Source organism: Bacillus rossius, chromosome 1 (genome assembly GCF_032445375.1).
Source record: "Bacillus rossius redtenbacheri isolate Brsri chromosome 1, Brsri_v3, whole genome shotgun sequence".
In the NCBI taxonomy this organism is placed as follows: domain Eukaryota; kingdom Metazoa; phylum Arthropoda; class Insecta; order Phasmatodea; family Bacillidae; genus Bacillus; species Bacillus rossius.
This window is the reverse complement of record NC_086330.1, coordinates 342,009,315-342,153,493: the sequence shown is the minus strand read 5'-3', so window position 1 is coordinate 342,153,493 and position 144,179 is coordinate 342,009,315. Positions and strand designations below refer to the sequence as shown.

At 38.7% G+C, this 144,179-nt stretch overlaps 3 protein-coding genes across 5 annotated transcripts; 2 read left to right on the top strand and 1 right to left on the bottom strand.

Annotated features, from left to right (window-relative positions):
- The first annotated feature begins 35,153 nt into the window (after window positions 1–35,153).
- On the top strand, window positions 35,154–62,321 carry LOC134528145 (cell cycle checkpoint control protein RAD9A-like). The gene is made up of 6 exons (XM_063361470.1): window positions 35,154–35,391; window positions 38,222–38,439; window positions 39,948–40,269; window positions 40,874–41,045; window positions 41,850–42,112; window positions 59,655–62,321. The coding sequence occupies exons 1-6, from the start codon at window positions 35,358–35,360 to the stop codon at window positions 60,209–60,211; spliced, it is 1,566 nt and encodes a 521-aa protein (XP_063217540.1). The 5' UTR covers window positions 35,154–35,357; the 3' UTR covers window positions 60,212–62,321.
- Window positions 62,322–73,260: 10,939 nt separating this feature from the next.
- Window positions 73,261–80,208, top strand: LOC134528144 (zinc finger protein 300-like). Of its 2 annotated transcripts, none has more exons than XM_063361469.1 (2): window positions 73,261–73,414; window positions 77,134–80,208. In XM_063361469.1, exon 2 carries the CDS (start codon window positions 77,177–77,179, stop codon window positions 78,497–78,499), a length of 1,323 nt encoding a protein of 440 aa, XP_063217539.1. In that variant the 5' UTR covers window positions 73,261–73,414; window positions 77,134–77,176; the 3' UTR covers window positions 78,500–80,208. The 2 variants fall into 2 exon arrangements, with proteins under 2 accessions (XP_063217539.1, XP_063217538.1); XM_063361468.1 differs by lacking the exon at window positions 73,261–73,414 and adding an exon at window positions 73,421–73,528.
- Window positions 80,209–83,988: 3,780 nt separating this feature from the next.
- LOC134528143 (lipase 3-like) lies at window positions 83,989–143,661 on the bottom strand. 2 transcript variants are annotated; one of them, XM_063361466.1, is made up of 9 exons: window positions 143,336–143,661; window positions 140,404–140,508; window positions 125,901–126,093; window positions 95,440–95,554; window positions 93,029–93,275; window positions 90,688–90,849; window positions 88,585–88,669; window positions 86,585–86,727; window positions 83,989–84,775 (listed from the first exon to the last, which is right to left on the bottom strand). In XM_063361466.1, exons 2-9 carry the CDS (start codon window positions 140,494–140,496, stop codon window positions 84,590–84,592), a joined length of 1,224 nt encoding a protein of 407 aa, XP_063217536.1. In that variant the 5' UTR covers window positions 140,497–140,508; window positions 143,336–143,661; the 3' UTR covers window positions 83,989–84,589. The 2 variants fall into 2 exon arrangements, with proteins under 2 accessions (XP_063217536.1, XP_063217537.1); XM_063361467.1 differs by lacking the exon at window positions 143,336–143,661 and adding an exon at window positions 140,745–140,763.
- Between the last annotated feature and the right edge of the window lie 518 nt (window positions 143,662–144,179).

The window sequence follows — 144,179 nt, the reverse complement described above, 5'->3', positions numbered from 1 at the left end:
CCCAGACGCAAGTTTACCCCACAGCACACGTACGTTCCAATTAAACAAATGAGGACGTGACGCGGACTTTTTCTCCTCAATAGTACGGTTGGAAAGAAGAAAAAAAACAACACACGACGTGTTTTAAAAATAACAACTGCGCTGTCGTGGCACCGAACGTAGGCCTGAGCGAAGCTTCGACTAAGCGAATCGAGCGGAGCTTCGACCAAGAGAATCGATCGATCGAAGCTCTTTTTGATATTCGATTTGACTTCGCCAGGAAATTTTGCTATTTTTTTTTTTTTTTTTGACGCTTCCGTTGTGATGCACAGTCGTGCGTCTGATGTGAGCTTCGCATTTGTTGCAATACTTAAAAAAAAATACAGACGAATTGAGAACCTCCTCCTTTTTTGAAGTCGGTTAAAAACATCGGAAGCCTAAGATTCTCTCATGAAATAATTAGGATTTTTTGTGTTGTATATGTTTTGCTACAATAAATTTTCAATATTGATATTATACACGGTTATTTTATATATTTATATTGAATGATGTTATAAATAGGACCCAATTGGTTAATCACAAAATCAGTTCAAACAATACAAACGTTATTTATTTTTACTTCAATGCTGTAATTTATAAAATTAGTGTAATCGAGTTTCGCCGAGTACAATATTCAAAATTCGATTCGACTTCGCGAATATTTTAAACACTCGATTTTATTTTTGCTTCCCATAAAATATTGTATTCACACAGGCGTAACCGAAGGCCTTAATTAAGTTTTATTTATGAGAGAGAAAAAAACTAATTTTCAAGAATTTTTTTTAGTTAATGCCCAGAAACTGCACGTTAACACGTACAACTGGATGACGTCTTAAATACGACAGTTTATCATCGGAAGATGCTGGTTAGGGAATCATTAATATATCATGGACATGCTAATTTTCTTCAGTCATAAGAATACAGATGAATTTAATTTCCGTCTATCATTGCACGCCATGGGTACCAAGTGCCCGTAATAATGAAGAAAACTGATTTAGTTAAGTTAGGTACAGAGTGTCACGTATAGTAGAGGTCGTTTATTTTAATCGATAAAAAAGGTTATACGTACAAAGCCTACACAGAATGAGTCTGAATTCAACCGACAAACTTCATCACGTTCATCACCAAAAAAAAATGTTTAGAACACATGTACCACTTTTTGGTCTGAATTAATTCCCAAGGCACGCGTCTTTGAAGTTGTAGCTGAACAATATTTTTATTGTAAGTAATGCACTGAAAGTCTGTATTGTGTTTAATTGAACAAAGTAGCACAATCACTGCAAATTTTGTTGCTGCCATAAACATAAATGTGATTGAAATAATTTTGGGTAGTAACACGTCACAAAAAAATGTAAAAAAATAAAAGTGTTACCCCAAATTATTTTAATGAAATCATTTTACGACCGCGACAAGTTTTTCTGTGGTTGTAAAAATTTGGTTCAATTAAACATAGTACAAAAGCTCGGTGTTCCTTTTTCAAATACTTTCGCTATTTTTTACAATATAAATGTTGTTCATCTCCAACTTCGAATACGTATGCCTACCTAAGGGAAGCACTTCAGACAATAAGTCTAAACATTCTTACAAGTTGGGAAAACAGGTTCGAAAATTATAGTCCAATTAATTAACTAAAGTTTTATTTATTAACTAATATTTACATTATTGGTTAAATAATAACAATTTAAATGACTATCCACAAATAAATCACACTTTCGTAAGTCCACTATTTACTCCCCCCACTGGAGCTCCATTCTACTGTTCGTCCCTTACCGCGCACCACTGTCCCAACACGGGAAGCCTAAGATGCACATAAAGTTCTGCCATTCCCGATTACACCCGAACAATTCACCTTCGGCCAAAATCGGGTTTATTATATATATATTTCTCTGTTTATTTTAATGTAGCTGTACTAACTTAACTAACCGTCCATAGTGTTTTAAAGTGTTTTAATGTAGCTAACCTAACCGACAACTTTTAATATTTGAATTCATTTTTCCTGCGCAAAAATAAAACAAATCCCGAAGTTGGCCGAAGGTAAATTGTTCGGGTGTAATCGGGAATGACAGAACTTTATGTGCATCTTAGGTCTCCCTCCCAACACACTGCCTTGCATTTCTCACTCGTCCGCGCCACGATAAAGTCCTCGCACACGGAGCCCGCTCTTCGCTCGCCAAAAGGGGTCACTCGCCCTCTTCGCTTCACTGACTCTCACCAGTCTCCCACTTGCCCGCCAGTGTCGCCACCAGCCTCCACGTCGTCTTGTACACATGCTAAATGCCGACCTGGAAAGGTCTCGAAGCCCTCCGAAATTCTTCGCCGTCAGAATCCCCGACTTTTAACACTCGAAGCTCCCAGAACTACGGCGTGCCAGTTACGCCACTTCTTGAGACGGTGCCCTCGGGCTGCAGAACGTACCAGGCGAGACATTAAGGTGCCACTCAACTCTCGTCGCTGACGTCGAATGATTGAACTGAAACGATTGATGGTAACAACTACCAATTTTCTCGAATCCGAATATCTCATTATAATCCCACATAGTAGTACCTTGTGTTCACCCCTCGAATCAGAATCTAAGTCTCAAAGTGTCAAAAATAAAATCATACACAAGAAATAAAAATGTTACCTATGGTTTTGAAACATTCAACTATTAAATGTGTGTTTCACAAACTGAGTTGCCAAAATTAATACAAATTTAAATTTAATTTATATGATTAAATGTTAAATTACATTATCTTCGAGAGTGGTAACATGATTGGTATGAAGAAAAAAATTGACCTAGTAAACTTTAGAAGCTATCAGTTAAATTTTTTTCTTAGAATAATTTTCCTCTAATATTGATCATTCGAATACCAAGAATTTGATGGTATTTCAGGATTTTATTGGCCCATCCCTAGTAACAACGTATCACAAGCATTTATGATGAACCTGCAGCCAAAGGTTTTTGCTCAAATTCAGACTCAACTTGTATATAGGCCCTACAATGTTGACTAAAAATAAAATTGGTGTGGGTAGAAGTAGGGGCGACTACCGCTATGCTTCATCGTGAACTCGACTTAAGTTCCAGAGTGCGATGCAGTGGTTGTCGCCGGGCAGATGCAGGCGGCTGCAGCTCGAGGCTCGCCTGTCCGGCCTGGACCGATCCTCTTGTCCAGTCACGGAGCCTCTTATCCAGTAACAGAGCCTCCAGCCTCTTGTCCAGTCACAGAGCCTCTTTTCCAGTCACAGAGCCTCTTGTCCAGTCACAGAGCCTCTTGTCCAGTCGCAGAGCCTCTTTTCCAGTCACAGAGCCTCTTGTCCAGTCACAGAGCCTCTTGTCCAGTCACAGAGCCTCTTGTCCAGTCACAGAGCCTCTTGTCCAGTGATAAAGCCTCTTGTCCAGTCACGGAGCCTCTTATCCAGTCACAGAGCCTCCAGCCTCTTGTCCAGTCACAGAGCCTCTTGTCCAGTCACACAGCCTCTTATCCAGTCACAGAACCTCCAGCCTCTTGTCCAGTCACAGAGCCTCTTGTCCAGTCACGGAGCCTCTTATCCAGTCACAGAGCCTCCAGCCTCTTGTCCAGTCACAGAGCCTCTTGTCCAGTCACGGAGCCTCTTATCCAGTCACAGAGCCTCCAGCCTCTTGTCCAGTCACAGAGCCTCTTGTCCAGTCACACAGCCTCTTGTCCAGTCACACAGCCTCTTGTCCAGTCACAGAGCCTCTTGTCCAGTCACAGAGCCTCTTGTCCAGTCACACAGCCTCTTGTCCAGTCACACAGCCTCTTGACCAGTCACAGAGCCTCTTGTCCAGTCACAGAGCCTCTTGTCCCGTCACAGAGCCTCTTGTCCAGTCACAGAGCCTGATCCTGCGAGCACTGCGCTTATTCCTTGCTGCTCGCGTCAAGAATACAAGTTGCTCGGAGCAAGTCGACCAAACTTCAGTCGCTATATAGCTCGCTTGCGACTGAACACTAGCCGCGTGGTGACGTCATTGCGGGTGACGCCTGTGGGGGGGGGGGGGGGGGGGGGGGGGGGAGGCGTTGACGCAAACGTTTCCCGTCGCCGTCAGAGCGGGCTTTACTCTGGTGTAATTGTTATTATCCTCCTTGTTATTCAAAGTATCCTATTTTCGTGTCGCCAAGATTCTGTCATGACCCCCACGGTACGAAACATAAAGAGGTTCATCGAATTCAATTTAAAATCTTTTCCTTTCTAGGCCTACACACTCATGGCCGTTTTGTTATTTAAAAAAAAATGCTAGTACGGAATCGTTTACGACTGCCCTGCGTCGGGAACGTCGTAAAATCAGAAGTGCCTCATAATGTCCGACGTCATGTCCTCTCAAGCTGACGACCGCACCGCCAGGTCCCTGCACTCCTGCCCCCCTGACACAGCGGTCAACTCATCACAGCGCCTCTGATTGCTGACCGAGAGGTGTGCTTCAGACGCTGGGAAATAACACAGCGCGCGCACGGTGATCACCCGTTTGAAAATTAGAAGCCTTGTCCGTAACTGCCGGTAATTAAGTATGAACGTGGAGCGCGGCTCACACGCTGGTCATGCTCAATCAAATTGGCGTAAATCAAAGAAAGTAGTGACGTGGCGTAACTTCTCGTTCAAAGTGTAGGCGTTTGGTTAACGCGACAGCTTTTTTTAAAAAAAAAAAAAAAAACCTGTATGCGCATGTAAAGAGAGCTAGGAAGAAGGCGAACCGTTATTAGTAGGAAATGTATTCCTTATACAAAAACAAATGTGAGCGAATCTATCAGTACTCGCCAGAGATTTGTAACATCTTACCTCGGTAACGTGCTGCTAGAATTTGCTGCCGGAGCAGACGGCGCACTATCGAATCGTTCGATTTGCAAAGCGAAATTTTAATCCACATAATAAAACGGCTCCGAAAAATGACTTGATATTGTATTAAAACGCGGCCGTGGATCTGATTTTCTACAAGGAATTTTATTAAAATACTGCCCATATTGTTAAAATTCACCAAACAGTAAATACGATAAACTTTCCCTTTGTCTTGGTGAACTTTGGTTCACGGATGGCAGCACCGTGGTTACATATTTTCGTTCCATGCTACTTCCGTTTCATTCATGAAATTACTCCTACCAAATGCCGTAAATCGAGAACTAAGATGTTACGCATAAAAAAATAAATAGAACATAGCCTATAGATAAATGACAAATTTACCCACCGAGAGTAATTCTTTACGGAGTTTTAGGCCATTGGGAATTGTAAATTAGAACTGATTTTGTTTCAATTAACTTTTTAAAAGCCTGGATAGTCTTTTTTTTGTGGTAGAAAAGTCAACTTTTCATAAAAATTGTATGGTTAAAGTCTATTTCCTGTGGTTTTCCATAAACACATCCGGCAAATATTGGGATAGTTCCTCACTACATATAATAAACCACACAACACATTGTATAGAGTAAAAACATTGTGCACATATTATATGGCACATAAAATAAAACGCCGTGTTCTTGGAAGCATACACGCTCTCAGGTTCACGGTTTACGACAAAACCATGTCATGTCTAGTTTGAAATACCATCAGCACACTGGCAACTTGTCTTGAAATTACGCCTGTTTACTGTTTTTTTATAGTATACTTATTAAAGGTTTGCCATTACAAATGATATAACTCATTTTATAAAATTAAATGTGAATTACATTCAATGGAACACGGAAAAAAAAACCTCCAGATCATATATAAATTAAAAATCCTGAGGAAAAATATTCCTACCGGAAAATATAGTTTGCACGAGTGCTATGCATTCCGATAAATAACAGAACGAATATTGACTTCCAAGCAATCTTGAGTGGAACATTTTAAAATAATAAATAAATAATATTCGAATCTTGTTTTGTTACAGAAAATACTTTTTGGTGGGATGCATTTTAATATCGGTGGGTTTCCTTACAAAAATTAAAATTAATAATGTCTTGAAGGTAAAAGTGAAATTGAAAGTTAAATATCTATTAGTTCTGTGCCATCTTCACCTTGTAGAACATGTTTGACATATTGGGTATTTTGGTGGTATACAACAGTCAATATGGTTTATTTAGCCGTCATGATCACGTAAGTTATTACATAGGTCTCTATGACCTTTTGACCGAATGAGGAAAACTGTTTCAACCAGTTTGTGTAAACGAGGTTGTGTAGCTTCCTATAAACCGGTATGGTTGATGCAACTGTAACTAATCAGGCCTCTCTCTTGTTAGTCTCCCCCCCCCCCCCCCCAACACAACCAAATCCTTTTCTGCCCCGGCCCATTTACATCCCTGGAAAAACATAAAAACACGACAGAAGTGACACGTTTAGTAGTGAACTGTCGTAAATTACTTGCACTGCTTCTTTCGCAGATGGTAAAGAGATGTAGAATTCAAACATTAGTGATGAGGCAGGTTTCAATTTTCTTGAATACGAATCTCGGATTAGAATCACCGATCCAGGTCTCAAGTTTCAAAAAAATAAAACAATACTTTATAAATAAAACATAACAAAGGTGGTAAAACGGTCCAATCTTGAAATGTTCTATTCGCAAATTAAAATTCTTAAGTCAATACTTATCGTAATTATATTCATACTAGCACAGATTAAAAATATAATAACTCGTGGGGGGGAGGGGGCGGTAATTCGATATGGGTGAAAAATTCATTAATATACCCAAATGAACTTCAGTCTCGAATTTTTTAAATTGCTAAGTTTTTATTTCCTCCGGCGTGTTTCTCGCGCTGCGGCCACACTGTCGGTATCGTGACAATTTTTCGTGCGTGCATCCGGCGTTCATCGATTTATAAGACGTTATCACGTCAAAAACTGGTTATTTTTCACGTACATCCAACTAAAATGAAATGACTGCAAATAAATATATTTATTTACCATCTAATCTGAATTAAAAAAATATTTGGAATAGTGTAATTAAAACGTGGTTACGATATCAGGTGTTGTCGGTAAAGGTATTAGCTTGGTTGGTTTGTAAAAAAAAAAGGAGAGGGTATAGTTACATTCCAGGCCGCAGCATTAAAATATTTTTTGTTTCTCGAATCTCAAATCTTTTAAAATACTAGATATTCGAGTGTATTCTAAGGTTTGAGGAGTCGACCGACACATCCTCCTAATACCCGTGTATAGTTTTTTTCACACTTAAAATGAACATTGTGGGAACCTTACTTGAGATTTACCTCCACGTAACTGTGAGTGTTATGTTTCTGTGCCGGACGAGTAATGTTCAGTCGAGAGGATGCAAAGATTTGACACTAAATAAGGGACTTCAACGCGATATCTGGGCTTTACCTGAGAGCTTTATACAAAATAGAGATTGATTTAAATTCATATTGATGGAATTTCGATCCCTTTAAAAAGTTTGATTAATAGTTTAAAATAAATTTGGGCCAAACGTGTTATTTTCATGCCTACACACGTTTACCTTTTTTTTTGTTGTACTTCGTTTTCCGTTTCAAAGTAACATAAACGGAAAACAAATGAAAAAAAATGGCTCCCAAGACCAGATTATATAAACATTCAATAAAAACATTTGTTTAGAAATAATTACTTTCGCGCGATTTAAAATGCTTGTTCATACTTACCATGCTTCTCCTGGCGAATATTGTTCGTGAAGTCAGATGCAGATGGTGCTGTCTGACCTCGGAAGCTGCAGATCGCCAGCTCTGGTCAGACAGATCCGCTCCGCGCGACTGCATCATCAGCGTCCGACGTCACAGAGGGGACGTGAACCGATCAACTGCCGTGTGCTCGTCTGCAGCATCGGCTCCGACGCTTCAGACAGACGCGACTGCGTGGACGTCGCAGGTCCTCTATGCCGGGTCGTTACCACAACGCCGAAATACCACAACGCCGGACGTACAATAACGCCGAATGCCAAATTGACCGCAACGCCGACGGCTAGAAAACTGCTGTGTACCACAACGCCGAAAAATGTTGCTGCGGGAAGGGCGGGGGGGGGGGGGGGGGGGGCACAGGAGCAAAATGAAAAACAACAGAATGAATTTGTGTGCTAACCTTACCTAACCTAACCTTTGTGGCAGTCCTGCAATGACATTGTTCGGAGTTAATGTATTTCGGCGTTGTGGTAAAATTCGGCGTTGTGGTACACATCAGTTTTATAGCTGTCGGCGTTGTAGTCAATTTGGCATTCGGCGTTATGGTTTTCGGCGTTACTGTACGTTCGGCGTTGTGGTATTTCGGCGTTGTGGTGCGTCCCCCTCTATGCCGTGGGCGAGAGGGCACCGTCAGAGCATCGCTGTTTCGAATGGCGACGTCAGCCGTAGCGGACGACCGCCTGTGGAACCCTTCCGCCGCTCAGTGTTTGCAGACTCTCGCACTTTCGAAACCGCGGCTGTCCTGAGGCTCGTTATACAGTTACACGGAGACGGAGACGGACCCGTACGGATCAGCTCGCCAATGGCTGAGCTCTTCCGTTTGCGTTGCTCCGTGCGACCAATAGAAACCGAGTACTTGGCTGCGGTGGTTGCCATGTTTGTTTATATTATAAATACTTTAAAAATTGTTTCAAGTACAAGAATACCTAGTGTTCTATTATTACTTAGTCGTTCATTTTTATTATGTATATAAATTCTGTTCAAGCTATTAGCTCGAAGCAATTTTATTAATTAAATAAATTTTTAGTAACTCTGAAACGCAATCTCATTGGTTGCTTTGTTACGTTTCCGTGCACTGTGGAAGCAGCAGACGCGGCAGTGAAATGTTCAGGGAGATCCGTCTCCGTGTCCGAGCCATTGTGGAACGGGGCTAAGTCCTTTGCTGTTACCGAATGGATTTAACAGCTCTGTATAAGAGCTGTTCACTTCAAACGAAGCGAAAACGTAGAGTGAGCAGAGTTCGCGCAATTTAAAGATTTTTTTTACCCGGTCACGTTTTTTTTATGCTGGAATCACAATGGCGCGACATGCGAGACGCGTTACTGTCAACAAGTGGTTTTCAACCGTGTGAAAACAAAAACAAACTACTATAGCCTATCTATATGTTTTATGCCATTATATCTTCACTACACAAACGATATCAATCAATTACTACAAGTTTGATTTAATGAACAGGTTGAAGGAAAAAAATGTTTTATCAAAATTTAAATAACGTATTAAAATATTTTAAAAACTAATCTAGTAAACGAAATACCGAAGAAAAAATTGGTTGTCTGTAAAGTCGGTTTACGGACGATAGTTTAACGTGACAACGTCATAACAAAATATTGATGAAATGATTGATTCAGAAGAAAAGGAAATATCATATACGGCCGTAATAGGTTTTCGCAACCAAAACATTTAGGCATTAAAAATATTATATTCTTTGAGGATTTTTATTTTTTTTTATTTTTCTCTCTTTTGTATGATAAAATCTACCTCTGCATACTTTTATGAATAAAATTGAATCACTATTTTGTATGAATACAAAGAAAGAGTGAAATGAAATGTACAATATAATTAATAAATATACTTTTATTTGCATTCATTAATTCAAGTATATTTTTTTACTTTTGAAATGTTACTTGCGCCGTATTTATTTTTACAACTACAAAAAAAATTTCGCAGCTGCCGGGTTTCGAAAAAACCACCTGTGGATTGGAAGTATGTGACAATGACCGCACGACCACAAGGCCATTTTTGAAAAATTATTATTTCAGATGTTATGTATATAAGTATTTATAAAAATTTTGTTCACAGTAGGGGAATAATATTATTTCGTTTTCATAACACGATTTTATAACAAATACGCATCCCAAATACACCAAACTTATTTATAATGTGTTACAATATTTTTTTAAAAAATTTTGCAAAAGATCCCGGGTGTAATTTGAATTATTATGTGTAACTGTAAAACACCATTGTTGGTTCAAAACGTATTTGAATATTCAACATTACTTTTAAATAACCGTACCGATTGTGCTGAAAATCGGTGGACGATCGTTAAATTACATAATATTAATAATTCAAACGAAGAAAATATGATTAAAAAGTCAAATCGATGGTTGTTCCAATCGAGTGGAAGAGAGATGCCACGCATGCGTACAATGAGCAAACAAGACACATCTGTAGTGGGACATCAGTAGTGGGACATCCGTAGTGGGACACTTTTTCGTGCTTGCAGCCGGCGTTCATCGATTTATTAGACTTTGTCACGTCAAAAAGAAACACATGAATTTCGATTGCACTACCAATGCACCAGTTTAACCATCATTAGGGAACAAAATTCCTATGCTCATTTTTGTAACATCGCGCCCGCATAGCAGTGGAAAAAAAAAGGAAACGAGTTTCTAATCGTAAAGTCTGTTGCGCCTGCGAATTTTGTCGCACTGACGTCTCGGATTTGGCCAGTTCAATTGGTTAGAGAAATATTTAATTCGCGTTGCGTTAATACGTCGCGCCCGTCGGTGATTCCAGAATTCAGCATCTCCGGATGATGTTTTCTCGCAGGGAGGAAACGCAAATCTGATTAAACGACTAAATTGGCCGACTGGTGATGGAGGTGGTTACGTTAACTCGATAGAACGACGGTCTGTACTACTTCCAGAACGGAAAAAAAAAAAAAACAGATTGTGTTCCAAAAAAAAAACAAAATAATACTAACCTCCCCCCGACTAATAACGTAACGGAACGCGTATGACGTCTCGGCAATTGCATACCAAAACGAGTTTTTTCCGGGTTGTCTGTGTCAAATTGGTGCCTCTGCGTAGTTAGTTCATGGTTTGTTCGCTCCATGGAGGTATAAGACCAGGTAGTGGCTGTCCGTTCATAAGTTGAAGTCACTCTGGTCAGTAACTTGTTTGCAAAAACAAACCGTAGCTGAATAAAGGATAGTGCAAGAGGTTTGTTTAATAGCTTGAAAGGAAGTTGTTAGGACGAATCAAAAAAATGAAATCATGAAGTGAGTATTGTTACAGAAAAAATAACAACCCATCAGCATGTTCTCCGTATCAGCTATGAACTTCATTACAACTTTTAAAAAAATTTGATTGAGTATTTCAGTACTCGCCAGAAATGTGCAGCATCTAACCTTGGATATCGAGCAAACTCATGTGTTCTCGTGTCGCAATTGTACTTATAATACCAAACTCGGACACGAAATTTAACGTAGAATTCTTTAAAATAATGTCAAGCGTGATAACTATGCGCAAATTGTGTTTACAACTACATTTCTTGACGCGACTCACACGTAGTTTCTGCACCCGATGAAAGAATTCGTTGCCGGAGCAGCTAAGTAGACTATCGAAACATTCGATTTTCAGAGCGAAAGGTTGAACTATATAAAGAAACGGCTCCGACAAAAGTGAAAAAGACTTTGAGAAAAAAATATATACCAAACCCGGCTTGGGACTTGATTTTAAACAATGCATTTTATTACAATACTCCCAATCTTGTTAAATTGGTTTTTGTGAACTTTGGTTTGCGCCGTCAACGGCAGATGGCAGCACCGTGGTTACTCATTTCTGTTCCATTCACGAAATCACTCCTACCTGCCTAATCCGAGCGCCAAGATGTTAGACGTCAAAAATGTGGGGAGACCTAAGATGCACATAAAGTTCTGCCATTCCCGATTACACCCGAACAATTCACCTTCGGCCAACTTCGGGATTTGTTTTATTTTTTGCGCAGAAAAAATGAATTCAAATATTAAAAGTGGTCGGTTAGGTTAACTACCTACATTAAAACACTTTAAAACACTATGGACGTTTAGTTAGGTTAGTATAGCAAAATTAAAATAAACAGAGAAATATAAATAAATATAAATAAACCCGAGGTTGGCCGAAGGTGAATTGTTCGGGTGTAATCGGGAATGGCAGAACTTTATGTGCATCTTAGGCTTCCCAAAAATGTGCCGTCCGGATTCTGACTTCAATTATTAACGTGGTTCAGATCTCCCGCGCCCTCTCCGCAACTTCTTGCCTCCATGGTCCTCTCGCGGGGTCACTGGCTCTATCAGGGGGGAAACCCACGCCGGAGAACACATCCGCCGAGGTCGAGGGGATTCCCCGTGGAACTGACGGACACATCTCCGCAGTAGGCTCCCCCCGAAACCTTTTGCCCCGACACTAGCCCGTGTTCCATTCCACGCTGTCGGCAGCTGAGACCGCTTGCGAGTGTTCGTCCTGCTGAGGAATGAAGCTTTAGCTTGGGTTCATAAAGGATTTGCAAACCACTCAAATAACGAAACTGTTTCTTAACTCCGCGAGACGCAAAAACGAAACGCTGACATTGGCCGAACTTTCAAACTTCTTCTTACGTTTCGACTTGCGTTTACGCCTTCCACATTTGAAGCGAAGTGTTATCGGAAACCTTTTTAAAGATGCAGACGATATGTGATCACAAGGCCATGACTTTGTTTTTCACTTGTTAAACTTTCGCACAGTGAAATATTTTAACACTTTTAAATCAGATTTTTGACCTATATCAAAGAACCCTGTGGGAAAAATTTGTTTTATACTATTTTTATGATTTTGAGTTCTGGGCAAACGAGATTAAAAAAAATTCCCATACAAATTATATGTAATTATACATTTTGAATTGTAATGTATGAAAACAACTACAGTTGAACGGACATAGATGTACAGACTATGCTCGTAATACAATATTTCTAAGATAAATCAATGAAATGTTTTTGACTACAACTAACCCGAGTTTGAGGTGATAACAGCTGCACTCACGGATGGTAGTACATCAATAATATAAATTGTATCAACACGTTTAGTAACGATCTGCTGCTTTTTCGATTGGATTTGACAATTAGATACTTATGACACAGATTAGATGGTTGAAGACTAATACATACACCACTGTAAGCATGGGCGTAGCTAAAACAGTGTTAGAAAAGCTGGCTAAACATTTTTAAGTACATGTATCATGGAAAAATAATAATAATGAGAGGGGAAGACAGATTTATGTGGGATCCAACACCCACCTGCCTAGCGGATTTTGTTGACAGGTCTCAGCAAAGTTTGTGGCCTCGAGATTCAACACTCACAGGTTTGCTAAATACATTTAAGTTAAAACACTTCAATCTATTTTAAAAAGTTTCGGAATTTGTTTTGTCAGTACAAATAGGAAAGTAGCTTCACACACAATATACAGAAAATATTGAAAGAAAATTGTGGAAATTTGTTAATCGTATGTTAGAATCCAAGAAACAGAAAGAAAACTTCCCGCGATGTGTACTATCATTTATAACCACGTTGTTAGCAGAAGTTAAATCAAGTTGTTTCAGCTGACGTTTACGTTATCTAGCTGCATTACTATGCATTACTAGGGTTTATAAGCTGCATTGCTTATGGGACCGGCTTACAAATTAACTTAAACATATGTCCAAAAAGAAAACTAGATCTGGCTGGTATTCGAACCAGCAACTCAACATACATAACTACAATAAACAACAAAGTAAAACCAACTGAAAGTTTGTTAAATCCATATGGGGAAATAAGCTCTCAGTTTTAAGTATGAATAAACACAATGCAATATTCCAATTGCAAAAATATGCGTTTAATTTTAAATTTTTAAATACAATTCGCATTGGGGAGGATATTAACTTTAACATAGTATTTCAAATTCTTGCTTCGAAAAAACCTAAGGACATAAAATAGAAATGTATTACATCAAATATTAAACTGTGTTGTTTCACGTAAAATTAAATAGGTATCATTCTATTTCGATTAAACTTAGCTTATTAATATATTTTTACTTAACCCTCTTCCTCATTGTCAATATTGCTTGCTTTTCTTCTTTTCCTCCATATCTCGTTCACAGCTTTCGCGTGTTTGTTTCGTTTCCGTGGACGAGAAGCCAGAGGTTTGCCCGGAATTTGTTTACCCATTAATACTTTGTCCTATTAAAAAAAAAACTTCGAAGAGCAAATTTAATATATAAAATAAAAATTGCATTTATTTTCACAAACTTCACTTCACCTTACTTCTTCCTACTAATGCTCACTCTGTCCCTTGAACCTTGAAACGTGTTTATTTTGTGTGAATATCTTCAAGGTCAGGCAGGAGCCTACTGTTACACGAGGGGGGAAGGGGGGTCAATTCTGCGCGGTCTAACGGTAGGGAGTGCCAGTGGGGTGCGTACAACACAGGCACAACTACTGTACAGTCCAAGAGAAGAGTGCTGTAGGCAACTGACATATAACAAAAACAGAGTTGCAAAACAGAATTTTTTTTTTGGTGTTGCAAATTACTTAAAAAATCAAAACTGATTTTATTTTACAGATTAAGTTTCAAACTAGCAATTAACAAACTCTTAAAATTTTCCATTGAGAGATTAATGGTGATTTTTATCAAAATAATATTGGCTAATTCAAGCGACACTAATGATTACAGCAAACATTCAGTAATTGATTTATCGCTTTCATAATAAGTTATTTTGTTGGGCATTTTTTACAGATCACATAAAATACAATTCTTTAGGGAAAAAACGGATAGTTAATCAAAAAATTTGGTACACAAAAGCCCTGAATTGAAGTGAAATATTTTGAAAATTATGCTTCTTAAACAAAAAAAACTACAATTTTAAAGTGTCCATGTACAACGCTTTTACATTAAAAAAATCTGTGAAATGTGGCCTTAAATAATGAACTGTTTCTTAACTCCGTAAGACGCAAATACGCAACGCTGGCATTGGCTGACTTTTCAATTTATTGTGTTTCGACTTGCGTTTACGCCTTCCACGTTTGAAGCGAAGTGTTATCGGAAACTTTTAAACGTGCAGACGATATGCAATTACAAGACAATGATGTTATTTTTTTCACTTATAAACTTTCGCACAGTGAAATATTGTAACATTTTTAAATCAGATTTTCGACCTTTTTAATACCTATATCAAAGAACCCCATGGGAAAAAAATTGTTTTATACTATTTTATGATTTCGAGTAGTGGGCAAACGAGATAAAAAAAATTCCCATACATATTATATGTAATTATAGGTACATTTTGATGTGTAATGGATGAAAATAACTACAGTTGAACGGATATAGAGGTACCTATACTATCCTCATAATACAATATTTCTACGTGTACTGTTTTTATTTTTAAGAGAAATCAATTAAATGTTTTTGACTACATAAGCTAATCAGTAGTATATGAATGACGGAGCTGGGACAGGCGGCAGGCGGTGGAGCCTGTGGAGCCGAACGCCATCTTGGATTGTGACGTCACGGCGGCCATTTTTGACTCAAAATTCCTCAAAATTCCTCAAAATTGACTCAAAATGACTCAAAATTTCCCGTTTTCGAGAGAAAATGTCCCGTTTTCGAGGGAAAAATTCCCGATCCGAAGGAATATTTCCCGTTTTATTCCGTAAAAATCCCAGCAGCTAGAAATGTCCATATGTAGGCTTAAGCATCCATGTCTACAGCCTCAGATAAGCCTCATCATGGATGACGTCACCGTTGTAAATATCGTTATGGTCGCCATCTTGAAATTTAGACACCATCTTGAAAATCCGCAATTTTTATGTTAGAAAATCGGGAAAAATTTTAAAAATCTTTAAAAAAAATTAAATAATCGAATTAAATAAAAATTTTAAAAACCACTGTTGCAGTTATCGTTACCGTCGCCATCTTGGATTATATAAATGTTGCATATTTCGTTACACCCGCCATCTTGGTTGAGTACCATGTCATTCTTACACTTTACGTTACGACCGCCATATTGGATCCTATTAATGTTGCAATTATCGTTATGGTCGCCATCTTGAAATTTAGACGCATTCTTGGAAATCTTTATTTATTATCCGATTTTAATGAAAAAAATTTCTAAATTCATCCAAAAATTAACTTAATAGAATTCTGATTATATCGATTCCCGTCCTTGGTTCGAAACCGGTGAGGGCAAAAAATAAAAAAAACATCAGATCCTTCCTCCACAGAAGCCACCTACAGACTGACCTACCTCCACCAATAACAAGGTATTTACCACCAGCTGGTATGACGTCATGTCCGTCATCTTGTCTTCATCCGCTGGAGACCATCAACCTGTTTTCGTCCGTTAGAGTGTGCCGATACCATGTTAGTATAATTTACTGGGCACCATACCATTGTCCTCAACTGTTGTCATTAAACTTTGTATTTATCCTTGAACTTTGACCTTGACCTTGAACTTTGACCTTGTCCTTGAACTTTGACCTGTCCTTGAACTTTGACCTTGAACTTTGACCTTGACCTTGAAATTTGACCTTGACCTTAAAATTTTACAGTGACTTTGACTTTTAACCTTATGAACATCATGGATCCGTCATTGTATGTTCAGTACATGCTACCAGGAGCTACCACATGCTAGCGGTCATTGCCACCATCATGTTTTCGTCTGCTGGAGGACAACATCTTGTGTGTACTTGTCTTTCCTTCATGCTAGTTTTATTATAACCTGCTACAGTACAATAATCATTTATTATTACTGAGGTGCCCGCCATCTTGAAATTTGGTTGCCATCTTGAAATCTTGTAATTATTTAGCTAGAAATGCGGGGAAAATTCCAAAAGTCTCCGAAAAAATCAATTATTAATTAACAAATTTGAATCGATGTATTCCTGTCCACGGATCGATTCCTGACCAGTGAAAGTTTTAACTAATTATTAAATAAATTTTATATTCTGTTTTCCATTACCTTTCGTGGTGTTTATTAATCATTCACTCTACGAAAAACAACTCAAGTCAATATACCTGACCAACGAATTAATACAGTGCCGATTAGCCTATTATGAAAGTCTAATTTTTCAATAATCTGAATAACCTATAAGCCGTTCATGTACAAAGCCACACATATAGATCATTTGCCTTCAGTCCATGAGAACGAGTCATGTCATTATCAGACGTATAGGCTAGTCGTTTCAGGACCGCATGTCCTTCGTCGTTAGCTAATTATATTCAATTAATCCATCGTGTCATTTTTATACATTCTAAAGGACCAAGTAACATTGAAAAATATTTTAGTAACACCAAGAGGTTTTAAACTAGTAAATATTCAATCACTTCATTTTGTACTACGCGCAATCAACAAAAAGGCAGCACCGACAACGAAAAGGCAGCACATTTGGAAGCACCGACAACGAAAAGGCAGCACCGGCATCGAAAAGGAAGCACATTTGGAAGCACCAACAACGAAAAGGCAGCACCGACAACGAAAAGGCAGCACATTTGGAAGCACCGACAACGAAAAGGCAGCACCGACAACGAAAAGGCAGCACATTTGGAAGCACCGACAACGAAAAGGCAGCACCGGCATCGAAAAAGGAAGCACATTTGGAAGCACCGTCAACGAAAAGGCAGCACATTAGGAAGCACCGACAAAGAAAAGGCAGCACCGTCAACGAAAAGGCAGCACATTTGGAAGCACCGACAAAGAAAAGGCAGCACCGTCATCGAAAAGGAAGCATATTTGGAAGCACCGTCAACGAAAAGGCAGCACCGACAACGAAAAGGCAGCACCGACAACGAAAAGGCAGCACCGGCATCGAAAAGGAAGCACATTTGGAAGCACCAACAACGAAAAGGCAGCACCGTCAACGAAAAGGCAGCACATTTGGAAGCACCGACAACGAAAAGGCAGCACCGACAACGAAAAGGCAGCACATTTGGAAGCACCGACAACGAAAAGGCAGCACCGGCATCGAAAAAGGAAGCACATTTGGAAGCACCGTCAACGAAAAGGCAGCACATTAGGAAGCACCGACAAAGAAAAGGCAGCACCGTCAACGAAAAGGCAGCGCATTTGGAAGCACCGTCAACGAAAAGGCAGCACATTAGGAAGCACCGACAAAGAAAAGGCAGCACCGTCAACGAAAAGGCAGCACATTAGGAAGCACCGACAAAGAAAAGGCAGCACCGCCATCGAAAAGGCAGCACATTTGGAAGCACCGACAACGAAAAGGCAGCACCGGCATCGAAAAGGAAGCACATTTGGAAGCACCGTCAACGAAAAGGTAGCACATTTTGGAAGCACCGTCATCGAAAAGCAGCACCATCAATGAAAAGCCAACACATTTGGTAGCACCGACAACGAAAAGTCAGCACCGACAAAGAAAAGGCAGCTCATTTGGAAGCACCGACAACGAAAAGGCAGCACCGCCAACGAAAAGGCAGCACATTTGGAAGCACCGACAACGAAAAGGAAGCACCATCAACGAAAAGGCCACACCATCAACGAAAAGGAAGCACATTTGGAAGCTCAAGTTACGAGAACTTAGTCTTAGTTAGAAATCTGAATACAAGAAAAATAAAACATTAAATTTTTATAATTGAAATTATTTATTTCTGTACATTATACAAATGCAAGTAAAACAAGCCATTATTGTATGTAGCCAGCTTTCCTCAGTTCTTTGAGTATGAAGGATATTTCTTTGATGCACGAATAGTTTCCTGCACAAAGCGAGCCATGTAGAAGTCTTAGCCGGTCAACCAATATGTTTGGATCTTTCCATGATGTGTAATCAATCTCTTCTACCACCATTTTACTTGCCTGTTTATTATAAATTTTATGATCTCTGGTGTATTCCGTTTTAACACCAACCTCAGGGTAACTTTCATTATCAAGATAGTGATCATCACAAGCTTGATCAGATTTATTTAATATATCTCGACGTTTCCATCGTTTCGGTCTCAGGACACCGACACAGTCTTCGATCTTGCCTGCTTTAGCTGCTTCATCACAGTCTATGTCTTTGTCAACAGCCTCAGAGTCGCTGCAGCAATCACCGTAGAAGGCATCATCTTCACCCAGATTACCGTAAGAATTCGATGCCGATGATGTCGAAGTGTCTTCATCGTCTTCATGCTTCCTTTTTAGGAGTCCATCATTTTTACAGAGTAGGAAAGATCTACTTGAATTCGGCTGGAATGTATTCTCACTTTTCACGTTAAGGATTCTTCCATTGTCTTCATTCTTCCATAAATCATCATCTTCCTTCAATTTAAGTTCTTCGTCGAGATCGGAAGAGCCACGAACATAATCTCTCTCATGACAAGGAAAATTATTGTCGTACTGCAGATCACTCTTCCTTAGCCTAGTAGAGCCATCGTTGTCCTCTAGCTTGTACGCAGGCTTGGCGTTACAAGTTCTGTCATGTCTTTTTAAGCTCTCTCTCCGCGTAAACGACTTACTACATCTAACACAACTTATCATATTACGTAGTGGATTTTTAACACAGTCATTCTTCTCGTGTTGTCTTCCATTCTTTCTCAAGATAAATTCTTTGCTGCAAAACTTACACCTGTGTCCTTTCAATACAGCAACAGTCACCGAATCAGGATTCATATTAGTTACTGAGACTATTGTCAGATGCAAACTGACTGAATTAAATTAGATACATTACTTAAATAGAATTTTCTAAATATTTCAACAGCAAGAATTAAGTTACCTCATACAAAAGAAATTGTTTCATGTGGTTTCGATTATTAGCATGAGATGTCGCCACGTGTTATGTTGAGTCATAATTTATTTAGTTCTTTTATGTGGTATGCGGGATGCTCACTAACGTTCGCAAAACAAGGATGGCTTCGCTAGACATCAAGGAGAAGGAAGTCTGTCTTTCATGTTAATGCTTCTCAGCTGTCTCAAAGCATATTATTTGTCTGAGTAAAGTTATTATTTTTTAAATCCACCTGATAAAAATATTGTATGTTCTGATTTATTGTCAGAATTTCACTGATTAAATGTAACTCTGAATAGAAATGACATGACTCAGTAAGTAAAAAATTCTTCATGCAGAGATAGATCTCTCACAAATAATCAGGAACACTCGGTGAAAACCATCAGTTGTCTAGCCAGTAACAATCGGAAGCTCACGGAGAAAACCACCATAATATTGTCAAGAATAATCAGGAGCACACGGAGAAAACCACCATAATATTAACAATAATAATCGGAAGCACACGGAGTAAACCGCCATAATATTGTCAAGAATAATCGGAAGCACACGGAGAAAACCACCACAAGTTTTCTTTGATATCATAAAAATACAGAATAAAATATTTAATAAATAACAAAAAAAAATAATAAAAAATTTTAATGACAAAATAAAATACAAAAATACATAAAATTCTGGCTTGTACTAGAACTATATCTTTGCTCAACAATGAGAAGTTCACAAGCTAGCAGAATCTGTTTATGTATTTTTGTATTTTATTTTGTCATTTAAAATTTTTTATTATTTTTTTTTGTTATTTATTAAATATTTTATTCTGTATTTTTATGATATCAAAGAAAACTTGTGGTGGTTTTCTCCGTGTGCTTCCGATTATTCTTGACAATATTATGGCGGTTTACTCCGTGTGCTTCCGATTATTATTGTTAATATTATGGTGGTTTTCTCCGTGTGCTCCTGATTATTCTTGACAATATTATGGTGGTTTTCTCCGTGAGCTTCTGATTGTTACTGGCTAGACAACTGATGGTTTTCACCGAGTGTTCCTGATTATTTGTGAGAGATCTATCTCTGCATGAAGAATTTTTTACTTACTGAGTCATGTCATTTCTATTCAGAGTTACATTTAATCAGTGAAATTCTGACAATAAATCAGAACATACAATATTTTTATCAGGTGGATTTAAAAAATAATAACTTTACTCAGACAAATAATATGCTTTGAGACAGCTGAGAAGCATTAACATGAAAGACAGACTTCCTTCTCCTTGATGTCTAGCGAAGCCATCCTTGTTTTGCGAACGTTAGTGAGCATCCCGCATACCACATAAAAGAACTAAATAAATTATGACTCAACATAACACGTGGCGACATCTCATGCTAATAATCGAAACCACATGAAACAATTTCTTTTGTATGAGGTAACTTAATTCTTGCTGTTGAAATATTTAGAAAATTCTATTTAAGTAATGTATCTAATTTAATTCAGTCAGTTTGCATCTGACAATAGTCTCAGTAACTAATATGAATCCTGATTCGGTGACTGTTGCTGTATTGAAAGGACACAGGTGTAAGTTTTGCAGCAAAGAATTTATCTTGAGAAAGAATGGAAGACAACACGAGAAGAATGACTGTGTTAAAAATCCAATACGTAATATGATAAGTTGTGTTAGATGTAGTAAGTCGTTTACGCGGAGAGAGAGCTTAAAAAGACATGACAGAACTTGTAACGCCAAGCCTGCGTACAAGCTAGAGGACAACGATGGCTCTACTAGGCTAAGGAAGAGTGATCTGCAGTACGACAATAATTTTCCTTGTCTTGGGAGAGATTATGTTCGCGGCTCATCCGATCTCGACAAAAAACTTAAATTGAAGGAAGATGATGATTTATGGAAGAATGAAGACAATGGAAGAATCCTTAACGTGAAAAGTGAGAATACATTCCAGCCGAATTCAAGTAGATCTTTCCTACTCTGTAAAAATGATGGACTCCTAAAAAGGAAGCATGAAGACGATGAAGACACTTCGACATCATCGGCATCGAATTCTTACGGTAATCTGGGTGAAGATGATGCCTTCTACGGTGATTGCTGCAGCGACTCTGAGGCTGTTGACAAAGACATAGACTGTGATGAAGCAGCTAAAGCAGGCAAGATCGAAGACTGTGTCGGTGTCCTGAGACCGAAACGATGAAAACGTCGAGATATATTAAATAAATCTGATCAAGCTTGTGATGATCACTATCTCGATAATGAAAGTTACCCTGAGGTTGGTGTTAAAACGGAATACACCAGAGATCATAAAATTTATAATAAACAGGCAAGTAAAATGGTGGTAGAAGAGATTGATTACACATCATGGAAAGATCCAAACATATTGGTTGACCGGCTAAGACTTCTACATGGCTCGCTTTGTGCAGGAAACTATTCGTGCATCAAAGAAATATCCTTCATACTCAAAGAACTGAGGAAAGCTGGCTACATACAATAATGGCTTGTTTTACTTGCATTTGTATAATGTACAGAAATAAATAATTTCAATTATAAAAATTTAATGTTTTATTTTTCTTGTATTCAGATTTCTAACTAAGACTAAGTTCTCGTAACTTGAGCTTCCAAATGTGCTTCCTTTTCGTTGATGGTGTGGCCTTTTCGTTGATGGTGCTTCCTTTTCGTTGTCGGTGCTTCCAAATGTGCTGCCTTTTCGTTGGCGGTGCTGCCTTTTCGTTGTCGGTGCTTCCAAATGAGCTGCCTTTTCTTTGTCGGTGCTGACTTTTCGTTGTCGGTGCTACCAAATGTGTTGGCTTTTCATTGATGGTGCTGCTTTTCGATGACGGTGCTTCCAAAATGTGCTACCTTTTCGTTGTCGGTGCTTCCAAATGTGCTGCCTTTTCGTTGACGGTGCTTTCAAATGCGCTGCCTTTTCGTTGTCGGTGCTGCCTTTTCGTTGTCGGTGCTTTCAAATGCGCTGCCTTTTCGTTGACGGTGCTGCCTTTTTGTTGTTGGTGCTTCCAAATGTGCTTCCTTTTCGATGCCGGTGCTGCCTTTTCGTTGTCGGTGCTTCCAAATGTGGTGCCTTTTTCGATGCCGGTGCTGCCTTTTCGTTGACGGTGCTTCCAAATGTGCTTCCTTTTCGATGCCGGTGCTGCCTTTTCGTTGTCGGTGCTTCCAAATGTGCTGCCTTTTCGTTGACGGTGCTGCCTTTTCTTTGTCGGTGCTTCCTAATGTGCTGCCTTTTCGTTGACGGTGCTTCCAAATGCGCTGCCTTTTCGTTGACAGTGCTGCCTTTTCTTTGTCGGTGCTTCCTAATGTGCTGCCTTTTCGTTGACGGTGCTTCTAAATGTGCTTCCTTTTTCGATGCCGGTGCTGCCTTTTCGTTGTCGGTGCTTCCAAATGTGCTGCCTTTTCGTTGTCGGTGCTGCCTTTTCGTTGTCGGTGCTTCCAAATGTGCTGCCTTTTCGTTGACGGTGCTGCCTTTTCGTTGTTGGTGCTTCCAAATGTGCTTTTTTTCGATGCCGGTGCTGCCTTTTCGTTGTCGGTGCTTCCAAATGTGCTGCCTTTTCGTTGTCGGTGCTGCCTTTTCGTTGACGGTGCTTCCAAATATGCTTCCTTTTCGATGACGGTGCTGCCTTTTCTTTGTCGGTGCTTCCAAATGTGCTGCCTTTTCGTTGACGGTGCTGCCTTTTCTTTGTCGGTGCTTCCTAATGAGCTGCCTTTTCGTTGACGGTGCTTCCAAATGCGCTGCCTTTTCGTTGACGGTGCTGCCTTTTCTTTGTCGGTGCTTCCTAATGTGCTGCCTTTTCGTTGACGGTGCTTCCAAATGTGCTTCCTTTTTCGATGCCGGTGCTGCCTTTTCGTTGTCGGTGCTTCCAAATGTGCTGCCTTTTCGTTGTCGGTGCTGCCTTTTCGTTGTCGGTGCTTCCAAATGTGCTGCCTTTTCGTTGACGGTGCTGCCTTTTCGTTGTTGGTACTTCCAAATGTGCTTTTTTTCGATGCCGGTGCTGCCTTTTCGTTGTCGGTGCTTCCAAATGTGCTGCCTTTTCGTTGTCGGTGCTGCCTTTTCGTTGACGGTGCTTCCAAATATGCTTCCTTTTCGATGACGGTGTTGCCTTTTCTTTGTCGGTGCTTCCAAATGTGCTGCCTTTTCGTTGACGGTGCTGCCTTTTCTTTGTCGGTGCTTCCTAATGTGCTGCCTTTTCGTTGACGGTGCTTCCAAATGTGCTTCCTTTTTCGATGCCGGTGCTGCCTTTTCGTTGTCGGTGCTTCCAAATGTGCTGCCTTTTCGTTGTCGGTGCTGCCTTTTCGTTGTCGGTGCTTCCAAATGTGCTGCCTTTTCGTTGACGGTGCTGCCTTTTCGTTGTTGGTGCTTCCAAATGTGCTTCCTTTTCGATGCCGGTGCTGCCTTTTCGTTGTCGGTGCTTCCAAATGTGCTGCCTTTTCGTTGTCGGTGCTGCCTTTTCGTTGACGGTGCTTCCAAATATGCTTCCTTTTCGATGACGGTGCTGCCTTTTCTTTGTCGGTGCTTCCTAATGTGCTGCCTTTTCGTTGACGGTGCTTCCAAATGTGCTTCCTTTTCGTTGGTGGTGCTGCCTTTTCGTTGTCGGTGCTTCCTAATGTGCTTCCTTTTCGATGCCGGTGCTGCCTTTTCGTTGTCGGTGCTTCCAAATGTGGTGCCTTTTTCGATGCCGGTGCTGCCTTTTCGTTGACGGTGCTTCCAAATGTGCTTCCTTTTCGATGCCGGTGCTGCCTTTTCGTTGTCGGTGCTTCCAAATGTGCTGCCTTTTCGTTGACGGTGCTGCCTTTTCTTTGTCGGTGCTTCCTAATGTGCTGCCTTTTCGTTGACGGTGCCTCCAAATGCGCTGCCTTTTCGTTGACAGTGCTGCCTTTTCTTTGTCGGTGCTTCCTAATGTGCTGCCTTTTCGTTGACGGTGCTTCTAAATGTGCTTCCTTTTTCGATGCCGGTGCTGCCTTTTCGTTGTCGGTGCTTCCAAATGTGCTGCCTTTTCGTTGTCGGTGCTGCCTTTTCGTTGTCGGTGCTTCCAAATGTGCTGCCTTTTCGTTGACGGTGCTGCCTTTTCGTTGTTGGTGCTTCCAAATGTGCTTTTTTTCGATGCCGGTGCTGCCTTTTCGTTGTCGGTGCTTCCAAATGTGCTGCCTTTTCGTTGTCGGTGCTGCCTTTTCGTTGACGGTGCTTCCAAATATGCTTCCTTTTCGATGACGGTGCTGCCTTTTCTTTGTCGGTGCTTCCAAATGTGCTGCCTTTTCGTTGACGGTGCTGCCTTTTCTTTGTCGGTGCTTCCTAATGTGCTGCCTTTTCGTTGACGGTGCTTCCAAATGCGCTGCCTTTTCGTTGACGGTGCTGCCTTTTCTTTGTCGGTGCTTCCTAATGTGCTGCCTTTTCGTTGACGGTGCTTCCAAATGTGCTTCCTTTTTCGATGCCGGTGCTGCCTTTTCGTTGTCGGTGCTTCCAAATGTGCTGCCTTTTCGTTGTCGGTGCTGCCTTTTCGTTGTCGGTGCTTCCAAATGTGCTGCCTTTTCGTTGACGGTGCTGCCTTTTCGTTGTTGGTACTTCCAAATGTGCTTTTTTTCGATGCCGGTGCTGCCTTTTCGTTGTCGGTGCTTCCAAATGTGCTGCCTTTTCGTTGTCGGTGCTGCCTTTTCGTTGACGGTGCTTCCAAATATGCTTCCTTTTCGATGACGGTGTTGCCTTTTCTTTGTCGGTGCTTCCAAATGTGCTGCCTTTTCGTTGACGGTGCTGCCTTTTCTTTGTCGGTGCTTCCTAATGTGCTGCCTTTTCGTTGACGGTGCTTCCAAATGTGCTTCCTTTTTCGATGCCGGTGCTGCCTTTTCGTTGTCGGTGCTTCCAAATGTGCTGCCTTTTCGTTGTCGGTGCTGCCTTTTCGTTGTCGGTGCTTCCAAATGTGCTGCCTTTTCGTTGACGGTGCTGCCTTTTCGTTGTTGGTGCTTCCAAATGTGCTTCCTTTTCGATGCCGGTGCTGCCTTTTCGTTGTCGGTGCTTCCAAATGTGCTGCCTTTTCGTTGTCGGTGCTGCCTTTTCGTTGACGGTGCTTCCAAATATGCTTCCTTTTCGATGACGGTGCTGCCTTTTCTTTGTCGGTGCTTCCTAATGTGCTGCCTTTTCGTTGACGGTGCTTCCAAATGTGCTTCCTTTTCGTTGGTGGTGCTGCCTTTTCGTTGTCGGTGCTTCCTAATGTGCTGCCTTTTCGTTGACGGTGCTTCCAAATGTGCTTCCTTTTCGTTGATGGTGCTGTCTTTTCTTTGTCGGTGCTTCCTTTTTGTTGATTGCGCGTAGTACAAAATGAAGTGATTGAATATTTACTAGTTTAAAACCTCTTGGTGTTACTAAAATAAATTTCAATGTTACTTGGTCCTTTAGAATGTATAAAAATGACACGATGGATTAATTGAATATAATTAGCTAACGACGAAGGACATGCGGTCCTGAAACGACTAGCCTATACGTCTGATAATGACATGACTCGTTCTCATGGACTGAAGGCAAATGATCTATATGTGTGGCTTTGTACATGAACGGCTTATAGGTTATTCAGATTATTGAAAAATTAGACTTTCATAATAGGCTAATCGGCACTGTATTAATTCGTTGGTCAGGTATATTGACTTGAGTTGTTTTTCGTAGAGTGAATGATTAATAAACACCACGAAAGGTAATGGAAAACAGAATATAAAATTTATTTAATAATTAGTTAAAACTTTCACTGGTCAGGAATCGATCCGTGGACAGGAATACATCGATTCAAATTTGTTAATTAATAATTGATTTTTTCGGAGACTTTTGGAATTTTCCCCGCATTTCTAGCTAAATAATTACAAGATTTCAAGATGGCAACCAAATTTCAAGATGGCGGGCACCTCAGTAATAATAAATGATTATTGTACTGTAGCAGGTTATAATAAAACTAGCATGAAGGAAAGACAAGTACACACAAGATGTTGTCCTCCAGCAGACGAAAACATGATGGTGGCAATGACCGCTAGCATGTGGTAGCTCCTGGTAGCATGTACTGAACATACAATGACGGATCCATGATGTTCATAAGGTTAAAAGTCAAAGTCACTGTAAAATTTTAAGGTCAAGGTCAAATTTCAAGGTCAAGGTCAAAGTTCAAGGTCAAAGTTCAAGGACAGGTCAAAGTTCAAGGACAAGGTCAAAGTTCAAGGTCAAGGTCAAAGTTCAAGGATAAATACAAAGTTTAATGACAACAGTTGAGGACAATGGTATGGTGCCCAGTAAATTATACTAACATGGTATCGGCACACTCTAACGGACGAAAACAGGTTGATGGTCTCCAGCGGATGAAGACAAGATGACGGACATGACGTCATACCAGCTGGTGGTAAATACCTTGTTATTGGTGGAGGTAGGTCAGTCTGTAGGTGGCTTCTGTGGAGGAAGGATCTGATGTTTTTTTTATTTTTTGCCCTCACCGGTTTCGAACCAAGGACGGGAATCGATATAATCAGAATTCTATTAAGTTAATTTTTGGATGAATTTAGAAATTTTTTTCATTAAAATCGGATAATAAATAAAGATTTCCAAGAATGCGTCTAAATTTCAAGATGGCGACCATAACGATAATTGCAACATTAATAGGATCCAATATGGCGGTCGTAACGTAAAGTGTAAGAATGACATGGTACTCAACCAAGATGGCGGGTGTAACGAAATATGCAACATTTATATAATCCAAGATGGCGACCGTAACGATAACTGCAACAGTGGTTTTTAAGATTTTTATTTAATTCGATTATTTAATTTTTTTTAAAGATTTTTAAAATTTTTCCCGATTTTCTAACATAAAAATTGCGGATTTTCAAGATGGTGTCTAAATTTCAAGATGGCGACCATAAAGATAATTACAACGGTGACGTCATCCATGATGAGGCTTATCTGAGGCTGTAGACATGGATGCTTAAGCCTACATATGGACATTTCTAGCTGCTGGGATTTTTACGGAATAAAACGGGAAATATTCCCTCGGATCGGGAATTTTTCCCTCGAAAACGGGACATTTTCCCTCGAAAACGGGAAATTTTGAGTCATTTTGAGTCAATTTTGAGGAATTTTGAGGAATTTTGAGTCAAAAATGGCCGCCGTGACGTCACAATCCCAGATGGCGGTCGGCTCCACAGGCTCCACCGCCTGCCGCCTGTCCCAGCTCCGTCATTCATATACTACTCTAATCAAAACTTAAAGAAAAGGCATTAAAAATGTTTATATATTTTATTCCTGGAATTATTCCTGCTTCTAAACATTATTCAAGCTAATGAGAGGACTTATGGTCGTGACTTGAGAATCAAATAAATTTAACCTACACCTACTTTACTTAAATACCCCTCACTCATCCGTGTTAAATCCGAGATTTGAATCCACAACCCCTTTCACTAACGTCGGTTGACGCTTCAACCTATCGTTTCTTCACGTAGATCAGCAAAAGTAAAATTAATATTACAGAAAATTCACGAAACATTCTGTTGCTGATCAGCGAATTAATTAAGTAGACTGGAATCAGCGGGTGAAAAACAGCGTAACTCACTGTGAGTCAGCAGCAGTAAGAATTAATTAATTTAAATTCAGTCACCAAAACAATCACAAAATATTACTTAACTCACGTGAACCATTTGCTTCCTATTTTCAATTGAATTACACTCACGGAGAGCAATCGTCTACATTCCAATTTTCTTGACCTCTTGTAATTATAAGACTTGCCTTTACAGAATGACATAGTAAAATACCTTAGTTTAATAGTGTGTTTTCTGACACTGCCTTCTGGGGCTTGTTTCACAAATATACACGTCTTTTTGTTAACAACTGTAAAAAAAAATCGTTTTATCGTTTTTCCAAATCGTTTCATATGGATTTTAAGTCCTGTTATTAATAAGTAAAAGTTTCAGTTGTGCGTGACAAGTGCAAAAAGTACACTTGTAAAAAACAAGATTTTGCAATATAGCCCAAATTGTAACAAATTATATTCGGAAACATTACCTCGTTTAATTAATGCACTGGTAACAGTTATTAGGTACTGTTTAGTTGCTGCATAATGGTTATACTTCATCGGTACATTTTATTCTAACTCAGTAAGAGAAGAATTATACTACAACATTTTTCTAGGAGAATTATTAGTTAACTTGAAATGGTAACCTGCCTTTAACCTTTTTTAATTTGTAAATTGTGGAAATTTAATTGTTATTACAATTTTACAAGAGTGCTTTTGTGAAAAACTTGTAACTGTATATATTCACAAACTTACACAATTTTGCTTGTTGGTTAAAAACTTGTACTCTTGTGAAATGGGCCCCTAGTCCTTTGTGACACGGGCCCATGTTATAAAAACACTACTGTATTACTGAAATAAGCACCATCCAATGTGATTTCAGCACCATGTGGAGGATGATTATCTTTCTGACCCGTAATGCTCACTTGTAGGTCTTTAGGAACAATAGCATAGCGGGTTATTTACATACTCAACACGCAGAGAATAGAGAAAGTTTCATGGATATTAAGCAGCTCTCGTATAGAATTATCTGACTCTCATAGCCTGTGCAATCATGTGGCATATTTACGACATACATATGGTGATTCCCAGGTGCCCATCCCTCCTCCCTTTTAAACTAACAATTTCTCTCCCTACCCCTAATGACTTTGAGTTGATAGTGTCTAACCAAGTGGTACGGGGGTCCTATTCCAAAAAAAAATATTTAAATTGATTTTTAAAAATAGTTTTCTTAATGCCAATATAACACTAAAATACTAAGCGAAATATTGAACTTTACAAGCAATCAATGTCACCTGACAAAAATTATTTTAGATCATATGTTTATTTATTTTTGCTTATACCCTCCGAGTGCTTGAACTCCCCCCTCCCCCCAATTTTTTTTTCACAATGGCGCAACTTGCATCATAATCTCATAATCCACCTGTGGGCGGCGCTGGGGATTCCTGCTACACTATATATCAGGGGTTTCCGAACGTTTTTTAGCCTAAGGGCCACACAGTCTCCTGCACCGTCCCAGAGACCAAGATCTGGCTAGCTCATCATACCAACATACTGTAGAGGTATGGATACCTGGCATGTCCGGCTGGATTCGTGGTGCTTGCTGGCCGTAGTTTGGAGACCCCTGCTCTACACAAACTCTACACGGTAAAAATCGCCGGGGTTCGTGAATCAAGAATTACGGTACCAAAACGCAGTGAGATGGAAGTTGTTTTCCGTTCTGTCGTTGTGATTATTTTCAATAGTGCAAGTTGTTCACTGTATTTTTTAACTTTAATGTTGAAATCGGATTAGTACGATGGACGCGACACGATGCGACGGAAAAATATCTCGTTACTGTGAACATGCGGTTTGTAATCACGTGACAAACAAAAATAAAACGATTATATATAAAAGGTTTCTCGCAATTTCACACACGCCTAAATTACGACGGCCAACAATTTTATTAAAATCGACAATTTCAATCACTGTGCGTCAACTCATTTCAAAAATTCCACTGAAAAATTTAGAAACTAAACCTTTAAAAGTATTATTATTATTATACTAATTCACCAGTCTAACCATCATTCGAAAACAAAATCTTGACGCGCATTTCAGTGACTTCGCGCAGACGACGAGATGGAAATAAAACACTTTTCCGATGTGAAGTTTGTCCCGTCCGCGAGTTTTGTCACACTGACGTCACAAACATGTCGAACATGTGAAGGGAAATAACGTCGTTCGCGTCGCCTCCATCGCGTCGCACCAGTCGCGCTTTTGTGATACAGCATAAAATAAAGGTCCAGAGAGAAGCGGCAGTAACAACACCCTTCACCCAACTGAATATGCAAAACTACAAGGCTACTGTGTTAAATATATATCTATATATATATATATATGTGTGTGTGTGTGTGTGTGTTTTTACGTTAGGTGCACTCTTTTGCCTTGGTCATACATATACAAATCATCAATGTTCAATGGATCAAAATGAAAACGCATTTGTAAAATGCATATCTTTTTTTTCTCACACGTAAATTTGCAAAACACTCTCAGACATATAAGCTACTTTTAATTATTTAAGTTCATTTTTAATTGTTAACTTGGAGCCGTTAACATAAATTAGCTAAACCCTTTGTGTAAACGGTATGAAAGGCTCATCACAACTTTAATATTATTACCCTGCACAAGTACTTATTCTTTTATTTTATAATTAAAGCTGGATTACATTAACGGTGTTAGAGAGCCACGTTTAAGAAGCCTAAAAAAAAAATCATCAATTACACATAGTGAGTTTACGTGCTACTCGCTCGTGAATTCACTTGTCTTGTTCCAGCGAATGAAAACCGATCCTTGTGTCTTGCTATTTAGTTTTTATATTTATATTAAGAGATTAAAATCTGTAGGAACCCGAAAAGGGCCAGCGGGATTACCTTTATCATTCCCGATTCATAGTTATGGTTTTGCAAGGGCAAGCAAGTGACCCCTCCCCCCCCCCCCCTTTTTTTTTTCCAAGTGTAAATTAAACCAGTAGACAATTGTAATTTTTGCTGTAATTGTTGACGTATTTTTCATAAAATCAATAAAAAAACTGTAGCCATCATTTTTTGACTTGAGTTTGGAGATTTCTTAAACGTTTTCCGGAGAGGTTTACTAAGCGCCTGTACTTAGGCTGCACACATACCGATTTCGAAGTCCAAGCTGCCTATCGCCAAGGCGTCCTTTCCATTCCCAGGCGGCAAACTTCTATGCACAGGATTAAAATAACTGGTGCAGTATTATGAAAAGTGTTTAGAACTTAATTGTGATTATTTGAAAATGTGACGTAGATATGTAGTAAACTAAAACTGTCAATAAATAATTTTTCTCACAAAATATTTTAATGCCCAAACGGAACTTACTTTACGAATAGTCCTCGAATATACTATGCTAGTAATTATTTAAATGAAATTAAAAATTAAATTACGTGTTCTAGTTTTATAAGTGTATTTGCAACACGAGAACACATGAATCTGCTCTTACCGAGGTTAGATATAAACATAATTGGCAAGTACTGGAAGACTAGCGCACATTTATCTTTAAAGGTTTTCGTTTCTTAAATATTTATATGTGAAACAACGTGTGTTGTAAGAGGTGAGGCTAAACGTGTGCTGTATAGGATAAGGCACGGAACATAATAACTCCCCCAATTTTCATCTGAATTGGGACCCAAATACATTCTTCAGTACTGCGCGTATGATTTTTAAGTAACAACTGTTGGGTGTCTAAGCAGTGATGGGTCCTAAAGACTGCTGTGAAAGTAACCAAATTATTAGATTTCATAGTATAAATCCCATCTATCTGAGTTTATAAAATAGTAGCTATAATAGCAGTAATAATTTATTATCAGAAAAACGATTTTTCCATGCTTACATGATTACAATTGCTGACATACTTTCAAACAGATCAGAGAGGCGATGTAGAAAGAAGAATCTGTAAAAACATTTTCTGTGCATAGTGTTTTACTTTGGTTTTAATCTGTGTCATGTACGGTATAGCTTTTCACAATTTTTAAATTTCTTAACCGTTGTACTAATGGTATAGGTACCTATCCTTCTGCCACTGTCGTTCTGTCAGAACAGTGTTTGTAAACAATATTATGTGAGTCAATGATCGTAAACAAACATCAAGTTATGCAATTGACAGTTGGGAAAGGGATACCACAAGTTTTTCTTTTGAGAACTATATAGTTTGAGATAAAATACATGACACAGACTAAACTGACCTTGACGAGCATCTACCCTACTTATGTCCATTTTGGTCACTAGTCTAACAATAATATCAGCACTTATGCTATAATCAGACAAGTTACAAAAGAACCTTGGAGGAGCTGGGGAAGGAGGTGGCAGTCACGTGACCGAAGCTTCTGGCGGGGGTGGGGGCCAGTTGAGTTGTCGCTCGCTTCCGGGAAACAGTGGTCCGGTGCCATCAGCTCGCGGTCCTAGTTACACGATCCAACGCTATTCATGGCATCAACGTCGGGTCATAAGTCACGGATTTTAAGCGGCACGCCGTTGCTGGGACAGGCACGGGAGATTGTGTTCAATGTGGCGACACATTTGAAAGAGCAAAAGCGATTACATAATTTGAAGTACAACATTGTCAAAGCAACAAGTGCTGCAACAAGGGTTTCTCAGTCAACTGTAAAAAGAATTTTGGCAGAAGGTAAAGTAAAAAGCAAAAATTGTTTAAGTTTTTCTACTCCCACGGGAAAGAATAAGGTGCGGAAAAAAAGAATCGAAGTAGATGACTTTACGTGCAGCGCTATACGGCGGAAAATTCACTAGTTTTACACCGTTAGAAAAACAATTCCAACATTAAAGAAACTGACCAGGGCATTAAGAGAGGACGGAGTTTTAAATTGCAGTAGAGAGTACTTGCGGCATTTGTTAAAACGTATTGGATTGAGGTGGAAGAAATGCCAATCAAAAAGAAAGATTTTGGTAGAAAAACCGGAAATTTCTGCTTGGAGGGGGAGGTATCTACAAACAATTCGTAAATATCGAAATGCAGGTAGAAATATAGTGTATGTTGACGAAACATACCTACATGCAACACATTGCGTTAATTCCTGCTGGCAGTCGAGCACTGAAGTAGGCGTAACAGAATCAATTGGCAAGGGGCCACGTTTGATAATCGTGCATGCTGGTGGAGAAGAAGGCTTCGTTTCTAATGCTTTATTAATTTTCAAATCAAAACAAAAGTCTGGTGATTATCATGATGACATGAACTACCAAAATTTTTCTACCTGGGTAAGACAGAAGCTACTTCCAAATTTACCTGAAAATAGTGTCATAGTTCTAGACAATGCCAGCTACCACAATGTCCAAATAAATAAAAAGCCTACGACCACTACTCTGAAATCTGTCATCCAAGACTGGTTAAACGCCAACAACATTGAATTCTCCACACACATGACCAAAGCCGATTTGCTACTTTTGGTAAAATCCCACCAAAGCACAAAAAGATTCAAAGTGGATCAAATAATAGAGGAGTGTGGCCATGACACCATTCGTTTGCCTCCATACCACCCGGATTTGAATCCGATTGAACTAGTGTGGGCAGATTTCAAAGCAAAAGTTTGCAAGGAAATATCTACATCTTTGGACGATAAACGAAAACTGTGTGAGAAGTTATTTTGTTCCTATACGGTGGAACAGTGGAAAAAGTGCTGTGATCACGTTAAAAACATTGAAGCCGAATATTTCAAGAACGATGCAATAGTGGACATCGAAATCGACAAGATAATAGTGAATCTTGACTCATCATGTGGCGAAAGTTCTTCGGGTGACACAGGATCTAGCGCTACAGAAACGGCCGAATGTCTGAACTCAGACTCGAGCTCGGAATAGGTGAGTCGCATTCAAATCAATTTTAACCGTACTTCCTTGTTATACATAGTTATAAATGTTTTTGTACTTTTACAAAAATTCCTTTGCAAAACTAATTGTCAACGGGTTCGAATCCCGACTCTGGCGTTCTTGATGGTAACCGTGTTTTCCAGATATCAAACAACAGTTGAACGATGTGATGGTTCCTAAACAAAGAACGACGCAAGACCGCAACATAGCGATTTTTAAACTCTCAACTTTCTAGCGTTTTTGTCTGGAGTGTCCACCTTCTTAATTCATAACAAATCCTTTCCGATAATGTCAAATGCTCAAAATGTGTATCTCAGGCCCCGGGTTTACTTTTTCGCTGCGTTTATTTTATTTGTGTCTGGGCGTCTGCCTTCTTTGTTTTAATTGACATTAAAGTTTGTTATTCGTTTTTGTAAAATAACTTGTTAAATAACTTACGTTTCCTTTGTAGACGATTGACGTATTGAAAAAAGCTGACGAAATCCTAGTTCCCAATAGAGAAATCTCATTCAATAGTTATTACATTTAAAATAACTTAGTTTTTTTCTTGCCATCCTTTTGTCGTTGCGGGTTTTTTGTTTATATACTTAGCCTTACTCTTTACATTCTTAACAATAGGCGTACAACTTAGACTGAGCGAGATGAGCTCACATACATACAAAAGGTATTAAATACTTGAGTGTTGCCCGCGCAAAGCTGCGGCGAAGAGTTATTTCTTCGTACAGAGTTTACTTTGCTACTGGCCAACTGCGTGGGTACGATACCGTGTTCGTGTAAGTCGGGCCGACGCGACAGACAAGGACAAGGGCGGAGTCACTCCCTCCCCCTACTTCCACTCGACGGTCCTCGGGAACTCGCGCATGCGCAGTAAAAGGTCCAGCTCTACCTTGTCGGGTTATACAGTGACATGCCACATAATATTGCATACAGTGGATCACAACAAAGTGGTCGACTGTATTCAGAGTTTTCCTATTCCAAAGATCAATGTGATATATGATACGATTTTTTTTTTTTAACTGGCAAGATTTGTGTAGAAATTATTTTTTGAATAAATCATATATTCTATATAACTTAAAACTTGAACATTAATATTCGAAAAAACTATACACAACAAACAAACTTTTTTGAAAACCATGGATAGATGGAGATATCCCCTTTAAAGTAGACAAATTGTCCAGTGCATATAGGTTTTCCCATAATTTGTTTTATCCTAAGGAAATACCTATAACCCACTTATTTTAAATATCCTGAGAAGCGTATGTTACAATATGCAGTGTCTAATGTTGCCCCTAAAATGCACTAGCTGTCACAGACAGAGTTTTTTTAAAACAATAGATAGCAGCACTGAGGGTGACTCAAGAACACAAAGTAAGCATGAAAGTTGCCATTCTTTCCTTTATACGCCTTTGGTTTGACAGGTTATTTGTAAATACAAACAAACCTCAAAATGCAGTTCAAAAGGATTATTTGTAATGTTTGATTTATTGAAGAGTTAAAATACCAATGCTCAGAATACACACAACAAACTCCTGTCCAAATTATGTGCAGCCGATTTTAGAATTATGCATTGTACAATTGGAGGAACTTCTGTTAAAGGTGAGATGATTAGGTTTGCTTGTTAACCTACATCGCATAATTTAACTTTATAGCAAGGTAAAAGACCTAAAAGCTTCTTACACTTAAATAAAGAAAACCAAAATATTACTTTTTATTATTATTTATCTTTGAATACATGATCGCTGAATAAGTTCAAAATAATAGCAATCCACTTCTGCTTTTGTATATACGGTAATTGTTTACGAGAACGGGATGTACGGAAAAAAAATCTGAATTTTTATTTTAATTTTCTGATACATTTTATAGTGAGTTTGTTAAAGAGATTATTGGTTATTAAACGTTTCTATGGTTATTGAGGTTAGGTTAGCTACATTTAAAATTCTATAAAATATGAAAAAAGAGAGAAATGTAAACATTTAGATCTATTTTTGACAATAAAGGATATATTTTTAACTATTACTGTTTTAATTTAATTTTATATACTTGTATCAAATTTTGTTTCAATAGGATATAGATTTTAGTACTTGTATTACTGTTTTACAATAGTTTACAACCATATTTTTGTAGGTGTATCTACTTTTATCTTTAGAGGCTAGTTGTACCTGTAATGCTATTTTTTTACTTTCATGTCTTTTCTTTTTTACATTTAACATTTAACTTATATTTTGACATGTCCGATACCATTGTGTGAAAATATTTGTATGGTCAAATGTAAAAAAAAAAAAAAAATTAAAATACTCTAAAATAGTGTTAAGGGTTGGTTAATAATGACCTATTTTTAAGGAAGGTTATCTTCTCTAACTAACCTTTGATAAGAAAATACTGTATTTTAACCTGACCAACGGTCCACGCTATTTTACGGTATATTTTTAATGCAGGTAACCTCACTTAACCAACCATTTAAACCATAAGTTGCAGAAAAGTACTTGCCATATCACTATGGTCTTTTTCATTATTATTAGAAAAGAGGACAGAAACTAACTTTTCTGTGGAGTTACTATGATTGTGTAACATTGATTTCGGAAACATTAAAATTTGTAGAGAAAAATATATGTTGCAACATTAATGCCACGAAAAATTGCTTTGCATACTAACAAAGATAATATGATTATACAGATTCAATACATTTTTTTTAAAAAAACAAAGCTATGCACGGTTATTGTTTATTTTAGAAATTTTGAGCCTCAAAATGATTGATTTTTCACATTTGGTTAGAGTATAATTTTAGCTAAGCTAAACGATGACTCTGCTGTAAAGGAATTTTTTTATGAAGAGTGAAATGAGGGTCAACTAACAAGTAGGGGCAGGTATTTTTTTGTAAAAAAAAATCTGAACGTTCATTAGACTGCAATAAGGTATGCACTTGCCAGCATTTTCGTTCTTATAATTGGCACTTACCTGCAAGAGAAGCCATTATTGTGAGTGGCCGGCTCATCCTAGAAGCATTTGCTTTCGCACAGAATGGCTGAGATTTGTGTGCTCACAGTAGATGCGTATCTTGTCATATTTAAACCATAGGCTTACCCAGGGGGGGGGGGGTGTTTTATGGGTTCAAACCCTCTCCAAAGTAAAGTCAAGAAAATAGTGAATGCTTATGTCATTCGAAGCTCATTGTCTGAAGTTTCGCCGCAACAAGCGAGATAACGTCTCCAAGCAGCCCAATTGGTGAGCAAATATAAACAGTCGAATAACAGTGATTGCTTTGAGAATTGGTGAGTTTCAATTCTCTAATCATGTTTTTGGTCAACTTTGATTATGTTTTAATTAAGTTTTATTCCAGTTTAATGTTTTTTTATTCAGCTAACTGTTTTTTCCAGCTAGGTCAGCCAAGGACCGCTTTACTTACGTAAACTAACGTAACTAAAATATCACACGTGTTCCCACGTTCCCAGTTATCAGGATTTTTAATTTTTAGGTTCAGAATTTTTTGAAATTTTAAAGTAATAAGTAATGTTATTGTTGTTGTTATAGGTCATATTGTAGAATAAAATATGGAAAAAGAAAAGCTACTGATGAAAAGTCTACGGTTTTTTATATATTATAGTAAAAAACCATTTTTGCAGTGTGTAGAGTTTTTTTAAAAAATCTAGACCGACACCACCTGAAAAAATCCTGGGTACGCCTATGAATTCAATCATTAATGAAACACATTCCAGGGTTCGTACGCCTCCTTAATATCCTTAAAAAGTACTTAATTTGTTTTTAATTGAATAAAGTACCTTAAAAGTCCTTCAATTTCACTAATTCTTCAAAACTACTTATTAAAAATCAATAGTATGCAAGTAATGGATGAATGCAGGTATGTTAATATTTTTTGTTTCCTACTTGGCGACAAACAACACATGCACGTTACAATTTGTAAAATTTGGGCCACATGATTAGATTTTATATGTAAAAAGTTTTGAATTTGTTTTTCATTATAAGGATATCACATTTAAAGTAAAATATGTGTATTTTACTGTTTTACTTTGAACTTACAAAGTAAATGTAATTAGTGATAAAATTAAATGTTAGGGCTATAAATTTCAGATAGACACTATGCTTGGGTTAGATATGTGTTCCAGAGATGATATTGGACAATCAGGGCTTACCTGTAACATTTGGACTGTCCAAGAAAATTATATTTTTTGTTTATTAACTATCTATTCAACATTATTTTCTTGAGGTATTTTGTGATATTACAATTGGATTTTTACCTGTTGATAGTAGTAAAAGGGTTCCTAAGATCTCCCTAATTTTTGATTTCACAAGAGGGTACGGACCACGCAGTTGATGCTACAGTTTTTTTTAAATTTAAACTGCTAGTATCGGAAGTATTTCTGCAAAAGTTACGTGCCCGTACTGAGAAGCGTTGGTGGTCGTGTTGCAGCCCTGGCCCGCGCGCTGCAGGCGCTCGCCAGGCTGGGCAAGGACTTTATCTTCGTGGAGCCCGGAGACTCCGGCCTCTGCGTGAGGGCCATCAACTCGTCGCACTCTGCGTTCGGGATGTTCTCGTTCCCGCGGAGCTTCTGCACCAGGTACTGGGTGGAGACAGAGCACGACCCGGCCTTCAACATCAAGCTCCTGCACTGCAGGCTCTCGGTGAAGGTAGGTGGCTGCAGGGCTAGTATCTTCTGAGCGAGGGGGTTCAGCGTGGCCACTATATTATTTTTTTTATAAGTTTTCAAGTGAAACATTTTTGGGCGTGATGATGGAAAAATTTCAAGGCAGGATTTTAATACAACGTTTTCGTGAAACAATGAAACGTTTCTGATGCGAAAAGGACAGAGAATAGGTACTTGGCCAAAGAGATATAAAGAGAGCACTACACTATATACGTTGCTGGTCTCGTTTTCCTGTTTTGTGCGATGAATTGTTCCTCACCCAGAAAAAAAATAGAACCGAGAGAGATATATAAACGAAAGCATAAGATAGAGAGAGTGCACATGTGCTTGTTTTTTGAAAATATATATAGGTATCCTATACAGTCAGCTGTAAGTGCCTTGAATATTATATTTGCTACTAGGGCACTTGCATTCCTCCTTGTTGTGCAACCAGCAGAGTAGAGAGTGCTGTTAATACAGTCCCTGCATTTCCTGCATAGATATAGCACTACCTGAAATGAATTTCATATTTTGTTTAGAGATTTGACATGTTCCAAATGTTTGAGGAAACATTAACATGCACAGTTTTTTTTAATGGTGTGAGAATTTCAACACTGAGTAAAATTTATTTTATTAAATCATTATTGAATGATTAATAATTATTGATATCCTGAGCAGTTATTTTGAAGTGAGTAATAATGTTGTTAATTCATGTTTATTTAGAAAATTGTATTTTTTCTCTAACATTACGCCTTATGATATACTTAAAAATCGAGGTTTGAATTGCCAAAGAGGTTTCACTTCTATCATGTGTACTGAGTTACATGTGCTCTTTTTTTTTTTTTTTTTTTTAAATTTAATTTTAAAAGAAAATCTTTTCTCACACCAAATTCTGTAGGAATAGTAGACATTTATAACTCCAAAGGTTACACATATAAATCAAAGGAATGAATTATCTTGAGAAAAAAGAAACATTTTGTATTATGGTTTTTATTTTATTATTTTTAATACTTTCTTATGATCCAGTAAGTTTTTAGGGCAAAAACATCACAGCTACGTAATTAAATTAACCTACTTAGCGTCTTACACAATTCCTGCCGCTCCTGTGTACGAGGCATGTAGGGGTGTAAAGGGTAGGAAATAATTATTATTGAAGCCCATTAAGGATTACAATTCTTCCAAAATAACCTCTCCGAAAACTTATGTAACTAAGTTGCTGTCATTGCATTTTTTTTTTTTAAATCCTAGAAGGGAGGGGTCTGGACCCCACAGAACTCCCCCTTGGCTATGTCCCTGCTTCAAGACTGATTCCTTTCCCCAGTTTCTCTAATGACCACTGCAAATATTCACTATTTGGTTGAAAAAAAAGTTTGGTAAAATTTAATATATTCTATATTGTATTTTGAGTATTGCACCATCTTCCAAAAATAGACATAATTTATACACATATAACCATGAAATGTTGTGTCTGCATTGTGGTAGTGAGGAAGATGTTGTTGGGGGCGTGCGCAGTCGGTGCAAGGCATTGTGCGGTCGCTGAACGTCCCGCGGCACGTGGAGTCGTGCACGCTCACCGTCCGGCCGGAGGAGGACCGCGTGAAGGTGGAGCTCCTGTGCCGCTACAAGGTGGTCAAGGTGCAGTTCCTGCCGGTGATCGCCTGGGAGTCGCTGGAGCTGCAGGTCAGCCAGACCCCCGACATGTCGAACCGCTTCACCGCCACGGCCAAGCAGCTCACCGACGTGCTCGTCAACTTCTACCCCAACCCCAACGACATCACCATCATCGTCACCGCCCAGAACCTCTTCCTGCAGAACTACATCGACGAGGCGCGAGGTGCGTTGCTTCCGTGTTCGATCTGCCGTTATTCCAAACTTGTTATTTATTGCAACATTTCAAAGCAAATAATTTATCTAATCATTTGTTACTGCAAAAAAAAAGCAAGTAGGAAACAAGATTAATACAGTTACAATAGAGTCCCACTAATCGGAAGGCCCGGCTAATTCAAATGAGTTTAGGGTGAAAATATAATAAAAAAATTGTATTTAAAATATTATTTTCAATGTCTTAACCCAATTATCAACATGTTTAGTGATTTGGTGCTTGGAAAGGTGTCAAATATTGAATTGGTTCTGTAACTGACGTTTGCTATGCACATCTATTTCTGAACACCAAAACCTTGAATTTGGTTCCTATTTGCATGTAAGAAGTATCATACAGTTAGAATAACATTTATGTACAGTAAGTTCTTGGTGATAGTGCTGAAGGCTTAATTTTATTTTCAGGGTCTATAAGCGTATGTGCCTTTTTATTTGAGAGCTGCCAATTACTAATTTTACAACACATACAGTACCCTTGTTAGTGTTACTCGGTGGTGTGTCCTGTTCTAGCATTTTCAGTATTTTGATTGTCAGTAATGGAAAGTGTTTTGCCGTTTTAGACCCGAAGAAGGAGAGGCGAACAGAGATGCTTTTGCACGCTGGGGAATTTCACGATTATCACGTCAGCCAGAAATCCCAAGTGACTTTCAACGTGAAGGACTGGAAAGCAGTTCTTGCATTTGCTGGGGCCTTCACTCTTCCAGTTTCCGTTAACTTCCAGAAGGCTGGACGGTGAGCGCACCAGTTAGCCGAGCTGAGCTCCAGTAGGTGAACTTGTAGAAAAAAAGTTATGTTCCAATTTTTTATTTACTGCATTTTTTTCAAATGTTGTGGTTGGATAGCACTTTTAATAAATACATAATCTTGCAGTGTATTCATAAAAAATTGGTTTCCTAGGGTTGGTATGCCTATTCCAAAGTGTTTACTTTTCCAGTTTTGGTTTTCTAATAATTACATACATTTTACACTATCCAATTAAAATTCCAACACTAGGTTCATCTATTTCAAAACCAGATGATAGTCCCGCTGATAATCTTCATATGGTATTTAATGATGTGCAGTTTCTGTTTCAGTATTGTAGTATTGATATCAACATTGATCTGATGTTCTTGATTAATTTTAGCTTAGAGGATATAACAGTATTCAAGGTCGAGGAAAATTTTTGTCATATTTTATAAATAAGGTGTATTTTTAGCTTTGTGTACTTAATGCAGCTGTTACTAATTGTTAGAGGCATGCATTTTTCACAAAACGTTTTTGAGACTAGCTCTGAGGGTTTCATGATTGGGTGGGTTTCTTTCCGGCACATGTCAGAACACCAGAGTAATTCAGTGCGGAAGCAAACGCATCCCGAGTGGCTCGGTCAAATAAGGCAATTGTTGCTCTTGCAGACGACCACCAATCACAAAGAAAGAACCGCTGGTGTGGGCATACCTCGTTGCAGTCTAATGGGCGTTCAGACTTTTTCGTGAAAAAAAATACATGCCCCTACTAATTGTTAATGTTTATGGATATTAATATTGAATGTTTTTGCAGGCCAATTGTGTTCAAGGTGCAGCGTGAAGGGCTGTTCGAGGCCAAGTTCGTCCTGTCCACGGTGTTGCCCCTGAGCAACATCCCGGCGTCCGAGAACAACATCCCCGACAGCGCCCTCACCATATCGAAGAAGCTGGCTGAGAAGCACGGGAACGTTGACCTCTACAAGGCCCTGGAGAGGAAGCGCATGTCTGTCCTGAACAAGGCAGGCGGCTCCCGAACCGAGGGCGCCTCTGCGAGGGCCCCTCTCGTCAGTCACCAAGGTAACCTCCATTGTGCTGCACTCTTTTTCACACTGTCGGGTGTCCACATTCTGGAAAGTCAGGGAATTTATTCTAAATCCTGGAAATGTCATGGACAGTCACCAGTGGTAGTAATTTGAGGGGGAAATATTGTATGGTGTTTAAGAGCTATATAATGGTGTATGCAAAGTTCTGTTTGAATTTTCATTTTGGTTATATAATTCTAGGGAGATTTTTAAAGACTGTATTTTCATTATTTCTTTCAGGAAATAATAAAATAGCTAATTATCTATAAAAAAATTTGTTGTCTGTAAAGTCGGTTTACAGACGATAGTTTAACGTAACAACGTCATAACAAAACATTGATAAAATGATTGCATACTTTTATGAATAAAATTGAATCATTTTTATTTTAATAATAAAAGAATAAATACCTACTTGAAATTATACTAGTAATCAGATTTTTAAAATGCAAGAATAATTAACCTATATTGCCGAAATTGTTGTAATAAGCAATGAAAACCACATTAACTTTTCGTTTAAATATAATTATGAACAAGTTTTCATATAAATAAACTGTAATAAAATATCTAAAATAACCTATTATTAGAGAGGGTGAAAAATCGTAAAAACGATATAGCCGCGAATTAATGCGATTCGTTAATTACTTGCGATTAAATGCGAAAATCCCCTATTCCTGCGAATTGACACTAAAAACGTCTCGTAAACACTTTGCCGGGCAAAACTAACAAAAAAAAATACATTTTACAATAATTTTTCATGGAAAATTTGACATTTTAAAAGTTAATTTTTCACATACATGTAATCAAACCCTAATATTTACTCCAGAAACAAACCACGCCACCATGTTGCCAAAGAATTGCTGCCAACACTTTTTTCGGCATTGTCAACAACTTTACAAACAATACGAGAGAAATAAAATATGGCCGCGGTATATTCTCTCTATGAAATTATCGAAATTACTGCGAACGAGTAGTGTCGTTGAATCTTGTAGGCAACGGTACTACGTCGTTCCATATATCGATTGACGATTCTCGATGTATTTCCATAGAGCCATTTGCTACAGTACACATACGGTGCAGCTTATCTATGCGGTGCAGTAAATCTTTGCTTTGTTTTTACCGTTGGTTTTTACGCTGTTTGTCAACAAAGTGTAGTTTGTGCGGATTTTTGATAAAGTGCTCACATTTTACCATACAGTAATTGTTTTTACTTCTTTATGATAATATGGGGCGGACTAAGTCCGTTTCCGTACATTCGCGCGCATCGGAATATAAGGGCCATCATTTTTATGTTATCGATACAAATATTTTGATGTGCAAGCCGTGCAACCTTCGCATAAACTGGGAGAAAAAGGATACGTCGGAAAAACATATTAAAACATCGGGTCACATTGACAGACTCAAGCAATTTTTTGAGCAAAATGAAAGGAAACCACAGGCAACCTTAAAAACCACACTGCATAACCAAAAAAAAGTAAAAATTGAGAAAGAGGAATTTATTGAAGAGACTGAAAATGTTTCTCAAGGCTAATATCCCTCTTAGAAAAATCGATGATCCAGCTGTAAGGGAATACATCAACAAGTACATTCCTGGTTCTGGGGACATACCCCAAGCATCTACACTGAGAAAAAATTATGTCCCTGTGGTTGGTGAAGCGCTTATAAAATTCTATAATATTGGTAATAAATGCTATAAAAATGCTACAAGTAAATATTTAAATGCTATAAATGACCAGAATAAATGCTATTTTTCACCCTCTCTACCTATTATTACTGACTCGCTGACAAATGCTACTTTTTTTAATAATAAAAGAAATAATACTTGAAATTATACTAGTAATCAGATTTTTAAAAAGCAAGAATAATTAACCTTCATTGCCGAAATTGTTGTTGTAATAAGCAATGAAAACAACATTAACTTTTCACTTCACTTTATAAACAGCGGATAGATAGCGCAATTCGTTCTGTTTGCGTCTGTCACCGTAGATGACAGCACGGTAGGGGAATATAATTATTTCGTTTTTATAATACGATTTTATAACAAATACGCATCCCAAATACACTAAACTTATTTATAATGTGTTACAATATTTTTTAAAACATTGTGCAAAAGATCCTGGATGTAATTGGAATTATTATGTGTAACTGTAAAACACCATTGTTCGTTAAAAACGTAATTGAAAATTCAACATTACTTTTAAATAACCTTACCGATTGTGCTGAAAAACGTTGGACGATCGTTAAATTACATAATATTAATAATTCTAACGACGAAAATATGATTGAAAAGTCAAATCGATGGTTGTTCCAATCGAGTGAAAGAGAGATGCCACGCATGCGTACAATGAGCGTAACAGGACACATCCGTAGTGGGACAATGTGCGTTACGGGACACTTTTTCGTGCGTGCAGCCGGCGTTCATCGATTTATTAGACGGGTCATTCCGTGTGAAATCACCAAATGTTTAATTAAATAGTTGCTCGACTATTTTTAAAAAAAATAATTTTTTTACCACATATAACCTTATCAATGGGTAGTTCAAAACCATATTCATTTTATTTTTGTGTGCCACCATTTTCAGTAGAGGCTTGTTTATCTTCCCAAGTGCGTGCTCTAACAGTGGTTTGCAGTGGTTTCAATAAAAGGTCATTGTTGACATTGTATTAAAGATAGAAGGTTCTGGTCTTCACTGAAGTAAAGTAAACATTGTATGGTTACCAAAAATGTCTAGAAATAAAGATATAATTTTTTTTAACCTTATGTGAAATGACCTTGAAATTTGTCAAAATTTTTATAAAAATTTCATTTTGAACATTTTTTTAAAGTGACTTGGAGTTGGAACCACAGGGCAAATATTTTTTTGCAATAAGTATGGATGGCAGACTTTCCAGAAAAAATGAGATAATGTGTGGGTTTAAACTCCTTCCTGGTTTTCTGTTGCATTAAACTTCTAAAATTTTCATTTTTTGAGTTTTTCAAGGTCAAATATCTCAAAAGGGGGACCAGGTAAAATTTTTCTGTTTCCACTATTTAGTACACCTACTGGTACTTAACAAATTCTGCAAGTTTCATTTTGTGGTTCAAACAGGTGTAGAAGTTAAAGGCTTTGAAACTTAGGTAAAAAGTTGTAATATTTTAGCTCTAATTACTTGACTGTAATCAAATTGTGTAACAGTTATTAATGTTTATTTTATTTCTTATGAAGTGCAAATATAATATAAGGCTTTGAGTTGTAACATATGGAAAGTTAAAAATAAATCATTTTGTAAGGAGGCATGAATGGACAAGTTGTGACAAGCAAACCTGATGTAACCATCCAAAGAGCAAGTTGTGACAAGTTGAATATATGTGCATTGCAGCCAACCACTTTAGTCTTGTGTCTGCTGCCAAGGAGTAAAGATGTGTTTGTGTTCTGTGGTTTTGTATGTGCTGTCTACTCTAATATTGTTTATTTGGCTCCACACAAGTATTGCTGGTATGTGTTACAATTCTGCATTGAAGTGAGCTACTTAGTTGTTACCTGCAGTTTCTGTCTCAAAGTGACTACGTAGAACTATCTACCAGAAGTATGGAGTGTTCTTTGGGTACTTTTACACATGAAGATTGTGAAAATGATTCATATGGCAAGTATTACCTAAAATTATCATCAGACTTCACTAAATCGCAAATTGACCTTCTTAAGAAAAGAAGTAAGTTACATAACATTGTTAATGTGTGTACTTTCCACGAAAAAAAATATCTGGACAAGTATAATCATCTTTTTGGAAATTCGTGTTGCGATCCATTTTCATACCATAAAAAAGTTATCAAAAAACAGTTAAGGGAAATAACTGTAGAGTTGTCTGAAAGATGGCCATCACTGATTCCTGGCAAATCTGTTTGTTGCTCTTGTCATAAAAAACTTTCAAGTAATGTTGAGGGGAATTTAGGTACTAGTACTAGCAACTGTGATAACGAAGAACTATTCACCGCACCTGAAATTGTTGTAGAGTCTATCAATCAAGCTGGCTCTGCTTTAGGAGTTTCCCCAACTAAAATTATTAAACTTAGTGATACAAAAAAACATCTAGAAGTTAGACGAACTGTGAGCAAATTTTCTTGTGCAATTAAGAAAAAATTAAGCGACACTTTTACCATCACCTGTGAGTCTCAAGATGAGGATGATGAAGAAATAGCTGATACTGCAATAAAAGACATGGAAATTCATATTGAAAATCTCAAGAAAAGAATTAAGACCTGTACATCCAACAATGAGAAAATACAAGTCATTAGTGTAGTGCCAAAAAGCTGGTCAATGAAAAGAACTGCACATGAGTTAGATGTAAGCGAATATCTGGTTAGAAGAACACGTGAAATTGTTAAGGAACGTGGTGTTATTCCACAGCTCACATCTAAGAAAAAAGGGAAAGAATTGCCTCAAGAAACTAGAGATCTCGTTGTTCAATTTTATGAAAACGATGAAGTTAGTAGAATCTGTCCTGGAATGAAGGATACAAAATCGGTTCGTCTTGATGATGGGAAGAAAGAACTAAAGCAAAAACGTTTAATTCTGTGTAATTTAAAAGAACTATACCAAAAGTTTAGAGAAGAGCATCAATCTGTAAAGGTTGGGTTTTCTACATTCTGTATTCTGCGTCCCAAGTGGTGCATCCTTGCAGGAGCTAGTGGCACTCATTCTGTTTGTGTATGTTCAATTCACCAAAATTTCAAACTAATGACTATGGCAGTAAAAACAGATGACTGGAAGGTCCTTCTTGAAAATATTGTGTGTGATTTAAATAGTGAAGATTGTATGTTTGGAGAGTGCCCAAATTGTCCTGAAGTAGGAAACCTGAAAGTAGATGAACTATTGCAGGGTGTCAGTGATGATGACGATATCACATACAGTCAGTGGATAGTAGCAGACCATTGCAACCTTGTAACGATAGTAGAACCACATGCTGAATTCAAAGAGAAATTTGTTAGTAAACTAATGGCATTGAAGAAACACCATTTCATCTCGCAGAGTCAATCACAATTTCTGAAAAGTAAGAAAGAGAATCTACAAAGTGATGAATGTGTAATAATTCTGGATTTCTCAGAAAACTATACATTTATCATCCAAGATGAGATCCAGAGTTATCATTGGATGAATTCTCAGGCCACAATTCATCCCTTCTGTGTGTACTACAGAGATGATGCTAAGAATTTGTGTACTAAGAGCCTTTGTGTTATAAGTGACTGTATGAATCATAACACAGTTGCTGTGTACACATTCCAAACAAAGTTGATACACTTTGTTAAGTCCCTTATTCCTAATTTGAATCGAGTTGCCTATTTTTCTGATGGATCGGCTGCTCAATACAAGAACAGGTTCAATTTTTCTAACTTGTGCAAGCATAAAGAAGATTTTGGATTAGAAGCAGAGTGGCATTTCTTTGCAACAAGTCATGGAAAGGGGCCTTGTGATGGTATTGGTGGAACTGTCAAGCGACTGGTGGCTAAGACAAGTTTACAGCGACCGAAAGAAGGCCATATCATAACACCAATGAGTATGTTTCAATTTTGTGTGGAAAACATAAAAGGAATAAATTTTGTGTTTGTGGGAGAAAGAGAAGTTCAGGAGGCAGATCTTCACTTAAAAAGCAGGTTTGATAATGCTAAAAGAATTTTAAGCACTAGAGATCAACATTGTTTTAAACCGAAGAACACATCAACAATACAATACAGCATCATTTCAGCATCGTTTGATACGAAACACAAAGAATATCCAATTGATGGCACTACTGGTGTTTTTAACATTAGTGACATCTCAGTAAACGACATTGTTGTGTGTGTTTATGATAACAGATGGTATATTGGTAGAGTTTGTGAGGTTTCTCAAGAAAACAGTGATATCAAGGTGGTCTTCTACACACCAGGTGGTCCATCTACAAGCTTCAGTAAAACAAAAGATGATGTTTTATGGGTGGAGATGAAGAATGTTCTAGACATTTTGAAACCTACAGAGTTCACTACTATAACAGGTAGAACATTTAATATAACTGAAGAGAAAAATATAGAACTCTCTCAGAAACTGCGGGTCAAACTTGTAAAATAAATCTGTTGCAGCTGACATTTTTTTTTGTGGTTTGCAAATCTGGATAATGTAATAGGGTGAGTTTTATGTTTTTTATTATTAGCACTACAAATTGTTTTAACTTAAAGGTAAAATCACTAAAAGACTATGTGAACATGAGCCACTGTTAATTTTTATTTTCTACGTAAAATGCAACTTTTTACCCAAGTTTCAAAGCCTGTAACTTCTACACCTGTTTGAACCACAAAATGAAACTTGCAGAATTTGTTAAGTACCAGTAGGTGTACTAAATAGTGGAAACAGAAAAATTTTACCTGGTCCCCCTTTTGAGATATTTGACCTTGAAAAACTCAAAAAAATGAAAATTTTAGAAGTTTAATGCAACAGAAAACCAGGAAGGAGTTTAAACCCACACATTATCTCATTTTTTCTGGAAAGTCTGCCATCCATACTTATTGCAAAAAAATATTTGCCCTGTGGTTCCAACTCCAAGTCACTTTAAAAAAATGTTCAAAATGGAATTTTTATAACATTTTTGACAAATTTCAAGGTCATTTCACATAAGGTTAAACAAAATTATATCTTTATTTCTAGACATTTTTGGTAACCATACAATGTTTACTTTACTTCAGTGAAGACCAGAACCTTCTATCTTTAATACAATGTCAACAATGACCTTTTATTGAAACCACTGCAAACCACTGTTAGAGCACGCACTTGGGAAGATATACAAGCCTCTACTGAAAATGGTGGCACACAAAAATAAAATGAATATGGTTTTGAACTACCCATTGATAAGGTTATATGTGGTAAAAATATTAATTTTTTTAAAAATAGTCGAGCAACCTCAACTTGGTGATTTCACACGGAATGACTCAGACGTCACAATAAAAAATTAAATAGGGAAAGTTGAAATTTCAGTCATGGAAAGTCAAAGCAAAGTCAGGCTTTTTACTATAAATTCCTGCATTGCCAGCAGCTTGGTCTGTTGTATAATTGCTGTTGCCTGATTTTTCATCTGAGTATTTGGTGCTAATAGGCATACCTATTTAAGGAGATTCATGCCATTCTGCAGTTAAAAAATACTTACTGCTAAGTTTATTTGCATGAATCGTTTGCAAATTTTTAGCATGTGTTCTGGAAAGGTGTAAAAAGTAAAAATGAATTACTAAGTATGTAAATTGATTTATTTTTACAGTAGATCATTATTCAAAGATGTGATTTCAAATTTCTAGTTTTAATAATGATTAACATGTACTATTTTTAAAACTAAACGCTCTGAGTTTCGAACCATCTTGTTGGACCGAAATGATTTTCTGTTTATTATTTTATTTGTAACCCGATTCAGTTATGTATTTAGGTTCTTGTTTGCTTGCTTGCAATATTGGAGGTTTTAAAAATTTTTTTATTGTGTTGCACTTTTATTGCATTTTTCATCATTTTCACTAGAAATCTTTATACATTGCCATTAATATTTTTCTTTTGATAGTGGCTATAATTTTAAATATTTGTATACAAATTGTTTACAAGTTCATTCAATTTCGTTGTTTCAATAGTCTTTCATTTAATGTGATTTTATTGTGTTCGTAATAAAGTCTTGCAACATAATACTAGTAGAACCCCGATTTAACAAAGTGCTATGGTTACCGAAAATGTTTACTCTAAATCGATGTTTCGTTAAATCCGATTTTCCGATTTTCAATGACCCCCGCACTCATAATCGCGTCCCTACCGTTTCCATATCGTAGACAGGGTCGACGCTGATATCTTGTGCTGCCGTGCTATCTCATACTTCGTCAACTTTACATCTTCAACGTCTTTTAATCTCGCTCGTACGGCCCCCGGTTCGTACGTACACCTCGGTCGTACATACAGATTTTCAGAAACCGTGAAAAATGAGGCATAAAATAAAAGTTTAAAAATATGTAAAGTGTAAGAAATACGTTAAAGTGTATTAAAATACAGTCGCAACCTGCAGCGTTTATAACAAATACGAGCTACATACACATTGCGTCACAGTAAAAAATAAAAAAAATTCCGTCGATAGCGCGCCGTACGCGGAGAAAGGTCATTGTACTCGGTCAGCTGCTGTTACGCCGCGGCGTAGCCGCCGGCTGACTCTCTTTGTTCGCTGAGCTGCGCAGCACTTATAAAAAATGTATTCCAAAAACTAAACACCGCGCACAAAGCTCTTACTGAGAATAATAAAGCTGTAGCAAACCGTATGTATTCGGTACCGAGTAACAGGTGCGCCATCTAGTAACGAGTAACGAAACGTTACACACGGCTGCATCTCGTTACTCGCATTTTTCGTATGTTTTACGCATGCGCGCGCATATTCGATGAATTTGCGTTACAAAAAACGATGTTTGTTTATTAAGTAAAGTATAATTTGGAAATTCGTCGTCAAAGTTTTTTACTGTTTATTAAAGGTATTGTGTGTGTAGACAAAGTTTGAGATTGGAACAGAAACAACGTAAAGTATTGTTTACAAATTAGAAATATGTTTTTATTATCGCGTATTTTCACGTTTTTTTATTCTTATCTTAAAAGAGATAGTATAAAAAAGCTGCTCTATTGAGATTTAATTGTTTCTTGGTTAACAAAAACTGTTAATTATCAAATATTGTTAATTGTTTATATTCTATTTATTATTATTTACGCGACGTCATACTGTACGCGTACGCAATACGACTCGATTCGTTGCTGCAACATAACATAGCACGTTATGCGGTATCAGAAGTAACGAGTAATGTAACGTGATACGATAGTAACGAGTACTAATTGTTATAGTAACGAATACATACGGGGACGCTTTTTTTTCGTTACTTTTACACCTCTAGAGAATATTGATATTGGCGTATTGGTGTGACGTGGTCACAAGTTGAAAAAACCTGGAGGATGGGAAAGGGAATATTTGGAAACGTGTGATTATTGGCTAGCACTGTTACTATAGTCCAGGAAACCAAGACTTAAAAAGGCACAAACCTGTGAAAAATTTGTCCAAAGCTGAATTTTTGCACAGTTGTAGATTTGACTATGCTTAATAACATACCGAAAGTTTACCGCTGTAGACCTTGTGCGTATCACCGAAAATTTGCATTTAAGTCCTAGATGACAGCGACTTACATCAGTCCATTAAAATGCTACCCATTTGCACAGTTTTTAATTTAGACTGTCCATAAAACTACCAAAATAATCTTGAGACTCTAATACAGCCATTAATGTTGTAAAAAGCATAAATTGTTAATATTAAAGATGTGATATTAAGCGATTAATTCATTACATATTTTTTTTTATCTTTGCCACTCAGATAAAAATACTATTTACACCAATTTGAAGAAACCAATGCGAAAAATGTCCAAATAAATGTTTTTGGTTATACCTTTAGCTTTAAGACAGTATATTTATAAAGAGTCTAACGTAATTAGTTGGCTCATTAAAGCGGCCCGAGCATTGCAGTGTACTGCTACCGTACTGATCTCTCACGGCCACCGCCGCGCCGGCGCGGCATTGCGACACACTGCGTACTGCGACACTCATTCAACTTGGTCTTATTTAGGGATTACTTAAAAAATAGCTAATTCATATGAGAGGGTGTATGTTACATGTAATGAGATATGCATTTATTTTTCTTATATGAATGTTTTTTGATACAATAAAATTAACAATAAACGATTTCTGCTTGGAACTTGTAAATGAAAAACTCTAGATGACCTCTGGTTTTATATCTGCATAGATTTATTCTGTTTCAAAAATTTTATTATTAAAAATAATTTTTTTAGCAACAATTTTTTTTTTATTTCTGTTACATTGTTTTATTTTCGATTAGAACAATGCAAAATTTTAATGTAGCCTGTATTCGACAAAATGAAAAATTATATATTTACTTCTTTAAAATCAGTTTACTACATAAAAATTGAATAAAACGATACATCGTAAATGTACTCTGAGTTTTTTTTTCACTTTTACAACATAATTCCTATAATAATAGGGTTTTTTTCAGAAAAAAAATAAAACACGAGTTGTGTTGTAAAACGTATAGGTAGCATTACATATTCAGTTTTTTTTTAATAAGTTAATGTATTTGAGTGCTGCGCCTAGCTGACGTCGTTGGATTGCTAGTGGCAAAGAGCGGTGGTGGATGTTTTTGCAAGAGTTTGACCGTATTTTATGACCCTACCTGTGAGAGGGTGTTCGTACCAGAAATCCTAACGGTTAAGGAAACTATCCATTCTCTGTAGTCACGTACGGGTGTGCTACTCGCGCAATATCGTCAAATATCACAACTTTCCGGGACGTTCGGTCATTTCTCGGTTAGCTCTGGTTTCGCCATAGTAAACGGAACAAAATCTTGTCTGTAGTGATTTCATACACTGAAAGAAATTTTTGTGTATTTTACAAGGAAAATCCTTGGAAACCCTGTTGCCAAGGATATTACTTGTAAAACTACAAGGCAGAGCTTTGTACCATGTGCGATTTTGCAAGGCTCTGCCTTGTAGTTTTGCAAGAAATATCCTTGGCAACAGGGTTTCCAAGAATTTCCCTTGTAAAAGTACAAATTTTTTTTTAGAGTGTATTCCTATTACCGTAGTAGTATGGCGTTTGAGGACAAACCAAGTTTGCTGTATACTGGGAGCCTACTTTAAAAAAGTATTTATAGAGTTATTAAATTATTTAATAACACAATTTTGTGGATCGTTTGAGAAATTATCATTTAGGACTTAACTGCTCGTTATTGGTGTGATCACAAGGGATCATCGGTAAACTTTTGACATGTTACTAAGAAACGTTTATTCTACATACGTACAAAGTTTCTCCTTTGGGATAATTTTTCATGTTTCGTAACAGGGAAATTCGTCCCGACCCCAAGCCGACTTCGGCAACCTCACAGTAGTACACACTACACGGCTCGGATAGCTTCAGGGGTCAAACAAATTGTATGAGACCCTTAACAAATATACCCATTTAAAGAAGAATAAATATGCAACAACGTTTATTGAAAGCGATTTTCACGTAGGGCTCTTTATATTTATGTAAGATGTATTAACTTTTCCGTAAAATTGAATGAAAATGAATTTCTCAACTTTGATGATTTAAATTGTCTATTTTATATAAAGATATTAAAACTGTGTACTTTTTATTACTATCCTCAGATAGGGCAATGTTTCTAGATTATTTTGGGTTCCATACTGTCAGTCTACTCCATAAACTGCATTTGCAATATCCATTATTGTGGATCGTTGCAAAAAATTGACATTTTGGGCTTAACTGCTCGTTTTTGGCGTGACGCACAAGGTTTGCATCGGTAAACTTTTGATATGTTACTAAAAAACGTTCATTCTACAACTGTACAAAGTTTCTTCTTTGGGATAATTTTCCATGTATTAAAAACCTTTGTTTCTTTACAGCGAAATTCGTCCCGACCCGAGCCTACTTCGACAACATCGCAGTAGTATACACTACGCGGCTCGGATCGCTTCAGCGGTCACACTAATTGTATGAGACACTTAAAAAATATACCAATTTAAAGATGAATAAATATGCAACAACGTTTACTCTAAGCGATTTCCATGTTGGGCTCTTTAAGTTTATGTAAAATGTTTTTATATTTCCTTAAAATTGAATGAAGTGAATTCGTTAACTTTAATGATTTAAATTGTCTATTTTATAGAAAGATGTTTAAACTTTGTACTTTTTATCACTATCCTCAGATAGGGCAATGTTTCTGGATTATTTTGGGTTGCATACTGTCAGTCTACTTTATAAACTGCATTTGCAATATCCATTATTGTGGATCGTTGCAAAAAATTGACATTTTGGGCTTAACTGCTCGTTTTTGGCGTGACGCACAAGGTTTGCATCGGTAAACTTTTGATATGTTACTAAGAAACGTTCATTCTACAACTGTACAAAGTTTCTTCTTTGGGATAATTTTCCATGTATTAAAAACCTTTTTGTCTTTACAACGTAATTCGTCCCGACCCGAGCCTACTTCGACAACATCGCAGTAGTATACACTACGCGGCTCGGATCGCTTCAGCGGTCAGACTAATTGTATGAGACACTTAAAAAATATACCAATTTAAAGATGAATAAATATGCAACAACGTTTACTCTAAGCGATTTCCATGTTGGGCTCTTTAAGTTTATGTAAAATGTTTTTATATTTCCTTAAAATTGAATGAAGTGAATTCGTTAACTTTAATGATTTAAATTGTCTATTTTATAGAAAGATGTTTAAACTTTGTACTTTTTATCACTATCCTCAGATAGGGCAATGTTTCTGGATTATTTTGGGTTGCATACTGTCAGTCTACTTTATAAACTGCATTTGCAATATCCATTATTGTGGATCGTTGCAAAAAATTGACATTTTGGGCTTAACTGCTCGTTTTTGGCGTGACGCACAAGGTTTGCATCGGTAAACTTTTTACATGTTACTAAGAAACGTTCATTCTGCAATTGTACAAAGTTTCTTCTTTGGGATAATTTTCCATGTATTAAAAACCTTTGTTTCTTTACAGCGAAATTCGTCCCGACCCGAGCCTACTTCGACAACATCGCAGTAGTATACACTACGCGGCTCGGATCGCTTCAGCGGTCACACTAATTGTAGGAGACACTTAAAAAATATACCAATTTAAAGATGAATAAATATGCAACAACGTTTACTTTAAGCGATTTCCATGTTGGGCTCTTTAAGTTTATGTAAAATGTATTTATATTTCCTTAAAATTGAATGAAAGTGAATTCGTTAACTTTAATGATTTAAATTGTCTAGTTTATAGAAAGATGTTTAAACTTAGTACTTTTTATCACTATCCTCAGATAGGGCAATGTTTCTAGGTTACTTTGGGTTCCATACTGTCAGTCTACTCCATAAACTGCATTTGCAATATCCATTATTGTGGATCGTTGCAAAAAATTGACATTTTGGGCTTAACTGCTCGTTTTTGGCGTGACGCACAAGGTTTGCATCGGTAAACTTTTGATATGTTACTAAGAAACGTTCATTCTACAACTGTACAAAGTTTCTTCTTTGGGATAATTTTCCATGTATTAAAAACCTTTTTGTCTTTACAACGTAATTCGTCCCGACCCGAGCCTACTTCGACAACATCGCAGTAGTATACACTACGCGGCTCGGATCGCTTCAGCGGTCAGACTAATTGTATGAGACACTTAAAAAATACAGTAAGTCCTCTATTTACGTCGTACCGATTTACGTCGTTTCGGATTAACGTCGCTAATGTTTGAGTACTCATGTTTCAATTTAAGTTGTCGCCGATTCACAATAACGTCGTTTACCCGTAAATCTTTATTTTAACCAAAACACCGCATATAATTCGTTTATATTTCTTTGTTTCCTTCGGTAGTTAATTTATGCTATGTAGCGTAAGCTACACGTTCACCGCCTTATCTTATCATACATCATGAGGGACGCTTCCTGCTCTTACGTACAGTATGTACTATATATCTGTTTTTATATTTCAATCAATAAAGGTAATAAAGCAGCTGGTTAAATAACCATTCTATAAAGCTGAGAAGTACTATTCTCCGTTCACTCTTAGCTGAGTTCTGAAATAAACAAACACCGCCGTATCACTGCGCCGCGTCAGCAAGTGATAGGCTGAATTCATCTGGCGCGCCAAGCACTAGTTGCAACACACACACTTCAGTACAGTCGGTGCTAATAAAATAACGGAGACGTAATATAACAGGAAGCACCGTAGCACTTTGTTCAGCGTAGGTGGTTCATTTGCGAAGAAAAAACTATGCAATTTACGCCTAATAACCGTCTTCACAAAATCATCACAAGTTTTTATAACAGGATACTCAAGTTTCCTTTTCTTCCCGCAAGATGTTAATGTCCCGGTGTCCTGTAATTATTTCCTTGCACGAAGCACACTGCTCTTCGAAACACGCCTAAATTCCTCAGTTAAACTCGCGATATCGTTCACACGACAATCCGTATATTTGTCTGAAAATGTTTTAAAAACATTCAACACAATAGTTTTCTGTGCACTTTTCAAAGGCTTTCCCGTTCTGTGTTTTACAAAACTCGGTCCGACGTCAGCCATAACAAACCGTGCGCGCGCGAATCCGAAATGCAACTGTTGCGCCGGGCATCAACTGTACACTGTACAGTACCTTTTGTCTATGCCACCGTACACACGGCGTCTGCTAACATAATTGTAAGTACATACTTGCTGACACATTAAACTGTATTGGAAATTAATGATGAATCGCTATAATGCTATACATCAACAATTGTTATAAAAAGACAGTGTAAAAATACTTACCTACAAATGGTACGTAACCAAGGGACTTTTCTTGCACACAAATAATGTGCGCGGCGGCTGGCAGCCAATGAAAATGTTTGTTTACAAGAGGCTTTGTTTATTCCAAAACTCAGGTAAGAGTGAACGGAGAATAGTTGGACTTGTTTCCCACGCTGTCGGTTGTCATTTGCTGATAAAATTGCCCGTTGTCAAGTCTGTATGCCAGCGCTTCCGGCCGACCTTGGGCCGTGGCCGGCCGGTGGCATTAAACATGGCTCATTTTGCGTCGTTTCTATTTACGTCGCGGTTTTCAGGAACGCAACCCCGACGTAAACCGAGGACTTACTGTATACCAATTTAAAGATGAATAAATATGCAACAACGTTTACTCTAAGCGATTTCCATGTTGGGCTCTTTAAGTTTATGTAAAATGTTTTTATATTTCCTTAAAATTGAATGAAGTGAATTCGTTAACTTTAATGATTTAAATTGTCTATTTTATAGAAAGATGTTTAAACTTTGTACTTTTTATCACTATCCTCAGATAGGGAAGTTTCTGGATTATTTTGGGTTGCATACTGTCAGTCTACTTTATAAACTGCATTTGCAATATCCATTATTGTGGATCGTTGCAAAAAATTGACATTTTGGGCTTAACTGCTCATTTTTGGCGTGACGCACAAGGTTTGCATCGGTAAACTTTTGATATGTTACTAAGAAACGTTCATTCTACAACTGTACAAAGTTTCTTCTTTGGGATAATTTTCCATGTATTAATAACCTTTTTGTCTTTACAACGTAATTCGTCCCGACCCGAGCCTACTTCGACAACATCGCAGTAGTATACACTACGCGGCTCGGATCGCTTCAGCGGTCAGACTAATTGTATGAGACACTTAAAAAATATACCAATTTAAAGATGAATAAATATGCAACAACGTTTACTCTAAGCGATTTCCATGTTGGGCTCTTTAAGTTTATGTAAAATGTTTTTATATTTCCTTAAAATTGAATGAAGTGAATTCGTTAACTTTAATGATTTAAATTGTCCATTTTATAGAAAGATGTTTAAACTTTGTACTTTTTATCACTATCCTCAGATAGGGCAATGTTTCTGGATTATTTTGGGTTGCATACTGTCAGTCTACTTTATAAACTGCATTTGCAATATCCATTATTGTGGATCGTTGCAAAAAATTGACATTTTGGGCTTAACTGCTCGTTTTTGGCGTGACACACAAGGTTTGCATCGGTAAACTTTTTACATGTTACTAAGAAACGTTCATTCTGCAATTGTACAAAGTTTTTTCTTTGGGATAATTTTCCATGTATTAAAAACCTTTGTTTCTTTACGGCGAAATTCGTCCTGACCCGAGCCTACTTCGACAACCTCGCAGTAGTATACACTACGCGGCTCGGATCGCTTTAGCGGTCAGACACATTGTACCAAGCTCTCAACAAATAAACTAATTTAAAGTTTAAGAACTTTGCAACTACTTTTATTTAATGTTTTAACATCGGGCTCTACGTGTTTTGGTAATACGTATTTTCATTTGTGCCCTTTTTTTCATAACACCTCTCTTCTAATATTATTGAATAAATATCATATTTAGTCAAACATAGTGAAAGATTTTTAAATTTAATCAATGGGGAAATTGTTTTGAGTAAGTTTTGGTTTGCTATTTTGAAAGTATACTATAGTAATTACGTTTGAGTACCATATTGTTGAGTTGTCAGTAATGTATTATTTAGACTTCACTTCTCGTTTTCGGTGTTCCGCGCAAGGTTTGCGGAGGTAAACATTTCAAATGTTGCTAGAAAACTTGAATGTTACCACTGTTTTAAATTTCAGTTAGGAGCAAATTTTACAAAGATTAAAAATCTTCGATTTCGTGGGAGTGAGAGTGGCCACAGCGCTTGCGGCTGTGACTCTGTCGCAGTGCGTAGACGACATTGATAAGCTCGGGAGTCTCTAGTGATCCTATAAATTAAGCTAGACTTTTGAGAGATATGTACCTGTAAAGCTTAAGAACTATACAACAACTTTTGTTAAATAAATATTTGCGTAAGACCCTTTATTTTTAATTGAATTGTCTTTTTATTGCCTTGACTGATGTAAAAAAACTTATTTCATTAATTTAACATTTTTTTTCTTACCTTTAATATTAACACTTAGAACTTTATTCATTATAAATGTGAGTAGTAGTGCTTTAAGATTATTTTCATATAGCTATTGAGAGTCTACGGTAAAAAGTGCGTAAATGGGAAGCATTTTAATGAACTGCTGCAAGTCGCTGTCATCTAGGACTTAACTGCAAATTTTCAGTGATACGCACAAGGTCTACAGCGGTAAACTTTCGGTATGTTATTAAGCATAGTCGACTCTACCACTGTGCAAAAATTCAGCTTTGGACAAATTTTTCACAGGTTGAAACCTTTGTTTCCTGGGCTACTATGCGGGCGTGTTTGGAAGATAACGTGGTGAGTCAAGCCAGGCATAGTAGAGGGGGAGGGGGATGCGGACAAAGAAACCCTTCATGACGTCATGTGTCGCGGACAGTCTATCTATCCAGGCGCGCGCAATGGCACGCACCTACGCAATTCAGTTACAGCGCCCGCAGTTTTTAAGCAATTCGAACAACTTTTTTAATTTTTTCATATTTGGACAGATGATGCAAAGGCACATATTAATATATAGTACCTCCATTTTATTACTGACACCACAAAGTGTAATTTTTAATAAGATTCCATTACTATTTACTTTCATTTTTTGGAAATCTATATTATTATTTTAATAATTTGGTGTTTTTTTTAATGGTTCCTGAAAACCTTTACGTTAAATCGCTGTTTTCGTTAAATCCGTGTTCGCAAAATCGGGGTTCTACTGTATTTTACATGACCTTTAATTTTGGTTGTAAATATTCCTTGATTAAAACACTGAAATTAAATAGCAAATATATAAATAATATTTTCAAAAAAAATTATTTAAAACTAGTACTAATTTTTTTGCATAAGCTATGTATGGGTGTATGTCTGTGTTTATATGTGTGTACGTATGTATGTGTTTGTCAGTTGTATTTTAATATACCTAATAGCAGCAGTGTGTGTTATGTTTAGTGTCAGCCAGTTTAGGTGTGCCGGACTATAAAGCTGTCACTCAAAATCTACAATAAAAAATGATATAATTGTTATTTCAGGTAAGAAGATAGTCTCCCAGTCTGCTGATGCTTTCTGTGCCAGTGATCTCACTTCTGTGGAACTTTCGAACGAGTGGCTCCCGGAGGAGGAAGAAAGGGACAAAGCTCAGGGCGCGAACAGGAAACGGAGTTTCGTTGACATTGAACCGGTAAATAATGACGACATACTTGCCGTGACCACAACAAAATGTGCTGCGAACATGAAGGCTTTAAGAGGTGAACGAGAGGAATCTTCTGTTAATGGTCGTGTTGATGATGAAAGGAGCGAACAGTTTTATTTTGCGAACGTGGGCGACGAGAACGAAGTCAACCCCGAAGATCCATGTGTTATTGCTAGAAACGAGAATCGTGAAAAGAAATTGAGATTGTGTTCGAAAGCGGATGACGAATACTGCGAGACAACTCCTGGAAGACCCCAACTTTTGTCGCCGCACTCCGTGTCGGAAAAAATAAACACTGTGTTCAGGTGTTGTTTCAGAGAGCCTTTTGACATTACGAAATTGCCTGGCTATGATGAAGTGCTTGCGGAAGATTCTGATGGAGAGTCATGTAGATAATACAACATACAGGATTTGCACATTAGGCAGTGCAATGATTTTGATACTAAGAAATTTAAATAATTTTTTCTGTAAAAATTTGATTTACTGTTTTTGTTTACCAGTTGAGTGTTAGTAATATTTATAGTAATATTTATATTTCTATAAATAAAAATGTTATTTATTTGTGTATTTTTAAGGCTAATTATACCATTATCACCACCAGCTAGAACTAGAAGTGGGCCAGCTCGCAGGTAGAACTGGCGTCTATCTATCAAGATGGACACAACCATTTTGCCATTGTTTTGTTGCTTTCATGTAGGCAGTGGCAGGAGATTGAGTTGGTTTGTGTGTGTGATAGCTAAATGTTACTAAAGATGGTAAATTTGTTATTTCCTATTTCCTACTGTGTAAAACATTTATGTTATTGCTGAATTATATATTTATTTATTCATGTACTGTGTATCAACACGCACACACACACATGGAATTAACAATAGGTCCGCCGCTCCGCGACTGGAAAACTGAAACGGCATGAATCTACCTCATGGTAATGTTTTACCTTATAACAATATTGCCACAAAGTGAAACTAAAAATAATTAATATTCCATGTGCTGGACTTTTTAAAACTTTTTTTAACTAGCTTATTCCTAGTTAGACTTTTTACTATGATTATTTTAGTTTACGAAGTAAATTCCAGGGTAGTTTCACTATCATAAAGTTTCATGTGGCACACCAGTATGTTTGATATGTACCCTAATATTTACCAAAGTGATGATATACATACGTGTTTATGTTGCTACACGTGCATCCGCCATCTTTTCAAGGTTTCCGAGACTTCTGGGCAGACGTAGCACCGTTGTCCCTAATTTCCATTCAATTTTCACAAAATTTCTCCTACAGAATTCTGTATACCGGGAGCTAAGACCTTTACACATAAAAAAAAATATCTTAAAGATTTTATTGTTGCTGTGGCCATAACTCTAAATGTAATCTGTGTGTATTGCATTACTTGCAAGGTTTACAATGAATTCTATTAACTATGAAACTGTAATTTTTGTCCTGCCATAGCATAATAAAAACAATGAAACACAGTCGATGCCTCTCTGCTCTCTGGTGCGTGGGCCCAGGGAATATTGGCCGTTCCTGTTCCTTATTCTTGCTGGCCCTGCATCCGTTATAAATACACTATGAAATACCCACTTTCCAAAAGGTTTGATAATTTAGGGAAATGCACAATTAATTGTGTCAATATCATCTTCATCATCATCATTATAAAATTCACCAGTCATGCTGCAACTTCTCTCCACTTTTAGTTGTTGTATACATTGCCTTTGAAAAGTAGACATCGCCATGTGTTGGAGTGGTCAAATTTAAGAATGAAATGGAAATGGGGAACTAATTCATTTTCTGTTTGGTTGCAGTTAGCTCAGTCTGGTGTGACTAAACAGGTTATGACTAAATGTCATTAGTCACATTTCTGAGTAGTGTGGCAATAGAAACTCTGGTCTCCTTTCTAGAGACTGTTCCTTAGTAACAACTTAGAATAAGCCAATTATTTAGGATATTTTTATGGCTTTGGCTGGCCTTTATTTTTAAGTGAAATATGAATAACGTAATAATTTTTAACTTCATCATAGTAATTTTTTTATGGTCAAACATAAAATGTTCGAAATTAAGCTGAAATTGTATGTTTTCATTAAATATATTTTGTTGTGTATATTAATTTATTTTGACATCAGGCTAGGCTGTAATAAGATAGCATTGAATAAACAATGCTTTAATGATAGATTAACATATTTTTACAAATATGTAGGTATGTAATATAATACTGAAGAAAAATAAATTAAGTATTGCTATTGCTGTTATTTAAAACTAATTTATCTGTTAATTAATGCCAAATATTTGAGTATTTACACAATTTGGCTTAAGGAAAGAGTATCTTTTGCAGCTTATAATAATGGTGTCTTGTTGCACTGGTGCTGGTATTGTAATTAAATAAAACTGATTACCAAAAATCAGAGTGAAATTAATAGAGTTCTTTACATACTTTTTTCTTTACACTTCAAATCTACAATTCAGACTTGGTTATTTCAAATTGAAAAGTGAGAAGTCCAGGCATTAAAGATGTGGAGTGGACGTTCTCCTGAGACAAAATTAAAAACGTTTTGATAACAGTTGAATATTTTCGTTCAGTTGATAAAAATATTTTATGGGCTCTGCGTCATGGACATGCACACGTACCCAAACTCTTGTTCAGAACAAAGATGAGTGCCGAGCTCCCGTCTTCCTGCTAGGGGTCGTACAGGCAGCTAGTGCTCTGGGCAGAATCATTAGCCACCTTCCTTCCTTTTCCAGTTCCCCCCAAACATCATACTGACAACACTTCCGCTGCCTGATTAAGTTTTGGAATAAATATTAAATTGAAAATGATCTCAGGGGGTTTGACCTTGTGGCTGCAGAAGTGCATCGTGATTTTAAACTACCTGGGCTGTTTAGGCCACCCAGGATGCCTTGAAATAAGAGGGAAACTGATTGAAAAGACACTGCACTTTATTAAGACTGATACACTTGCTTGTCCAATGCCTGGCCGAGTCTGTTGTCAGACCGTCGCTTCACGATTGGTTCAACACATTGACATTGCGCGCGAATAGGATAGGCTGCAAACTCGTGTATAATGTTCTATCCTGTGATCGTTACTAACAACACGAAGGCTGTGGCAAATTATCGTAGAGCTGATAGATTTCAAAAGTTTATATGGTAAATGAAGTTAAACATACAATGACAGCCATATATCATCAAACATTCTTAAAGGTAATTACAATCTAACTCACTGCAATGCGAATGTTTCGAATTGTGTCTAAGCCCGGTTAGATGAAAAACATACGAGTCACAGTAGCTTCTTACAGGTTAACAAAGTTATGACTTGGTTATATTGCAAATACATATATTACACAGTCAAAATTAGTTAAATCAAAGACACGTATATTAAAGAGAGTCCACCATGACACTCAAGACTTGCTAGAAGCCCTTAAAAAATAACGATTCACTGGCGTTGAAGCCTGGAAAATGTGTATGACTCAAGTCCGCTGTCTGAATGCTTTAAACGTTAAATTTACGTAATATGCCGAAATATCCCTGTTGGGATTTTAAATGATTATGCGACGAGCCGCACGTAAGAACGTACGGCTAAGTGGGGTCGGGCGCAGAGCTAATTGAAAAGATTTGGTAAACCTACGACTATGGCGATGAACTGGAAGTGGCGCGAAAACTGTAGGCTCTTCATTCGCAGAGCAACCGACGGCAACTGGCGCTAGGGCGCCGTACGACCTCGCGCCAAAACGCGTGTAGCACGGGAATTTGGACTTAAATATTAAATTTGATATTACATGATTATTTTACAATTGCACATAATCCTCATATTGTTTCAGTATCTTTTAATTGTTAATATTTTGGTTTTAAAAAGAAGAATTATTTATTTACACACTAGCGCATTGCCACACCCGGCCGGGCGCTGTAGTCGCCTTGCTGTTCGTCGCGGCGCACTTTAGCTCACACGGCAGACATCACGCTCGGGTGTGTTCGTTGCACTTACGAGTAAGTGTTGCTGGGAGGTAACGGCCTGTGCGATCCAGAGGTGCATCGGCGGTTGGCGTCAATATTTACAAATACAAGATTATTTATTGGCTGCATCCGAATACTGGCCTAATGGATCCCTTAGCTAAGGGATCCACTAAAAGTGCATCATAGTGGACGCGGCCATCTTTGTGTTGAATCCGAATTATCACAAGGGATACCGATGCATCCCTTCACGCATCCAATAATTCGAGATTTCTAGGGATGCGACACTCGCATCCACTAACGCGTCCCTACATCCATTAGCTTCGGAATCGGGTTTTATTTTGTTTGTGTATAATATTACTTCATATTTTCAGCATAAGATTTGTTTAAAACATTATAAGCGAAAGTGATAACTTAAACAGAGACAAATGAAGACGTTAATAAATATAATCAAAATACGAATTTAAACTTAAAGGATAATTCAAAACTCATAAGTAGTTTTAAAGTTTACAATTCATAAAATGTATTTTATTTGAATCGCTAACATGTATAACATACAAGTTGCATTATTTTTTAATTGGTAGGTATGTATTATTTACGTTTTGCTGAATATTCGTAGATATCCCTACACAAAATGGCTGCGTGAACATTAGTACGACTGACAGACAACAGGTGGTGCTAGCAGTAAAAGTATTCGGATACCATCCATCCATTAGAAATGCGTCCTCTACATTGTGGCTGAATTTGCTAAGGGATGTAGGGTTGTGTGTGCTAAGGACGCATCCCTATGTCTTCGGATACAGCCATTATCAGATTCAAAACAACACATTATGCAACTAAATACTAAGATTTTTCAACGCCATAGGCTGTTTGTCTTTTTCCTTATTTCTGACTTTGTTGTGTGTAAATTTAAGAATATTGAGATGTAATTTTGAAGTTAAAATCATAATCATATCTTAAAAAGCTAACTTTTCCAGTCTCTCAATTTTTGTCCTATTTGTTTTTGCACCTTAAATTCTCTCGCTCCTCTCAAACTGGCATTCTGAGCACCTGTCCAGTTGGTTTATTTGTGAATTGTGGCTAAGGGTTGTGGTCAGAAAGCATGCAAAGTTATACTGATGCCAAAGAAAATTTTTTAATAAAATGAAAATGCATAAATATTGCAAAAATAAACACCAAGCCTCTTAGTGGATATTTAGTTAATATTCAGTGCTGAATGTACAGATCTCATGTAAATTTATTCCTTATAAACAATTGGACTTGGCCAGTTACTAGGTGTAATATTAATGTTGTTACGAATGCAGACAGGACCACTGAAACGTGCCAGGTTCGGAGCTGGCTGGTAGCCCTGCACGACCACTGGTGTTACGCACCGTGCCATGTGCGGTCCACTGACATAATGCATACCACTTGAGCCTGGCCGGATTATAAGGGTCGTCGCTACACACAACCCCCCCCCCCCCGCCACAATCCCTTCCCATGCATGTCTTTCCTTCCCTGGTGTTGTTATATATCGCTGAGCGGCCTTGGGAATTCCGCAGACTGCCGCGCGGATTGGCGTGAATAAACGTGACACCAACCGCCGGTGCTCCCTCTGGTTCGCACAGGTCGTTATGTCACAACAGCACTTACTCTTAAGTGCATCGAACACGCCCGAGCGTGATGTCCGCCGAGTGTGTAAAAGTGCGCCGCGACGAACACCAAGGCGACGACAGCGCCCGGCCGGGTGTGGCAATGCGCCAAATTAAATATGTAATTATTCTGTTAAAACATAAACAACTTAATTAATAACAATTAAAAGTTAATTAATTCAAGTAATCATTATGTCCAATTGTTCAATAATCATATATTGTGAAATATGTCATTTAAGTCGAAAACTGGTCGGAGCTGTTTTCCCGCGCTTCACGTGTCTCGGCGCGAGGTCGCAGGGCGCTCTCGCGCCAGTTGCCGTCGGGAGCTTGCAGGGGTCGGTCGCTCCGCACACGCAGAGCCTTCAGATTTCGCGCCACATCCAAGTCTCAGCCATAGTGTAAGTTCTTCAAATCCTTTTACCAGCTCTGCGCCGACCCCACCCAGTCGCACGTCTTTTCGTGCGACTCGTTACCTAATCATTTTATCCCAACCGGAAGTTTTGCATTTAAAAGGTAATTTTCATGTCCAAAGTTTAAGGACAGCATAAATGAGTTACGCAGTTTTCCGGCTTCGAAGCCAAGTAATCGTTATCGTCGAAGGCTCCTAGTTAGCCACGTGTGTCGAGTTCTTACTCGTTAATTTACGTACCTAATTGTCATCTTACTTATATGTGTAACTTCCAACGTGTAATCTAACTATGTAATAACTGTTTAATAAGTGACTGTAACTTGTATGTTTTTATCTAACTGGGTGTATGTACTTTTCGGGACTTTAATGTTTTGCAACAGGTTAGATTGCAAATAACTTTAGAACATTAATGTTTATGTGCCGTTTTACATAATAACCCCAATCTCTGCATAAGCTGTTGCAGCATAGCAACTCCGCGACTATCCACCGCATCTCTCATGTCGATAACGACCACAGCATAAGTTCGCATTGACGTCGTCCGACCGACGACCATCCCTAAGCCCGACCTGCAACCGCCAGTATACTCTCCCGCTAACGGAACGCACCCCTGGCCGTGGCCCACCCGAGTCGAGCGAGCCACCGAGCCGAACGGCCAAACCAGACATTATTATTATAAAGCACACTAAATACGAGTGGACTAGAGACGAACCACACCCATTCCCCCTCAAACAATTAATTACGAATTTTGCGACCTTAAAGTCTCTTCCAGACGCAGTCATTTAGTTTTTAACGTAATGAGGTCAAGCTTGGCGCGGCAGGGGCCGACGCGCCACCGGACGCCATGCCAGTTCCGCAGTTCAACTCGACTCGCGGACCGGGACGGACCTACGTCCCACGGAGAGAACACATCCATTGTCTTCATCGCAAGTAACGTCCGGTAAATATAGTCATTTAGCATAAACCAAACCTTTTTCTATTCACCTCTCCGTGCGTGCCCGGTCCGTTTTTTACGGTTCAGGACCTAATCCGACCGCGTAAACGTAAAGACGCCCCGCACCACACCTGGTGCGCAGGGTCGCTCTTCAGCATACGGCACGGGCCGTCTCCCGCAAACCACAGAACTTTTCTTAAGGCCACGCGCCTTCGCGCTGACCACAAACCCGCAAGGAAAACTTCGCCAAGTTTAGTGGCGGTGCGTGTACCACCCCAGTGGGCACGGCACCAGCGTAGAAACAATCGCTTACGGGACTGGCCGACTCCAGTCGCCCACAACCTCTGTGTGCCACGTCATTTGTGCGCGCCTAATTTTCATTAAGTGTACTTGTTAACGTAACTTTGCGCCACGTCATCTGTGCGCGCCTAATTTTCATTAAGTGTACTTTGTCAACGTAACTTTGCGCCACGTCATCTGTGCGCGCCTAACTTTCATTAAGTGTACTTTGTCAACGTAACTTTGCGCCACGTCATCTGTGCGCGCCTCTCTTGCATCAAGTGTACTTGGCCTGCATACTGTTACCCGAGAAACCAGTGCCCCGAAACATTGAACATGTACCGGCCTGCACCCCGCAACAGACAAGTAGCCCTCAGGGGCATGTCTGTACTCAGTAATTGTATGGTGTGACGTCAATCCCTTGAATAAAGGCACGTCGCTACTACGGCAATCCCACGCATTCTTCTTTAACGTAAATTCCCAGGCAAGACCGCCGACGGTTCTAGCGGACCACGCTGGGGCAACGAACCACGAACCCTTATTGGTTAGACACCGAGCTAGCCTGGCGCCCTCCCGGAACATAAAACGTTAGTCAGACCAGCCACCCCGCTATAACTCGCGCCCGGACTCGAACACGAGACCGCGGACCACGGCAGCATATACCGTTTTACCATCTATCCTGGTCACGCGCATCGTCTACGTACAGAGACTCGCGTGCCGCGACGGCCAGGCAACAGACGCGGCCAGTACTTGGACCAGTGTGTGTAACAGTTCTTAATAAAGTGCAGTGTCATGTCAATCAGTTTACTATTTATTTATAAGGCATCCTGGGTGGCCTGAACAGCCCGGGTAGATTTCAAACGGCGACGCGCTCTTGCCTGCAGCCACGAGGCCGAACTCCCGTTATTGTCCCTGAGATCACTTTTCAAATTAATAAGTACTTAAAAAACTTAGACATGCAGCGGGAGTGGCGTCAAACGCCACCTTTATAGACTGTTCGGGTGGGGAAGCCTTTTTTTCACAGACGAGAGAGCCAAAATCCGAAGTTCATGTTTTTTTCGTATCTTTAATGTAGCTATCCTAACCAAATCAACTGTCCACAATGTTTTAAAGTATTTATAATGTAGCTAACCTAACCTAATTTACCATTAGTATCCTTTTATCAACACCGCCATATTTATTTACAATGAACAAAAAAACTGAAGATGCACGATCGGGCGTTTGGCTCTCTCGTCTTTAAAAAGAAGGATTCCTGTTCGGGTGTCGGGTCGGCTCGGGATGAGGCGACTCGTAACTGCCACTCTCGTAGGTTCTGAAAGACGGCCCATGAGTACTTAAGCAGCAGCGCCGGCCTCCGCTTGAGTTCCGAGAGTTCGGAGAGTTAAGGGAAGTGCGACATCGGCAAAGAGGGTAAGAGAACCCATCCCCTCCCCGCGAGAGTGGCGCGAGACTGTGTATGTGGATGGGCGCGAGGTAAGGGGCGAATCACTGTTGATCTTAGCTCCAGTGAGGAGTGCGAACTACAGAACTTAACAGACATTGAGTGACTTGAGAATAAACATTTTTAAGTACCAGTAATTTGTGACCGGACTTTTTTAAATACAATTATTAATTAATATAAATATTAGTAATTAATAAAACTGCAATAAAACTTAATTGGGATAACCCTTACGAACCCAGTTCTCCCCACATAAATCGAAAAAAAAAAATGTTACTCATGTAGGTTTTGCAGGTTCATGATTGGATTGTTTGCATATAATAGATTGGATACCTAGTTTTATTTTATCAGTTGCAAAGAGAGACTAACTGCCCTCTAAATTAAGGGCAGACCAGACGCGAACGTTTCTCCTATGTCTTGGAGAATGAATGCTTTAGAGACATAAGTATGCAAGAAAGGAACTAGAGCTTATGGAAAAAGATTACATATTGATTGTCAATTTAATGGGCTGTATCCTTTATGACCTTTAAAAACTCAGTGACTTTTTTTATTTTTACAAGTCCTCAATGATGCTCTCGCCCGGCAGTCCCATGACTGATAACCGGGTTGAACTTAGTGACACGAAAGTAATTTACATTAATTTAAATATGAGCTTGGTCCAGAAGGGCGCCAGGTTAGCCTGGATATCTAACCTCAGGGTTTGTGTGGGTCGCCGGCCCCTGTGTGGCTTACTAAACTCGGTGGCTGCACCTGTCGGTGAAGAATTCTTGAGTGCTCCCTTCTCCGCATAGGTAGTTGATTCCTAAGTAGTTTGGGCAGTGGCGTAGCGTGCCATCTCGGCGCCTGGGGCGGGAGACCCATTTTGCCGCCCCCATTCTATAGGTGCTTACTTAAAATTAAATTTCACATGCAATGAGGTACCTTATATTGAAGTTAAAATAGGATGAGCGGTTTTACAAGCGGATTCTACGGGCCTTATGAGCAGCGAAGTCAGAAATAACTTTGTCAAAATCAATATTAGCAGCCAATTCTTGTTCAATCGACAATATAGCCAAGTTTGATAGTCTAGCGGAGCTCATAGTAGATCTGAGGTAATTTTTTATTAGCTTCAACCTCGAAAAACTTCTCTCACACTGGCAACACTAATCGCCAAAGTCAAATATATACGAATCAAGATGACTATATTTGGAACCGAAATTCCGAGATTCAGTTTTTGAATGAACTGGAGGAGCTCCAGTGGTCCTTTACCACTTATATCTTCCTCTGATTCAGAACAGGCAACAACAACAAACTGCTGAGTGCGAAATAGAGGCATCGACACGGGCCGACACGTGAAACAAAAGATTTTGTATGAGTAATTAACATAATAAGGAGTGCCGCTCAACTCGGTTCGCGCGCGCCGGGCGGCGCGGCGTGATGCGATGTTGCCGTTCGTATGTAAACAAACAAACTTTATAAAGAGCTCTGTCAGTGATTTCGCAGTTTTTCTTTTAAATAAATATTAAAAAATAGTTGGTGCGCAAAATTTTAGATAAAAATGGAACATTATAGTGTGTCTGACACATGTAATGAATGAATCATAGATCAGATCTCAACCCGCTTCACCGGCGACCCGCCCCCGCGGGCTGCGCCCGGGGCGGGCCGCCCCCTCCGCCCCACCCACGCTACGCCACTGAGTTTGGGTGGAGAAATACTGAATAAAGCAAAAGTTTTGGCAGGCGTGGTTTTATTCACACTAGCTGATGAACAGGTACTAAGCCTGAGTCGGTATTCTACAAATTAAACTGGAAACACTGTTGCACATTACATTACACCCTCTGGTGGCTGTCCCACTAAATAAAGATTACAATCCGAATCAGTCGGCCCTGTACTCTTTTTAAAACTCGACAGTGCGATCGCGCGTCGAAAAAGTTACGATTTGAGGGTAACACATTGCACCACAAACTAGTCCAGGTATTCGTGGTGAATTAAGTAGGTACCGAAGATTTAGGTTGATTAATGAGGTTCCCCGGCACTGAGAACTCAGTGAGGTAAGCATTACAGCTTCCACACGTGACTGTCACATCCACCTTGTACCACGTAATCATGAAAACTTACACCAACGGGGTGCGGTGGGAGAGGGGAGGGACAGCGCCCTCGCGCGCCACATCCATAAAGAATTAATGAATGCTGCTTTACGTAAAATTTAACGTCTAAATATCTTACAATTTACTTAGTTATATTCCCCACGTGGGAAACAACTGATAAAATGTCTAAATATGTGTGTATTATCTATATGGCAAATTTTTATTTGAAAATCACCAGTCAAACCCGAGACTGTACGTCGCTTGTGGGCTATTCTGTTACCTGGATCCAGACTATTTATATATTATAAAATACACTCAGTGAACACTACATATTAAATCTGCCGTCGTCTGGGTTCTCGTGTTCGAGATCTGGCATAGTTCCTAGCGAGAAGGCTGGTTTTTTACTGAAAATGTGTCAGGGAAGGCGCCAGGCTAACTCTGTGGCTAACCACGAGGTGGGTCGTTGGGTGCGAATGCCCCTGCGTGGCCCGCTACGAACGGCGGCGGTGGTCGTGGTATGAGGGATCCCTGGTTATTGATACACTACTGGCCCTACACAGCATAGCACGCTGATCTCTAACTGGATTGGGGAAGTTCACCAAATAACATACACGAGTCTGGTTTTGCACTGTCGTATACACGTCGCGCACGGAGTGTGCGGAGTGAACGTTTTATTGATATCTGCAATTACACTTGCAGTAACAGTTACACTATGCATACTAATTTTCCCTACACAAATTACACTAGGTTGACACTGGGCGCTCTGATGCGCCGTCACTAATATTAAGTCCTCATTTCAGTCGTGGTTGAGGGGCGGAGTTCGATTGGAGTTGGCCAATCCCGTAAATTGCAAATGGCGACGTCCGGCCCCATCTGTGTGGACCGCGGCTCGCTATGAAATTCGTTAAAAGTCTTTAGGTCGCTGTGGCCGGTGCCTGTGCACTTCGGTGATTAACCAAAAGTCTGTGATTGCGGGAGTCGACCCGCATCGTATGCTGCACTACCCCGCGTAATGCCTTGTGCTCACGTTTACGTTCACATTTACGCAGCTGAGATAGGCCCTACACCGTAAAAGGACCGGGCGCATACGGGGAGTTAATTACGAAAAGGTTTTGTAGAGTGACTATAATTACCAGGAGTGAAATCGGTGAAGACAAAGGTTGAAAGCTTCCCGTGGGACGCACGTCCGTCCCGGACCGCGAGTCGCTCGGTACTGGCGTCTGGCTCTGGCGCGAGGGGAGGGCTCAGCGCCCTTTCGCGCCAAAGTTTCTTAAGTTCCGTTATTCGAAAATTATTATATTAATAAGACACTACTTTATTTAATTTAGGCTGAAGGCCACAAGGGGAGCACTCACAAATGTATTAATAAAAATTCACATGTGAGTGACCCGGGCACTCCTACATCGCACTTCCCTTGAACGGGGTTTTTAATTTAAAGTGATGTTATCATTAAATTACGTTTAATTTATAATGTACATGAACCGCGGTGTCTGGTTGATTAGGGCATGGTCTTTAATTCTACCTTATGTTCCGGTGCTCGCCTGACTCGGGTGGGCCATGGCTAGGGGTGCGTTCTGTTAGCAGGGTCGGATACTGGCGGTTTCAGGTCGGGCTTTAGGGTGGCCTTCAGTCGAACGACGTCAAATCTGACCTGGGACAGCAAAAGATATTAAGTCGTTCGTCAAGTCAGGTACTCTTAAGGGGTCAACGCATCCTTAACCTTGCATCCTTAACCTTGCATTTTGTGAATATTATGACTTTAAATAAATTCTTACAGGAATTAAATGCACTAGTACTTATACAGGTGCCTAACACATGTCACGGAGCACTTACTTAGTCGCGGACACAATCACTGACTTGACTCGTGCGGACATGATGCAAGATTGCATTCTGCCAGCAGGGACTGGTACTGGCGGGTGGAGACCGGGCTTTACTATCATAGGAGGTACAACATCAATGGATGCCTACTATTAGCAGTCCTGCATATATAATGGAAAATATTTGCTGCAAGCTGTTGACCTTTTTCTTATTTTAGTTAGTAGTCCTTGATTTCAAAATTACAGACAATGCTAGAGAAAAAAAAATATTCGGTAAAATTAAAAAGCATGCCAACTGTGTAGACTATTTCGCTTTATTTTGACAGTTATGTTGTCAAAACAAGCATGTTATTTCATTTGAGTAAGGATGTACCATCTGTTGAGCGTGGTGGGAGTTTGAGGTGAGCTGGGGAGACGAATTGCGATGGGGAAGTCCATGCTCTTTATCGTCCTTATCTAGAAATATGAGGGAGAACACGAATAAGGTTTTAGGAACAAAGAAATAAGGAAAGGGGTATAAATGCTATAGTTGTAAGAACAATAGGGGATCGGAATGTGTTAGATGAGGAGTGTGGCTCAGTTAAGGAAAAGTAAGGGAAGTAAGGGTAATGCTTGCCACTTGATTTTTTTTTACCCATTCTCAGCAATTATCACTAATAAAAAAAATAGAGTAAATAAGGGTATTAGAGCGCAGCATATAATAAATATTCCTAACTCCATGCTCTATCCCATATTCATTCCGTGGTTTAGATTGACAAGCACAAAATTTACAAAAGTAGAGTAACTTAACTATTGATTTGTTGCACAAAATTGTAATGCATAATTCATAACTAATCGTATATATATTTTTTAAACTTTTTATATGGTTTTTACACTTCACTATTTACCAAGCTATTTACCATTACTATCTGTAAATAAAATATTTTTTTTTCACGTTGGCTATTATAATTGTTATTTTTGTTGTAGGTATTGTGGCATTTTTATGAGCAAATAGTTGTCAAGTTGTGTTTTAAGTATGTCAAAATTTAAACGAAGAATAAACTCTTCAACGTCTACATTATAGGCGCATAATCGACAACTTAACATATTTGGTAAGTTTTGAAGAAAATTTCGGTATCACGTTTAGTTTTGATTTTTGTTAGTACCGGTTAAGGTTAATGCCTAATTGTATTCACAGCAGTCATTGTGCGTGAGAAACCACTGGGGTAAGATATATTAATTAATTTAATATTTTGTAGTTGGATTTTTGAGTTGTGTGAAAGTTTAAAGTCTAGTCTCTAATAAATTCTTAGGTTCTAACAGTCTAGGAAGTCGCAGCGATTTTTGCAGGGCATACACTAAAGGATAAACGTGGCTACGTGATACGAAATAATTGTGATAAATTAAGTAGTTAAATCTGTTTAACAAGTGGTTAGGTTACGTTAATTGCATTACAAATACAGTGTCAGCATAGAATGGTTGGTTGAGTAGGTAGGATGCATTAAAAATACTTTAATTTAGCGTGGAAGGTTCACCTAACGGTTGATTAGGTTGGCCAGGTTGGACATATCAATGTTATTTTACAGAAAGCAGTGACTTACAATTTACCATTCTCACGATATCACAGATTTGTATTACATAAACCGATCCTAACCTAACCACTTGTTAAATAGTAAACTACCTACGGGTAAACTACTTGAAGTATCACAATGCCTCTTAAGAGAATGACTGAAAAATATTTCAGGAAGTAAAAAAAAAAATTGTATATTTTAATTATTTTTATTTCATGAAAGTGGCCCTCCTCCAGGATTACCCCCATCAGTGCTAATTAGCTGGCAGTTTGTAGTCGAAAGACAAGAATCCTATGACTACAGAGCACTGTATAAATCCACTTTCAACATTATGACTATTGTTTATGACATTGTAGACTAGGCATAAGTAATTTGATATGAATGAATTTTAACCATTTATTTTCTTATTTTTTAAGTACAGTATCTTTAAGGGGTATTATGGACAATACTTGAGAATTGAAACAGAAGCATGAGATGAAATATAATAGATAGTAAATTCATAACTCAAAATTTTATTTTTGTATTCAAAATTTGTACTGTAAAGTCAAGTGTACTATTTTAAGGACCTAATGTTAGTAAATAATAATGTTTTTATTTTTTTTAAAGCATATTTCCTAAAAGAGAAACTTTCTTGTTTATTTTTTCTTCTGGGAATTTGTGTTGTTTCCTTTTCAGGTATGTACAGTGTGAATTTATTAACTAATGATAGGCATTTTTAAAATAAAAAATGTACATATTTGTTTGCAAAAAATAATCTTAAATGTTGTTCTAAATTCCTTATGTTGATATAAATTTCTTTTTGATTGCAATTATTACTATTAAGTGAGCATAATTTCATTTGCAAATACACTGTAATGTATCTAAGGCCATGTCCAAATTCATCTGAAGTATATAGGTACTTATTATATATGTACTTGTCCCCCAGAAGTTTCATCACAATGACTGTCCGAATTGGAAGTGAAGTATGCAGGTAAATGAATCTGTATACTTCTTGCGTACTTAGCGTTGAAGAAATATCGCCATTTAGAATAAAAAATTTATAGGTTCAACTTGATATAACATTTCAATAATATAAAGACTTTTTTGGTACATTTGTGTGGTATTAATGTGTGAATAAAAGAATTAACATTTAAACATCATTATAAGGAGGTTTCAACCTATACATACACATATTTAGGTACTGATTAGAACTAAGAAAGGTAAGTAGAATCCATAAAGTAGATTGTAATAAATTTGCGGTACACTGAAGAGTTAAAAATTACAACTTTTAGTAAAACATGATTATTTTTTCCTTTGTAAAATTTATATTTAGAAAGAAAAAAATGTAAACAACCTGTTCAGCTGGCAAATACGTTTGAAGAGGCCAAAAATTTGACCTGTCCGGATTCGTCATTTACGCCGCAAGAGTAAGTGAAGAACGCAAGGTTGCAAGTACACAAATGTGTACTTGAATTCGGTCACTGCCTAAGGCTTAACCAATAAAACATAAATTCACTTCAAAAAGACAGCTAGGACTATATAAACCATCAAATAATCAAAAAAATTTCAAACAGATTTTGTTAGAGTATCAGTTTTTATTTTTTATTTTTTTGTAACATATAATTTGTTGAATGTCTAGCTATGTTGTTTTAACATTTATATATCATGAATATCTGCAAAACTATCCTTTTTAAAAAAAAAAAAACACTACTACCTTTTGGAGCAAAATAGCACACCAAAAGTTTTTGCTATAAGCACTTATAAAGACATTTTCACTTTCAACCTACAAACATACCTAATAAACATACTTCTGTGGGCACTGGTTGATAATTTGCTACCTAATAGCTATTTGACTGTTATTCAGTGGTTATACGCTATGGCAGTAGATATCCAGTTTGAACCTATTATCTTGTATAGAGTTATGTGCAATATTATAAATATTATAGTAATTCCTGCAAATGGGTAAAAACCCAGTGGCAAGCAACTTTTATTTTGATGTAATACAGCAGGCCCTATGTAAGGTAGACCTACTACTAAAAAAATTTGAAGTTGCTTATAAATTTGTGACTTATGCAGCATGTGTAAAGTGCATTTCAACCATTCAGAACATTTTTAATTCACAAAGGTGTAAAAATATAAAAGTACTTGTCCTTGTTAATTGCAGTGGGTGTGATATAAGCATTATTTAAGGTGATTTTTGTGCATTATTGGGCAGGAATGGTTGCTGCAAGTCAATTCTAAAATGTTCAAACTAAGTAGTGGGAATGCACCATCACTTACTTAAGCTATTTGCCAAATAATGCTTATTCAGTAATCATCTACTTTAGGTCAAATTACTATTAGATATGAAAAACAATCCATGATATAGATAACACCCAAAAAAAAGTACAAGTATCCTTCTTGAAAACAACTTAAAATCATATTTTATTATTTTTTTCACTATAAAATTCTTAAGCCTTCAGCATTTTAACATAGCTGACCCAACGTAGCCTCAGATTGAGAATCGCAATCTGGACCTATCTAATTCCACCACGTACTGGTAATGCTTTCTGCTATCGACGATGAATGTTCTGTGTTCTGCAACCTTTCCTCACTCTGTTGACTGACTTTCTGATGTTCAGACCGCATATGCCGGAAAACATGTTATAATATTTTTGGCCGTACTAATTCACTCTGTGTCTGTTCTAGATGTTGCAGATCACTGCAACTGTAGTTATTCATCCATCCAACAATAGAATGCATGCATATCAGTTTATGTCCAGCTTGAACCATTATTTTCTGGAGTTTTATAGTGTATAAATTTTTGTTAGTTAGTGTCTACATTACTATTAAGTACCTAGTGTTAACCATTCTTTTGGCTTTTTCCATTAGTTGAAAGCAGCATTCAGAATGCTATAGTCACCCATTAAACTTGTCGTAACTAAGAATTTTGAAACACACTTCTTGGGAATGATAAAGCCCGGGGGGGGGGGGGGGGGAGGAACATTTACAAGATGCTGTTAGTATTTAGATAGTTTAGTAGTAACTTAGGAGTTATACTAGTTTATAGTTTGCTGTTGGCTATAAAATCCCAGAATACATTTTGATTAAGCATTTGGGGCAAGCCTATAGAAGTAATATCATGCTGTTACATCGTGCATTCAGTTTCATGCTAAATGACTAATTTCTAATATATCCCAGTTCTCTCTAAACATTTAGTTTTCCATTAAATATTGTAAGACATGGATGAATCCTGAGTTCATGCTGAAACTTTGTCTAATGTAGGTCTCTTTTTATTACAGGTAACAACCAGTACTTTGCAGTGATGATGCTGCAAGTGTCGTTATGAACTACTACCATCTTTCCGAACAGTTTCATGGTGTTCAGCAACTATCAGCAATGAAATTTAACACAGACTCGATTCCCCACGATGCAGTGCTCATTACGAACACAGTAGATGGGAAGATCCAGTATTTCCAGCACGGTGGCGGTGTGGTCTCGACGGCGGGGGCCATCCAGGGCGTCCCGGTCGCGGTGCCCGCCTCCGGTGCGTCCGGCCACACCTTCAACCTGTCTCAGCACGGTCAGCAGCCGGTCGTCATCAACGCTTCCCTGGGCTGGAACACCGTGAACCGCTTCAGCGACGAGGGGGGCAGGAGCGGGCCGGTGCTGAACATCCCGTTTGCCGGGCAAGCGGGCACGGCCGTGCTGACGGTGCAGCCGGCCCACCCCTCCGCCATGTGGCCCATCAGGCTGGTGCAGAGCGCCCCGGCCGCAGCTGCCGTCGACTGCAAGGATGCCGGAGAGTCGGAGCAGAAGCAGGAGCAAGATGCGCCCAAGAACAACGGTGAAACCTTCAGCAGATCTGTCTCCCAGTGCACTTCGGCCAGCGACGAGCCGGGGGAGAGTCAGCAGAAGTGCGTGGCGAGTTATGTGGTTTCTCAGACCGAGTGCTACAAACCCCAGTCGAACGGACAGTTGACGGTCCCCAAATGTTTTCCTTCTAGTTTTTCTGAAAACGTTCATCAGGGTCTGAAATACGTCAGCACTTCGTGCCAGACCGTGAAGTGGCAGACCAGTTTGGTCACGGAGCAGGCGCCGGCGGGGGAGACGGAAAACGCGGGCGCCACCTCCAACAAGAAGAAGAAAAACTACAAGAAGCGGTTGCGGCCGGGAGAGATACGCATGCTGACCGCGCTGGACGGCTCTCTGCTCTTCTGCTGCCCAGAGTGCAACGTGGCGTACCCTGAGCGGGAGCTGTTGAACCAGCACTCGATGAGTCACAAACTGCAGCGTCGGTTCAGATGCGGTATCTGCGATGCGGCTCTCAAAAGGAAGGAGCACCTGGACCAGCACATGAAGGGCCACAATGACGACCGGCCGTTCCAGTGCACGGTGTGCTCGAAGGGCTTCAAGAGGAACGAGCACCTGACCAGGCATTACGTCATTCACTCGGGCATCAAGGACTTTGTTTGCGTCGAGTGCGGGAAGGCGTTTGCTCGCAAGGACCACCTCCACAAGCACACGCAGATGCACATAGCGAAGAAAGTGAAGGCGGAGCTGAAACAGGCGCGCTCCGAGAAAAATACTGCACAGCCAGTCATGAGACTTTATGACATTAAGCAGGAGAGTTTCGAACCTGCACAATTTTTCCAGTCGGTATGTTGATGCGTTAACTTGTCACACTGGGACTGGATGTGTTCATGATGATACTTCCCTTTTTTCGTGTGCCATACTCAAGTGTATGTTAAAGGTAAAAATATCATTATGCCATCAGTGATGCTTTTATACACATTTTTGTTGCTGTTGTGTTCTTGATTGTGTTGATCATCCCAATGCAATGCTAAAAGGTATAAAAATTTAAACTTTCACTCTGGATAAACAAGTAAATTAAACTAAAATTTTCCAGGGACCAATCTATAGTTGTGATACTTATTGTAAGGTGTATGAGGTTAATACTTAGTTTATTCCTCCCTTTAAAAATTTTTGCTTAATGAAGTTGTATTTTATCTTCTTCAACCATTCATATGATTTACACATAAGCAGATCACACCAAGGAGATGGACCAATGATAGCGCAATTGCATTGTGTGTGAGCCTTGCGTATTGCATGCTCGAAAAAAAAAACTGCCCACACATAATGTGTTAATGTGTTAATGTAACAACTACATTAACATAATGTAGCTTTGAAAACCTAGATGGTTGTGCTATATCAGTGAATAGTTAAGAAAGTTTAAAAGAAAATAGAAATATGTTTTACTGAAATTGAAAGTAAAGTTTTATCACATCAAATATAATAGATTATATTCTACATAGACGCAGGTTTTAACCCTGGTCTATTTTGATTTCAGTTTTCAATGTTTTGTGGAACTCATTCCAGGACATTGCGGAAATGTTTTCTTAATATAGGCCATAGCCACAGTGCCTGGAATGGGAGTTAGCCCAAATTATTCCACAAAATAGAAATTTGTACTATGTGGTGGTTTTCCTACAATGCATTCTTTCATTGGGAGATATTTATTTGCTTAATTTCTTCTGCAGTTCACTGAATCCAACCATTAAAATTAATATTTTCCAAACACATTGAGCTATATTTAGATCTTTATTTATGGAGTCCATACCATCTTAAGAGTGAGAAAGAAAGGAAGTGATGTAATATTCAACTTTTTAAAATATTTTATTTTATTTGCTTACTCACAGTGCCACACACATTATAAATTTCCATACCTTTTAATGCTGCATGTGGTGTTGAGTTTTACAATTATTTTAAACTGATAATGTTGTGGTTATACGTTATAAATATTTACTTGTGTAGTTTTATACTCATATTTATTTTCCACTTTGGATGGTGACCATAAAATGTCCGAATGAATAATTGTTTTGGATATATATTAGTCACAGATCATCTCATTAATTATTTGAAACAATATTAGTAACTTACCTTAATGTGCAGGATCATGGGATGCTGTATGAATTTTTTTTTTGTAAGTGTACAAAGTATTTATTATTGATGTGCGTAAGACAAAATTGTGGAGCTGGCTCACAGCAACTAATTAATAAAATAGCTGTGATTTAAATGATATTTTTCATCCTAGGATTAGTGATAGAGGTAATGAAAGAATTCTCAAATAATAGTGTAAGACTTGAGTTTTTTTTTTTTTTAAGTCTGAAAGTACGCATTAAAATCACATTTTCAATCATATTTTATACTGTAAAAATTAGCATATAACTTTATTTTGCCCTGCTCTTGCCAGTGGTTTGTAACATAAGCCAGAAAGGTTACTTAATCATATTCATCAAAACATCAATTTTAAGTATGTAATTGCATGTAAAGTGTACTTCATCAGTAATGATAATAAAAGTACAATTGATCATTAATTATTTCACTTCTGCGTATCTTATTGTTCTCCAATTATTTGAAGTATGTATTAATTTTTTTTTATTCCATACTATTTTAAAGTAGACAATGATTATAAAATAATAACTGGAAATGCATTCACACTTATATTTACTTCATCACAGGTGTCTCAGTGGCTGAAATGTCCGATCACTCGCCTCTCACCAAGGCAATCCAGTTTGGACACTCACTGTGGTCACAATTGACATTTTGCGAGCGGAAAATGTGGCGGACATTACCCCTACCTGTGAAATCAATTCTCCATTCTCATGCCATAACTTCTTATCGTTATTCATCCTTTCTGACTGATGAATTTTTTTTTCAGCAATTTGCGAACTGCAGTTCAATTCAGGGTGTCCACATTCTGGAAAGGCAGGGAAAAGTCAGGGAAGTTGGAATGGTCAGGAAAAGTCTTGAGTTCCCCAGTGATAGTAGTTTCATGTGAAAATGTCATGTTCCTGTCTGCCTCACCTAGACTGTGGAAAAAAATTATTTTCCCGATTTTTTATGTTGCATAATCAAACACATTCTAAAATGGTGTATGCAAGATTCTGTTTGAACTAGGCCAGCTGTGGGGATGGGTAAATCTTGATTTATTGAAAAGTTTCAGAAAATTGCAAAATAGAACAATAATTAAAACAAAAAACACAGGGAAATTTGAAATTTTGGTCAGGGAAACATCAGGGAATTTGTATTAAAGATTTGTTTAGATATCCTGATGTATGTTTTGATTTTACAATGCCCTAAATTTATAGTTAATGTAAAATATTTACTATAATAGTTTTTGAATATTAAAATGTAGCTGTTACACATGCATAGTCGGTTTGAAGTGTAAATTAGTCATGCTATAAATTCTATGGTTACTTATTATATATTAGGGGAAAATTACCTTATTTTGAAACACTGTGGACTTCATTTAATTGCTTTCTTAGATCATAAACCACAGATCCCAAAAAATGCATCTTCAGAAGTAAATTTTTCTGTATTAAGTGACTATAGTGACTTAAAAAAAAAACATAGTATTTTTCACATTTTATATATGGTACATATATAGTTGTATTTGCATTGGAAGGTTATTTAATTTATTTTTATGTTTGCATTTTAATGTGTTGTTTATGCACTCAAGGTTTTTGGAGGTCGTAATCAGTATGTATGTTGGCTTTTGAAGTTGAGCTTCGTCGAAGTGGTAGATTGTATCATTGTTTTGCTCTGATTTGCAGTAAGTATCATCAGGGTTGAGAAATTAATGTATTGATTTCTCTGTTTGATTTTTCAAATTTCTCCAAGATGGCCACCAGGGTCATCTGATGGGTCTTCTGAGGAAAATGACCTATCTCTGAGCAGAATTGCCCCTCTGAGGAAAATGTCTGATCAGGAATTTTTTATAATTTTTGGCTGCATGTTTTTCTAAAAACTAGTAATTTTGTGTCATTTAGGCAATTTTTGGAAAATTTCAGCGAATTATTAATCTCTACTCACATGCTTTCTGCGATGCAGAGCGAAACGTCGGTACAATCTACCACTTTGATGCGGCTCAACTTCAAAATCAAAGATGGTTCAATAAGACAATGGCCAAAAAATCGTGCACTCTACTAATATTAAACTAATTAGTAATCTTGGAGGTTCCGTCGTCTTATGGCTGCTATGCAACATGAATTTAGTACGTTAGTGCTTAAGATGGCAGGAGTTTATGTTAGCGTTCCAGGCCTTTATGTCTGAGTGTGTATTAGATTTTGAGTGATTCTGTGGATGACTGTCAATCATTGGTTCTACCCTCTCGCATGACTGTGATGCACAACATTTGTGACCACGAAAGATTTAACTTCAGTTTCAACTAGCAATCTTGAACTTAAGGTGGATGCACCAATCTCTATTTAGCATATATATGTACTTAATGTGTGTGCATAGTAACATAGTTTTCTTTGGCACATGCTTGCAAACACTTAACTTTGTAACCTATAATATAAAAAAATAATCTCTAAATTAAATAGTTTTAAAAATGACTGCAAAAATATTGGGGAGATTTGACAATACAATAAATAACAACATATTAAATTAAGCAGAATATATATAACATCTAAAATGTTGGTGAATAGTATTAAAATAATAACTGTCAAACTTGCAAAAATGTGCATTTAAAAATAATTAATACTAGAAGTATTGTAAAAATGGCATTTCAAATCATATTTTTATGTTGAAATTATTTCAGTCCATTACTTGAGGCACTTTTTGTATGTAAAGGTTAAACATTTTCAAGGGTTTTGCAATCATGGACTCTGTATTCACTTGTTCAATCAGTGAAAGAGAGGAAGTCTGTGCAAGATATTGGCATGTGGGAATAATCACACATCAAAGTTTAGAATTTAGCTGCTATCCCACACACATGCTCAGGTTGCGTGAGGATGTGAATGAAAATAAAAAATACTTTACTTAAATACTTGCATAAGTATGCTAAATATAGGTTGTAAATCCATGAATCCAACATAAGAGCCCTGTCTAGTCAGGAGTTTGTGTTATTTAGAGGGGATAATAAAGTGTATAGGATGACTATTGAGTTTTGAGCGGTAACCTTAACATTGTATGAAGGAGAAATATAGATAAATGCTTTCAAGAATCAGTACCGGGTGTTTGGAACCTAAAAATTATTCTGAAAACATTGTTTTAGCCATTTGCACTCTTCTAAAAATACAGTTTAAAAACAAAATACAAAAACAGGACTACTCATCTGCCCTTAGTGTGGTCTTAAATGCTTTTTGTAAGTAGACTCCACTCTGATATCTAGAGCAATTCTCAAATCTGTGGTTTTTTCTGAAGCTCTGCACACCGTGTGTGTGTCCGGGTAGGCAGGGCCTTCAGGCTTTCGTGTACGTAATTTAACTTAGGATGGGGGTCATGGTGGGTTGGATGTTCCAACACCGTGATAGTACAAGTTTTATAACATTTTCAAAGTGCAATAACATCCTTAGGTGGATAATATGCAACTTATGAGATTTTCCAAGTTACTAATTAAATTTTTAACAGTCCCAGAATGCAGAGCATTAATTAGCATATGGTACCATGGTCATGGTGTGTGTTTTAATTTTTGTATTTACTTCCAACTGTCTGATCATTATATTTTCTTAGGAAGTGTACCTATATGTCAAGATTGTGATATTCTTGAAAGCTTCAGCTGTTATGGCTGCATGTAGGCTATGTATTGTAAGATTTAACTACCATCAGACTATTTTCTAAAAAGGTTTTCATAATTCTTCATATGTGTTTTCTTTTTAGAAATTCAGGCAGATAGTCATCAGACAATTATTTTTTTTCCAAATTATATATTTTTTGTGTTGGATTATACAAACTATCCATAAATAATTCTTAAAAGATCATAATGTAACAGAAGATAAAAAAGTCCACTTGCAACTTTGATGTGTATAGAGTATAAATAAAAAAATAGTCAAAATCATAATGCATAGTGTAGAATCACCCCAATAATTGTGGCCATTCATAATATGGCCTTCCCAAAATAAAAAGAGTGGGAGGAGGGTGAAGACAGTTGAATAAACCAACTGGATATGCATTTAAATAAATATTGTGGTTGTGTAACACAATTTAGGAAGAGATTGTTCATGGATGCAATTAAAGGTTCCTGGCACCATACAGAAACCTGTTGATAAATGTAAAATAAATATAGCCCTGAATGTGACATTTTGTATTGCTTGTGCTTGGAGATGATATAGTAGGAAGAACAAAACTTTACAAGAAAATAAACACCAAGATAAGCTATGTTCTTTTTAATATAAAAAATTAATATTAGCGTAAACTTCAACAGTTTTGCCTCTCAATACATATTCACAGAATAGATCAGTGAGGTACAAACATTTTAAGTACAAACACATAATTTTATTTGTAGTATTTTAGTAAATTTGCAAAAGTGTATTAGTAAATTAAACTTATAATTTCAATACAAAGTTGTTTGTATGTTCATTATACTATCCATGCACATGTTTAGTTGTGTATCTTGCTTGTTGGTGTGGCATTCCACATAAGAGGGATCCAGTGTGTCTCGTACACTGTAATGACTCTTAGTGATTAACAAAAGCATTTTTGGACCTAATGTGCATTGACATTTTTGTCCTCTAAATGTCCTTTGTATATACTTACAGTTTAGACATGTATTTTAGATATATTTTGTGAAGTACCTATTACACTTACATAACAACAAATCTGTAAATTTTAAAATATAAAACATATCTTTGGTAGTGTTTATTCTCATGTATAGTCCCTACTTGAAAGGAAAATATTATCTTTAGTTAAGATATGTGCGTTTCAAAATGTTTGTATGACGGTAACATTTCCGTCACATTAGTATGATGTATGCTAAGAGACATAAAATCTTGTTTGTAGATGCTTGGTCATGTGCGAATCCATTCTGGCGACAAGATCTTTGTACAAGTAACTCCTGGCGTCCATTCCCCAAATGAAATCGACATGTGCATACTCTTTCAAGAAGATGAAGTATTTATCTTCTGAATTGACCAGCTGAGTATACAGATGTTTGATATCCTGCGCAAAACAGACAAATGATAAGTGCAAGCACTTTAAACATCTAAAATGTTTCTGTTACAGTTCCACAGTTAACACTTTAAAACATGGGTGTTGGGCCACAATGTGTGTTAGAAGTGAAATTTCACAGATAAGAGGGATAAAAAATATTTAGGGTACTCTAATATTTGGAACACGCGTAATCATGCATTGATAATAGACCTTCATTTAGTAGTGTTGGTCCATGTCTTCAATGGAATCTATGAATGTATTAATGGGCTTTTAATAGCTAAAATATAATTTGTAACCCTATTGGAAAAGTCTATACAAATTGTCACTATTCCAATGCTAACACCGGATCCAACCTCAGAGTTAATAGTTTAGAGTTGCCTAATACAAATTGTGGAAGTACGCAAAATTGTGTGCTTTTGCCAACTGTAACCAGCTGTAAAGATTATTCAATTCAAATGCTGTATTTTAAAACCCTGTGCTATCGAGTAATATTCTTTACATACGTTAAGCACGTTGACTCCTCTACCTACTCACTTCTGTTACTCTGTGATTCCATTATTACTCTTATCTGCTGTAAAAAAGTTTCATTTCCTAAGGGGGAAGAAAAACCATTTTACTAATGGAATTAATTCCACATTAGTTAAAAAGACACAGTCATTATGAAGTAAAGTTGGCTATTACATGTAAGCATAAACTAACTTTATGCTTTGTAACAGATAATAATTTATAAACGGGGTTTTACAAGTATGTATATAAAACATATGTTTAGGCATAGTTGGATAGGTATTTATTATTGTGATTAGCTTAGAGCTATGATTATAGCCATATGTGGGACGTAGGTGATTCAAACACACTGGAAACTCTTATTAGTACTTACTGATTAAGAGGAACATAAATGTGTTAATAACTTAATGGGCTGTGGGTCATGTCGATATGTGGGTGTAGTGAAAGTTCTTAAATCCGTCACGTTGTGGACCACTGCCATGTTGGATTAGTAATTTTGCTGGTTTATCTAACGCCAGTATAATTTTAACAGGAATACCAAATAAGGAATGTAACTCGCGAAAACAAGAAACACTGTACTGCAGGGTTCATACAACATCTTAATATCCTTAAAAAGTCCTTAAAATCTCCTGAATAAGAACTGATAGCATATAAGTAATGGATAAATGCAGATATTTTATTGTTATTTGTTTCCTACTTGGCAGCAAACAATGCGCTGCACAATACAATTGGCGAATTTCGGGCCAGGTATAAAATACTTAAGAATTATTTTTTCGTATTTTGTATCTCACCTTTAAACTAAAAAAAATGTGTGTTTTACTGTCTTATTTTGAACTTGCGAAGTAAATGTAATTAGTGATCACAGTAAATGTTGTGGCTACAATTTTCAGATAGGTAAATGTCATGTGTTCCAAAGATAATTTTGGAACTTGTCTGAAAGAATTGAACTAATCAATGAAATTAATTTTTGTTCTTTAACTATTTAACATTGTTATTTTCTTGGGGTATATTGTGATGATATAAATAGTTTTATACTTCTTGATAGTGGCGAAGGTGATAAAGTAAAGGTGTCCTTAAAATCTCCTTAATTTTTGAATGCACAAGAGGGTACGAACTCTGAGGGAACTACAAAATGTTGGCAGCAGACATGCAGTAATGCAACCTGGCATATAAGGACAACAAGATGAATCCTCCCGGAAAAAAAAAAATCCAAATGAGAGCGTCTCAATTAGTGCCGGATTAAAGACCTTTCAGTGTTGCGTGTAATTGTGTGATGCGCTTCAGATCCAAGAAGCACACTGCATTCAAAGTTACCTCGCAGTCCGACAACAGGTCTTTCCCCCCACAGTACATTATTACGGGAATTGTGACGTGATGCAGTCTGTAGGCCTTTGGTTGCCCCTCTTCATAGAATGCTCTGTTTTCTTCAATCCCGTAGTCATACTCATTGAAGTTACCTGGAAGTAGAAAAAAAAAATATTATTTAACCATCTAGTCTATATCATTGATTTTGACGTCGTCTGGCCGACGACCACCCCAGAGCCCGACCTGCACCCGCCAGTATACGCTCCCGCTAACGGAACACACCCCTGGCCATGGCCCACCCGAGTCAGGCGACCCGAACAGCAATTAAAGACAAAGCCGCGGAAACCTGAGTAGACAAGAGAAGAACCGTACCCATTCCTCCTGAAACATTAAATGAGGATTTTAGCGACGATAAAATCTCTTCCAGACACACCCGTTTGGAGTCTAGCGTAATGAGGTCACGCCTGGCGCGAGAGAGGCCGAGCCTCCCTCGGACGCCATGCCAGTTCGGCAGTTCAGCGCAGCTCATGGACCGGGGCGGACCTACGTCCCACGGAGAGGCAACATCCTTTGTCTACATTGAAAGTAACGTCCGGTAACTATAGCCATTAATTAACCAAACCCCTTTTATTATTTAACCTCTCCGTGAGTACCCGGTCCCTTTTTTCGGTCCCGGACCTAATCCGGCCGCATCAACTTAAGGACACCCCGCACCACACTTGGTCAACGGGGCTGCTCTTCAGCATACGGCACGGGCCGTCTCCCGCAACGTACGGAACTTTGTTTAAGGTCACGCGCACGGCGCTGACCACAAACCCGCAAGGGAACTTGGACAAACTTAATTGCGGTGCGTGTTTCACCACAGTGGGCACAACACCCGCGCCGAGACATTTGCATACGGGATTGGCCGTCTCCAATCGCCCGCCCCTTAATTCAGTGTATTTTTGTATCCCGTATTTTGTACTGCTAACTTACGTTACCCGAGTAACGAGTGCCACGTAACTTGTGCGCGCCCCCTTAATCCAGTGTATTTTTGTATCCCGTGTTTTGTATTGCTAACGTACGTTACCCGAATAACGAGTGCCACGTAACTTGTGCGCACCACCTTAATTCAGTGTATTTTTGTATCCCGTATTTTGTATTGCTAACTTACGTTACCCGAGTAACGAGTGCCACGTAACCTGTACGCGCCCCCTTAATTCAGTGTATTTTGTGTCCCGCCTTTGTGTTACGAAATTACGTTACCTACGTACCCAGTGAGACGTCTGAGACATAACAGCATCCGAGGCCACGTAACGCGGAACACAAACAATAAGGCGCCACGGAATAACAAGTAAAAACCCCCCGGGGACCTCTGTAGAGTGTTGTATCGTGTACGACTCGCTCCTCTGAATAAAAGGTACGACACCACCACCTCAACTCCACGTCTCTTATTTAAAATCATCTCACGCAACACCGCCGCCGGCCCTAGTGGGCCACGCAGGGGCACATACATCCACGACCCCAAATTCACGACTAGAAACGAGCTAGTCTGGCGCCCACCCGGACAACACAGATCAAGAACCGCCTTTTCCCACTAGGAGCCACACCGGGACTCGAGCCCGAGACCCCGGACGACGGCAATTTAATAATCAAAAATTTTGAACATGGTGTTCTTAAATGATTTATAATTCTATATTTTTAGTGGTGAACATTTTTCTTGGAATTAATGCTTTTTTTTTTAATACCCATCGCTGTAACCAAGGGGAAAAGTTTGACCAAGTAAGCATTTATTCTTAAATAAATGGAAGTTGATAAACAGTTTAGTAAACATTTTTAATATTTCATCTCACCCATTACTAATGCAAGTCAATGAAAATTTACATGTGTTTGACTATAATTAGAACTTCTTGGAAATATCTTTTGAGTATTCCTTTAGTTTGTTAAATAAAGTTTGTAGCAAAGTGAAAAAAGTTACATGAAGTGCATCTTTAAGCTGTTACTAATAATTTTTTTACTAATAAACATACCTGATAACATAATCTGACCATAATGAGCGATGGTCTGGATGGATGCTCCAGCAGGGAAATGGCTGAAATTGATTACCAGTTGTGTCTGAAAATGTATAAAAAATAGTGTTCAGCAAAAATGTTAGTGTAAAAAACATAAAAAAGGTAAGACTATAAAAATTAACCTTAACTGTCAAAGATCTGCCCCCCCCCCCCCCCCCCCAGGGTGTCGTGACCAGAAGGAAGGGGAGGGAACCAAAATAGGCGGAGCTAGTAGGACTTACCGGGGGGAGAAAAGCTTTATGATTGGTCAGTTGTACAGCCTGGGTAGGCCCTACAAGAAAATTAAACCAAACCGCGTCTGTGCAACTTGGTTCGCGAGGCTGCCGCTGGCTCGCGCCACTAGGCAGGTGCTCTAAGCTAGTAGCACAGCATACAGGACTCCAGGAGGTGTCGCCGCCTGGTGAGGAAACCCAGGAGTTACCTATGATAGTTCTAAACGTTGCCAAGAGATGGCGCATGGCTTCAGTTAATTGCCTAGGCTACAGAGGGGAAGGAGGGGTGTTCAGAGGTTCATGGGCGGAGCCAATGGTTCCTGTAGTCTCAGCATAAAACTGAAATGGTGGGGGGGGGGGGGGGGGGGGTGTGTTTGTGCAAGGAGAACTGCGTGCGCTTGCAAAGACAGTGCGATACGTTATCCAATGAGCGTGACCCGTCGTTGGACAAACAAGACAAGAGAACTGATTAGGTATGCTGGGCACCAGCGAAATACTAGCGGGAGACATGACTGCAGGCGCTGAAGAGACATAGACAAGCCTATCTCGTACGTGAGGCGAAGCGAGAGCTACGTGAAGCTGACAGCCCGCAAGCGATGGGAGCGAGTCCTGCTTGGGAACTCCCAGCCCTGATGGAAATGGCGACGCACTAGCTGTCCGGACCGACCCGAATTATGAAAGAGGTCCATGAGTTAAGTTAATTTAAAATGAAATTTGGGCCTATCAATGGCCTACAAAAATTAACTGTAGAAATCCAAAGGCTAATTGGCGCCGAGGCAAATGCTAGTTTTCGGTACAGGGTCAAGGTCAAGGTCACAGTCACGGTCATCAAAGATGGCCGCCGTGACGTCACAATCCAAGATGGCGGACCGACAATCACAATCCATAGTCAGAAGCCAGGGCTCGGAGCCCCCAATACATACTACTGACGCCTCCAATTAGAACAATTGCCGCCACAATACTCTCTTATAGCCAGGTATCCCGTGGAATGAAGATAAGACAGGTAGAAGCGAATGAAAACACTGCAATAAAATCTACAAGTTTCTGTGAACGCTGAACTGAAATATCACAAAAAATTAATGAGAACGTCTTGGAAATCAAGAACGTTTTATTACAGAGCTATAGAGAACCTGCGTTGTTTCAAACTGCTCAAGATACCAGTTACCAACTAATATGAGTTGCGTCTGTTCACGAAAAGCATTTAAGACTATGTCGAGTTCGGACAATTAATGTTTCAATTAATTTTGTAAAAATAACTTGTATGTATTATAGGCCCGTCTACAACAACCCGAACCTGTTGGCGGTCCGTGTCATCCTGTGAAGGACGTCACATTGTCGCACGGAAAATTGTAATATCCGATGTCCGAATCTCTTGAATTCTTAAGTAGTTAATAAAGCGCAGTAAATGTTTTCATTCATTTTTTTTTTAATGGGAACCGGAAACTCCAGTATCGTGAGTGTTCTCTTGTTGTTCTATGCCACCAAAGGACGGGAAACCTAAGATGTACATCGAGCTCTGTCCCTGCCCGAATATTCACCTTCGGCCAACCTCAGGATTTGTTTTATTTTTGCGCAGTAAAAATGAATTCAAATATTAAAAGTGGTCGGTTAGGTTACGGTTAGTTAGGTTAGTATAGCTACATTAAAATAAACAGAGAAATATAAATATATATAAATAAACCCGAGGTTGGCCTAAGGTGAATATTCGGGCGTGTTCGGGCAGGGACAGAACTTGATGTACATCTTAGGCTTCCCCCAAAGGACACAGATTGGGACAAAAAGTTCAAGTTGACCAACGTATTCGGACCAGCGCCCACACCACGCGTGACGTCAAGTTGTTTCACCTCACCTTGTTTATGTTGTCCGGGCTGGAGCCTTCTATGGAGGACAGCGTCGAAGTGCACAGCAGTTGGAGTATCGGGTTCATGTCGGAGCAGAGCTTCGCCGCCAGGTCTTGCCAGAGGGGCAGCCTTGGCAACACTTCGTAAATTCCCACGGAGTTCAAGGCAGCCTGCGGAAGTGAAGGAGCACAACACAGTTTCACTTTACTGTCCCAGGGACGGATGCAGGAGGGAATTCCTAATAAAATAAATAACTAAAATAAAATAAGAAATGTATTTAAAAAAACCTTGAGCGAGTCTTTCAGTAATCGCCAGTGATGTGTAACATGTAACATGGGCGTCGCAACCGGGGGGGGACACGTCCCCCCCCCCCCCCCCCCCGAATAATAAAAGTCTTCAATTTCGTCCCCTCCAATAATATATTTAGTTACGTAGTTATATTAAAAATATGATTTCTGTAATATAACCCATATGTTGCGCATGGTGCATTTAGTCCAATCGTGGTAATGTGAGCACTGTGTTTTTACAAATTTGTTCTCTGAAAATATTTTTTATAAAAAATAAATTTTATATTGCAACCCACTATAATTAGAATATTTAGGAAAGAAAACTGCCTAAAAACCACCTTTTTGCACCTTCAAACCCCAAATTTTCCCGGGGGACCCCCTGCTTGTTTTTTTCCAGGGGTGGACATTCCTCAACAACTAAATCAATTGCAGTCCCCCCAAAAAATATATCCTTGCGACGCCCATGCATGTAACCTCGGTAACGAGCAAATTCATGTGTTTGTCATGTTGCGAAAACACTTATGATACAAACTCGGACACAAAATTTTACGTATAATTCTTTAAAATGATGCCGAGCGTGATATATACACGCAAATAGTGTTTTCAACGTAATTCTGGACGCAAATCACACGTAGTTTACGCACCCGCCGCTAGAATTCGCTGCCGAAGCGGTTATGTCGATTATCGAATGATTCGATTTGCAGAACGATGTTTTTAACTAAGTATATAATGTAATAGCTCCGACAAAAGAGGAAAAAGACTTGGCTTTGGACCTGATTTTCGACAAGGAATTTTGTTAAAATATTCCCATCTTATTACGTTGCTCTAAACAGTTAATACTATAACGTTTCCCTTTGGTTTTGTGAACTTAGGTTTGCACCTAAAGCCACAGATGGCAGCATCGTGGACACACATTTCCGTTCCATGCGACTTCCGTTCCATTCACGAAATTACTCCCACCAAATACAGTATACCGAGAGCTAAGATGTTACACATAAAGAAAACTTATGTCAACAAAAAAAAGGAGTTTGGAAGGCATATAATATCCCCTCCCCTTCCTGCATCCGCCACACATTCAGCAACGTGCTGATTTAGTTTCTTACGCAAGTGGCTTCTTTCTCCAGGAAGGCATGGAACTTTGAAGAGAGCATTTAGCACAATATACGTTGGCTTAAAATTAACTGCTTCATATAGTAAACCGGGGGGAGGGGGAGAGAAAGAGAGGTTTATTACCCTCCTCCCTGAAATTCAAAATATCTATAAAAATTTATCATTTCCACCAACAAATGGAAATAATTTTAAAGAAAAAAGCCAGCACTGTGGTTCTAGCCACTTATCCCCCCCCCCCCCCCCCCCCCTAAAACGGAATGAAATTCTGCATACACTCCAGGACTTTGAATATTGTTTATGATTTTAAAAAGAAGAAAGAATTTCAGTCGCAAATACAGTAAAATTTACCTTCAACTTCATAAACACGGTCATGCCATATTAGCGATTTTGCCGGATTATAATGTTAATGTAGATTTATTGGGAATACCAAAAACAATTCATGCACAGTACAATGGTACTAAAAACAGGTTATAGCAAGCTTCTCCGTAACAAAAAAAAATTGCACTCGCATTACTGCGGGAAGCGTAGCAGCGCGAACTGCCAGTCAAGGTTAAAAAAAAAAAAAAAAAAAAAACTAATCCTTTTGCAAATACTTAAACGTGCGTGGTTCAATAGTGCTGGATTACAGAATATGCCGAACCGAAGAATAACAAACTAAATAGTCATTTTTAGTTTAAATGTAAATGTTATTTTTTTTGTTTGTTTTTTTAATTCACTCCCATTTCCTCAGAAATTTTCTTCGGATATTTTTCTTTGAATATCGAATCCTTCGAATACTAACATTTTTATGGCATTTGAGGATTTCACTGGCCCATCCTTAATTTTAAACAATTATTTTTAATAATCTTTCAAGAAAAAAATTGACCATTTGTTGACGTTACTAAACATAACTTGTACTTGCGCCAATTTTTAAACAACAATTTAATGACACACACACATTGTCGTTAGTTACTTTTTTGATGTATATGGCCTGCGGTAGGAACCTGAACACGAAACTCTTGGTGTATCGACAAAAGCAGGCGGGGGCCAGAAGAAAGGCTGCCGTTAGCTTGGCGTTGTACTCGGGTCTGAAGTTCATCATGGCGAAGAATATGGCCGCCCCCATCGAGTGGGCCACGTAGATCAGTTTGGGATGTCGGGTGATCTTCAGAACGTAGTCTATGATGGCTGGCTCGTCATAGATTCCCATCTCTTGAAAACTAGAACAAACCAAACCAAAGAGCGATGTAGGTTTAAAAAAAAAAAAAAAAAAAAAAACCGCAAGGGTACTGGGGTATTACGAAATATAAGTATCAACTTTATAATTGTTATTAATATAGTAACCATCTGAGAAGTGCGATTACAATTTTTATTGAAGGACACATAATTATGTGTCTTAAATATATTTAAATAGCTAAAGTTAAAAAAAGTCATGGAAAACTAAATAGCGCAATAAAACCACTAATCGAAAATAATCTGATGCTTCTTAACGGAGATGAAATAGTCGGTTTCATGCATAAAACTTTTTTAACAAACGTGACGGAGCTCAAGATTTAGAGTTGTGTGATTATTTGTCAATTCAGAGGATTGGATTCTCTAAGCTATTAGAGTGATGGAGAATAGGAAGTTAGACGGCAAGCTGATTCTGTGTTGGATAATTTTTTAGCCAGAAACTGCCACATCAGTGGTCATTGTTAGTTAATATCCAATCATTTAAAATATTGTTTTCCGTAGGCAGGGTGTCTACAGGTTATGTAAAACTAACGAAACTGAACATCTGGTCAAGAAAGTCACGAAAAAGTTCCTAAACAAGCAGTAATAGTGCTGGAATTAATGGAACTTAAATTTTCAGCAGCCTCGTGTTAACTTACTGTATGTTTGTTGATGCTTCGCTTCAATTTACAGTCGCACGTTAAATATAAATATCTGTATGCAGTCCATGTGAACCATGTGGAAATTATCTTTTAAAAGTTTTTAGCTTTATAACGAAAAACGGCAATTCCATGTAAATAGTAGATATATTTAGTAATATGGTTTAATTTTGCTTATTATGGTATGTCCAAATCTCTGAGCTAAAAAAAATTGCAAGGAAATTTCTTGAAAAAAATTATTTTAATTGGTTCACCAAGTACTTGTCAACACCCTGGTAGAAAGCGAGATCTACACATCACCTAGAAAAATACACAACTTAAATCCGTCATAACTTATGCGCGAAAAAAAATCCACATAACTTAAAACTGCTACATGTAAGAACGATCGGAACTTAGAAACACGCAACGCCGAATCACTCAACTTAGTTACGTGTGTCTAAGTTGTAATAGTTCTAAGGCCCGTAATACGTTAGCTGTATTTTTTTCAACCTCCGATGGGCTATAAAAAAAAGACTAATTTACTTAACATAAATATTTTATCACCAGAAGTACAGCAGGGCCTTAAATATTTTTCTACATACTTGCCAAAACGATCGAGGCATTTGTCATATCCATATTGTAACACAAGCTTCTCGATGCCTTCTCTGAAGAAGTTAGCTGCCAGTGAATAGAGATACAGGGCCAGCGCCTGGATCGCCCTCTCCCTCACGACGCCGCTGTAAGGCGGATAGACTAATAGTGCGGCGCATTCTGTTCGACTATTCGCAAATCTTACTACAAGTCTTGACGCGATAGCCAGTGCGCCGCGCGATTAGTCCATCCGCCTTACAGCGGCGTCGTGATGGAGAGGGTAGATCCAGGCGCTGGCCCTGTATGTCTATTCACTGGCGGCTAACTTCTTCGAAGAAGGCATCGAGAAGCTTGGTTTACGATAGACAAAAGTCTCGATCGTTTTGGCGATTAAGTAGAAAAACCAGCAAGACTCTGCTGAACTTTTGGTGGTAAAATTTTTATGTTACGTAAATTTATATTTTTTATAGCTCATCGGAGGTTTATTTTTATTTTTTTAAAGCTCTTGTATAATGGCACGTAAACGGAGACGGATCTCTCCGAACATTTTCACTATCTCGTCTGCTGCTTCCACAATGCACGGAAACGTGACAAATGGCTGCTAATGAGAATGCATTTCCAGGTTACTAAAAATTAATTTAATTAAATATAATAATATGCTTTGAGATGCATGGACAGAAATTACATATATAATAAAAAACGAAAAAGTAATAGAACGCTAGATATTTTTGTAATTGAAACAATTTTTAATTTATTAGAACATATAAAAAAAATATGGCTGCCACCGCGGTCAAGTACAAGGCTTTCATTGTCGAGCTAATCCGCACGAGTTCGCCTCCGTCTGTATGCCATCGTGGAGCGGGCCTTAGAGCTGTCATGACGTAGAAACACACAACTTAGAGATGTGTTTGTAGGTCATGCCAGCGCCCCGCAGGAGACCTGCCTGAAGCTCCAGTATCTGGGGTTGTCCCTGGTGAGGTTGACGTGGCCCGTGGAGTAGTAGTTGCCTCGGCTGTTGGACAGCCACACGTCGTAGCCTCTGCCCCACAGCACGTACGCTAGATGTCAAAACAGAAAGTTGGCACAAGTTGTCATAACCTCTCTGTTTTGTTTGTTTTGGTAAGTGATCCTTATTGCGTATCCAGTTGTATTTTTAAACAAAGTCAGGAACTGGTTGTGTTTCTGATGCAGAGATGTTATAATTACCAGTTTTGAAAATATGAATAAAAATTAAGAGGAATATTGTTTCCCGAAACAATTGTTCCGTGTAATATATCCAGCTGTATTTTAACGTAAAAAAAAATATAAAAAAAAAAAATTTGAATAAACTTGACACATAAATTATTAAACTTATGTTTTGAAACTTACTTAGATTCAAATACTGAATTACATTTGAAAATAAAATTAAAAATATTAAACTAATTATAATTTAAATCATATATTGTTTCATATTTTCTCAAATTGTGTTTGTGATTTAAAGCTGTGTGTGTGTGTACATATATATATATATGTATGTATGTATATGTGTATATATATATATATATATATATATGAAGATGTGCATTATAAATCTTTGATATAAACTGGATAAGCGATAAAGAACAGTGTCACCTGTAGCAGTTGTTCCGAGTTATGTTTACAATTGTATTTTATCGTAAATATCAAAATAAAGTACGCAGTTAATTTGTGTTTGTGATATGAAACGGTATCACAACCAAAATATATTCGATTTAGAAAATATAAATAGTAAAACTTAATATAAACTGGATATGCAATAAGAAACAATCACCTTTACTTTATTTATATTGCGGATAATTTATCCAATAATGTGAGACAAGGCACAAAGATTTTCTCCGTTGTTAAAGTCTCACGCATGTTTTAAAAATTTAATGGAAGGAGAAAAAAAACCTGTGGGGTATAAATAATTTAAAACATGTTAATATAGCGGTGATATTTTCGCGTGATGTTTCTGTGAGTAGTTAGTTTCACATATTAAATTTTTTACGAGATTATAATACCTGTGATGAGGCGGGCAATCTGCCTGAACGCTCCTCCCCTCCCCCCCCCCCCTTTTTTTTTTTTCCAAACCTACACATTGCGCGTGCGAGCGAGCCTGACCTTGGAATGTGGGGGTCTAAGTCTTCTAACCGCAACCTCCCTTTCCCTCGTCAGGCTTCGCGAACATCTCATAGGGGTGCAGTATACTAAATTATTTTTTTTCTTTCTATGATTTCGAGTTTCTGCTCATGATTTTAAATAAATTTTTATTAAAACCATATTTAATTAATTTTTAGAGGTTTTAATATTTTTGCAAATGCTTATTTGGCGGTTTTCAGGAACTCAAACGCAATTTTTTTTTCAATTATATGGTATACTGTTTTTAAATAACCGTTCGCATGAAGCCTTTGTAGTTAACTCTTAATTTTTAGTATAGGCTATCATTAGTAGGTTACTAAATATTACGTATTCCCATAATTATAGAAACTTTTTTTTAAGAAACCTCTCAAACAGGAAACACTGTACTGAAAGGACAGTAGCGATAAACTCTGAGCGGACTAAAAAGGCAGGCAGCTCAGTGATGCCTACTGGCGACCTTAGGTCCATAATCGGAATAGCTGGGTTACCTTATGTGCCTAAACATATGCAATGCCGGATTAAAGACCTCTCACTGAGTACGGAAAGACGAAAGAACGTATATATTTTATTTGTGAAAATAAAATCGTTTTTATCGAGTTTTAATAAACTCGATAGTTAGTTTGTTTGTTTGCTAAATCAGTTATATTTAGTAAGTCACTACTAAATATTGTTACGATCGCGCTTGGCTGCAGTGCTTGGCGTCGCCGCGCTCGTTCGGCCTGTCTGCGCCCCCTTCCACCCGCATCCTCTCCCTGGTATCTCGTGTCATACTATCTCGCAACATCCTGACCTTCGCAGTGCGCACCTGCCTCAGATCCAGTTACTTAAAAGAGGCCGCACTGTGGCATAAAAGGACTCAGACATGTTTATCGGCGCGTTTTGTGGGAACCCGATGCTTGTTGCGCTTATCGGTGTTCTTTGAGCAGCCGCCGCGTCCTTCGACAGGACTCACGACGCGTTTCTGGGCATTTCGACGGCGAAGGTCACGCGATATCTCGGAGACATGCCCGATTGTTCTGGACGGGAACCCAAGGGCTATATAAGGAGGTGGGGCCGACCTTCGAGTCAGTCTGAGTGAGTTCGGAGTGTTCAGTCGGAAGTTCTCCCGCGGCGGAGTTTCCGGGCGATAGTGCCGCGGTTGCGGCAGAGTGGCGAAGTCCTTGGACGAAGGTTCCAGGGCAGGGAGTGAGAGAGTTCAGTGGAGTCGGGAGTTTTCCCGCGGTGGAGTTTCCGGGCGATAGAGTCGCAGGCGCGGCGGAGTCCCGAGTGAAGTTGCGAGCGAGGAGTCGAGCGGATCCTCGGCGAAGGGGAAGTGCGTCGGCAGCGGCGGAGTGTGGCGACGGAGTCCCGCGGCGGAGGCCCACGAGGGGTGCTGCGGCGAGAGTTGCGCCAGAGGTGCGGCCTAACGAGGTGTGTGGAACGAGTGACTGAGGAATATACCTTTCATTAAGTGTAATTAATTATTTGTCATTTTAGAACATTTTTTGAAAGTGACATAAGTAGTGGCAATAAATAAAACTGTGTAGTGTAATACAATATTTAACTGGGCTATCCTTTACGAACCCGCGGTAAATCGTAACATTTTGGTGTCAGAAGTGGGATAGCCCTAATAAATAGATTTTGGATTCAGTTTTATTATTAGATTAAAAGTTAAGAAATAGGATTTAGTTTTTCGAGAATAAAAGTAGTGTTTAGAATTTTACTGAATTTAGAATTTCTAGAGTTAGTTTGAGTAAACTGTAGTTAGTGTTAATTTTGAATGTAAGGAGTGTTACTGTTGGATTAATGAGAAGTTTAGTCAATGTCATTCAAAATTAATAACAGTAATATAAATATATAATTATTTAGGTTATTAAATTAGGAAAATAGAGAGAGATGGCTGCTGAAGATGTTAGTGTAGAAGATATGAGGAAGATAAGGGTTGCCCTGGAAGAAATAGGAGCCATTTGGAGGAACTATACGGAAGAAATGGTAACCAGTATAAAGAACTATACGGAAGAAATGGTAACTAGCATAAAGAACTTTACGGAAGAAATGAAGAGTGAAAGGAAGGGGAATAAGGACCATCATGAAGAAACAAAGAGCGGGTCAAATAATAGCCTAGAGGAAATGAAGAAGGGTCAGAATGAAATGAAGAATGGTCAGGAAGAAATGAAGAATCAAATAAAGACCGAAGTGAACATAAGCATAGAAGAGAAGAACAGCCAAGAGAAAAACAGCGAAAAGAAAAACAGCGAACAGAAGACCGGCCAAGAGAACAGCGAAGAGAAGACCAGCAAAGAGAAGAACAGCGAAGAGAAGTCCCGCAAAGAGGAGACCAGCGAAGAGGAGACCAGCCAAGAGGAGAACAGCGAAGAGAACAGCGAAGAGAAACAGCGAAGAGGAAATTAGCCAAGGAGAGGAAAACAGCCAGGACATGAAGATGAAAGAAGAGATGAAGAAAAGCGCATAAGTAGTGAAGATGAGTTACAAAGTAAGGAATATTGAACAAGAATAAATGAAGATAAACCAAATAGAGAGGGGAAAATGACAAGAAAAGCTGGAGAAAAGCCGAGAAGAGATGTACATGAGTCAAGAAGAGATAGAGAAGAGTAGATATATATAGTTCATCCTGGGGCACCGGAGGACGGAGGGGGATTTCGGGGATTATGTCACTTCCTTCGACCATGCACACACGAAAAAGTGTCCCGTTACGTTCATAGGCCATGTACGCACGAAAAAATGTCCCGTTACAGTAGTAGGATATAGCCGTTTCTGGGACAGGCGCAGGATCCAGGATCCAACCTTGTCCTTGACCTTGAACCCTGAACTTTGACCTTGACCTTGAACCTAGTCCTTGACCTTTGACCTTGAACTTTGACCTTGAACCTTGACCTTTAACTTTGACCTTGACCTTAAAATTTGGCCTTGACCTTGAAATTAGACCCTGACATTGAAATTCCACCCTGACCTTTAGCCTTGCAACCATCGATGTTGCCAACCTGATGACGTCATCTAATTCGTATGCTAATCCATATGCTAACCTAACCTAACCTAACCTAACCTAATCCATATGCTAAACTATGCTAACCTAACCTAACCTAATCCATATGCTAATCTATGCTAACCTAACCTAACCTAACCTAATCCATATGCTAAACTATGCTAACCTAACCTAACCTAACCTAACCTAATCCATATGCTAAACTATGCTAACCTAACCTAACCTAACCTAATCTAATCCATATGCTAATCTATGCTAACCTAACCTAACCTTAACCTACCCTAATCCATATGCTAATCTATGCTAACCTAACCTAACCTAACCTAATCCATATGCTAATCTATGCTAACCTAACCTAACCTAACCTAACCTAACCTAATCCATATGCTAACCTATGCTAACCTAACCTAACCTAACCTAACCTAACCCACGATATATATATCATCTTTAAATTTATTATCCGATTTTAATAAAAAAATTTAAAATTCAATTAATAAAATTTTAATAAAAAATATTTAAAAAAAACATACATTTACGACACGGAGCTCGGAGTCCTCGGTTCGAACCCGGTGAGGGCCAAAAAAAAAATTGGCGACCGATCCTTCCTCCACGGAAGTCACCTACAGACTAACCTACCACCACCAATAACAAGGTCAACTAGTATGATGTCATGTCCGCCATCTTGTCTTCGTCTGCTGGAAGCCATCATCTTGTTATCGTCTGCTAGAGTGCGCTGACGCCATGTTAGTTGAATTCTCACCCGCTAGAGTGCAGTAATCATTTATTATTTATGTGTCACCCGCCATCTTGTCATTTGGCCGCCATCTTGGAATTGTGTAATTATTTAGCTAGAAATTCGGGAAAAATTCCAAAATTCATTAAATAAACCACTCATCAATTTACATATTGATTCGGTCAGTTGCTGTCCATGGTTCGATACTTGATCGATTCAATATAGTTTAATTTTATGTAAAAAAAATAATAATTTCAATAAACCATGTTCAAAATTCTTAAAGAGACTTTAAATCCTATAAACCATCATGTCCGCCGTCTTGGAAATTCGTAATTATTTAGCTATAACTCGTGAAAAAGTTAAAAATTAAGTAAATAAAATACAATCAATATACTGATTAATTAGATCGACTAAGGACATTGGTACGATTTAGGATGATGCAAAAAAAAATTAAATGTAACAACAATTCAACATAATAGTGGCAGGTTCGAGGAATTAAACACCGCAAGTTCTTTTACAAACATAATATTTATTACATAATTTCTATTCTACTACAGGATCGATCACTTACGAATGCTAGCAAATTTATAATCAATCATTTAGTTCCGCATCGGTGTGAAATGACTAATTCTCAGCTCCAATCGGTTTATACTAGATAGAGTCCAACCAGAACCTTTACAGACATAGTCCTCCTCTTCTTGACATAGTTTCTGGATACCGTTTTTAACAGTTTGCTTCACATCGTCAGAATTGTAAATTACTGCAGCCGATGTCTTGAATGCACACTTCCTCACTTCGTCTTCGAATGGATACGGATTTCCATATATACAGTCCAACCACAAGTTATATTTTGATGGACCGTTTGTTGCTACATCATCAGTAAGCTGATTGATTATGTCCTCTCTGATATCATCAAGAAAAGTACAAATATCCTTCAACTCACCGAACGTATTTAGATAATAGTAGTCTTTCAACGTTCCACGAAATGCAGACTGCGCCAAGTAGAACCCATTATCATTCACTTGTAATGCACCGAGCACAGTATTAGGTTTATTTTCATGTCCAGACGTTATAGCAATCGGTTGCTGCACATAGGTTTTCTTGCTTGTACGCTTACGAGTCTGCAATCTAAAGCGAGGAGTCGAAATTTCTACAGGTAGTTCTTCAGTAGACACACGGACTTTACCGTTGCATTTTTTCACATGCCGTCGCAAACTATCAATACGTGTAAACCATTCATGACACTCATCACAGCGGAACTTTATGCGAGATGGATTCTTCTTGCATTTACTCCTCTCATGTCTTCGTGCTACATGAGAAAAAGTGAACGACATATCACAGTAGCTGCAAGGATACCTTGCTGATGAAGACAAGCCTTTCAGACCCGATCCAGATACTGACGTTGCCGCAGTTGCGCCATCTCCAGGCATACTCTTATGAACATCAATGCATCGTTGTTGAATAGAAACCTTTACTTTCTGCCGAACAGCAGGACCTTTGCATGTCTTCATGTACGTTTTCATATTATCTTTTCTGGCAAACTGCTTATGGCATTTCTCACAAACAATCATTTTACGATAAAGGTTCTTGACACATTCTCTCTTTTCGTGTCGTCGAGCATTGCTGTTGTTTGTGAAAATCTTGTCACAGTAACAACACCGATGTCCGTTAGTTGTTGAATCACCAGCCATTGAAGTCTCCATCGAGGCTGAAACGAAGTTCGTCGTGTTTTCCTGTGAAGCCAGCACCACCGTCATTAAATTCTCTTCTGCTGGTGGTACCACGACTGTTGAAGTCTCCTCCAGTGTTGTCAGAGGCGTTGCCGTCGGGATCTGCTCCAACATCGTCGGCGCTGACGTTAGCGTTCCTATAGACGATGGTACATCCTCCATCAAGTTCGACGTTAAAGTCGGTAAAGATGCCATCGAGTTCACAAGAACAGGTAATTACGCGACTTATGCACCAGAAGAAACAAACTAGGTGATCCTTACACCGATAACGTCAGTAACAAACTGAGCATCCTGCTGTCAAGGACTCGCTTATATACATGCACAGGATGGAATAATACGCTAGTCAAATCAAGAACCATCAACAATAATACTCGAGCCAAAACTACTTTAAAAATAGAAGCCCACTCAACGAAAAAGGCAGCATATTTGGAAGCAAATTCGACATATGAAATGGACACGCAATGCACGCACCTGCAGATTTCATCACAAAGTTAACATTTAAATTTCATTCAAGCGAAATAGCAAGCCAATGTCACATCATCATATTAACATCCTATTGGTCATACTATCCTCAAAATTTCACAGTATTATAAATCACACCAGTTATAGACGGACTTATGGTTTCTAACACACAACAAATCAGTCATTTTTCTTTAATAAATTCATATTTTAAAATGCAAAATATACATGGTAAACGAAGAACCAGGTACGTAAATATTTTATATACTTTATGCACACTGTAGACGCCAAGAGCTTGAAAGTACATATGTAAGAAAGATATTTAATAAAACTCATATTAAATTGTATATTTATTCCCATTAATACACATCAGATCAAAAAAAGTAGGTTTTATTATATAAACCTCGCATTTCTTAGTTCATGTTTCATTGAGGACGTATAAATTTTCAGCATTTCGCGAACCAAGTAGAAGTTTTAACCTATTCTTCAATCATTTGGATTGTCTCTCGATGAACAATTGGTCTCATGTGCTACGGCTTCCATCTTCTTTACATATTTGTTATTATTAGTCTTAAAATCCACGCATCCGTGTCACTATCACAGACGCAAAGTTATCATCATCATCATCATCATCGTAGCTGTCATCAATATTATCATGAGCTGCATCAATATCACTCATTTTATGATGTCGTTTCCGCATTTCAGTTGTCAGAGATTTACCACAATCTATGATCTTGTGAGCTTCACATTATTCTCTATTGTTTTGTAGACATGGTTAGTTACATTCTCGTTTTCTTTAAAAGCCTGTGTGTCCAGTTTTATTATTTAATCCTTCATCCCATCATCCCAAACACAATTAAATCATCGTAGTATACAGAAAAAAAAAATCAACAAAGTTCTTTTCATTTAATCTTAGGAACCACATCATCCTTTCCACCTATAGTATAGTTTCTTGAGCCCAAGAGTCTTTCAATATATACCATGCAGTGTTCTTCAAGAGATGTGGTATACTTCTAGTTCTACATACAAATCCATCCTATCATTGATTTGTTGACACATTAGAAAAAAAACACCTTAAAGTTAATTTTTACGTGTTTTATTAAATTATCACTTCGGCTAAAAATAATTACCACACATAGTGTGTTATTACATTTCCTTCTTCATCTGCAATGCTAAGTTCCTTGATAATAAATCCATACTGACTAGAGAAGCCTTGGAGGTTTACACATTTCGTCATGGTGGTCGAGACGAGACTAAGCCGGTAATGTACTGTCAGGTCTTAGATAATAGACGACACAATCTACCTTTTTGCAGGATGTCTCGATTATGTCCGGAGCCTCCTCGTCACAATCACTGGTCCAGTGATGACCGAAGTTGCAGACCTCTAGTTGGAAGTAACCATCCTCGGTGACGTAGTGCACACGGCGGAATCCGGGCGTTACTTCCGCGTACTTTGCAGACGGATCGAACGGCATTTGCTTGAATTTGTAGCAGCAGCACTATACCCACACGACTATGTGTTGACTGCTGTGTCTAGGGTGTTGACCTCAATTTATTCCGCTAGGACCACCCTCCAGTCCAGTCACATGTACCGTTGCTTCCGTTGTTGTCCCCCGTCTTGCTGGCGACCTCCAACATTCAAACACGGTGATCAACCATCCAAGCCCTAAGCATGCTAGCATTGTGTCTTGAGATCGGACCTGGACATCCAAGTTACATAGAGTACAATATACTCTGAAATACATAATAAAGAGAAAATTGATATAAATAACATTATACTTTGCTTAATAGTTCCAGAAGTAATGAACGCACTGCTTGACCAGTGACCGGTGTAACTAAATATTAAATATATTTTATTTTCCATTACCTTTCGTGGAATTTATTAATCATTCACTCTACGAAAAACAACTCAAGACAATATACCTGACCAACGAATTAAATACAGTACCGCTATGCCTTACATGAAAGTATAATTATTCGATAATCTAAATAACCTATAAATCGTTCATGTACAAAGCCACACATACCGATCAATTTTTTCTATGGACCATGAGACCGAGTCATGACAATATCAGAAGTATAGGCTAGTCATTTCAGGACCGCAGGACCTTCTTCGTCTTTAGATAATTACAGTCATTTAGACCATCATGAAATTTTTATACATACTAAAGGACCAAGCGACCTTGAACAATATTTTAGTAACACCAAGAGGTTTTGAACTAGTAAATATTCAGTCACTACATATTTTACTACGCGCAATCAACAAAACGGAAGCACCATCAAAAAAGTCAGCACATTTGTAAACACCATCAACAAAAAGGAAGCACATTTTGGAAGCACCATCAACGTAAAGGCAGCACATTTTGGAAGCACAATCAATAAAGGCAGCACATTTGGAAGCACCATCAACAAAAAGGCAGCACATTTGGAAGCACCATCAACAAAAAGGAAGCACATTTTGGAAGCACCATCAACGTAAAGGCAGCACATTTGGAAGCACCATCAAAAAAGGAAGCACATTTTGGAAGCACCATCAAAAAGGCAGCACATTTGGAAGCACCATCAACAAAAAGGAAGCACATTTTGGAAGCACCATCAAAAAGGCAGCACATTTGGGAAGCACAATCAATAAAGGCAGCACATTTGGAAGCACCATCAACAAAAAGGAAGCACATTTTGGAAGCACCATCAAAAAGGCAGCACATTTGGTAACACAAGTTACGAGAACTAAGTCTTAGTTAGAAATCAGAATGCAAGAAATAAAAACATATAATTTTTACTTTTAATATTTAATTTATTTCTTAAGAATATACAAATAGAAGTAAAATAAGCCATTATTGTATGTAGCCAGCTTTCCTCAGTTATTCGAGTATGAAGGGTATTTCTTTTATGCACGAATAGTTTCCTGCACAAAGCGAGCCATGTAGAAGTCTTAGCCGGTCAACCAATAAGTTTGGATCTTTCTACGATGTGTAATCAATCTCTTCTACCACCATCTCGCTTGCTTGTTTATTATAAATACTTTTAATATCACAATCGTCCCAGTGATCATAATAAGCGTTATCAGATTTATTTATTATAACACGTCGTTTCCATCGTTTCGGTCTCAGGACACCATTACATTCTTCGATCTTGTCAGCTTTAGGTGCTTCATCACAGTCTATGCTTTTGTCAACAGCCTCAGAGTCACTGTTACAATCACTGTAGAAGACATCCTCTTCACCCAGATTACCATATGAATTCGATATCGATGATGTCGAAGTGCCATTATCGTCTTCATGCTTCCTTTTTAGGAGTCCATCATTTTTACAAAGTAAGAAAGATCTAATTGAATTCGGCTGGAATGTATTCTCACTTTTCACGTTAAGGATTCTTCCGTTGTCTTCATTCTTCCATAAATCATCATCGTCCTTCAATTTAAGTTCTTCGTCGAGATCGGAAGAGCCACGAACATAATCTCTCTCATGACAAGGAAAATTATTGTCGTAATGCAGATCACTATTCCTTAGTCTAGTAGATCCATCGTTGTACTCTGGCTTGTACGCAGGCTTAACGTTACAAGTTCTGTCATTTCTTTTTAAGCTCTCTCTCCGCGTAAACGACTTGTTACATCGAACGCAACTTATCATATTGCGTAGTGGATTTTTAACACAGTCATTCTTCTGGTGTTGTCTTCCATTCTTTCTCAAGATAAATTCTTTGCTGCAAAACTTACACCTGTGTCCTTTCGATACAGCGACAGACACCGAATCAGGATTCATATTAGTTACTGTGACTAATGTTAGATACAAACAGACAGTTTTCCAATTGGAACCATTACTTAAATATAATTTTTTTAAATATTTATTAAGCGAGAGTTAAATTATCTCATGCAAAGGTACTTGTTGTAAGTAGTTCTGCTTTTCAACAACAGATGACACCACGTATTGCTTGCAGGTAAACAATATTTCTTTCTTTCATGCAGGATGCAGGATTCTCACTAATGATCGCAATAGAGGGATGGCATCGCTAGACTCCAAGGAGAAGGTAGTTTGTTCTTCCAGTTAGTGCTTCTCAGATTTCTCAGGGTATATATTATTATTTGACTGAATAATGATTTTTTTCTTTTAAATTCCACCTAATAAAAATAAAATAGAAGCACTCAGAGAAAACCATCAGGGATGATGTCGTTTATAAACATCATAAATTACCATTTTTTTTTAAAAAGTCCAAATTTAATCCTGCTTAAGCAAAAGAGTTCACAAGCTCGCTTGTGCTAGAACTCTCATGTTGCTTAAGCAAAGAGTTCACAAGCGGGCTTGTGCTAGAACTCTCATGTTGCTTAAGCAAAGAGTTCACAAGCGGGCATGTGAACTCTTTTGCTTAAGCAGGATTAAATTTGGACTTTTTAAAAAAAAAAAAATTGGTAATTTATGATGTTTATAAACGACATCATCCCTGATGGTTTTCTCTGAGTGCTTCTATTTTATTTTTATTAGGTGGAATTTAAAAGAAAAAAATCATTATTCAGTCAAATAATAATATATATCCTGAGAAATCTGAGAAACACTAACTGGAAGAACAAACTACCTTCTCCTTGGAGTCTAGCGATGCCATCCCTCTATTGCGATCATTAGTGAGAATCCTGCATCCTGCATGAAAGAAAGAAATATTATTTACCTGCAAGCAATACGTGGTGTCATCTGTTGTTGAAAAGCAGAACTACTTACAACAAGTACCTTTGCATTAGATAACTTAACTCTCGCTTAATAAATATTTAAAAAAATTATATTTAAGTAATGGTTCCAATTGGAAAACTGTCTGTTTGTATCTAACATTAGTCACAGTAACTAATATGAATCCTGATTCGGTGTCTGTCGCTGTATCGAAAGGACACAGGTGTAAGTTTTGCAGCAAAGAATTTATCTTGAGAAAGAATGGAAGACAACACCTGAAGAATGACTGTGTTAAAAATCCACTACGCAATATGATAAGTTGCGTTCGATGTAACAAGTCGTTTACGCGGAGAGAGAGCTTAAAAAGAAATGACAGAACTTGTAACGTTAAGCCTGCGTACAAGCCAGAGTACAACGATGGATCTACTAGACTAAGGAATAGTGATCTGCATTACGACAATAATTTTCCTTGTCATGAGAGAGATTATGTTCGTGGCTCTTCCGATCTCGACGAAGAACTTAAATTGAAGGACGATGATGATTTATGGAAGAATGAAGACAACGGAAGAATCCTTAACGTGAAAAGTGAGAATACATTCCAGCCGAATTCAATTAGATCTTTCTTACTTTGTAAAAATGATGGACTCCTAAAAAGGAAGCATGAAGACGATAATGGCACTTCGACATCATCGATATCGAATTCATATGGTAATCTGGGTGAAGAGGATGTCTTCTACAGTGATTGTAACAGTGACTCTGAGGCTGTTGACAAAAGCATAGACTGTGATGAAGCACCTAAAGCTGACAAGATCGAAGAATGTAATGGTGTCCTGAGACCGAAACGATGGAAACGACGTGTTATAATAAATAAATCTGATAACGCTTATTATGATCACTGGGACGATTGTGATATTAAAAGTATTTATAATAAACATGCAAGCGAGATGGTGGTAGAAGAGATTGATTACACATCGTGGAAAGATCCAAACTTATTGGTTGACCGGCTAAGACTTCTACATGGCTCGCTTTGTGCAGGAAACTATTCGTGCATAAAAGAAATATCCTTCATACTCGAATAACTGAGGAAAGCTGGCTACATACAATAATGGCTTATTTTACTTCTATTTGTATATTCTTAAGAAATAAATTAAATATTAAAAGTAAAAATTATATGTTTTTATTTCTTGCATTCTGATTTCTAACTAAGACTTAGTTCTCGTAACTTGTGTTACCAAATGTGCTGCCTTTTTGATGGTGCTTCCAAAATGTGCTTCCTTTTTGTTGATGGTGCTTCCAAATGTGCTGCCTTTATTGATTGTGCTTCCCAAATGTGCTGCCTTTTTGATGGTGCTTCCAAAATGTGCTTCCTTTTTGTTGATGGTGCTTCCAAATGTGCTGCCTTTTTGATGGTGCTTCCAAAATGTGCTTCCTTTTTTGATGGTGCTTCCAAATGTGCTGCCTTTACGTTGATGGTGCTTCCAAAATGTGCTTCCTTTTTGTTGATGGTGCTTCCAAATGTGCTGCCTTTTTGTTGATGGTGCTTCCAAATGTGCTGCCTTTATTGATTGTGCTTCCAAAATGTGCTGCCTTTACGTTGATGGTGCTTCCAAAATGTGCTTCCTTTTTGTTGATGGTGTTTACAAATGTGCTGACTTTTTTGATGGTGCTTCCGTTTTGTTGATTGCGCGTAGTAAAATATGTAGTGACTGAATATTTACTAGTTCAAAACCTCTTGGTGTTACTAAAATATTGTTCAAGGTCGCTTGGTCCTTTAGTATGTATAAAAATTTCATGATGGTCTAAATGACTGTAATTATCTAAAGACGAAGAAGGTCCTGCGGTCCTGAAATGACTAGCCTATACTTCTGATATTGTCATGACTCGGTCTCATGGTCCATAGAAAAAATTGATCGGTATGTGTGGCTTTGTACATGAACGATTTATAGGTTATTTAGATTATCGAATAATTATACTTTCATGTAAGGCATAGCGGTACTGTATTTAATTCGTTGGTCAGGTATATTGTCTTGAGTTGTTTTTCGTAGAGTGAATGATTAATAAATTCCACGAAAGGTAATGGAAAATAAAATATATTTAATATTTAGTTACACCGGTCACTGGTCAAGCAGTGCGTTCATTACTTCTGGAACTATTAAGCAAAGTATAATGTTATTTATATCAATTTTCTCTTTATTATGTATTTCAGAGTATATTGTACTCTATGTAACTTGGATGTCCAGGTCCGATCTCAAGACACAATGCTAGCATGCTTAGGGCTTGGATGGTTGATCACCGTGTTGGAATGTTGGAGGTCGCCAGCAAGACGGGGGACAACAACGGAAGCAACGGTACATGTGACTGGACTGGAGGGTGGTCCTAGCGGAATAAATTGAGGTCAACACCCTAGACACAGCAGTCAACACATAGTCGTGTGGGTATAGTGCTGCTGCTACAAATTCAAGCAAATGCCGTTCGATCCGTCTGCAAAGTACGCGGAAGTAACGCCCGGATTCCGCCGTGTGCACTACGTCACCGAGGATGGTTACTTCCAACTAGAGGTCTGCAACTTCGGTCATCACTGGACCAGTGATTGTGACGAGGAGGCTCCGGACATAATCGAGACATCCTGCAAAAAGGTAGATTGTGTCGTCTATTATCTAAGACCTGACAGTACATTACCGGCTTAGTCTCGTCTCGACCACCATGACGAAATGTGTAAACCTCCAAGGCTTCTCTAGTCAGTATGGATTTATTATCAAGGAACTTAGCATTGCAGATGAAGAAGGAAATGTAATAACACACTATGTGTGGTAATTATTTTTAGCCGAAGTGATAATTTAATAAAACACGTAAAAATTAACTTTAAGGTGTTTTTTTTCTAATGTGTCAACAAATCAATGATAGGATGGATTTGTATGTAGAACTAGAAGTATACCACATCTCTTGAAGAACACTGCATGGTATATATTGAAAGACTCTTGGGCTCAAGAAACTATACTATAGGTGGAAAGGATGATGTGGTTCCTAAGATTAAATGAAAAGAGTAGTATAGGAATGGGGCTACTGGGACATGGCGCTGGCGCGTGGTGCCGGTGCCGGTGTCCGCCATATTGGATTGTGACGTCACGGCGGCCATCTTGGATAGTTGTGACCTTGACCTTTGACCTTGACCTTGAATTTGATCCTCAAAATGTGTCAAAATCCGCCAAAATTGGGCAAAATTTGCCCAAAATTCCTCAAAATTCGCCAAAATTTCCATTTCTGTGAAAAAAAAATCCGCCAAAAAATCTCGAAAAATTCCACAATTCAAAAATTCCCGTTTTCGAGAGAAAAATTCCCGTTTCGAGGGAAAATTTCCCGTTTTTAGTCCTTAAAAATCCCAGCGGCTAGAAATGTCCATATGTAGGCTTAAGCATCCATGTCTACAGCCTACGATAAGCCTCTGACGTCATCATGGATTATGACGTCACCGTTGTAATTTCCGTTACGGCCGCCATCTTTAACTTTTTTATTTATTATCCGATTTTAATGAATTTTTTTTTAAAATTATAAATATATTCATTTAATAAAATTTCAATAAATTTTTTTTAAAAAACCTACATTAACGACACGGAGTTCGGAGTCCTCGGTTCGAACCCGACGAGGTCAAAAAAAATTAAAAATGGCGACCGATCCTTCCCTCACAGTGGACGCAGGCATACTAACTCCCACCACTTTTTTTCAAAGCATATATATCGTCAGGTAGTATGACGTCATGTCCGCCCTTGTCCTCGTCTGCTGGAAGCCATCATCAGTGTATCGTCGGCGAGAGTGCGCTGACGCCATGTTAGTTTAATTCTTATCCGCTAGAGTGCAGTAATCATTTATTATTGCTGTGACACCCGACATCTTGTCATTTGGCCGCCATCTTGAAAATCCGTAATTATTTAGCTAGAAATTCGGGAAAAATTCCAAAATTCATTAAATAAATTTGTAATCTATATACTGATTGATTAGGTCGACTAAGGTCCTTGGTACGATCTAGGACGATGCAAAAAAAAGGAAATGTAACATCAATTTAACATAATAGTAACAGGTTCGAAAATAAAAACACTGCAAGTTCTTTTACAAACATAATATTTATTACATAATTTCTATTTTACTACAGGATCACCTGCGAAGGTTAGCAATCTTACAAACATTTAGGTCCGCATAGGCGTGAAATGACTAATTCTTAGCTCCAATCGGTTTATACAAGACAGAGTCCAGCCAGATCCTTTACAGACATAGTCCTCCTCTTCTTGACAGAGTTTCTGGATACCTTGTTTAACAGTTTTGCTTGATATCGTTAGAACTGTAAATTACTGCAGCCGATGTCTTGAATGCACACTTCTTCACTTTGTCATCGAACGGATAAGGCTTTCCATATATACAGTCCAACCACAAGTTATATTTCAAAGGTCCGTTTGTTGCTACGTCATCAGTAAGCTGATTGATTATGTCCTGTCTGATATCATCAAGAAAATTACAAATGTCCTTTGACTCACTTAACGTACTTGGATAATAGTAGTCTTTCAATGTTCCACGAAATGCAGACTGCGCCAAGTAGAAGCCATTATCGTTCACTTGTAATGCTCCGATCACAGTCTTATGTTTATTTTCATGTTCAGATGCCACAGCAATCGGTTGCTGCACATCAGTTTTTTTACTTGTACGCTCACGAGTCACCAATCTAAACTCAGGAGTCGTAATTGCTGCAGGTAGTTCAGCAGTAGGCGCACTGACTTCACCTTTACAGTTTATCGAATGTTGGCGCAAATTATCAATTCGAGTAAACCATTTATGACACTCGTCACAGCGAAACTTCATGCGAGAAGGATTCTTCGTACATTTACTCCTCTCATGTCTCCGTACATCATGTGCAAATGCAAACGTCATGTCGCAATAGCCACAAGGATGCCTAGTTGAAGACAAACCCGAACCAGATGTCGCTGTTACTGCAACTGAATCATTTCCAGGCATACTCTTATGCACATCAATGCATCGCTGTTGTATAGAAACCTTTACTTTCTGCCGCACTGCAGGTCCTTTACATGTCTCCAAGTGATGCTTCAAATTAGCATTTCTTGTAAATTGCTTGCGACACTTAATACAACCAAACATTTTACGATAAGGGTTCTTGGCACATTCTCTCTTCTCGTGTCGACGAGCATTGCTGAAGTTTGAGAAAATCTTGTCACAGTAACGACATCGATGTTCGTTAGTTGACGATTCGCCATCCATTGAAGTCTCCATCGAGGGCGAAACAGCGTTCGTCGAGGTTTCCTGTACAGTCAGCACTACCGGCATTAAAGTCTCTTCTGCTGGTGGTATCACATCTGTTGAAATCCCCTCCAATGTTGACGTCATCGTTACCAACGGGATCTGCTCCTTCTCCGTCGTAGCTGTCGATAAGGTTCCCGTAGTCGATGGTACAACCTCCGAGTTCAACGTTAAAGACGGTAAAGATGCCATCGAGTTCGCAAGAACAGGTAATTACGCGATTTATGCACCAGATTAAACAATCTAGGTGATCCTTACACCGCCGTCGTCAGAAACAAACTGAGCGTCCTGCTGTCTAGGACTCGCTTATATACATGCACCGGATGGAATAATACGCTAGTCAAATCAAGAACAATTTATTATAATACTAGAGTCAAAACAACATTAAAAAAATAGAAGCACCATCAAAAAAAAAGGAAGCACACTTGGAAGCACCGACAACGAAAAGGCAGCACATTTGGAAGCACCGACAACGAAAAAGGCAGCACCATCATCGAAAAGGTCGCACATTTGTCATTGGCTCCAATATTCATTGGCTCCAATATTCATTGACTCCAATATTCATTGGCTCCAATATTCATCGGTTCCATCAGTCTATTGATTCTATCAGTCTAGTGACTCCAACAGTCATTGACACCAACGGCCTTTTTCTTCATCAGCTCCAATGATATTTGGCTAGAATGCTACGAGTCTAAGAGACCATGAGACTACAATTCTACGAGTGTACAAGACTCCTCCAACTACCTTCAAGTGTATAAAGCTCCAAATGCTCCAACAGCTCCAACACGCAATGTACGCGCAATACATGCAATTTACACGCAATAAATGTAATGATTACACAGTACACACACACACACAGGAAACGGAACGTACATACAGTACACACAGGAAACGGAACGTACACACAGTACACACAGGAAATGGAATGTACACACAGTACACACACAGGGAACGGAACGTACACACAGTACACACAGGAAACGGAACGTACACACAGTACACACAGGGAACGGAACGTACACACAGTACACACAGGAAACGGAACGTACACACAGTACACACAGGAAACGGAACGTACACACAGTACACACAGGAAACGGAACGAACACGTAATATTCACGCAATTGACACACAGTACACGCAGAGTACACGCAATTTACGCAAAGTACACCCAATGTACGCAATGTACGCAATATATATGTAATGTACACACAATGACTACGCTTCGTTCGCGCAGGACAAGCATTTAATGAAAACGAAGCACGTTTGGACGGAAATTCTATAAAACGAAAGCTCATTTAACGAAAAGGAGGCGCATTCTCTCGTTCATTCAACTTGGTAGGATACGATCTTCAATGATAAGTTAGGATATAATCTCTCCAACAGTCTATGAATCCATCAGTTTATATTTCCATTAGCCATCGACTCCAACAGTCATTGACTCCAACAGTCATTGGCTCCAACAGTCATTGCCTCCAACAGACATTGTCTCCAACGGCCTTTTGGTTCATCAGCTCCAATGATATTTGGTTAGAATGCTACGACTCTAAGAGACTATGAGACTACAATTCTACGAGTGTACAAGACTCCTCCAACTACCTTCAAGCGTACAAAGCTCCAACTACTTCAGCAGCATTATGTTATAATAGTACAAGGCTACTTGACTACGAAGCTACAAGTCTACATGGCTCCAATTGCGGCATCTGTCTTCGTCTGAATTTTCTCTTTGACTCCAACTCCGCCCGCCAGCATCTCTTCGATCTGCACCTCGATTATGTTATAATAGTACAAGGCTACTTGACTACGAAGCTACAAGTCTACATGGCTCCAATTACGGCATCTGTCTTCGGCTGAATTTTCTCTTTGGCTCCAACTGCTACAGCAGCATTATGTTATAATAGTACAAGGCTACTTGACTACGAAGCTACACATCTACAAGGCTCCAATTATCACATCTGTCTTCGTCAGCATTTTCTCTTTTGCTCCCACTGCTCCAACAGCATTATGTTATATGATTCCATGGATACTTTGTTACATAGCTACAGGTCTACGAGGTTCCAATGCATCATGTTTACGAAGCTTCCAGAACACAGGGTTACGAGACTGCGAGGCTACAGGACTACGAAGCTTCCAGGACACGAGGCTACATGGCTACGAGACTACATGACTCTAACTGATTACAATAGCACCACTCAGTGGTGAGAGTTAGGTTATCTCATGCAAAAGTACTTTATGCATGTAGTTCTGCTTTTCAACAACAGATGTCGCCACATGTTGCTTGCAGGTAAATAATATTTAGTTCTTTTATGCGGGATGCGGGATGCTCACTAACGATCGCAAAAGAAGGATGGCTTCGCTAGACTCCAAGGAAAAGGAAGTTCGTCTTACATGTTGGTGCTCCACAGATGTCTCATGGCGTAATATTAATTTGACTGAGTAATGATATTTGTCAATTCCACCTGATAAAAATATTGCAAGTTTTGATTTAGTAGCAGAAATTATCGAATTAAATGTAACTCCAATTAAAATGACATGTCTCAATAGACAAAAAAAAATCCATGCAGAGAGTGGTTCCTCAGAATAGTCAGAAACACTTGAAGAAACCACAGGAATGATTGCAAGAACACGGGAAAAACCATCAAATTATTGACATTAATAATCAGGAGCACACGGAGAAAACCATCATAATATTGGCAAGAATAATCAGGAGCACACGGAGAAAACCATCATAATATTGACCAGATTAATCAGAAGTACTCGGAGAAAACCACCACATGTTTTCCTTGATATCATAAAATTACAGGAAAAAAATATTTAAAAAAAAAAAAAAATTAATAAAAAAATAAAAAAAATAAAAAAAAATGCATAAATTTCTGGCTTGTACAAGAACTCTATCTTTGCTCAACAATGATAAGTTTACAAGCTAGCAGAAACTGTTTATGCATTTTTTTTTTTATTTTTTTATTAATTAATTTTTTTTTTAAATATTTTTTTCCTGTAATTTTATGATATCAAGGAAAACATGTGGTGGTTTTCTCCGAGTACTTCTGATTAATCTGGTCAATATTATGATGGTTTTCTCCGTGTGCTCCTGATTATTCTTGCCAATATTATGATGGTTTTCTCCGTGTGCTCCTGATTATTAATGTCAATAATTTGATGGTTTTTCCCGTGTTCTTGCAATCATTCCTGTGGTTTCTTCAAGTGTTTCTGACTATTCTGAGGAACCACTCTCTGCATGGATTTTTTTTTGTCTATTGAGACATGTCATTTTAATTGGAGTTACATTTAATTCGATAATTTCTGCTACTAAATCAAAACTTGCAATATTTTTATCAGGTGGAATTGACAAATATCATTACTCAGTCAAATTAATATTACGCCATGAGACATCTGTGGAGCACCAACATGTAAGACGAACTTCCTTTTCCTTGGAGTCTAGCGAAGCCATCCTTCTTTTGCGATCGTTAGTGAGCATCCCGCATCCCGCATAAAAGAACTAAATATTATTTACCTGCAAGCAACATGTGGCGACATCTGTTGTTGAAAAGCAGAACTACATGCATAAAGTACTTTTGCATGAGATAACCTAACTCTCACCACTGAGTGGTGCTATTGTAATCAGTTAGAGTCATGTAGTCTCGTAGCCATGTAGCCTCGTGTCCTGGAAGCTTCGTAGTCCTGTAGCCTCGCAGTCTCGTAACCCTGTGTTCTGGAAGCTACGTAAACATGATGCATTGGAACCTCGTAGACCTGTAGCTATGTAACAAAGTATCCATGGAATCATATAACATAATGCTGATGGAGCAGTGGGAGCAAAAGAGAAAATGCTGACGAAGACAGATGTGATAATTGGAGCCTTGTAGATGTGTAGCTTCGTAGTCAAGTAGCCTTGTACTATTATAACATAATGCTGCTGTAGCAGTTGGAGCCAAAGAGAAAATTCAGCCGAAGACAGATGCCGTAATTGGAGCCATGTAGACTTGTAGCTTCGTAGTCAAGTAGCCTTGTACTATTATAACATAATCGAGGTGCAGATCGAAGAGATGCTGGCGGGCGGAGTTGGAGTCAAAGAGAAAATTCAGACGAAGACAGATGCCGCAATTGGAGCCATGTAGACTTGTAGCTTCGTAGTCAAGTAGCCTTGTACTATTATAACATAATGCTGCTGAAGTAGTTGGAGCTTTGTACGCTTGAAGGTAGTTGGAGGAGTCTTGTACACTCGTAGAATTGTAGTCTCATAGTCTCTTAGAGTCGTAGCATTCTAACCAAATATCATTGGAGCTGATGAACCAAAAGGCCGTTGGAGACAATGTCTGTTGGAGGCAATGACTGTTGGAGCCAATGACTGTTGGAGTCAATGACTGTTGGAGTCGATGGCTAATGGAAATATAAACTGATGGATTCATAGACTGTTGGAGAGATTATATCCTAACTTATCATTGAAGATCGTATCCTACCAAGTTGAATGAACGAGAGAATGCGCCTCCTTTTCGTTAAATGAGCTTTCGTTTTATAGAATTTCCGTCCAAACGTGCTTCGTTTTCATTAAATGCTTGTCCTGCGCGAACGAAGCGTAGTCATTGTGTGTACATTACATATATATTGCGTACATTGCGTACATTGGGTGTACTTTGCGTAAATTGCGTGTACTCTGCGTGTACTGTGTGTCAATTGCGTGAATATTACGTGTTCGTTCCGTTTCCTGTGTGTACTGTGTGTACGTTCCGTTTCCTGTGTGTACTGTGTGTACGTTCCGTTTCCTGTGTGTACTGTGTGTACGTTCCGTTCCCTGTGTGTACTGTGTGTACGTTCCGTTTCCTGTGTGTACTGTGTGTACGTTCCGTTCCCTGTGTGTGTACTGTGTGTACGTTCAATTTCCTGTGTGTACTGTGTGTACGTTCCGTTTCCTGTGTGTACTGTATGTACGTTCCGTTTCCTGTGTGTGTGTGTGTACTGTGTAATCATTACATTTATTGCGTGTAAATTGCATGTATTGCGCGTACATTGCGTGTTGGAGCTGTTGGAGCATTTGGAGCTTTATACACTTGAAGGTAGTTGGAGGAGTCTTGTACACTCGTAGAATTGTAGTCTCATGGTCTCTTAGACTCGTAGCATTCTAGCCAAATATCATTGGAGCTGATGAAGAAAAAGGCCGTTGGTGTCAATGACTGTTGGAGTCACTAGACTGATAGAATCAATAGACTGATGGAACCGATGAATATTGGAGCCAATGAATATTGGAGCCAATGAATATTGGAGCCAATGACAAATGTGCGACCTTTTCGATGATGGTGCTGCCTTTTTCGTTGTCGGTGCTTCCAAATGTGCTGCCTTTTCGTTGTCGGTGCTTCCAAGTGTGCTTCCTTTTTTTTTGATGGTGCTTCTATTTTTTTAATGTTGTTTTGACTCTAGTATTATAATAAATTGTTCTTGATTTGACTAGCGTATTATTCCATCCGGTGCATGTATATAAGCGAGTCCTAGACAGCAGGACGCTCAGTTTGTTTCTGACGACGGCGGTGTAAGGATCACCTAGATTGTTTAATCTGGTGCATAAATCGCGTAATTACCTGTTCTTGCGAACTCGATGGCATCTTTACCGTCTTTAACGTTGAACTCGGAGGTTGTACCATCGACTACGGGAACCTTATCGACAGCTACGACGGAGAAGGAGCAGATCCCGTTGGTAACGATGACGTCAACATTGGAGGGGATTTCAACAGATGTGATACCACCAGCAGAAGAGACTTTAATGCCGGTAGTGCTGACTGTACAGGAAACCTCGACGAACGCTGTTTCGCCCTCGATGGAGACTTCAATGGATGGCGAATCGTCAACTAACGAACATCGATGTCGTTACTGTGACAAGATTTTCTCAAACTTCAGCAATGCTCGTCGACACGAGAAGAGAGAATGTGCCAAGAACCCTTATCGTAAAATGTTTGGTTGTATTAAGTGTCGCAAGCAATTTACAAGAAATGCTAATTTGAAGCATCACTTGGAGACATGTAAAGGACCTGCAGTGCGGCAGAAAGTAAAGGTTTCTATACAACAGCGATGCATTGATGTGCATAAGAGTATGCCTGGAAATGATTCAGTTGCAGTAACAGCGACATCTGGTTCGGGTTTGTCTTCAACTAGGCATCCTTGTGGCTATTGCGACATGACGTTTGCATTTGCACATGATGTACGGAGACATGAGAGGAGTAAATGTACGAAGAATCCTTCTCGCATGAAGTTTCGCTGTGACGAGTGTCATAAATGGTTTACTCGAATTGATAATTTGCGCCAACATTCGATAAACTGTAAAGGTGAAGTCAGTGCGCCTACTGCTGAACTACCTGCAGCAATTACGACTCCTGAGTTTAGATTGGTGACTCGTGAGCGTACAAGTAAAAAAACTGATGTGCAGCAACCGATTGCTGTGGCATCTGAACATGAAAATAAACATAAGACTGTGATCGGAGCATTACAAGTGAACGATAATGGCTTCTACTTGGCGCAGTCTGCATTTCGTGGAACATTGAAAGACTACTATTATCCAAGTACGTTAAGTGAGTCAAAGGACATTTGTAATTTTCTTGATGATATCAGACAGGACATAATCAATCAGCTTACTGATGACGTAGCAACAAACGGACCTTTGAAATATAACTTGTGGTTGGACTGTATATATGGAAAGCCTTATCCGTTCGATGACAAAGTGAAGAAGTGTGCATTCAAGACATCGGCTGCAGTAATTTACAGTTCTAACGATATCAAGCAAAACTGTTAAACAAGGTATCCAGAAACTCTGTCAAGAAGAGGAGGACTATGTCTGTAAAGGATCTGGCTGGACTCTGTCTTGTATAAACCGATTGGAGCTAAGAATTAGTCATTTCACGCCTATGCGGACCTAAATGTTTGTAAGATTGCTAACCTTCGCAGGTGATCCTGTAGTAAAATAGAAATTATGTAATAAATATTATGTTTGTAAAAGAACTTGCAGTGTTTTTATTTTCGAACCTGTTACTATTATGTTAAATTGATGTTATATTTCCTTTTTTTTGCATCGTCCTAGATCGTACCAAGGACCTTAGTCGACCTAATCAATCAGTATATAGATTACAAATTTATTTAATGAATTTTGGAATTTTTCCCGAATTTCTAGCTAAATAATTACGGATTTTCAAGATGGCGGCCAAATGACAAGATGTCGGGTGTCACAGCAATAATAAATGATTACTGCACTCTAGCGGATAAGAATTAAACTAACATGGCGTCAGCGCACTCTCGCCGACGATACACTGATGATGGCTTCCAGCAGACGAGGACAAGATGGCGGACATGACGTCATACTACCTGACGATATATATGCTTTGAAAAAAAGTGGTGGGAGTCAGTATGCCTGCGTCCACTGTGAGGGAAGGATCGGTCGCCATTTTTAATTTTTTTTTGACCTCGTCGGGTTCGAACCGAGGACTCCGAACTCCGTGTCGTTAATGTAGGTTTTTTAAAAAAATTTTATTGAAATTTTATTAAATGAATATTTTTATAATTTTAAAAAAAATTTCATTAAAATCGGATAATAAATAAAAAAGTTAAAGATGGCGGCCGTAACGGAAATTACAACGGTGACGTCATAATCCATGATGACGTCAGAGGCTTATCGTAGGCTGTAGACATGGATGCTTAAGCCTACATATGGACATTTCTAGCCGCTGGGATTTTTAAGGACTAAAAACGGGAAATTTTCCCTCGAAACGGGAATTTTTCTCTCGAAAACGGGAATTTTTGAATTGTGGAATTTTTTGAGATTTTTTGGCGGAATTTTTTTTCACAGAAATGGAAATTTTGGCGAATTTTGAGGAATTTTGGGCAAATTTTGCCCAATTTTGGCGGATTTTGACACATTTTGAGGATCAAATTCAAGGTCAAGGTCAAAGGTCAAGGTCACAACCATCCAAGATGGCCGCCGTGACGTCACAATCCAAGATGGCGGACACCGGCACCACGCGCCAGCGCCATGTCCCAGTAGCCCCATTCCTATACTACTGAAAAGAACTTTGTTGATTTTTTTTTCTGTATACTACGATGATTTAATTGTGTTTGGGATGATGGGATGAAGGATTAAATAATAAAACTGGACACACAGGCTTTTAAAGAAAACGAGAATGTAACTAACCATGTCTACAAAACAATAGAGAATAATGTGAAGCTCACAAGATCATATATTGTGGTAAATCTCTGACAACTGAAATGCGGAAACGACATCATAAAATGAGTGATATTGATGCAGCTCATGATAATATTGATGACAGCTACGATGATGATGATGATGATAACTTTGCGTCTGTGATAGTGACACGGATGCGTGGATTTTAAGACTAATAATAACAAATATGTAAAGAAGATGGAAGCCGTAGCACATGAGACCAATTGTTCATCGAGAGACAATCCAAATGATTGAAGAATAGGTTAAAACTTCTACTTGGTTCGCGAAATGCTGAAAATTTATACGTCCTCAATGAAACATGAACTAAGAAATGCGAGGTTTATATAATAAAACCTACTTTTTTTGATCTGATGTGTATTAATGGGAATAAATATACAATTTAATATGAGTTTTATTAAATATCTTTCTTACATATGTACTTTCAAGCTCTTGGCGTCTACAGTGTGCATAAAGTATATAAAATATTTACGTACCTGGTTCTTCGTTTACCATGTATATTTTGCATTTTAAAATATGAATTTATTAAAGAAAAATGACTGATTTGTTGTGTGTTAGAAACCATAAGTCCGTCTATAACTGGTGTGATTTATAATACTGTGAAATTTTGAGGATAGTATGACCAATAGGATGTTAATATGATGATGTGACATTGGCTTGCTATTTCGCTTGAATGAAATTTAAATGTTAACTTTGTGATGAAATCTGCAGGTGCGTGCATTGCGTGTCCATTTCATATGTCGAATTTGCTTCCAAATATGCTGCCTTTTTCGTTGAGTGGGCTTCTATTTTTAAAGTAGTTTTGGCTCGAGTATTATTGTTGATGGTTCTTGATTTGACTAGCGTATTATTCCATCCTGTGCATGTATATAAGCGAGTCCTTGACAGCAGGATGCTCAGTTTGTTACTGACGTTATCGGTGTAAGGATCACCTAGTTTGTTTCTTCTGGTGCATAAGTCGCGTAATTACCTGTTCTTGTGAACTCGATGGCATCTTTACCGACTTTAACGTCGAACTTGATGGAGGATGTACCATCGTCTATAGGAACGCTAACGTCAGCGCCGACGATGTTGGAGCAGATCCCGACGGCAACGCCTCTGACAACACTGGAGGAGACTTCAACAGTCGTGGTACCACCAGCAGAAGAGAATTTAATGACGGTGGTGCTGGCTTCACAGGAAAACACGACGAACTTCGTTTCAGCCTCGATGGAGACTTCAATGGCTGGTGATTCAACAACTAACGGACATCGGTGTTGTTACTGTGACAAGATTTTCACAAACAACAGCAATGCTCGACGACACGAAAAGAGAGAATGTGTCAAGAACCTTTATCGTAAAATGATTGTTTGTGAGAAATGCCATAAGCAGTTTGCCAGAAAAGATAATATGAAAACGTACATGAAGACATGCAAAGGTCCTGCTGTTCGGCAGAAAGTAAAGGTTTCTATTCAACAACGATGCATTGATGTTCATAAGAGTATGCCTGGAGATGGCGCAACTGCGGCAACGTCAGTATCTGGATCGGGTCTGAAAGGCTTGTCTTCATCAGCAAGGTATCCTTGCAGCTACTGTGATATGTCGTTCACTTTTTCTCATGTAGCACGAAGACATGAGAGGAGTAAATGCAAGAAGAATCCATCTCGCATAAAGTTCCGCTGTGATGAGTGTCATGAATGGTTTACACGTATTGATAGTTTGCGACGGCATGTGAAAAAATGCAACGGTAAAGTCCGTGTGTCTACTGAAGAACTACCTGTAGAAATTTCGACTCCTCGCTTTAGATTGCAGACTCGTAAGCGTACAAGCAAGAAAACCTATGTGCAGCAACCGATTGCTATAACGTCTGGACATGAAAATAAACCTAATACTGTGCTCGGTGCATTACAAGTGAATGATAATGGGTTCTACTTGGCGCAGTCTGCATTTCGTGGAACGTTGAAAGACTACTATTATCTAAATACGTTCGGTGAGTTGAAGGATATTTGTACTTTTCTTGATGATATCAGAGAGGACATAATCAATCAGCTTACTGATGATGTAGCAACAAACGGTCCATCAAAATATAACTTGTGGTTGGACTGTATATATGGAAATCCGTATCCATTCGAAGACGAAGTGAGGAAGTGTGCATTCAAGACATCGGCTGCAGTAATTTACAATTCTGACGATGTGAAGCAAACTGTTAAAAACGGTATCCAGAAACTATGTCAAGAAGAGGAGGACTATGTCTGTAAAGGTTCTGGTTGGACTCTATCTAGTATAAACCGATTGGAGCTGAGAATTAGTCATTTCACACCGATGCGGAACTAAATGATTGATTATAAATTTGCTAGCTTTCGTAAGTGATCGATCCTGTAGTAGAATAGAAATTATGTAATAAATATTATGTTTGTAAAAGAACTTGCGGTGTTTAATTCCTCGAACCTGCCACTATTATGTTGAATTGTTGTTACATTTAATTTTTTTTTTGCATCATCCTAAATCGTACCAATGTCCTTAGTCGATCTAATTAATCAGTATATTGATTGTATTTTATTTACTTAATTTTTAACTTTTTCACGAGTTATAGCTAAATAATTACGAATTTCCAAGACGGCGGACATGATGGTTTATAGGATTTAAAGTCTCTTTAAGAATTTTGAACATGGTTTATTGAAATTATTATTTTTTTTACATAAAATTAAACTATATTGAATCGATCAAGTATCGAACCATGGACAGCAACTGACCGAATCAATATGTAAATTGATGAGTGGTTTATTTAATGAATTTTGGAATTTTTCCCGAATTTCTAGCTAAATAATTACAAAATTCCAAGATGGCGGCCAAATGACAAGATGGCGGGTGACACATAAATAATAAATGATTACTGCACTCTAGCGGGTGAGAATTCAACTAACATGGCGTCAGCGCACTCTAGCAGACGATAACAAGATGATGGCTTCCAGCAGACGAAGACAAGATGGCGGACATGACATCATACTAGTTGACCTTGTTATTGGTGGTGGTAGGTTAGTCTGTAGGTGACTTCCGTGGAGGAAGGATCGGTGGCCAATTTTTTTTTTTGGCCCTCACCGGGTTCGAACCGAGGACTCCGAGCTCCGTGTCGTAAATGTATGTTTTTTTAAAAATATTTTTTATTAAAATTTTATTAATTGAATTTTAAATTTTTTTATTAAAATCGGATAATAAATTTAAAGATGATATATATATCGTGGGTTAGGTTAGGTTAGGTTAGGTTAGGTTAGCATAGGTTAGCATATGGATTAGGTTAGGTTAGGTTAGGTTAGGTTAGGTTAGCATAGATTAGCATATGGATTAGGTTAGGTTAGGTTAGGTTAGCATAGATTAGCATATGGATTAGGTTAGGTTAGGTTAGGTTAGGTTAGCATAGATTAGCATATGGATTAGGTTAGGTTAGGTTAGGTTAGGTTAGCATAGTTTAGCATATGGATTAGGTTAGGTTAGGTTAGGTTAGGTTAGCATAGTTTAGCATATGGATTAGGTTAGGTTAGGTTAGGTTAGCATAGATTAGCATATGGATTAGGTTAGGTTAGGTTAGCATAGTTTAGCATATGGATTAGGTTAGGTTAGGTTAGGTTAGGTTAGCATATGGATTAGAATACGAATTAGATGACGTCATCAGGTTGGCAACATCGATGGTTGCAAGGCTAAAGGTCAGGGTGGAATTTCAATGTCAGGGTCTAATTTCAAGGTCAAGGTCAAATTTATGGTCAAGGTCAAAGTTAAAGGTCAAGGTTCAAGGTCAAAGTTCAAGGTCAAAGGTCAAGGACTCGGTTCAAGGTCAAGGTCAAAGTTCAGGGTTCAAGGTCAAGGTCAAGGTTGGATCCTGGATCCTGCGCCTGTCCCAGAAACGGCTATATCCTACTACTGTAACGGGACATTTTTTCGTGCGTACATGGCTGATGAACGTAACGGGACACTTTTTCGTGTGTGCATGGTCGAAGGAAGTGACATAATCCCCGAAATCCCCCTCCGTCCTCCGGTGCCCCAGGATGAACTATATATATCTACTGAGAAGTGCAAAGAAGAAACAAAGAAAGACCAAGAAGAGATGCAGGAAGACCAAGAAGAGGTGAAGAAAGACCAAGAACAGGGGAAGAAAGACCGAGAAGAGAAAATGAGAACACAAGGAGTCATGAAGAGGGTACAAGAAGAGACGAAGAAGAGCCGGGAAGAAATGCTGTGCGAACAAGTAGCTGCAAGAGAAGAAATTTTCCCGCCCCTCGAAAAACTGGCGCTCTGGGCGAATGCCCGGTTGGTCCGTTGGTGAATTGGAGCATGCATGCATGCATGTATGTATGTATGTATTGACGTCGTTCCAAGTGCTCCCTTCGCTCGCACAGGTCGTTATGTCCCCTCGTCGCCTCACCAAGGGGGGGGGGGGGGGCGTAAATCGCGGCTTGAGGAGTCCTGCCGCGCTTGGGACGTTTTTGCGGGAAGCCGGCTACGGGTGACGCGCAGCGATGCGGAACGCGGCAGTTGAGATTCAGACCTGGACCAGGCAAGTTGTGTCTCGCGCCTCGCAAGTGAACGGTTCCGCCGGTAAATGAGCAGCTCTGCCCGCCCCGGGCCACCACCTCTACCCAGGGGCGTGCCTAGAGGGGGGGACGAGCGGGACCGGATCCCCCCCCCCAGGGCTAAAAATATTTTAATATTAAATTCATAAAATGAAAAAAAAAATATTTAGTATGAAATTTAAATTAATGCAATGACACAAGCATAAATGTTTAATTAAACAGTATTTTTAGCTAGCCTAAATCAGCAATATTGAATACGTATTTTTCAACATTTTCCCAGGGGAAGATCCCCGGACCTCCCGCCTAGCTGGGGGGTATTCCATACCCTCCAGACCCCCCGGAAAGGCCCTTGCCTTCTGCCTGACCCCCCCCCCCCTCCCCCAGAGCAAAATCCTGGACACGCCACTGCCTCTACCGATCCAGCTCCCTGCCAGCGACGTGGCGACGTCACGACCCCGAGGATCTCCGCTCTACCTGTGAACTGGCCCGCAGGGTCTAAACTTAGGCTAGTTGGCGCCCTCGGCGACGGCAACATCGTAGCAGGGACCGGTAGGGCGACAGTATGTGTGTGTCGTGCCCACCGTAAAAGTGCCCCGAATGTTGGGTGGGAGGGAGCAGGAGGGGAGGAGGGGGTCAGGAGGCGCTCACCGAGGCTCTGGCGGGGACCGTTGACGGCGAAGCAGGCGGAGCTGTCCAGTAGCCCGTGCTGCAGCAGCACCGGCGCCCTCCTCGCCCCCCTCGCCCTCCTCGCCGGCAGGCGGTGCAAGGTCAGCACGTAGCCGTCGGCCGTGACCACGGCGTGCGTCTCCACCGGGTAGCCGTGCAGCCGCACGATGTCCGGCTGGAAGACAACACTGCACACCTGGAGGACTGTGACGGTGCTTGTTCGGACAAGCCTCGCATGTTGGACCGTGGGACGCGATCAGCCAATCAAAATCCTGCCCACAGACAACGGAAATGACGTCCGTTTCCGTCAAAACGAATCTTTAAAACGGCGGAACACAAGGGCACCTATACACCTATCCCTCACTTAGCACGTCTTCAGATTGCGCGGATTAATTTAGCGCGATGTTAATTTTACTGCCACAGTCTTGAATAGCACGTCTGTAAATTTCAGTTAGCACGAAATTTCGGCAAGCGAAAAAAAAAAAAGTGGAGCACGATGCCACGAAGTCTGTTTCAACTTCTGTAAATAACAGATGTGCCGTGGGATACAGTTAGCCAAACAAGGGGGGGGGGGGGGGGGGGGAGAGATGCGCGCGCAGGTCTGTCTACGCTATCAGCTATGGCAAGTTAAATTGCTGCTATGGAATGTAAAGGACCAAATGTTTTTACGTCCGCGCGTATGCCGCCGTGCCGTACCGTTGTCGCCTGGCAGACCGGGCCGTGAACTCAGTCTAGCCAGTGGCAGGGAATTCACTCAAACAAAAGCAACGTCTGCCCATTCAGCTGCCGGTAACTGTACGTGCTTGATCACTCATAATGCATCATGTTCAAGTATTTGAGACAAAACTAGAAGTATTGCGGCGCACAGATTATCATGAAGGCCACGAAATGAACAGATGATTGTTGTTGTTAGGTTGTTAAATGAATGTTGCAATGAAGAAAATAATCATTGGCCTGACAAGATTGGTGTGAACCAGGTGGTGATACGCGAATAAGCACTTTAATTTTTGAAAAATTAAAATGTAATCATCCGGACAGTAATATCAGTTACTCTGTCAGTAAAGGATGGTTTGGAAACATACACGACGTGAGTTGAAGTTCACGCCCAGGCAGACAAGATAGCCAGCCAACTGACTTTAAAGTACATCATAACCACGTATCTCCTGTTACGCGGTGTCATATTTGTCATACAAAGTGAGATGGGAGGCATATAAAGATAAATCGTGTGACAAATTTATAGTTGAGTGGTATTCATCGAATTTATATTACATAAAGTATATTTTCCTACACAATTTTGGAACACATTAAATAAATTAGCCTAGCTATTTATGGAAAACTAATGCTTTAGAATACGCGATTTCGAATAACACGAGTATTTTTAGGAACTAATTAGTCGTACTAATTGAAGGATAGGTGTAATGTTAATATGAATGCAGTATGCGAAATATTTTTTTAATTATGTAACGAATATTATTGTGAGTTAAATTTATACAATGTTTAAACAAAATTACACTAAATGCACAAACAAGTTGAAAAAGTTCCATCAGCACTATTTTGCCTTATTTAATTTCAGAAATGAGATTAAAATTAGAAAGTTTGTGTTAGCTCAGACCGAAAATAAACATGATATTGTGACTTGATTAAAAACATATTTGAGGTGATCTATCCAAATTTAATTGATGGAGAAAACTGGAAGCCATTTTCCGTCTAATACTACCCCTCCAACTCTATTGTCAAATATAGTTAGAGACAAATATTTGATAGAGTGACAGGGCCTTTACCAAGGGCGTATCCAGCCCCGAACGGGAAAAAAATAACAGGCGGAAGACGAACTTGAAGGATTTGCATCTAAATGTATCTATATCCATTTCGAAGGTTTTGGGAGAACAATAAAAAAAACTTTTAAAAATGCATATTTATTAGTTGGAAGTATATGAAATCCGTATTATAAATAGTGAGATAGATATGGCATACTCAGAACCATAGTGATTTCTTTTTTTTTTTTTACACAGGAATCTTGAGCTAGATCCTTTTTGAAGCATAAACTTCAATTCAACCTCTTTCTAAGGTTGTGTAATTCCTTCTAGTTCATTTCTAGGTTCTCGAGCAAATGTTTCAACCATGGTTTAAACGAAGTGGTTATTTAAATAATCTATTTTTAAATAGAATATCTTAATTTTTTTAAATGAAAGGTCTGATTGCACTCACAAAGAATACATAATAAACAAGTTATAACATGCCATGTAGGATATTTTTGTTATTACGGTAATCTCAGCAAGTATCTAATGGGCATTTACTATCTCTTACCAGTGCACGATGTCTGCTATTAGCGCTGTCGTTGTTTCAGTATGTTCTGTTGCCAGATATATCCAAAGAACACGAAAATATTACACAAAACTTTATAATGGTAACATATTTTTTTTACGCATTAAAAAATTAATTTTAACTGACTTCAAAAAAAGAGGAGGTTCTCAATTCGCCCGTATTATTAAAATTTTTTAATGTATGTTCAGGCATAACTTCTTTATGTATGAACTGATTTTAAAGATTCTTTTTGCGTAGGGTTCAATATAGCTCTAAGGTGGTCCCATTTTAATTTCTTTGTTATTGGACCTTAGTAGTATATATTGGGGGCTCCGAGATCTGGGTTCTGGGTGTGGATTGTGATTGTCGGTCCGCCATCTTGGATTTGTGACGTCACGGCGGCAAAAATTCCTCAAAATTCCTCAAAAATGACTCAAAATGACTCTAAAATTCCCGTTTTAAGAAAAAAATTCCCGTTTTCGAGGGAAAAATTCCCGTTTCGAGGGAAAATTTCCCGTTTTATTCCGTAAAAATCCCAGAGGCTAGAAATGTCCTAGAAGAGGCTTAAGCATCCTTAACTCAAGCCTCAGTTAAGCCTCTTCTAGGACTTGACCTTGATCTTGACCCCGGCGGCCATTTTGGATCCGCCATCTTGGATGACGTAATTTTGTTTTCTCGAACATTCCGTCATTCTGTTATCCGCCATTTTGAATTATGACGTCACCGTTGCAATTTTCGTTACGGTCGCCATCTTTAACTTTTTTATTTATTATCCGATTTTAATGAAAAAAATTTTAAAATTCATAAAAAAATTAAATAATAAAAATTTAATAAATTGTTAATAAAAAAATGTACTTTTACGACACGGAGTTCGGAGTCCTCGGTTCGAACCCGATCAGGGCAAAAAATAAATAATGGCGGCCGATCCTTCCCCCGCGGTGGCTGCTGGCATACTGACTCCCACCACTTTTTTTAAAGCATATATATCGGCACCTAGTATGACGTCATGTCCGCCATCTTGACATTTGGACGCCATCTTGAAAATCCGTAATTATTTAGCAAGAAATTCGGGAAAAATTCCAAAATTCATTAAATAAATCACTCATCATTTTACATATTGAATCGATCAGTTTCAGTCCTTGGTTCGATACCTGATCGATGCAAAAAAAATTAAATATATTAATTTAACATAATAGTAACAGGTTCGAGGAATTAAACACCGCAAGTTCTTTTACAAACATAATATTTATTACATAATTTCTATTCTACTACAGGATCACTTGCGAAAGCCAGCAAATTTATAATCAATCATTTAGTTCCGCAGCGGTGTGAAATGACTAATTCTTAGCTCCAATCGGTTTATACTAGACAGAGTCCAGCCAGAACCTTTACAGACATAGTCCTCCTCTTCTTGACAGAGTTTCTGGATACCGTTTTCAACAGTTTGCTTCACATCGTTAGAACTGTAAATTACTGCAGCCGATGTCTTGAATGCACACTTCTTCACTTTGTCATCGAACGGATATGGCTTTCCATATAGACAGTCCAACCACAGGTTATATTTTAATGGACCTTTTGTTGCTACGTCATCAGTAAGCTGATTGATTATGTCCCGTCTGATATCACCAAGAAAAGTACAAATGTCTTTCGACTCACCAAACGTATTTAGATAATAATAGTCCTTCAATGTTCCGCGAAATGCAGACTGCGCCAAGTAGAAGCCATTATCATTCACTTGTAATGCTCAAAAAACATTCTTAGGTTTATTTTCCTGTTCAGAAGTCATACCAATCGGTTGCTGCACATCGGTTTTCTTGCTTGTACGCTCACGAGCCTTCAACCTAAACCGAGGAGTCGAAATGTCGGCAGGTAGTTCAGCAGGAGCACGGACTTCACCTTTACAGTTTTTCGCATGTCGTCGCAAATTATCAATTCGAGTAAACCATTCATGACACTCATCACAGCGAAACTTCATGCGAGAAGGATTCTTCTTGCATTTGCTCCTCTCATGTCTTCGTACATCATGAGCAAATGCGAACGTCATATCACAGTAGCTGCAAGGATACCGGGGTGATGAAGACGAACCTTTCAGACCCAATCCAGATACTGACGTTGCAGCAGTTGCACCATCTCCATGCATACTCTTATGAACATCAATGCATCGTTGTTGCACCGATACCTTTACTTTCTGCCGAACAGCAGGACCTTTGCATCTCTTCATGTGCGTTTTCATATTATCTTGTCTTGCAAATTGCCTGTGACATTTATTACAGCCAATCATTTTGCGATAAAGGTTCTTGGCACATACTCTCTTCTCATGCCGTCGAGCATTGCTGTTGTTTGTGAAAATCTTGTCGCAGTAACAGCACCGATGTCCGTTAGTTGTTGAATCACCAGCCATTAAAGTCTCCATCGAGGGTGAAACGAAGTTCGTCGAGGTTTCCTGTACAGCCAGCACTACCGGCATTAAAGTCTCTTCTGCTGGTGGTATCACATCTGTTGAAATCTCCTCCAATGTTGACGCCGTCGTTGTCAACGGGATCTGCACTTTCTCCGCCGTAGCTGTCGTCAAGGTTCCCGTAGTCGACGGTACAACCTCCATCGAGTTCGACGTTAAAGACGGTAAAGATGCCATCAAGGTCTCAAGAACAGCTAATTGGCACGACTTATGCACCAGAAGAAACAAACTAGGCGATCCTTACACTGCCGACGTCAGTAACAAACTGAGCGACCTGCTGTCTAGGACTCGTTTATATACATGCACCGTATGGAATAATACGCTAATCAAATCAAGAACCATTTAAAATAATACTAGAGTCAAATATACAAATTTAAAAAGATGATCTTTTGACCGAAAAAAAAAATCGATCTCTCCAATATACGCCAGGCTCGCACCGACAACGAAAAGGCAGCACATTTGGAAGCACCGACAACGAAAAGGCAGCACATTTGGAAGCACCGACAACGAAAAGGCAGCACATTTGGAAGCACCGACAACGAAAAGGTAGCACATTTGGAAGCACCGACAACGAAAGGGCAGCACATTTGGAAGCACAGACAACGAAAAGGCAGCACATTTGGAAGCACCGACAACGAAAAGGCAGCACATTTGGAAGCACCGACAACGAAAAGGCAGCACATTTGGAAGCACCGACAACGAAAAGGCAGCACATTTGGAAGCACCGACAACGAAAAGGCAGCACATTTGGAAGCACCGACAACGAAAAGGCAGCACATTTGGAAGCACCGACAACGAAAAGGCAGCATATTTGGAAGCACCGACAACGAAAAGGCAGCACATTTGGAAGCACCGACAACGAAAAGGCAGTACATTTGGAAGCACCGACAACGAAAAGGTAGCACATTTGGAAGCACCGACAACGAAAAGGCAGCACATTTTGGATGCACCATCATAAAGGCAGCACATTTTGGAAGCACCATCGAATAAGGAAACACATTTTGGAAGCACCATCGAATAAGGAAGCACATTTGAAAGCTCCATCAACAAAAAAAGGCAAAAAGGAAGCACAAGTTGCGAGATGTAAGTCTTAATATTAGAATACAAGAAATAAAAACAATAAATTTTTATAATTTAAATTATTTATTTTATTTCTTTATATTATACAAAAGCAAGTAAAACAAGCCATTATTGTATGTAGCCAGCTTTCCTCAGTTCCTTGAGTATGAAGGATATTTCTTTGATCCACGAATAGTTTCCTGCACAAAGCGAACCATGTAGAAGCTTTAGCCGGTCAACCAATATGTTTGGATCTTTCCATGATGTGTAATCATTCTCTTCTACCAACATCTTCCTTGCACGTTTATAATAAATATTATGATCTCTGGTGTCTTCCGTTTTACCACCAACCTCAGGGTAACTTTCATTTTTGAGACGTTGATCATCACAAGCTTGATCAGATTTATTTAATATATCATGTCGTTTCCATCGTTTCGGTCTCAGGACATCACCACATTCTTCGATCTTGTTAGCTTTAGGTGCTTCATCATAGTCTATGTCTTTGTCAACAGCCTAGAGTCACTGTAACAATCACCGTAGAAGGAATCGTCTTCACCCAATTTACCGTAAGAATTCGATGTTGATGATGTTGAAGTGTCTTCATCGTCTTCATGGTACCTTTTTAGGAGTCCATCATTTCTACAAAGTAGGAAAGATCTACTTGAATTCGGCTGGAATATATTCTCACTTTTCACGTTAAGGATTCTTCCACTGTCTTCATTCTTCCATAAATCATCAACCTCCTTCAATTTAAGTTCTTTGTCGAGATCGGAAGAGCCAGGAAAATTATTGTTGTAATGTAGATCACTCTTCCTTAGTCTAGTAGATTCATCGTTGTCCTCTAGCTTGTACGCAGGCTTGGCGTTACAAGTTCTGCCATGTCTTTTTAAGCTCTCTCTCCACGTAAACGACTTGCTACATCGAACACAACTTATCATATTGCGTAGTGGATTTTTAACACAGTCATTCTTCTCGTGTTGTCTTTTATTCTTTCTCAAGATAAACTCTTTGCTGCAAAACTCACACCTATGTTCTTTCGATACAGCGTCAGATCCTTAATCGGAATTCATATTAGTTACCGAGACTAATGCCAGATGCAAACTAAGAGTTTAAATTAATAACCATTACTTAAATACAATTTTTTAAATATTTCGTCAGCGAGAGTTAATTTATCTTATGCAAAGGTACTTGCTGCAACTAGTTCCGCTTTTCAACATCAGATGACGTCACGTATTGCTTGCAGGTAAATAATATTTATTTCTTTTATGCAGGATGCGGGATGCTCACTATCGATCGCATAAGAAGGATAGCTCCGATAGTCTCCAAGGAGAAGGAAGTTCGTCCTTCCTGCTAGTGTTTCTCAGATTTCTCACGGTCCGCCATCTTGGATTGCGACATCACGGTGGCCATAATGGATGAGTGTGACCTTGAACTTTGACCGAAACCGCAGGAATGATCGCAAGCACACGGATTAACCATCAAAATATTAACAAGAATAATCGAGAGCACACGGAGAAAACCACCATAATATTGACAATAATAATTAGAAGCACACGGAGAAAAACGGCACGAGTTTTCTTTGATATCATAAAATTTCAGGGTAAAAAAATATTTAAAAATAAAAATAAATTAATAAAAAAAAATACATAAATATATTCTGCTAGCTTGTGAACTACTCATTGTTGAACAATGATAGAGTTCTAGTACAAGCCAGAATTTTATGTATTTTTTTAATTTTTTATTAATTTATTTTTATTTTTAAAAATTTTTTTACCCTGAAATTTTATGATATCAAAGAAAACTTGTGCCGTTTTTCTCCGTGTGCTTCTAATTATTATTGTCAATATTATGGTGGTTTTCTCCGTGTGCTCTCGATTATTCTTGTTAATATTTTGATGGTTAATCCGTGTGCTTGCGATCATTCCTGCGGTTTCGGTCAAAGTTCAAGGTCACACTCATCCATTATGGCCACCGTGATGTCGCAATCCAAGATGGCGGACCGTGAGAAATCTGAGAAACACTAGCAGGAAGGACGAACTTCCTTCTCCTTGGAGACTATCGGAGCTATCCTTCTTATGCGATCGATAGTGAGCATCCCGCATCCTGCATAAAAGAAATAAATATTATTTACCTGCAAGCAATACGTGACGTCATCTGATGTTGAAAAGCGGAACTAGTTGCAGCAAGTACCTTTGCATAAGATAAATTAACTCTCGCTGACGAAATATTTAAAAAATTGTATTTAAGTAATGGTTATTAATTTAAACTCTTAGTTTGCATCTGGCATTAGTCTCGGTAACTAATATGAATTCCGATTAAGGATCTGACGCTGTATCGAAAGAACATAGGTGTGAGTTTTGCAGCAAAGAGTTTATCTTGAGAAAGAATAAAATACAACACGATAAGAATGACTGTGTTAAAAATCCACTACGCAATATGATAAGTTGTGTTCGATGTAGCAAGTCGTTTACGCGGGGAGAGAGCTTAAAAAGACATGGCAGAACTTGTAACGCCAAGCCTGCGTACAAGCTAGAGGACAACGATGAATCTACTAGACTAAGGAAGAGTGATCTACATTACAACAATAATTTTCCTGGCTCTTCCGATCTCGACAAAGAACTTAAATTGAAGGAGGTTGATGATTTATGGAAGAATGAAGACAGTGGAAGAATCCTTAACGTGAAAAGTGAGAATATATTCCAGCCGAATTCAAGTAGATCTTTCCTACTTTGTAGAAATTATGAACTCCTAAAAAGGAAGCATGAAGACGATGAAGACACTTCAACATCATCAACATCGAATTCTTACGGTAAATTGGGTGAAGACGATTCCTTCTACGGTGATTGTTACAGTGACTCTGAGGCTGTTGACAAAGACATAGACTATGATGAAGCACCTAAAGCTAACAAGATCGAAGAATGTGGTGATGTCCTGAGACCGAAACGATGGAAACGACATGATATATTAAATAAATCTGATCAAGCTTGTGATGATCACCGTCTCAAAAATGAAAGTTACCCTGAGGTTGGTGGTAAAACGGAAGACACCAGAGATCATAATATTTATTATAAACGTGCAAGGAAGATGTTGGTAGAAGAGAATGATTACACATCATGGAAAGATCCAAACATATTGGTTGACCGGCTAAAGATTCTACATGGTTCGCTTTGTGCAGGAAACTATTCGTGGATCAAAGAAATATCCTTCATACTCAAGGAACTGAGGAAAGCTGGCTACATACAATAATGGCTTGTTTTACTTGCTTTTGTATAATATAAAGAAATAAAATAAATAATTTAAATTATAAAAATTTATTGTTTTTATTTCTTCTATTCTAATTAAGACTTACATCTCGCAACTTGTGCTTCCTTTTTGCCTTTTTTTGTTGATGGAGCTTTCAAATGTGCTTCCTTATTCGATGGTGCTTCCAAAATGTGCTGCCTTTATGATGGTGCATCCTAAATGTGCTGCCTTTTCGTTGTCTGTACTTCCAAATGTGCTGCTTTTTCGTTGTCGGTGCTTCCAAATGTGCTGCCTTTTCGTTGTCGGTGCTTCCAAATGTGCTGCCTTTTCGTTGTCGGTGCTTCCAAATGTGCTGCCTTTTCGTTGTCGGTGCTTCCAAATGTGCTGCCTTTTCGTTGTCGGTGCTTCCAAATGTGCTGCCTTTTCGTTGTCGGTGCTTCCAAATGTGCTGCCTTTTCGTTGTCGGTGCTTCCAAATGTGCTGCCTTTTCGTTGTCGGTGCTTCCAAATGTGCTGCCTTTTCGTTGTCGGTGCTTCCAAATGTGCTGCCTTTTCGTTGTCGGTGCTTCCAAATATGCTGCCTTTTCGTTGTCGGTGCTTCCAAATGTGCTGCCTTTTCGTTGTCGGTGCTTCCAAATGTGCTGCCTTTTCGTTGTCGGTGCTTCCAAATGTGCTGCCTTTTCGTTGTCGGTGCTTCCAAACGTGCTGCCTTTTCGTTGTCGGTGCTTCCAAATGTGCTGTCTTTTCGTTGTCGGTGCTTCCAAATGTGCTGCCTTTTCGTTGTCGGTGCTTCCAAATGTGCTGCCTTTTCGTTGTCTGTGCTTCCAAATGTGCTGCCTCTTCGTTGTCGGTGCTTCCAAATGTGCTACCTTTTCGTTGTCGGTGCTTCCAAATGTGCTGCCTTTTCGTTGTCGGTGCGTCCAAATGTGCTGCCTTTTCGTTGTCGGTGCTTCCAAATGTGCTGCCTTTTCGTTGTCGGTGCTTCCAAATGTGCTGCATTTTCGTTGTTGGTGCTTCCAAATATGCTGCCTTTTCGTTGTCGGTACGATCCTGGCGTATATTGGAGAGATCGATTTTTTTTGCGATCAAATGATCCTCTTTTTTAATTTGTATATTTGACGCTAGTATTATTGTAAATGGTTCTTGATTTGACTAGCGTATTATTCCATACGGTGCATGTATATAAGCGAGTCCTAGACAGCAGGTCGCTCAGTTTGTTACTGACGTCGGCAGTGTAAGGATTGCCTAGTTTGTTTCTTCTGGTGCGTAAGTCGTGCCAATTAGCTGTTCTTGAGACCTTGATGGCATCTTTACCGTCTTTAACGTCGAACTCGATGGAGGTTGTACCGTCGACTACGGGAACCTTGACGACAGCTACGGCGGAGAAAGTGCAGATCCCGTTGACAACGACGGCGTCAACATTGGAGGAGATTTCAACAGATGTGATACCACAAGCAGAAGAGACTTTAATGCCGGTAGTGCTGGCTGTACAGGAAACCTCGACGAACTTCGTTTCACCCTCGATGGAGACTTCAATGGCTGGTGATTCAACAACTAACGGACATCGGTGCTGTTACTGCGACAAGATTTTCACAAACAACAGCAATGCTCGACGGCATGAGAAGAGAGTATGTGCCAAGAAACTTTATCGCAAAATGATTGGCTGTAATAAATGTCACAGGCAATTTGCAAGACAAGATAATATGAAAACGCACATGAAGAGATGCAAAGGTCCTGCTGTTCGGCAGAAAGTAAAGGTATCGGTGCAACAACGATGCATTGATGTTCATAAGAGTATGCATGGAGATGGTGCAACTGCTGCAACGTCAGTATCTGGATTGGGTCTGAAAGGTTCGTCTTCATCACCCCGGTATCCTTGCAGCTACTGTGATATGACGTTCGCATTTGCTCATGATGTACGAAGACATGAGAGGAGCAAATGCAAGAAGAATCCTTCTCGCATGAAGTTTCGCTGTGATGAGTGTCATGAATGGTTTACTCGAATTGATAATTTGCGACGACATGCGAAAAACTGTAAAGGTGAAGTCCGTGCTCCTGCTGAACTACCTGCCGACATTTCGACTCCTCGGTTTAGGTTGAAGGCTCGTGAGCGTACAAGCAAGAAAACCGATGTGCAGCAACCGATTGGTATGACGTCTGAACAGGAAAATAAACCTAAGACTGTGATCGGAGCATTACAAGTGAATGATAATGGCTTCTACTTGGCGCAGTCTGCATTTCGCGGAACATTGAAGGACTATTATTATCTAAATACGTTTGGTGAGTCGAAAGACATTTGTACTTTTCTTGGTGATATCAGACGGGACATAATCAATCAGCATACTGATGACGTAGCAACAAAAGGTCCATTAAAATATAACCTGTGGTTGGACTGTCTATATGGAAAGCCATATCCGTTCGATGACAAAGTGAAGAAGTGTGCATTCAAGACATCGGCTGCAGTAATTTACAGTTCTAACGATGTGAAGCAAACTGTTAAAAACGGTATCCAGAAACTCTGTCTAGAAGAGGAGGACTATGTCTGTAAAGGTTCTGGCTGGACTCTGTCTAGTATAAACCGATTGGAGCTAAGAATTAGTCATTTCACACCGCTGCGGAACTAAATGATTGATTATAAATTTGCTGGCTTTCGCAAGTGATCCTGTAGTAGAATAGAAATTATGTAATAAATATTATGTTTGTAAAAGAACTTGCGGTGTTTAATTCCTCTAACCTGTTACTATTATGTTAAATTAATATATTTAATTTTTTTTGCATCGATCAGGTATCGAACCAAGGACTGAAACTGATCGATTCAATATGTAAAATGATGAGTGATTTATTTAATGAATTTTGGAATTTTTCCCGAATTTCTAGCTAAATAATTACGGATTTTCAAGATGGCGTCCAAATGTCAAGATGGCGGACATGACGTCATACTAGGTGCCGATATATATGCTTTAAAAAAAGTGGTGGGAGTCAGTATGCCAGCAGCCACCGCGGGGGAAGGATCGGCCGCCATTATTTATTTTTTGCCCTGATCGGGTTCGAACCGAGGACTCCGAACTCCGTGTCGTAAAAGTACATTTTTTTATTAATAATTTATTTAATTTTTATTATTTAATTTTTTTATGAATTTTAAAAAAAATTTTCATTAAAATCGGATAATAAATAAAAAAGTTAAAGATGGCGACCGTAACGAAAATTGCAACGGTGACGTCATAATTCAAAATGGCGGATAACAGAATGACGGAATGTTCGAGAAAACAAAATTACGTCATCCAAGATGGCGGATCCAAAATGGCCGCCGGGGTCAAGTCCTAGAAGAGGCTTAACTGAGGCTTGAGTTAAGGATGCTTAAGCCTCTTCTAGGACATTTCTAGCCTCTGGGATTTTTACGGAATAAAACGGGAAATTTTCCCTCGAAAACGGGAATTTTTTTCTTAAAACGGGAATTTTAGAGTCATTTTGAGTCATTTTTGAGGAATTTTGAGGAATTTTTGCCGCCGTGACGTCACAAATCCAAGATGGCGGACCGACAATCACAATCCACACCCAGAACCCAGATCTCGGAGCCCCCAATATATACTACTGACCTTGTACTTCGAAGATACATTAGGGAACTCCTCAAAATCAAATATGAAATGTACAGTGATTGAGGTATTGTTAGGTTTATGACAATCCCAAAACAAGGTGGGTACCTAACTGTGGTCAATGATGTGCTGGACTGGACTGAACTTGGACTAACGATTAACGACAAACAGAACGAATGTGTAGATCGAATGATGTATATTATGTACCTTACTATAGAATTAAGCAGAAACACATCGGAACTCTTTAGCAAAAAATAACATCATAAATACGGTGAATTTATTTATTGTGTGTGAATTATGCAATTTTTAATATATGTTAGAAGTATAAGGGATAATTTGTTAGTATATAATGTCAATTACATACGAAGTTAGACTTCTGACAATGATCTTTCGTCGTGTGGCCTACTCAATAATTTATTTGATTCTAAATCAGACAATGGTATTCCTTCCAATGTTTTCCAATGACTGAAAGCTACATGCACCTGACCACGAGATTATAAACAGAATATTACATTATCTTGACGATATCAACCATGCTAAAAACTTGTATCGTTTGTAGAGAGAATATTTAGACTTTTTTTCCCCTTGTATTTAATAAAGAGCATCACCTGATAATATTCAAATTTTGCTTCAGAACTTGTAACAGAAAGACGTAATCTTAGAGTTAACTTTTTTTCTTCATATTTTGTTTTAATTCTGTCCATATATATATTATTTATTCAGATTTATATCCTAGACGCCGCCGTGATGTAAGGATCAGGCCGTGGCTCGGAACTGAACACAGGACCTTTAGGAAGGATGGCCGTGGAAATGGAAAAGGAGGGGAGGAAATCCATGGGGCCCGGTTGTGTTTCGAGATTTTTTTAATGCTTGAGTTTACCCTGATAAGATGAAAAATACAAGTATATTGTTTATAGAATTCATAGGAAACCTTACAAGTTATGCGATACACGCAGATCACGTTTACAGTTATGGCCATTGTAACATTTACATTTTTAAGATTTTTTTTTAAATTGTGAAGTTTGTAAAATTGTACATTAAATAATGGAGAGGCGGTCTGAACAAAACGATTTGCTCAGGGCATTAGGTTTCTGTCGAAGGAGCTGTTTGGAAGTAGAAATAAAACCATACCATAAATATGGACTAGATTATATGGTAAATAGCGATAAAACCGAAATAACACCGAAAAGCATTTCAAAACACCGCATAACACCGAAATGCCAGTTAAATCATGGAATTAAGTAGCATTTAACAAAAACTTAATTCAAATTATATTTAAAAAAAAAAGCAATCTTTTAATGTTTGAAATTCAAGGAATGTCGTTATTTTCGGACAATAATTTGTACCAAAGTGAACGTATCAGAAACATAAATTTAATTTGTTTTACTGTGCATCTCTTATTGAATCGATTTTAAACTATATATGCTCGCTAATTAATTTTTATTGTTTTAATGCATCGTTTTAAACCAATTTATTAAAAATTATTTTACCGTAAAATTTTAGCACATAAATGTTTTTTTTTTGGTGGCGTAAGTATTACAAACAGCTTTTATAAAAACAAAAACAATAAAAATATAAATTTTACCCCTTTTATGGTGACGTAAGTATTAAAAAACAGCTTTTATAAAAATAAAAACATTAACACCGATACCTTCTGTTTTAAAAACGAAATTGGACTAAAAATTAAAATAAAATTCTTTTTTATTTTTGCCCATAAAATCGTTATGATAACATTCCACAATAATAATATAAAAATACTGCAACGAATCAATTATTTTAAAATTAATAAATTACTTTGTGGCGTGATCATTGCCGTAGTAGGTACTCACCACGTCGGCGTAAGGATCCGAAGATAACAGGCACCTGTGTACCTTCAACTCCAGGAGCCACGCAAGTAACATCAGGTTCCATTGCATTCCCATCTCGCGAACGATCTGCAAGTCAGATGTGAACAGTCGTGATACCAGTGCCTTTGATGAGAGAGAGAGACAAATTACTGAGGAACTGAATACAAATTTCATGTTTTAGGATACAAAGTTAATTTCTAAGCTTTACACAAAGTGGGCGTAGCATTGCGAGAACAACTAGAACACACGAGGGCTTCGAGAAATTGTATTCTCTCCCCCCCCCCCTCCACCCAACCATCAATTTTTGTCTAAGGACAACTTACAAGTGATCCATAAATTTCTCAGTGGTTTTATCAGTTCCGTGTATAGAGAGCGGCGCGTGCGTCTTTATACCGAATGGGTGTCAGGGAAGTGCCAGAGAACAAGCATGCGTCGGGAAACGCCTAACTGCGAAGTCAGCAACGCGCGAACAGCAAACAGCAGCCCGCGCAGTTTGACGGCACTACCGCAGCGCGCCCTGGCGTCCACCGCGCAGGCAGCGCGCGTCGACCCGGGAGCAGGAGTGCTGTCACAACTTAGAAGCACACAAGATAGAATCTTCTGAGTTATGCCTGTTCTAAGATGTGTGTTTCTAAGTTATGATAGTTCTACGTCATGTGGTTCGGCGTTGTTTGTATCTAAGTTACGTGTTTCTAAGTTATGACAGTTCTAAGTTGTGGTAGTTCTAAGTTATGACTTTCTACGTTACGACGTTTCTAAGTTATGTGGTTCTAAGTTACGTGTTTCTAAGTTATGATAGTTCTACGTTATGTGGTTCGGCGTTGTTTGTATCTAAGTTACGCGTTTCTAAGTTATGACAGTTCTAAGTTGTGTGTTTCTAAGTTGTGACTTTCTACGTTACGACGTTTCCAAGTTGTGTGGTTCTGCGTTGCGTGTTTCTAAGTCACGTGCTTCTAAGTTATGATCGTTCTAACTTATGACAGTTCAAAGTTACGTGGAAATTTTCGAGGTTTCTAAGTTATGACTGTTCTTAGTTGTGTGTTTCTAAGTGATGTGTGACTCCGGCGCAGTTTGACGGCACTCCGCAGGCCGAGAGGACGCGCAGGCAGCGCGCGTAGACCCGGGAGCGGACGTCCAGACCCGACCGGCGTCCACACGCATGCGGAGACGGGAAACCTTATTTTCACAGACGAGAGAGCCAAACGGCCGATCGTGCATCTTCGGTTTTTTTTTTGTTCATTGTAAATGTGTTGATAAAAGGATACTAATGGTCAATCAGGTTAGGTTAGCTACATTATAAATACCTACCTACTTTAAAACATTTTGGACGGTTGATTTGGTTAGGATAGCTACATTAAAGATACGGGGGGAAAAAAAAAGCGAGCATGAACTTCGGGGAACTTCGGGTTTTGGCTCTCTAGTCTGTGAAAAGAAGGCTTCCCAAGCGGAGACGGACCCTCACGGATCAGCTCGGCAATGGCTGGGCTGCTCCATTCGCTAGTTGCTCCGCGCGAGCAACAGAAGCCGAGTAGCCACTTGGCTGCGGTGGTAGTCATGTTTCTTCGTTATAAATACGTTTAATTTTTTTTTCCACGTACAAGAATATCTAGTGTTATACTGTTGGTTACTTAATCGTTTATTTTAGTTATTTATGTGAATTCTGCCCGTGGTATGCTTTCGAAACATAACATTTTTAAATTAAATTAATATTTCGTTACCTTGAAATGTAATCTCTTTTTTTTGTTTCCCTGCATTGTGGAAGCAGCAGACACGATAGTGAAATATTCCGTGCGATTGTAGAACGGGTCTATGAGTTAGGTCGGCTTGCAAAGTCGTGACTTGATGCGAAGTAAAGTATTTCTTACCTGACTCTGCAAGCGGTTGTTATAGTCTTGTCTCTCACACTTAGTTTAGTTTGCAGCACAGAGAAAATGGCGCTCACTGTTGCCAGATTGATATTACCCGGGTTGTTAATATTCAAATTAATATTTTATATGCCATCAAAATTTTTAATAAATTTTGGTGTATTTTTATTTTAACATTTGTTTATTTTTTAAAACTATAAAATTGTGTACTTTGATACTATTATTACTCATGTATATATTCTGAACAAAAAAAAATATATAAATTCTAAACACAAATTATTTTTTCACAGGTAACTGTGGGTCACTATTAATCACGAGGCATTCCATTTCTTATGTAATGTGGACAAACAGAACCAACAAATTTAATGTTAAAAGATATAAAATTTAATGACAAAAACTGTTGAAACCATGACGGCTTCTTTCAGTTACATTTCCTTAGAAGTAAGAGTTGAATATTATTGATGAAATACAAACAAGAAAGTGTATTTTCAAAATTTTCATTAAAAAATTTTCTTTTAAACATTAATTATTTTATGTAGATTTATAAATATTTATCATTAAATTATGTAGTTGTGTCTAAAGTTGTATTTGGATGCGTCGGGCAACAGAGCACACTAAAACAAGGGTAGTGCTAATGGCAGATATCGCGCATTGGAAAGAGAAAGTAAAAGCTCATTTAACAGCACACTGCAATCTAAGGACGAGCGGTCTTGTGTACGTTACAATTCGTGGTGATGATTTGAAAGCGCCTTTTGTACTGTATTCTGCTCTCGCTGCTATATTCCTCTCTCTCTCCTTCCGGTACACCGTGTGCTTAGCGGTCATATTTGTTGAATTTTAAGTTCCAATTTGGCTTAAGAACATTTTTTTCGAAAGTTTATTTTTGAAATGTTCCCGCCTTTTCATTACCCTCTTCCCCTCCTTGAACACACGGTAATGCCCTATTCTATAAAAAAGTAAACGGCACAAAGCACCGCAAAGTCCAGGGCCACTACTGCACAAAGTCAATGTTGACGCACACAACCGTTGCGTGATTACTGCGTACTTACGGTTTCTCGTGCCTGCAGGGGAAGCCGTGGTGACGATGACGGGTTTCCGCAGGCGGAGCACTGGGGGCGAGACTGTCTGCACCGCGCCGCCTCTGTTGCAGGAAGCCAGATGTCGCGACAGTCAGATGTCGCGACAGATAGCCGACCGCCGCCGCCGACGACGACAAGCAAAAAAAAAAAAAATAAACAAAATAAAGTACTCTTCCGCAATCTTGTGCTTCGTTCGTCCCGTACTTCTGCGTGCGTGACGCTGACCGAATACTGTGTCCCGCCTTGAGAGGACGCAGTAGATACGGTGGTTTGTGTAGTGTGAAGGGGAAGCCTAAGATGCAAATAAAGTTCTGCCATTCCCGATTACACCCGAACAATTCACCTTCGGCCAACCCCGGGTTTATTTATATATATTTATATTTATCTGTTTATTTTAGTGTAGCTATACTAACCTAACTAACCGTCCATAGTGTTTTAAAGTGTTTTAATGTAGCTAACCTAACCGACCACTTTTAATATTTGAATTCATTTTTCCTGCGCAAAAATAAAACAAATCCCGAAGTTGGCCGAAGGTGAATTGTTCGGGTGTAATCGGGAATGGCAGAACTTTATGTGCATCTTAGGTCTCCCGTAGTGAAGGCCCTGTCACGCTGTCAAACTCACGCTTCCAAACACCTTCCAGTACGCTGTGTCAGATGAAGCCATGTTTGTTTCAAGAATTGAACGACTCGATTTTCCGTCAAATATTTATTTTGCTTAGGTCGGGTTCTAAATTATGTTGTATGTTGAATGCGATCGGCCAATCAAAATTGTACCTAGAGAAAATGAAATGAAATCCGATTCTGACACAATG

Coding starts and splice junctions, on each gene's coding strand:
- LOC134528145 (XM_063361470.1), top strand. CDS start 35,358: ATGCATTGTACAATTGGAGGAACTTCTGTTAAAG. Junction 35,392..38,221: donor TGGAGGAACTTCTGTTAAAG/GTGAGATGATTA, acceptor GTCGTGTTGCAG/CCCTGGCCCGCGCGCTGCAG. Junction 42,113..59,654: donor CCCTCTCGTCAGTCACCAAG/GTAACCTCCATT, acceptor TTGTTATTTCAG/GTAAGAAGATAGTCTCCCAG.
- LOC134528144 (XM_063361469.1), top strand. CDS start 77,177: ATGAACTACTACCATCTTTCCGAACAGTTTCATGGTGTTCAGCAACTA.
- LOC134528143 (XM_063361466.1), bottom strand. CDS start 140,496: ATGGGAATGCAATGGAACCTGATGTTACTTGCGTGGCTCCTGGAGTTG. Junction 95,555..125,900: donor CGGTCCCCGCCAGAGCCTCG/GTGAGCGCCTCC, acceptor TTTGACATCTAG/CGTACGTGCTGTGGGGCAGA. Junction 90,850..93,028: donor AGGCCATATACATCAAAAAA/GTAACTAACGAC, acceptor TCACTTCCGCAG/GCTGCCTTGAACTCCGTGGG.